At 42.1% G+C, this 123,042-nt stretch overlaps 4 protein-coding genes and 1 non-coding gene across 5 annotated transcripts; 4 read left to right on the forward strand and 1 right to left on the reverse strand.

Moving 5' to 3' along the window:
- The first annotated feature begins 3,533 nt into the window (after positions 1–3,533).
- On the forward strand, positions 3,534–3,639 carry LOC121606041. The gene has a single exon (XR_006006815.1). It is a non-coding gene; the product is annotated as a U6 spliceosomal RNA (small nuclear RNA).
- A 19,247-nt stretch (positions 3,640–22,886) lies between these two features.
- ivns1abpa (influenza virus NS1A binding protein a) lies at positions 22,887–36,692 on the forward strand. Its single transcript, XM_041935138.1, has 15 exons — positions 22,887–23,066; positions 27,951–28,247; positions 28,465–28,598; positions 29,282–29,451; positions 29,586–29,661; positions 29,791–29,964; positions 30,748–30,873; positions 32,428–32,538; positions 33,142–33,283; positions 33,541–33,765; positions 34,131–34,252; positions 34,511–34,637; positions 34,787–34,918; positions 35,184–35,357; positions 35,475–36,692. The coding sequence occupies exons 3-15, from the start codon at positions 28,488–28,490 to the stop codon at positions 35,735–35,737; spliced, it is 1,953 nt and encodes a 650-aa protein (XP_041791072.1). The 5' UTR covers positions 22,887–23,066; positions 27,951–28,247; positions 28,465–28,487; the 3' UTR covers positions 35,738–36,692.
- A 763-nt stretch (positions 36,693–37,455) lies between these two features.
- Positions 37,456–59,973, reverse strand: swt1 (SWT1 RNA endoribonuclease homolog). Its single transcript, XM_041936168.1, has 17 exons — positions 59,848–59,973; positions 59,318–59,387; positions 58,325–58,398; positions 57,191–58,202; positions 56,869–56,998; positions 56,074–56,175; positions 55,356–55,547; positions 54,127–54,220; positions 53,404–53,624; positions 52,798–52,946; positions 52,346–52,484; positions 50,264–50,403; positions 49,862–49,995; positions 48,407–48,553; positions 44,099–44,165; positions 43,885–43,952; positions 37,456–38,186 (listed from the first exon to the last, which is right to left on the reverse strand). Exons 2-17 carry the CDS (start codon positions 59,381–59,383, stop codon positions 38,081–38,083), a joined length of 2,841 nt encoding a protein of 946 aa, XP_041792102.1. The 5' UTR covers positions 59,384–59,387; positions 59,848–59,973; the 3' UTR covers positions 37,456–38,080.
- Positions 59,974–67,896: 7,923 nt separating this feature from the next.
- anos1b (anosmin 1b) lies at positions 67,897–108,631 on the forward strand. The gene is made up of 15 exons (XM_041935764.1): positions 67,897–68,185; positions 78,969–79,016; positions 90,992–91,054; positions 91,714–91,921; positions 92,788–92,972; positions 94,854–94,983; positions 97,663–97,756; positions 98,312–98,549; positions 102,061–102,199; positions 103,547–103,783; positions 104,763–104,857; positions 105,810–105,972; positions 106,386–106,618; positions 107,230–107,373; positions 107,535–108,631. The coding sequence occupies exons 1-14, from the start codon at positions 68,009–68,011 to the stop codon at positions 107,368–107,370; spliced, it is 2,151 nt and encodes a 716-aa protein (XP_041791698.1). The 5' UTR covers positions 67,897–68,008; the 3' UTR covers positions 107,371–107,373; positions 107,535–108,631.
- Positions 108,632–109,064: 433 nt separating this feature from the next.
- Positions 109,065–118,766, forward strand: senp5 (SUMO specific peptidase 5). Its single transcript, XM_041935535.1, has 10 exons — positions 109,065–109,176; positions 110,588–112,415; positions 113,070–113,175; positions 113,726–113,873; positions 114,009–114,056; positions 114,235–114,312; positions 115,430–115,567; positions 116,557–116,640; positions 116,871–116,921; positions 117,250–118,766. Exons 2-10 carry the CDS (start codon positions 110,885–110,887, stop codon positions 117,358–117,360), a joined length of 2,295 nt encoding a protein of 764 aa, XP_041791469.1. The 5' UTR covers positions 109,065–109,176; positions 110,588–110,884; the 3' UTR covers positions 117,361–118,766.
- Positions 118,767–123,042: the final 4,276 nt, after the last annotated feature.

The following is a 123,042-nucleotide window of genomic DNA, read 5'->3' on the forward strand; positions in this document are numbered from 1 at the left end:
CGTGCTTGTTTTTAATCACTTTTTAGCTGTTGGTTAGCCCTTTTTGTGTGTGCATTTGTGTGACTACTGTCTCAACCTCTTTGGCAAAGAGCTTTCTGAAGCTGAGTTTAACTGCTTGTTGGACGGAGATTGTTTTCAAACAATGCCCTTGTTTTGACTGAGCTCGTTAAGATAATCATTCTCAGGCTTGTTGTCCTGCAGATGTGTGTGCGTGGGTTATTGACCGGTGTGTGTGTAAATGACAGTTGCACCTGTTAAACTCTTCCCTTGAAAAGCGGCTTTTTCGCTGTCGGTTTCTTCCGAACAACTTGCGATTGTGTCAAAACCGTAGCTGCTATCAAAAAACCGATTACACTGTGAGATGCGGACAAGTCTGGGCCAGATGTACGTGTGTTTTATGTCCAGATATTGTTTAGAAAAATGACAAAATGGTCGACTTAAAAAGACTCTGCGACTCAGAGAACAGGAGTTTGTATTGTATGCAGTGAGATTTGGGTTCGGCGAACCTCCCGAACTAAATCCTCTGGTGAGAGAACCGTACCTCGTATCAGAGTGTACTATAGATCATCGGACTCCCGAGAACTTCCTGAGTCCGACCATCTCCTCGTTTTATTCCTGACACAACAACTTTTCGTTTTATGGCGATCTAAAGACAGGAGGCATTTCTGCTTTTCTTCCAAAACAGCTCTGAATTTTTACATTGGAGTCAATGGGAGAGCAGGAGGGAGTTGGCTGCACACAGAGTCTCACTATTTAAATTCAGTACGTCTCTCGGCTTTTTCGAGGACATCACATGAAAGAGGACAAGTTTGTCTACAAAAGATCCCAAAATTATGTGTCTCCTATTCACCGTTTGGATTTTACGGCAATTTTAGAAACACATTTCAGGTGATTTCTCACCGGCTGTCTCACTCTAACTTATGACATCACCCACTGTAGAGGGAGAAATTCTGAGCATTTTTGTGAGAAACTTGATGGTCTTCAGATGGTCATAGCTCGAAAACCGTAAGAGATATCAAAAAATGTGCCGGTGTTCATTTTGAGCTGACAAATTTATCTACGTTTTAAACTTTGAATGAAGTCTCTAGGAGAAAGTATGGCCGAGCTGCGGACAATTGAAAAAGGCTGAAATTTGAGGAAATTTCCCCATTCATTTCTTATGGGAAATTTATCGCAGTTGTTCACGTCTTACGTCGGCCTTCGATGGTCATAGCTCGAAAACCGTAAGAGATATCAAAATGTGCCGAGGGACATTTCGAGCCGACAAAATTATCTACGTTTTAAAGTTTGAACGAAGTCTCTAGGAGAAAGTATGGCGAAGCAGCGGACAATTGAAAAAGGCTGAAATTTGAGGACGTTCCCATTCATTTCTTATGGGAAATTTATCGCAGTTTTTCGCGTCTTACGACGCGAAAAACTGCGAACTGCGAACCTCGGAGCGTGCCCCGTGTCCCTAATAAGAAGAAACGCGCGGGATAGTAATAAGTGGCTCCTACAGCTCCTACAGCTATGAAATAGCAGCTCCTACAGCTATGAAATAGCTGCAGGAGCCAGTGACTCGGAGCGTGCCCCGTGTCCCTAATAAGAAGAAACGGAAGAAACTCACCCCTGGTGGTGAGTTTGTGAAACTGCATTGATTTGTTATGAAACAGAAGAAAAGGAGGAAGTTGGAGGCAGCAAGAAACAAGCATTGCCAGAACAAATGAGGAAATAAAGAAGAATTCAATGACTTTAATCAATGAACAAGAAACAGCCCTGGCTGTGTAACAAACATATCTTGACTCTGAAATGCTGTGTTGTGAACACTGGTAGTTTGAATGAGGTGAGATATTCCTGAATGAGGTGAGATATTCCTGCCTTTGTGCCTCTCTAATGTTCACTCTTATTTATCTCTTCTCATCATTAGGGACACGGGGCCCCCGAGTCACTGGCTCCTGCAGCTATTTCATAGCTGTAGGAGCCAGTGACTCGGAGCATGCCCCGTGTCCCTAATAAGAAGAAGAAGAAACGCGCGGGATAGTAATAAGTGACTCGGGACGTTGCCCCGTGTCCCTAATGATGAGAAGAGATAAATAAGAGTGAACATTAGAAACCGTTGTAAAAGTTTCGGAAACGTCACCAAGTAAAACATGCGACTGTTGTAATTTGCGCAAGTGTGTCGGTAAGCAGGGGACATTAGCTAAACGGTATATTAGCATAAAGTGTAATAGAGAACCAGAGAGCAGGAGGAGGAGCTGGAGGTGAGGAAGAAGGAGGAGAAACGTTGCAAGTTTTTTTTATCATTAGTAATTTTTATCAACGATACGGTGTTTATTATATAATTATGATCATCAGTATGTTATTCTGTTCTTTTTTCGAAATTGTTTATGTTTGTGATTATTCGCTTGTTCAATAAGAATAAGGGCTTCAGGCTGTAGGATGTTTGACGTGTTTCCATGTTCTGCAGTGGGGCTGAAGACTTCAGCAGCGCCCCTCGCTCCACAGACTGGTAATAGGCTGACCCCTGGTGGTGAGTTTGTGAAACTGCATTGATTTGTTATGAAACAGAAGAAAAGGAGGAAGTTGGAGGCAGCAAGAAACAAGCATTGCCAGAACAAATGAGGAAATAAAGAAGAATTCAATGACTTTAATCAATGAACAAGAAACAGCCCTGGCTGTGTAACAAACATATCTTGACTCTGAAATGCTGTGTTGTGAACACTGGTAGTTTGAATGAGGTGAGATATTCCTGCCTTTGTGCCTCTTCGGCCCTGACAGTGTGGGGTATAGTGACAAAACCCTGCTAGGTTGTGGAGAATTTAGCTGGTAGTCCTGTCGTAATGTCCGTCTCACGACTGGGAGGTTCTGTGATAAGAGCAGAGAGAAATCCAAGTTGTCAGAGTGTGAATCCATTTCACTCACGCACCGTGTGTGATCACATCAGCTACCCTGCAGCAACAAAACATGATAATGAACACATGACGCTTCAGTTATGCACACAGTCTTATTTCCCCTGCTTCTGATTTCTTGGTGAACACACACACACACCAGGCGAAAGAACCGGTCACATGGTGCAGCCTGTGTGTCTCTGTTTTCCTCCCCCAAGCCCTGTCTCTCTCTGTGTCTCTCTCTCTTTGTCCTAGGGGGGTAGACAGCAGTTGTTGGTGCTCTGGCAGGGGCTTGTGGGGGGTTGAAGGTCCTCTGGGAGGAACGCAGGAGGAGGAGGAGCTGTGGGTAAAACTCCCGCCTTCAGCACACCGATCCTGGCCGCCTGACGTAAAGGCTCATTGCAATAATTCCCATCAGCCCTCTGAACTCCTCAGCTGGGCAGACGGGCCGAGAGCGGGTCAGACCGGGTCAGATCATGTCCTGTTGGTCACTATAGGGGGGTCACAGCACAGAACCCATATGTGTATATAGTGTTGTGCTGCCCCTTGATTAAAGCCATTTAGGAGCAGTTTAGGCCCTTACACACAGTGTGTGAGATGCCCCATAAGTCGGGGATGTCCTGGGACAGACCCCCTTTATAAAAGGCACGTGACCAGGATGATGTCGTGTTACTCCGGTAGCACATATACTAAAATTGGAACGATACAGAGAAGATTAGCATGGCCCCTGCGCAAGGATGACACGCAAATTCGTGAAGCGTTCCTCATTTTCTTTATGTGTGAGGGTTAGACATGCAGTCATGCATTTTGATTCAGCATTAGCAGTTTTTCGACAGCAGAGGGCAGTGTGAGACCGTAAATGACTCCAGGGACTCTGCAAAGGCAAGCCGCGTCTCCGCGTCTCATCGTTTTGTCCTGTTTCTCAGGTGTGTGTGTTTGTTTTAGTACTTGCATTGTCGGCTTTAACATTTATCACATAACACTTTAGTATTTTTGCACTACTTACTTTACGATCAGCTAAGATCTACGGTCAGAAATGCGCAATGTTGATTGGTTTACTGCCAGTAACGCACTTGCTGCCGCTTGCGTTGTTTTTTGAGAAACAGTGACAATATGAAGATGGTGATCATTAGCTGGCTAATTAACGTCGAACTGTCGTGAAGACTAAGATTCAGCAAACTTTGAAGTGGTGAACTTCTGTGTGAGACAGGGATAATCAAGCAGCAGCTCCGTGTTGCCACGGACCTGATAACAGGAAAAGCACAGGTGTTATTAACAAGATCCGCTCCATTATCCACATTGGCTCACTGGCATGACTCAATGCTACTGGTAACACTGGTGCCTTTGCTGCTGTGGAAAGTCAAAATGTCTGCTGTGAAGTAGGTTTATGGCACCACCCTGAAACCAAGGCAGATAAATGTCATTTGGGCATTGCTAATTTTATCATTTTCATGTTGTCACATGTCCCAGTGTCAACATGAAAAAGGCCTCTTCAGCTGGGAAACTGTTTAATTTAACATTGTACTTCAATCTATGGTGGATGTTAATTCAATGATCAAATGTATTCGGATTACAGGGTTCTTGTGTGTATGGGAAATTACACAGAGAGGTCTGAGATACTGTTCCTGCACATCAGGACGTTCAGGAAGTATACTTTTACTTTGTGCTTAATTTAAAGTATGTTTGTCAAAGGTGTATTTCTAATTAGATGCTACATACATGTATTAAAAAATAATATTCTGTGATACTTAAAGTGGTATTTCAAAGTACTTATAAAAAGTGCACTTTATTGTAAGTGTACTTTTCAAATGTGTACTAATTTGCACATACTTCTAATAGCAATGAAGTGTACTCATGAAAAGTATACTTATTTTCAAGTCCTTTGTAAAACACTATGAGCATGCTTAATTAAGGTGTACTTTAATTTCACTTCAGTCAGTATATTCCCAATACGTTAGTGATATAATACAATTGTACTTGTAAGTGTGTTTTGAATGCTCATGAATCATCATTTTCACTGACTTCAGTTCACTTAAAGTTTGTAAAAAGTTGTGCCAATTTAGCAACCATTTCCACTTCAAGTATGCTCAAGTATTGCGCAAGAGGTACTCAAGGACTACATGAGTACACTTCAGTATACTTGAAGGCAAAGAAAATAGCACAAAGTGTATTAAGGATATTCTTCAAAAAGTAGGAAAGACAGGAAAGCAAAAATAAAGGAGAATCTGGGAGAAAGTGAGAGTGAGGACATGGAATTATTTCTTGGTCAGTAAGAGATCTTTGTTTGGAACTGATAGAACTGCCTGGTAATTGATTATATGTGAGGCATTGGTTTGTAAGTTGATTGTCCAGGCCATTAGATAACATGTGAATTTATAAACTTCTTGTCATTTTATTCATTTAATGTGTTTTCAGGAGCCAATTTCTCTGCAAACATTTTTTGCACTTCTTTGCACTTCACTCCCCTCAATCACTGTCAACTGCAAACAATTAGTCTATTTGGCTCTAGGTGGAGCTAGTACAACACAGATGAGTCGTTGATGTTGTTGCTGGCCTTAAAAAACTGAACAAGTGTGATCAGGGCAATTTAAGACAGACTGGAACATAATTACCATGACATAATGATATAATTTAATAATAATAGACAAGTGAAGGTAAAGACAGCACATGGAATTCATTGCCATATGTCAAAATACACGGCTTTGTAAAGGGATTGGCACTGACAAGTGAAGTGTCTGGCATTCAAAGGTAATTTCACAAGCTCTTTACTGGAGGATGTGGGTGGGAAGTTCCACGGAAACATTCAAATAAGAATCCAGGCCTTGCCAATGTACATACACTCAAATGACGAAGGATGGGAGCGTCTGCTGACGAGAATTTTGCATGCCAAACAAATAGAGAGGCTAAAGCTTTTCTGAAAACGCACCACGGCACATCTAGCATGCAGGCAGTGATTACACAACACGTCTCTCGACGTAAATAAATCATGTCTTTTCCATGCTGAAATGACAAGTCCTGTTCCTTGCAAGACCATACAGGGAATAAAATAATAAAGGGATTATTAACCCACTCACCCACACAATAATCTCACATCAAGTGTCATTCCTCTTTACTATGTGGGCAAGCTCGCAATGTGATTCACTCATCCAAAAGCAATCTGCAAAGGTAGATATGTTGAAATACTGCGTATCCACAATCCTTCCCTTGAAATATACTGGAGACAGAGAGTAGAATATGTTTCTCTGATACAGATACAGATACACACACACGGGGGCTACAGCATAGCTTGTTTTCAAGGTAAACGCCAGAATTATTCCGCCAAAGTGAAGTGATTATCAGGTGTGGACAAACACAGCTGAACTTTGAGTTCAGTAGAAGGTGGTACATTTGTTTCCACATCACAACCCAGTTCAACAGGTAAACATTTAAATAAACCTTCATAACCTTTTGAATATAAAAGTGTAAATGGTTAAAGGGATAGTATAATCAGTTATCATTAAGCAAGATATTCTGTTTTTATTCAGCATCCTCTCTCCCTAATTATCTGTTCAAACACTGTTCTACCTAATACGTTTATTTTAGAATAACTGCTGTAGAATTTCAACAGTTTGTACAAACAGGTTATTTGTTCACTGACTTAACACTGTCCCAAGGCAACCACCAAGGCTAACGCAGCTCCGTCCAAAGGCAATGAATCAATACTCAGTGGACTAATGGGCATGGCTCTTCCGTTGTCATTGCACCAGCTCGACAACTCGCACTGACGTCACAGGTTATCAGCCTGTTTGGCTGGTTTTCATATTATGGAATCTACACGTATAAAACTTTCCTGTATGTACTTCGCCCTCGTTTTTTATTAATCCCCTATTGCTGTTTAGAATAGACAGTGTAGACCTTGCCCTCCATTGGCTGTTAATGTAGGAACTGGTGAAAAACACGGCATCACTTTCTGTTTTACTTGTTCATACCAAAAATGCTGCAGTCCCAGTTATGCTTGTTCTACGTTCTGGCAAGGTTTTGTAGCTTGACAGGAATACACGCGCCCAAGGCAGCATTTTGAAAGAATTACCAGACTTGACAAACTCAAATAGTCCTATGAACTCAACATCAGAGTTGCATAACTTCCTTGTCCACGCACAACGAATCTGAACCAGTTTTGACAAACTGGCATTTGTCACACTCACATTCTCCTTCATCTACCTGAGCTGTTGGATAATACAGCAAGGAGAGGAAGGCGGGAAATGTAGTCACAGTTGTAGGCCCGCTGTCTTTCCCTACTCACTGCACTGTTGCTGCATTGTTACGCCACTGTGAAAATGAAATGAAAGTTTCACAGAGATGATGAGAAGATTTTTTTTCAGTGTGTATGACACAGGTTTGATCGTTCACAGGTAAATGGATGGCAGCCTCCTCACAGACAAAAACAGGGAAATAGAGGGGAGAGGAAAGAAGCTTCTTTTCTTCAAAGAACAGCATGAAATTCATTTTCCCAGAGGATTTCATTATTTTTCAGGCTTGGAAGGGAAAAGCGACAGTGATCTAACACCAGCCAGCTATGGGCACTTGCAAATTATTTGTCAACCATATACACCTTTCTTTTGACCACCAAGGACTTCTAGATACGTAAAATTACACTTATTTTCCCTTTATTATAATTCAAATGAGATATTGGTTGTAAAATAAAGATAATAACACATAAGACAAAGCTATGGCATCATCGTGGAGAAGAGGAGGAGCTCTAAAGAGAGATCAATGAGAGTGCAATGTTGAATTTTACACAATAAAACAGCGGTGGAAATGGATTTAGTTAAATAAATGCTGTGTTATTTTTCTAAGTGATAGAGTCCCTCACTGTGAACAAGTTGCGCACAAAAGCCTCTCAGAAGGAAGACAGCTGATGTAAAGACAGGAAGGAAAGAGTGAGACACCGCAATACAGTTTCACACTCATAACTTTCTCCTGCCGCTGTCTGCCTCTGTCACATCTTCATCTTTCAGTGTTAGAAAAGGTGAGTATCTTCTTAATGACCTGTTTTACATTTGTTTATGATCATTTTGTGAGATTACCCCTCTGCATATGCCATTTCTACAAGCCAGGAGAACCACATAAAGCTGTTTCTTGCCTATGTGAGTGTGTGTGTGTGTGTGTCTTAATGTGAGGAGAGCCCACAAAGATATTAATGAATAGCCGTAGATGCAGGGAGGGGCCCATAGAGAATGCCTGTGTACATGGTCCAGAATTTTGTACTATCCCCCTGCATCCTGTTGCAGTTTTCTATTACCGGTAAATTGCAAATGACTGTCTGCTGAGTGCAGGCTCACGAGACAGACATGACTATAGCACACAAACACCAGCCCCTCTGTCTCCCAAACATGATCCGCATGACACATGGGCTCCATCCCTCCAGTAAACCAACCAGAAAGCCCGCCTTGGGGCCTGGTGCTCTGTTGCCCAACAGACCTAATCCCCGGGCTTACTGCCTCTCATCTCACTAAAGTCCCTCTTTTGTAGTGAACACAACTCATCTGGCCAATGAGGCTCACTGGTTGTGCACATACACACCAACATATTCTTGGTAATCTCTCTCCATTCTCTCACTCTCTCCCACTCTGGGTCATAAACACACTCTGTACAGTGTGGGCATGGGTAACCACACAAATACCAGCATTTGTGTGCACAATTGTCCTCATTCTCTCTCTCACCCACTCAGACATCAGTCAAAATGAAGCAGCGATGAACACATTTCTTTGTTCCTTGGCTATTTTTATCAGGAGTTTGTTTGTAAATAATGAAAAAGGGAAGAACGGTGAACAGCAGACATCAAGGAAAAGTGTAAAAAAAGTATTGAGTGACATTTCATTCAGCCTAAATTATGCTGCAGGCCTTATAGAATGAGAATTTAGGACATCTGGCTCCTGAAAAGTTAAGACAGACTGCAATCGCTCTTCACTCGTAATTGGCTGATAATGGAAATCACAGATAAGGACAGACGAAGCTTCTGTCCATCCGTCGGGTTCAGATCTAGCTGGATCTGGCCAGAGTGCTCTCTGCCCATCTCATTTCATTGTTCCTTGCACCTTTCTCTGCCGCTCTCTTTGCTCTGGCCTCTGGGGCTATTTGGTCGGCACATTCCTCCCTTCAAAGCCACTGCGAATGCTGATCGCGTAATTAAGCGTTCATTCAGGCTTTGTTTTTCACAGACCAGGAACACAGACGCTGCGAGAACGTTGTGTGTACCTGTGTGTGCGGGCATGCGAGTGTGTGAGTGGGTCAGAAGGTGAAAGAAGGATACAGAGAATAAAAAGGGTGAGAGGAGCCTGAGGAGTGAGAGAGCCAGAACAAACTGTGGCTGAGCAAGGACATGACTTATGACCTACAGCACCCTCGAAAGGCTCATTTACATTGAAGAAGGAACCTGTTTGTACCAATTCACTGTGGTTTGCCCTTCCTTGGTTGCCATTGTCACCATTATGGGACTATTGTATTGTATTGTACATATTCTGATAAAGTCACATGACCAACAACATGAACAACATGACCTCCCTTGACACCTACATAACTTCATAGAGATAGATAGAGAACGGAAATAGATAGATAGATTGGCTGATCAATATACTTTATATGACTATAATAAGTGTTTTACACAGGCTGTCTTTGTGCTGTATTTGATTACCATATAGATGTTAATATAAATCATTATTTTGGGGAAAAACAGTAACACTGGGCTATGGGCTGGTCATATGACTTTCTCTATCTGGGTAATTACAGCATCCCCTCTTTAGTACTCTGCTAAGTGGACCAATCGAACGGTGGCAAATGGCTATAATTGTCTGTCTGCCAATTGGTCTGTAGAAGACAATAAACAAGGGTAGAAAGAGAGGTAACTCCACTCCATTCATCTCTCCATCCTTCCCTTTTCCCATTCCCTTCCTTGTATCCTTCTTACCATTGTTGCTGATGTCACTCCAATTTTTCATTTCTGTCACAACATCCGCTTTTAGTGTCTTCCTTTTTTTTCCATTGTAACATCCATGTGTGTAATGGGGAATTTCTGTGGAAATCACAGAACAGAACAACAGTGGGATATCATGCAAAAACTGTCCAATAGCAACAACAATGAAGGAATGTACCATAAATAATACAATTTGGTGGGATGGATGGAGAGCAAGGAAGGGATTTAAATTTAAGTGAATGAAGTAAAAGCTTTGAGAAAAGGGAGGAAGAGGGTGGGAGGACATACAGTAAATGACTGTGTTATGCAATAAATACACTCTGTCTGTCTTACTCTGTCTTGCTGTCAATCACTTTGTCTCATTATCCTTTTTACTTGCAAACCCGCACACCTACATGTAGGCAACACCCACTCATTCACACACACTCACATACCAAACAAGAACTAGACACAGACATATGTAGTAAAGTATTATGGGAAAGCAGACTTTATCTCTTCTCATACAATCCTTTTCTCAAAACAAACAACATTTCCCTGGCCTTATCCCACAGAGGGAACCTTTACCATAATTAAGTCTTTCTTAGCAAATCTTCTCTGACAAAAGGCATTTGTGTGTGCGTCAGGCATATAGTGCTGTGTGTGTGTGTGTACACATTTGTTGGACATTATGATCCACTACATACAAACTGCCTCTCCAACACCCAGAAGGAAGCATCAGTCAAGAAGCAGACGAGTTTCATTAGTAAGTCTCACTTCCCATGGCCTTGAGGAAGCTGATCCGTGGATGTTTATCTTACGTAAGATTATAGAACAAAATGCTAAGTCTGCATGTTTGAAAATAGCGTCTTTTAACACTTGAACAGAAACGTAATAAACAAGCTCCCGCATTAAAAGATCTGCTCCGTCAAGTCAAACCTAGCTTTCTAATTCGTGTTAAAATCATGATATGATCAAAAATATTTTTTTCATTTGGACTTGACCTATTTTGAGCAAGGTCAGGAAGTGTTCTATTATGTGTGCTGTCATCCTCTCGTTAGTGTGCGAGTTCCCACCACATATTTTCCTACAGCCTCTCTACACAGGTGTTGATCTGTGCAAAGCAAAGCTCAGAAAACACAGAATTGTTGTAAAGTATGAGCAATATTGTGGACATCATACAAATTCACGAAGAAATGAAAAAAAGAAAAGAAAAGAAAAGAAAAGAAAAGAAAAGAAAAGAAAAAGTTGGCTAAGCACATTACAGTAAAAAGTGAAAAACATTTTTTGTGGTGCTTACATACCTCCCCCAGTAATTAACACATGGATGGCCGAACCTATCGTGTTGAGCATGAAGGATCTTTGGAAATAAGCCTGTTAATTCAAATGGAACAATGGCAAAGCATCTAGAGGCTACTAAGATACATCACCAACAACATTAATTCTTCATAATATTAAAAAAAGATTGAAATTTTTAGCCACATCACTCTAAACAATAGCCCAATACAGTCACAAAAGCAAAACAGTGGACAGCAAAGTAAGCTAGCTTACTAGCTAACTGTCGTACTATAACAAAAAAATCCCTCTTTTCCCCCATTTCCCATAAAATGTTAATAACATATTATTTATAATCAAGGTATTGCTGACAAATGAAAAGAGGTTGTGACCAAATTACGCACACAGGTAAAAATCATTGTAGAGACAGTCTATTACAGCTGCATATGCTAGCCTATGCTAGCACTGGATGAAAACTGCTCCTGTTAAACCTGCAGTCAATCTTAGTTGTTGTCAGTTACAACTAGGACTCTGGTGCCAGTATGTTTGGACACACAAAAAATGTGACAATTGTGGTTTAGGGTAAAACTCTATTTGTGTTTAACGATTTTGTGACCAAAGTGTCCACAAAAGTCAAATTCACAAATCGACTTAGCGTCACATAAGCCGCATCAACAGCTATGCTACATACTACAGCTACTTGCAACTTGAATATATACTTTAAACCACTGCTAAAGCCTGACATATGTTATTCCCAGCTCAAACTGAGCCAAACTCTTTTCCTATCATTTATGTGTCTAATTGTCATAATTAGTGGCAGTCTTTTACAACCAAATACGTTAGCTAACTGCACACTAGCTTATGCTACAGTTTGATGACAAAACTGCATCTGTGGAAACCGTAAAGCTAGTTGTTGTCAGTTATAACTAGGACACTGATGCCAAAAATAGAATATGACATTGTGTTTTAGGGCATTTACTTGAGGTTTAAAATGAGTTCACCTGCTTGTAATTTACTTTGAGGAAACCATTAACTCTTGTGCTAGTTAAAGATTGCTGCTGTGGTCTGTTTTGTCAGTGGTGTTGGAAAAATCAATAAAGTTAATAGAAAACTAGTACGGGACCTTAATAAATCTAGACAGATCTCTTTGCACTGAATCTGAATTAGCTACAGTGTCACCTTGTTGAACCTACATCTGATATTAAGTCTACACATGGGATTTAAAAAAAAAACATCTGCATTAGAGCTTAAATTTGGATGGGCAGGCAGAACATGGGTTATGAGATTCATATATTGTGATCTAAATGAGTTTAATTTATTTGATCTAAATGTATTTTATATATAGGCACACACAACAGACACGGACACAGAAACACATCTGCTTGAACACTTAAACCAAACAAAACAGTCAGACGTGTTGTAAGATATGTGGAAGTACCTGCCTACTTAGTGTCGACCCTATTTGTAAGACAAATATATAATCCAACCCTATCTTCCTCAGTGCCACCACAGAAACTCATGTGTGCAGGTTTCAGGTTACTAATATACTTCACCATGACCACACTGTGATGTGAGCTAGTGAGTAGATTTATATGTTGGGAGAGGCGTATCGACAAGGTCACTGCATGGTTTCCTTAATCAGACAGGTTGCATGAGTGTGTGTGTGTGTGTGTCTGTGTGAGAGTGTGTAAGTGGGTCGATGTGTGTATTTGCTATAATGTGTGTGTATGCAGGTCGGTGTGACAGATTGACTGCTTCACATCCTGGTGAAGCATGTGACCTATGATATCACTTGTTTTGTTGTCGCGTTCTCTAAATGAATCAACTCTGACAACACCAACAGACTGTGCTCCAACAAAACACTCCCACAGTGACACCAACATATTATGCCTTCTCTTCCAGGTAGAGATGCCGCACTGTATGTCAGCTCAGTGACATCTGTCATCGATGCAACAATTAACTTTTCAACTGGCTGAGCATGCATGTTGTGGTATGTGACATAGGCCGCAAGGTATTTGACAGAAGGAGCACCGAAAAGTAAAGAAAGAATATCTGTCCATCATTATCCTCTTTCATGACACCCTTTTTTTTCCTCAAGGCAATAATCTGTCATTTGTTGACAATTTAATTAAACTTACTTCTCTGATGGTACATTAGTGTTGGTATGTCCTCCATCAGTCTCTCCACCCCAAATGGCCTCACCACCCCCTCCTCTTTCTCACCTCTCTCTTCTTCATACCATACACACGTCCTGCCACCCACACACACATTAAACAATTCTGTTTCGTTGCTATTGAAACATTCTAACGTAATTGCAGGCTGCTGTTGAGCTACCTGTTATGTGTCTTACCCCTGTGGACTCATTGTGCTTCCAGTGCTGATCTTTCACCTGTTTCTTCCAGGCATGAAGCACAATGAACTTTGACAGTGTATAGATTTGTGATCTATTTATAGACTCTTGTTGTATTCTGATTGGTAATCACTCTCATTGAATTTGTTGAATTTCAATGAAAACTTAAAGGACAATCAGGTGTCTCCAACATTTATTGGAAGTGTGTTTAGCTCCCGTCGCAGCTGTGCTTCCACATGCATAGTGAGGGCAGAAGGCAGGAGATTCAGGTAAGCAGCAACTGAGGAGCTTGACAGTAGAAGTTTCAACATACTTTAGCCGTGTTTGCTTTGGATCAAACCTGATCAAACCAGGCCATTTACTCTGAAGCCTGCAGTCGTCTATGCAGCATCTGTTGAGCGGTCAGAGGTTAAAAAGTTCCATTTTAGCTCCACCAATGCAAAAAGTGGTTTTCTTGATTTCTTTTCCCTCTGCACCAAAGTGTATTAAACTGACTGAGTGTAATGGAGGAACAAATAGTATTTTATTAATCCCTCTTCACCACAGAACAAAGTGATAGTGACCCTGACCTAGAACACATGCAGTACCGGCTGACCTCAAATCAGGAACCACAACATGACTGTTTGTGTCTTCATTCTATTCAACACGAAAACAGCTTGGCGAGACCTTTTGGAAGGCCACGGCAAGGATTGTAGAACGTGAGTGATTGTTTTTGGACAAAACACAAGATCCTGGTCAAAATATCAACACTCCTCTTCAGTGCTGGGACGTGACATTGAGAAAAAAAAAAACAAGATAGAAAAAAACAAGCTATTTTTAAAGGAGCCACTCGGTCTGAAGCTTTTGCATTATTAATGCATCTACAAAAAACCCTGTGCATTAATCTTCAGAAGCACCTCATGTTGCTGTCTCACCACCACACTTTATCCACTGTCCTCTTCTCTCTGATTACTTTGAATTAAAAAAATATCCTCCTTTGCTCTCTTCAGCCCTAATTGTATTTACTTGTTCTGAGCACAATCATGTTACACTTTTTAAAGGTCACAGGCATTTAGTGCTAACATTGAACCATAAAGCCAAGTTGAAGATTTATCAGTGACTAAAGAGCAACATGTCTTTATTCACAAAAGAGTAACAAGTGTGACACCTGATAGAACTTTATATTCAGCAAGCTTCTGTCTTACTACCCTCTATGTTCACCTGTCCCACAAACCAGTTTTTGCAATGTTTAAAGCCAAAAATGCTAAATAATATAATCAGTGTGAATTATATAAAATATGCAATGCTTATTACATAATATTGTGCACATTGTTTTATAAACATTCATAAATATGTTATTTTCCTGAATGCACTTGCATAATACATTGTAGTGTTGTGCCATGTTCATTTATGGATTTTCATTTGCCGTATATATAGAGAGAGACAGCCATGGATTTGTCATGATCCAGTTTCTAAAGTAAATGTTATGGTCTGCCACGGCGGGATATGGCTGCTGACATTTGCTGCTGGTGCCATAACAAAACACGTCATGGACAACAATGATAACACAGAAGCTGCTGGAATTACACAACAGCTCAGAGAATGATCTGCAAATTTTCCACAAGATAAGCACATGTTCTTGTCGTTATGTACTTGAATGAGCAGAGAGTGCAGACATACAGTATGATCAAGGCAACCCTCTCTTTCTGTTTGGCCTGCCGAATTCAAACAGGACATACATATATGTCAGTTTTTATTACCCTCTGCTCACTCACACTCTATCTGCATACTGTGTGTATGTGTGTGTGTGTGTGTTTTGTAATGCAAAAGACAGAGAAGTACAACATATCAACATCCATTAGCACTAGAGTCTCACCACAACTCACCACACATTTAATTCACACTCTCCAGCCTGTACTCTGAATGCTTCGTCCTCTCCCGTTACCGCTCAGTTCTGTATATAATTCAACATCATGTGCCTGCTCATTTAATCCTCCATTTACTTAAACAAACAGACACTGAAGTTGAGAAAGAGGTAGATTAGAAGCTGTAAAAGTTCACTAAACTTCTTGAAACCTGTCTCTGAATATCACCAGGCATTCTATCTGTGAAACACAGGACAATCAGAGCAAGCATGAAGCATGTTCAAACACCATTACAGGGGAAAAAACTGAGCTGTACAAAACATTTTTGCAGACTTATTTACCCATTCTGATCAATATTCAAACCACATTCACATTAAAGAGACAAATGCATATAGAAACCAGGTCAACTGCATGGACATTAATGCAAATGTCCAGACCTAATTATCCCGCCGCTCGATTCTGAAGCCCTTTCCATTAAACAAGAAATGTGACTGTGTGTCTGATCATTTCCCCTGTTCATCAAGTAGAAAATCCAAAATGGTCCAGTTTATTGTGGTGTCTGTCATTAATGCTGAGGTTGAATCTCAGGTATAAAGTGGATGCTGATGTGCCGTGACAGTACCTTTATAAAACTCTTACCACTGTGATGAGTTTGTAAAATACATGTGTGCCTCTTGCAATGCTTGAGTTTTTTGTTGCTTGATTTCTGTGTAGAATAATTGCCTCTCTGGGATTACTACTGCTGATGTGACACTGGCGGCGTGAGTTGCCAGCAGCTCCGGCTATAACTGGATAAATGTGACATGGGTCAAAGTGATATAAGGCTTCCTCTCTGGACGCACACTAGTTAAAAGTTAAACCGCTTAAGAGAATATTACTGATAGCCACCAGCCACTGTGTGTGCGATTGTGTTGGCCCATGTTCGTGTGCATGCAACATGTGCTAGAGTCCTGTGTGCCTGAAGTTTGACCTATGATGTAATCTAGGTCACATTTCATTGCCACTCGTTTTAGGGATGACCCCTTCTAAGGTCCCACTTAGAAGTGTGCTATTGCGACATCAGCCGCTCTGCTTTAAGCCTTACTTGCTAGCACTCACTTGAACGGTGGAAAATTCCCTCTGAACACTGAGTGTGACTAGAATAATGATTAACTGTGTATGCAGTGACGATCCAAATGATCTCTCTGTATGCTTACCCTATTATCAAGCGTAGCTGACACGCATGTTAAGTTTTAAAGGAATTAAAGTAAGATTGGCAAAGACTGAAAAACCCTTATGATCAGTACAGACTGCACAGATGATTGTAATGCAAAAGTGTGATTAAGCAGCTGACTGATGTCGATAAAGTTGTCCATTCTCCTCGGCCTCAAAAACAGGTTTCTGGTCGTTGTCATCATCAGCGCACAACACTAATGTGTATCATTGTACAATTCCTCAAAGGGGATATGCTGCTAACTAGCTCATTATGGAGAGCACAGTGCGATGAGCTGGCCGTTGGTACACAGCTAATTAGGTATTGCTGGCAGCTTTTCTCAGCACCCCACTGTCACCATGGGTGAAGAGCGTTAAGAGGAAGGCTGTGAGATATTAAGTCTCGTTAAGAAAGACACAGAGGAATTAAACAACAAAGGGTGTGCAGGGTATGAAGGGGGTGGTGCATGGAGTTCAGTTCACCATGTCAGCTTTTAACATGAATCAAAAACCAGGCAAATGTAGAGTTAAACCCTCATTAACTGGAGCCTAAATTATTATTTAAAGAATAGGAATACATGAGTTTATCTTTGTTAAAGTGCTGTGTTAACCATTAACACGGCAGACTTGATGATGATGAAAGTCGGTTGGATTAGAGCTCCACTTTCCATTCTAAGGAGCAGAGCGGAGCTGTCGTGCTTGCCTCTCTATTTTGTTTTTTATGTCCTCTCTCCCCCTCAGCTACTTGTCCTGGAGTAAACACGAAGCTCAGAGGAATCTGCCGTGCATATGTTAATACTGCAGTCCTGTGATGTGAATTTCATTCTAAATCATTTATGCCCATGGATGAATTTCTAGTCGGGGACATGTCTTTTTGTGATGATATATTGCTCCTCCAGTATTGACTTGAGGCTTTCATGTGATGGCTCTGATAGTGATGTTGAGCTTTTTTAATTCAGTGTTATATCTTGTGGAATTCACAGCAACACTTGCTCTTGGCTCTGCGTAATGTGAATGAGGTTTTATGAGTTCAGATGAGATAATCCTGTCTTAACAGCTGCGAGGAAAAGAGAAGAGAGCTCACTGAGTCACAGCATCAGATTAAAATACTGGCTGGTGATATAGAGAGCAAAAAGGATGACTGATGTTATTTATGTGTTTCAAAGAAAGGAGCATCTAACATCAACACTTCTGGCACCGGTCTAATTCACAAAAGGAGAGACGGGAATAATTACAGGCTACGACAGAAGGATGAAAAGAGAGCGACAGGCAGAATGGGATGGAGGAGCGGCCAGTGGTTAGAATGATCTGGAACCAAACACACTGTCACATGCCAGATTTGCATGTTTTTAAACTGGAGCCATCTCAGGTCACCAGCATGAGCGGTAAGAGAGATCACATGTTGCCTTACAACACATGCAGAATCTATATCTATCTCATCAGTTGCATCAATCAATCATTAAACGCTGAAATGATATTCTTTAAAGTCATTGATCATTCAAAGGGACCCTGTTATTGACTGTCCTTGTTTTTATGTTGCTTTGGAGGACCGCTCGTTGATTGATTTGTTGAAAAAACCTAAACTGCCCTGGACTGAAGAAAAACAGGTGTCGCAAGAAGCATGTGGCACCATAAACATATCTTGTCCTAACTTGCGATTAATGCGTAAGTTCTTGTGTTGTGGGGACACAAATGGTTGTCCTAATTGGCTTTGTTATCATATTTCATGTGAATTAAAGCCAAGCAGATGTGGTTAGGCTGGTTCTGTTACATCACTAAACAAAGAGGTCCAAGGGCAAGACATGATACATGTCGGGTTCAAGAGTCATGACCTCTGCCAAGACTAACATACCACAGTCACATGTGAGTGTCTGAAGGGATGTTATGTAGTCACTTGGCTGATTTGCTCAACTCCCAAAACCTGTGCAAGATAGTAGGACATGTGAAATTCAGTGCATATTTGATATATGTACGAGTTCCTCACACTTATTCAAAGCAGAAATATTCAGAGGTAGCAAAGCTAATTAGAGACTGAATCTGACAGCAGGTGGGTTCCGGTCGACTAAAGAAACGTGTGAGGTTGAAGCTGATGCAGTATTTTAACCAAAACACACGGCCTGTTGTTTCCGAGTGCATTTACAGGAATATCCAGGGACAATAACGAATCAGTTTCTAAACACTAGGTGAAGACAGCAGCTCAGTGTGCCACTAACCAAGTCTTTTATTCCAACAAAATGTAGCTTGCGCATGTTTGTGTATGTGTGTGAGTGTGTTCTAGTCTCACTGACCCACTTCCTAAGAGAGGGACAGACCACAGGAGGGTGGAGGGCGGAGGTTTTGAAAAAGAGAGTGTCTGAGGGGGATTTTGTGTTCTTACATGGGACAGAAATCTAGACTCTTGTGATGCCTCCTCCTGTGGGGCCTTGAGGAGAGCCTGGCACAGCGCTGTGGGAAAGCCCGGAGCGGGTGTTCGACTACAGTGTGCCTTTGTGGCTCGGCATACTCACAATTATCAGTTACAGCAGAAGGTGTTAGCTGTAACTTATCATCCAACTGTAAGTGATAGCTCACATTGTCGCCTGATGGGCTGCAGATTGTGAAGTGGTGCAGGGTGAAATTAACGGCTCCATTTTGCCACGTTTAGTCAATGTAATGTTTGGAAAAAAAAGGTAAATTTAAATCTGTTTGTAATGTTTTTTTAGCTGAATGCGACAAGATTGAGCTGTTTGAGCATGCACCACATCACACCACGCTATCAGAGTCTCATTCACATTCTGACATCGCTACGCTCGACTGCTTAGAATGAAAGAATTCATCAACCCTCCAATTAAAGCTATGGTTAATGGCATATAAAGACACACAGCTGTAGCCATACGTGCTATGTGCATGGTTGTGAGACTGAATTTTTGCCTTGTTTGCTTTGATGACATGCACGTGTTCATGTCTAACAGACATGAGTCCGAACTGAAAATAAAAATTTTCAGTTCTCCAATCAGGATAGAGTACTACATGTTAATAAATATTGACTGAACTGTCATGAGGCATGCAACTGTCTGATTTGTTGTCATTCTCCTTTAAGAGACAGGATTAAAAAAAAGAGGAGCAAAGATCATATCTGTGTCAGCAAAACAGGCTGGATTCCTTGGAAATAATCAAGATTCTCTAGAGTCTGGAGCCTCTAACACATAAGCAGTGTGATGTCCCCACAGACCGTAAAGTAGGACACGATTTGGATGTCTCTAAACTAAAAAGACATGACATTCTCGTCAACTTTGAGCCAGCCCCACTGAAAACCCTCTGCCTCTGTTCTGTCATCGGTCTGTCATGACAGGGCTAACTTAACAAGTTTCACAGTTTATCACAACCTTATCAGAGGACTATGTAACTGCACCCTCACTGTCCTAGATTAAGAGGTAGGATTGCACGTACAGAATGAATACTGTGTGAAGAAGAATGAGAACAGAGTGCAAAAGAAGTGTTAAGATATGAGTAAATTAATTCAATATACCGCAGAATGAATCAAATTTATCCAGAAAGAAAGAAGCTTCCTTTCACTAAATAAGGAATCAGTAAATAACTTAAAAGGCCATTACTGGCATTAAAGTATTTCCTTTAAAAGTAAAAAAGCTAGTTTTTCAACACTGCAGTGTCACTCAGAAATCCTTCACAAGACTCAAACCTCCTGCTCGCCTTAACTCCATCCACACAGCAGAACCAGCCACGTGTTACTGCCCGGCCCAGATCCCTAAAATATTCATACTGTCCTTGTCAGAACACATTTATGCAGCCTCACTGAACAAATCTCTGTAGAATGAAAGAATGAAGGGGGCACCAGAGTTTACAAGATGACTCAGCAGAATGGGGGCTGCGTCCTTTGTGTGGGAATTAGAGGAAGCCAGCACACACATGCACAGTTTCTTGCAGCTGATTCAATATTCAGTAATAACAAGTCAGGGATCAAAACATCAGCAAAGCTAAGATGTTCACCCTCCGCATGGTTTCTCGTATGACAGCTTTCAGAATGCTGTGTTGAAGGTATACAGCAGTACCTCCAGGGGTGGACACAATAAAATGGGTTAGGCTGTGCTACACCTAATATCTGTTTGTGATGTTTTGAAACCATTTATTTATTTATTGTTGATATTGTAGTCGTGGTGTTGCTTCATTACATTATACTTTGAGGTGTTCATGGTATTTTGTCCACTCATATAAAAGGGAAAGAATAGCATACACACTCAAAATACAGCAATTATAGCAATACCTCAACCACCTCAGGAAAGGACAAATCCACACTTCTCTGCAACAGTCTCAACAAAAACTGAACATTGAAACAAAGACGGTAATTATTTTAGGCCTCTTGTGCCCACTTTCTTTATCAGCCTGTAAAATTAATCCCAACAAACTTATGTGGCGATATGACTCTGGGTACTCATTTAATTGGTCAGTTTCTTCAGATTCCCACTTTTTGATCCAATTCCTAAAAACACCTCCCAAAGAAACTAATAAGTCAGGCTGGACCAGCTGGCTGCACTCCATCATCTGTAATCACCACTTTTCTGTCTGAGGCTCCAGACGCTGTGCTGAGGAGATGGACTGACTGCTTGCCAGTGATCTTCATTCACCTTTCAGACAGTCAAGATAATGCTGAAGCCAGACATCCCAAAGGAGCTTTTGCAAAGGCAAAACTTAGAATGATTAATGAAAGACACCTTAAGGTGAACGAAAGGAAGCTCTGCTGATGTGGGGTTTGCACTCTGTGAGTCATGAAATCAAGCCATTAGTATTATACCAGCTATAGGTTTTTATATTAACATTTTCATCAGCATGTGTGCAGTCATATGGAAACTGCACAGTGAAGCATCAGTAGTGTTTTTTTTAACTTCCATTTGTTTTGTTGAAAACATCCTTGGTGTTATGACCTTAAAGCTGGTTTGTTTCCTGGCTCGCCTGTATGGAGGCTCCTTCACTACCGGCCAGGCACACATAGTCACAGCTACAAAAAGCAAATAGAGGTGAAATTTGATGCACGGTGACCGTTCTTGGAAATGAGTCACTTTCTTGCCCATGAGCCAGAAATGACTTCTCTCACCTTGTCAGGAATGTCACCGCCACATGGATGGAAGCACAACGTGGCGTGGTAATAATACCAGCGCAAGAGCTGTTATGAAGAGATTACTACATGTTGATAAACCTAATCTGTGTTGACTGGACCCCTGGCTTTTGGTTGTTATCACTGTGGTTTTCAACACAATGGTCAGTGTGCTCTACAGCTGTGGCTAAATGCTCTTGTGCTGCAGTCACTGAGTTACATTTGGTGCCAGGCTTTCACAAACAACTTCACATGCAGGCAAATACAGACATGCACACGCTCCTCATGCGGATGCAAAGGCTGACTGACACGCTGGTACTGAAGCAAATCTTTATCCTCTAATCTAATTACTGGTGTACTGAGGTAGTACTAAGCTCTGCTCATTCAAGGCAGGTGAATGAGCTATCCTTCCTCAAGATGACGTCTGTGCAGCCGTGGTGAGGGTTGAGCCTGGATGTTCCTTCTTAATGGACATCAAACGACTTATGGAACGGTGCTTGTCCTGGTGTGCTGTCATGACTCAGACAGTGGTAGAGGAGAATATGACAAACGGCAAGTAAATCTGACGCAGGGGCAGCATAAATCGAATGCTTAATGCGTTCAGAAGACAAAAAATGTAGAGGATAGAATTCCACACAAACATGACACGAAAAAGGCAGAGGAGCAATGCTGGCCTCAAGACAGAACCAGGACCAGGATTTGGATTTGCCTCAGCAAACATCCACCCTGCCAAAGTGTCCTACTAGGCAGGCAGAGGTGCTGTTTTATTGCTCAACTGCTCTCTGACCTCACCCTTGAGGGCAAAGTAGGATATTCATTAGTTCAGCACATTAAGTCATGAAATCCTCTGTGCTCAAGTAAAAGTTTGTAGGATGTCATAAAATATCGCTGATGATATCTTCATTTATGTCTTCTTTCATTCTGTCTGCACCTTCCCTTATTAATTTAATTTCTTCTGTGAACTTCTGTTCTTTTATATTACCTTCTTCAACTAATCTGAACCTATGTGAATCTCTGAAGTTAGGGTTTTGGCAAAGCCACACTCTGCTTTGCGTATCTTTACTCTTGATACTTGTATTGATACATTTACTGCCAAAGTCTGAATGCAGCCCTTTTACTTGTTGAATATTTATCACTGTAGCAAACTTTACTACTTCAAAAGTAGATTTTCTAACTTTCTCCACCACTGGTTGAAGGAAAAGACTCCACTGGATCCACTCGATGCACTGTGGACACATCTCTTCCAGAGTGGAGTAGGCGTGCGGGACCGCCCACTGCTGAGTACGTCACACGCGCCGTGGTGCCCGCACAGGTTTTTCTCGAGAGCGCGCTTTCATCAGCCGGCCATTCTGTCACAGCCAGTCCAGACCAGACCGGACGTGCTTCTGCTACAGAGAGAGAACAGACCACAAGCCCTACAACCCGTGCCTGAAGCCGCGTTGCGTCTTTGCTCTAACCCGAAACAACCAACTCTGAATTCGCATTAAATATGTCTAATATCGTTTGCTGTCAAACGCCTCAGGTAAGATCTTTTCTTCTTTCTGTAAAGATTATTATGCTGTTTGACGTGGCTGTCAAATAACGTAGCTTAACTGTTAAAATGTGCGGGGAAACGTTAATTCTGACATTGTCTACAGTGGATACTAATGTCACCGTATATTTATTTTGCGCTGAGAATGAACGGCAGCTGTAGCCCTTGCTCAGAATGGGTGGAAACTGCTGGAAATACGCTAATTTACCTCGTGTAACGTTACGGGCGCGGACAATGTCACACAAACCGCCGCTTTCAGCAGATAGCTAACGTTAGCGTTAACTAATGACGCGCATGTTTTGCTCATATTGGCACCTAACGGAATGTTGAAGGTTGTTCTAGCGTTAAGCACGGACACGGGAAAACGACCGAATGTGGTCGACATGGTCCAGTTAAATTAATTAAGCCGGCGTGGCTGTTTTATGGCTGCCCATCCTAGCTTAGCAGCAGGTTGCCTAGTTAGAAGCTAACACGCGCTAGCTTCCGAGCGTGGCAGACCTCTCCATCTCTCTTGAGGTTGCGAAGTGCTGGGCTCCAACTCAATGACAACCTCGCCTTTAAGACAAAGTATTTGTATTGTATGCGCGTGTAAATCCGTGTAAAAGTCGACCCAAACAGATTTTTCGGGGGGGGGCTCTCGCTGGTGACCCAGTTTCTGGTGGCGGGATGTATGTACAGACGAGCTATATGACTTCTGGCACATCGCCAGACATCATGGCCCCGGCACATTAGCTACTCGACTACAGGAGGAGGCAGGCAGATTAATGACATTGCTTTACTGCGAACAGACAAATATGAGATACTGGAGGGCCAATTGTAAGATTTGCCCACTGGGGGATGGCAGAGTCGGCAACATAACGTGGGTACAGTCTGTCCTTTACTCTCCCTCCGTTTAGTGCCGTGTTGTGTCAGATTTTATGGGCCGTGACCAGTCTCGGCTTGATATTGACGCGTCACTGTTGCTGTCGTCGTTGAGCCTTATTGACTGCACTGTATCGATTTCTGAGTAAAAGGAAATTGTCTAGCCAATTCTTTGTGTTTCAGATTTCCTGAAGTGTTTTAGTATATACGTCGTGCGTCCCGGCTGCAGGTTGCCTTATGTAGTGTAGGCCGACTGTGCTTTTAATCCGGATCTGAGCCTGGTAACCACGTGGAAATACTGCAGATGAATGATTTTATGAAAAAGAAAAAATATATATATTTAGCGGGCCCTCTAAGGTTTATCCAATAGATGGTTAATAAGACACCCTTCCTGTCTGACTTGCCATGCTCAAGACATTTCTCCTTTTTTCTTCCTTGAGTGGTATAGAAATGAGTTGCTCTAGTTTTTGAATGTGGGGGATTTCTCATTTCAAAAAACATATTTACCGTCTTCCTCATTTTCGCTGTTCTGTAGAGGCTGTTGTTGCGTTTGAGGTACTGTTGTATCTCAGTCCTGATACTGCTTTGAACAAGGGTGTGGATTTCTTTTTTATTTTTGTATATTTCTATAGATGCGCAGCCAACACATTGCTCACCGCCTCCTTCATGTTTTTTTTCGTCACAACCCATAATAGAATTCTTTGTATTAGATGTGGTAACTTTAAGTGGTAAATTTCCACACAGAAAAACCTGTGAAATATCCAGCAGTGCCTCTCTTCACCACTGGAGGGGTGTCTAACAAGCGTTTATTGTTCAGTGTCAGATCTGCACTTTTGTGTCTGACTAATCAGATGGAAAAATGGAGAAAAAAATACATTCAAAGCTACCCTCTGTGACAAAGTTGTGAACAATCTCACTCTTTCTCTTTTGTGCCTTTGTTTTCTCTCCTTTGTTTCCTGGATTTCAAGTGTGTGCTCATATATCCACATTTACAGCTCGCCAAGTCTGACTGGCTTTTTTCTTTTTGCATAATTCCTGTGCAGTCATTAACTTGATCTTGTCACTGTTATTTTGCCATTGACACAGCAGTTTTTGGACATGAATCTTGAGTCAGCGCAAGTCGCCAAAGGGGCAACAGTTTCTGTAAAAAAAAAAAAAAGAAAATTAATACGTAGTCTTTGTGTGATTATGCTTAACACAGCATTTAGCCTGCCATTTTTCTGGTTCCCATAGTAACACTGGTAATGGCGTCGGATTGTCTTATCAGTATACTGAAGATTATTATTTAATCACAGCTGTAATTACGGTGGCAACTGTGTAAAATAATTATCTAGAGAGCAGAGGGCATTCCTCGCCTGGCCGAATTCTGGATTAATTGAGAAATGTGAGGGGAATGGCAACAGGCGAGTGTGGTGGACCCAACCGTGTGGAGGAGTTGAGCTTTTGAGCCTTCACAAGAAGTCTTCTGCCAGATGTTGCATAACGACTCAAATCTGGGTCAGTGCTGCCTCCATCCACACAGACAGGATGAATTATAGTTTTCACTGCCAGCCTTGCTGTAAACGCTGCTCAGTGCAATACAAAAAGACTATATTCTAGCATGTGCCATCGTGCTTGCGTATTTACCCAGAAAAATCTCTGGCTCACTTCCCAGCAGCCTTGATAGTGTCACATATCTTTGCCAAACCCAAGACGGCTTTTCAGCACCACACATCTGAATGTTCAGTGTGCGCTGTTTAACTTTTACTCTCAAACAAAACTCAGCTGACATTGACTGTTACCAAATGGTGCAAAGTAATTTTTCAGAGCAGAGCAATTCATTTTTCTAGTTCTTTTATTCCTTCTGCAGACTGACATAGCCACTGTACTCTCCTTTTGCATTTTGCCCTTTATTTTTCCTTTGTATTATGTTTGTGTGTCAACAGGGCAAAGGAAAAAAGTTAAATGAGAGGCTAAGTAATCTGATCCCGACATAATTCTTTTTTTTTTCCTGCTGATACATGGCTTATGATTATTAATTTCTGACTGTTGGTGGTTTTGAGTTCAGTAGGTCACTGATTTTTTGCATTTGGTTGTTATGTTCTGTCTAGGCACACATGTGTATTTGTGCTTTATGGGTGGTTTTTAAATATTGGCTAGATGCCGTTTCAGATGACTGGCATACAAGTCATTACATTGCACAATTGGTTTAATTGCAAAGTGTAACGTATAATTTTAGCTGTTGGCACCTAAATGGCATTGTGATTGACATGTTTCACCAGCTACCTGGCACCTTTCACATATATGATGCTTTTATTATAAGAATTATTTATTGAAAAGGCATGGCTTGGGAAGTCTTATTTCAACGGAAAAAAAAAATGTTGCTGAATCCAAAGTGTCTTAGACTGCAAGAATGTATTTTCGGCCTAAGGCAAATGTGAGAAAAATATTATGTCGGGGCCTTTCACACACAGCCTTGGGTTTACAAGAATATGGTCGTATACCTTTCCTCCAAACCATCTGACTGTCGGGAAGACAGTTGTTATTTCAGCCATGCACAAAGAGCACACTGTTCTCTCTAATGTCAATCTGGCTGTGTTTTACATTGCTTGTATCGCACTAGCAGATAACTCTATAGCCTGAAATCTACCCCTGGATTGATGCATGGTATAAAAAACAAAAAAATTCACATGCTCACGCTGAAATGTGCCACTGACAGCAGCTGAGGGTCACAAGTACACTATATGCGCAGCTGAGTAAATCACAGCTCTTTCTAATGAGTTAGAAAGAACACACATCAGAACATTCGAGTTGGCTACAGAACACACAAAGCTAGGCTACCCAAGAAAGCCTCATCACATGGAGTGTGGATACAATTTCAGACTATGGCACAGCTGCTGTGGTCTGTCTTGTCCTCTCTCCCCATATGGGATGGTGATAAAACTGGAATTGCAATGTAATTTAGTTACTGAGCTTCAGACTGCGGCATAGTGATGAGGTAGTTATGCATAAAATGATGTCAGTTGTATCAATTTTTGTTGTGACCAAAATCTCATTGGCGCAAGTGAGATCTGTGTGCTTTTGCTTGGCTCAGTTTGGGCTGCCTGCAGCTTGACAGCTAGTGAAATGTAACCTCTTTAATCGCAGAAAAAAATATCTTGCAATGGTGAGATATGGGATGATCTCCATTGGATGTGACATTCAAGTGTGGATGGGTGGGGCTTGTGGGACAGGGTTACATGGTTTTTGGAGTATGTTGGATGACCAACCAGAATTCATAGTGCAGCCACGCAGATGAAGTGGGGGGGAAGGAACCATCACTGTATCTCACCAACTGACTGGCTGTGGAAATGCTGTCACAAATTGCTCCCACCTGCGTTTTCCTTATAGGTCAGTGTTTGAATGGCAGGGTTCCTACAGGGAGGAGCCAGCTTAAGGGGCTTGTCACATAAGACAGTTAGAGAGGCCTTGCTTCAGAGAGAGTCCAGACAGATCTGAAGGCAAGAGATGGATTAAACGGTCTTGCTTGGACTGGTAGAACGTAGCAGCAGGTGTGGAGATTTAAGCGCTAAATGGAGGGTGTTGGAAGGAAGGAGTATCAAAGGCATGGGCTTAGCTACTGACACTGTATGCTTTTTGGTTTGCAGTATATTGGGATAAAATGCTGAATTCGATGGGGATAACATGATCAGATGAAGTGACTAGTGTATCCTGAATCAGATTGTCTATTCTTGAATTTTGTATGCTAGTGGTATGTACGGAAGCTTGTGATCTTGAATGCATGTTTGGAAAATGGCTTGTGAAAAGGACGATGCAATGAGGGAGTGGAAGAGGAGGAGGGAGGGCAGTGTTCTCAACTGCCACCACCATGTGAAAGGTTACCTTGATTTAGCACGTGGAACTGACTCATGCTAGCATTGCATGGGTGCCAAGAACTGGAGGCATCAATTTCAAAATGGGCCATTTGCCCTTTCTTCACAAAAATAAGAAAAACCTAAACTCATGTGTCTTTTCCCTTTTCTCATTTTCTTCTAGGTTATAATGTATGACCAACACAGAATAAGTACAACTCTATAGCCAACGGGATTCCGAGGACTTGATTACAGTCGCTTCAAGCCTGATAATTTGTCCGTGCGGCTGCTCCCCCTCTCCCTTCTGCTCACGCCCATATAGTCAACTGGCATTTCTTCTAACATCTTCTCATCCCTCTCCTCGGGTGAAGAAGACTTGGATTCCATTGTGATCTCAGTCTGCTTTGCCAATTGCCTACCCTCGGTTCTTGTTCTGCTCTCAGCAGTGGTCCTTCCCTGGATTTGAGTTATTCTCTATTAGGTAAGGCAATGACTAATGCACAGGGCAGATTATGAAGCACAATACACATGACAGGCACCTAATCCTAATCCTCTCTCTGGTCATCAATTAACAAAGCCAGCTATTGCAATTTTGCACATCTGAAGGCATGTTGGACAGATTGCAGAAGACAACCATACTGTGTATTATTGTTTACTGGGCCAAAATTAATTAATTAATTTGTCCTTTTCCTCTGAAGGCATACCATCAAAATTTACCAAGATGATTCCAAATGGTTATTTGATCTTTGAGGATGAGAGTTTCCTGGATTCTACTGTGGCCAAAATGAACGCTCTGAGAAAGAGTGGGCAGTTCTGCGATGTTAGACTGCAGGTATGCTTGACACACACACACACACACACTCACACATGGGCCATTGCACTTTTTCAGGGAAGCCACTGAGTCATTCCATGAAACATAATAGATGCACCATAGGGGATAAAACAACAAACACGTTTGTTAGGAATACAAAAAAGTTTGATGTGCAAGATGTCAGTAAACACTGTGGACCTGAATGTGCATATAGTTTAAAAAATCTGCAGCATAGTTCACTGAGTGATGAATGGTGTGTATTTTGTCTAACTCATACCAAACTTAAAAAATAGAAAGAGATTTAGGTGTTTACTTCATTGTTATGTTATTCACTGTTATGTTTCAGTTGCTCTCATATCTCTATCTCTATCTCTATCTAAGTGTGAGAACCTGGCTCCACTATTTGCAGATCTTACAGATACAGATCTTAGAGACTTGTGCAGCCATTCAGGAACTGTCATTTAGATACTGCTATTGAGGAGCAAGGGAATCTATTTGCTTTAGTTGTTCATGTTGCTTTTCCTGTATATTCTCTCAATCAGTATTTGGGGTTAATTACTTTTGTTTCCTTAAATATTGGAACACTGAAATCATAATTTGTAGCAGTTGCCTCCCATCAGGTGTATATTTTGTAGTAGGCTTCCTATTACAAACTCTCATTATGATTACTTTATTGTTTGTCTTCTTTCTTTTTATTTGTCCAGGTGTGCGGTCATGAGCTGATGGCTCACCGTGCTGTTCTGGCTTGCTGCAGTCCCTACCTGTTTGAGATCTTTAATAGTGACAATGAGCCTCATGGAGTCTCACATGTCACTTTTGAGGACTTGGACCCAGAGGCTGTGGAGATCTTGCTCAACTATGCCTATACTGCCCAGTTAGTAGCGCCTTTGACCTTTTGTCTCTGATCTTATCACAGTAAAATTCTCAGGTTTTGAATAATTGACAAGCTCTTTTTTTTTTTTTTTTTTTTTTATCCTTTGTCTGTGTGCATGTGTCTGTCTAACAAAGACTAAAGGCAGACAAGGAACTTGTCAAGGAAGTTTACTCTGCTGCCAAAAGATTCAAGATGGAGCGAGTCAAACAGGTGTGTTTTACCTCTTGTGCTTTGTAATCACAGTTGCTTTCCCAATGTCACCATTTTGGTCACATGGATTTTACAGTTGAGTTTGAGTTAAGTTTTTGTTGACTTTAACATGTCCCACTCACTTCACAGATTTGTGGCGACTACCTGCTGTCTAAAATGGATTCCCAGAACGCCATCTCTTTTCGTAACTTTGCCAGCTCTATGGGAGATGCCAGAGTTTTGGCCAAGGTGGACGCATTCATCCAGGACCATCTGCTGGAAGTGTCTGAACAGGAGGACTTCCTCAAACTTCCCCGTCTCAAGGTACTGTCTATGGCACAGATACCATAATGTTTCACTGCTCTTGGATGTAGCCTATTCTAGTCCTACCTTTGCTCCTGCATTATAACTAGCCAGTGTTGGAGGTCTTAAATTGAAAAAGACATACTGGATTAAGATTTGTAAGATTTTTTACCTTTCTGACTTTGACATAAGATTAACAATACTTACAGCATGAAGTTGTGCCTTTTTATAGATTTTACTATGCTTTACTACTGCTAAATCCTGCTGAGAGTGTATTAAGGGCAGGGGACTTACAGCATATGCAATAGTAAGACCTAGTGTGGGCGGGTTACAGAGTACGGCTTTATTCAGCATGAGCACTGCACTCAGTACTTCACGAGGTAAGTCTGGTTGCAGGTCAGATAAATCAAATGAGGTTATATTGGGCTAAAATACAAGCATGCATGCTGCTTGTCCTTAATTACACTTTACCCTGAATTAGGATTATGCATAACTTAGAAAATCAATCAGTAAGTTTATTGGACAGTGAAATACTTCATCCATAAAATACAAAATGTTTGTTAATTACAGCCTCTCAAATTGGAATTGTTGGGTCTCTGTACATCAGCGTATGTGTCTATATGGCATGTGTCATGAGAAGTTTTGTTGTGGTATGGCACTACATAAATGGCAAATTGAAAAATGTGAGGATTTAGTAGAAGATTTGCAGTGAGTAATAAAGGACATGGTATGAATTTCCTAAGTCACTTTGTTTCTACTGTGTGCTGATCTAACTCCTGTTTCATTTGCTTGGTGTGTTTACAGTTAGAAGTAATGCTAGAAGACAACCTGACCCTGCCCAGCAATGGCAAGCTCTACTCAAAGGTGCTCAACTGGGTGCAGCGTAGCCTTTGGGAGAATGGAGACCAACTGGAACGACTTATGGAGGAGGTCAGTACCGGGGTGTGCAGTCTCAACTCAGGCTGATCTTCAGTTCCTACCCTGCCCTTTCCCCTCTCTCTGACTCCTCCTGTTTTTGACATTAAGAAGTCATTAAGGGGGCTGAAATAGAAGTGGCATGCCGCTGTCGTGCTGCTACGTCAGGATTGTTGTTTTTTTTCCCCTCTGATTTGTTGAGGTTTTTGCAGTAAGAAACCCCTGAACCATACTACAAATTAGAGGTGAGCCAAAAAGAGCTGCTGTTTGCTCGTTTTTTGTTTCCACTGTTCTGTTTTGGGTATGTGGTTGGTTTATATACAGCCCCATCTGAGTATTACAGTGCTCTTCTCCTCTGAAACACAAAAACGCAGGTTCTCAAAGGTCTGACCCCTGATTCTACTGTCTCACTGCCACTTTACTATCTGAACAGGTGCGCGTTTGTTGCTCCAGCACTAACAGGAACTCCTCCCCGTTGATTTATCTCTCCTGTAGGTTTATTAGCAGCAGCAGGAGACCAGACTGAGGAGCCAGGACTGAGCCACCAGGGTAATGAGTCAGAGAAAAGAGAGGGAGGAGAGGAGCACTACTGCCTCTCAGCAGCCCCTCTTTGCAGCCAAGCAACACTGTGCTCCCATCTGTCCATGCCACATATACTGTACAGATGCATCCCATTTCCGCATTAACCAGAACACCTTGCTCACAAAACATATAGTGATAAATACATCCAGTTGATGCCCCTTTAGTGCACATAACTATTTATTCTCTTACAGGCATACTTACTTACTTACATACACTGGCACATTCAAGAACCACTCAACTAAGGCATTGGACAGAAAACGGCACTGCACATAGGCATAGTGATTTTTCACTCGGCTACAAATTAAGCTCCCGGATGAATTTAAAATATTCAGCAACTTCTCACTTATTTACAAAGTATGAGTCTTTTGCTTTTTGTCCTCTAAAATTTGCCCTTCAGATGGGCAACTGAGTGACTTATTCTTATTATCTTGCTTTGTCTGGTTTTTGCTTCTTTTTTTCTTCTTGGATTTAATCTATTATTAGGTAATAATTGAGATTAGCTTGATGGTTTTTACAACAGCATAGTCTGAATTCACCTGGATTTGACTGCCTGTTGTGGCTGCCGTCACAATGACCAACTCCTTCAGCTAGAGGACCCGTTTCCAAGCAGCAGAGGTGGGAAGAGGGCTATGTGCAGCCCCTCCTCCTCCTCTTCTTCATTCTTCACAGAAGATCTTTGCAGATGCAGCCTCTCATTCTTCACAGCCCCCCTCTTTTTTAGATGCAAATTAAGGAGCGACGGTGTCAGATACCTTCTTGAGCTCAGCCACTTAACCCACTCTGTGCAGTGGCAGCAGCGTGTGTGTCTTTTTAAAGGAAGTTTTCCATCCAAGCGGCTAAAGATCCAGGCCTTCATCCCTTCCCCTCTTCCTCTCCACAGCACTGCCCCTCCTCTTCCTCCCCCCTCGTCTCCCCCTTATGCTGGGGCTCTCAGTGTGTTGCCATGGAGACAGCCACATGGGTGTGTTGTTCCTGTTTGTCTTTCAGGTGCAAACGCTGTACTACTCACCTGACCATAAGCTGGTGGATGGAGGGCTGGTGATTGAGGGGCACAGTGAGGTGTTTGGTGGCGAGGAGGACCACCTTCAGTTTGTGCAGGTACTCAACAGCTTGTGCCTGGCTTCACTGTAACAAAGTCTCTACCACATTTTGCTTGGCAGCGTGTAGCTTTACCGTACAGCTTGTGCCTGGCCATGCATAAAAATACTACACAGCCTGTGCCTGGCTAGACGTAGATACGACTCATTTAATACCACAATTTAGCCACAATATCAAGACTAATGTCAGTAAATAAATTTAGAAATAGGCCAAGATGCCTGCCTGGCTATGCTGTTGAGCATATAATAAAACCATATTTAGATTTTTAAAATAAAATCAACCAGTGGAGTACAGGCAGTGATGGCTGTCTCTGCTGTCTTTCTTCTTCTTATTTTTTTTTTTTTTAGTTGTGACTGAACTATGTGCTCTTAGATAAGATTGCGTGGTCTGAGACTGTAGTTTGCAGTGCTGTGTTGTTGGCTTCAGATGATTGGCTTCGGATTTCAATACATACTCGGACAAGAATAATGCAGGCTCATTATGTCAGCGTCTACATTAGACCGGCTGGATCACTGCGTAGTTTGCGGTATGATTAGCTGGTGTTGGCCACTGGTGGGCCCGTGGTGCAAGCTTGGCTTCTGTAGCTGCACTGTGCTCTTACAGAAGAAACCCGTACGGGAGAGCACCCAGAGACAGATGAGCTGCAGCTCCTCAGGAAGCCTGTCACCCTCCAACCAAGCAGGAAATGCCCCGAAACAGACCGCCAGGAGAGAGTGGAAGTACATCGCCTCTGAGAAGACCACAAGTAAGTGTCCCTGTGAACTGCATGAGATTTGTTACAGCACAATCAATGATATTTTAGTCTTTATATCATGTGCATGACATCTCATAGATGCTGCACAGCGTAGGTGAGATTAAAGTGGAAAATCTGGTGATTTCAAAACTAAACCACTTTGCTTGAAAGGACAATCCGATTTTTTTTCTTTTTCTCCAGAATTCTGAACTTAGGCTCAGAACGTTTTTCCCTCAAGTATCTCTAACAATCTCCAAACTTGCCCCCAGACAACACCTACCTCTGTCTGGCTGTGCTGGACAGTGTGCTGTGTGTGATCTTCTTGCACGGTCGCAGCAGCCCTCAGACCTCCCCCTCTGCCACCCCCTGCCTGATGAAGAGCCTCAGCTTTGAGGCCCAGCCAGAGGAGCTGGAGGAGCAACCGCTCTCACCCATGCACTATGCTCGCTCTGGCCTGGGCACCGCAGCCCTGAACGGAAGACTCATCGCAGCAGGTTAGCACTAAACAGGCTTAGAAGATTACAGTAACCAGTGTTATATCATGTGTAAAGTGTATGTAATTGGGACTACAAGGAGAAAGGGATACATGGGAAGCTACATGCTACTCTCTTTGCTTAGACAAACTTACCTTGAGGCTCATAGTTTCTTTGTGTAGCCCAAGTGCCATCAATGCCTACACCAAACTTGGTGAGACTTGTACTGCTGTTAGTGATGCTGACCGATGGAAATGATGGAACACGAGCCTCAGTGTCTTGAATATTTATTGCTGAATATGGGGGTTATGTAAAAAAGAAAAGCATGGAAAAAGTAGGCCCACAGAGCTCCACTGTAACCTTGATGTGTCTTGCTGTTCCTGTAGGAGGCTACAACAGAGAGGAGTGTCTAAGGACTGTGGAGTGTTATGACCCCAAAGAGGACCGCTGGACCTTCATCGCTCCCATGCGGACTCCACGGGCTCGATTCCAGATGGCTGTGCTCATGGTACAGTTTACTGTTACTACTACTCACACTTGGAAAATTGTCCTAGGAGTGAACCTTTCCAGTACCTGGAACAGGTTTCAGTCTTGTGAAAATACTTCCACACTTGCATGTCCAAATATTTGGGTTTCTGAGTTCTGTTAATATAATGTCAGTAGGTCCTTTTTATTGTTATTATTTTAGGAAATCAAAATAGGCAGTGTGTAAGTGTCAGGTTGATGTATCAGATTCTAGCATCGTATGCATTTCCCCCTCTCACAGGGTCAGCTGTACGTGATTGGTGGTTCGAATGGGCATTCTGACGAGCTGAGCTGTGGGGAGAGGTACGACCCACATGCTGATGAATGGGCTCAAGTGCCGGAACTGAGGACAAACCGCTGCAATGCAGGTCAGCCCCTCTTGGAACGATTTCTTAAGAGATTGTTGAACTTTAAAATGATTTCTATCCAGGAAAATGGTTAAATAAAGTGGCCTCTCCGTTACTGTGACTTCAGGCTAGTTGGCATTTTAGCTCATTCCTGTCCTTTGTGTTTAAAGGCGTCTGCTCTCTGAACAACAAACTCTATGTTGTGGGAGGATCGGACCCCTGCGGGCAGAAGGGCCTTAAGAACTGTGATGCTTTTGACCCTGTGACCAAAACCTGGTCCAACTGTGCCTCTCTTAACATCAGTATGTATCCATACAGTCCCACATCACACTCAAAATGCTCCATTTTATACATTCAACACAATCCAACCTCAAGCATAAAGCTGAATATCTATTTCAGAGGACCAACACGTCTTCAATGTAAAGCTTTAGTTATTCTCTCTGGGAAGTTGCATTGTTGAGCAGAGTGAGCGTTATGTGAAGAATGAGACCAAAAGCAGGATAACAATTCCTCAGGAAAGCTAGAGGGGAATTTAGAAAGTCGGATTCATTCAGCAAATGTTTTCAGGGAGGCACCAGGCAGCAGTGTGCGAGCTGGAGGGCTACATGTATGTGATTGGAGGAGCAGAGTCGTGGAACTGCCTGAACACTGTGGAACGCTACAACCCTGAGAACAACACCTGGACCCTGATAGCCCCCATGAATGTGGCTCGCAGGGGGGCCGGCGTTGCTGTCCACGCAGGTGAGCCCATGACAAAATGAATGGAATGGATCTGGGGGATTCAGTTTCTGTGCAGAACACAATCATTTTGTCGTATTATGTTGACACTAATCAACTAACATGCTTCACTCTGTTCAGGCAAGCTGTTTGTCGTTGGCGGTTTCGATGGCTCCCACGCGCTCCGCTGTGTGGAGGTGTACGACCCCGCCCGCAATGAATGGAGGATGCTGGGCAGCATGACGTCTTCTCGCAGCAACGCAGGCGTGGCCATGTTGGGCGAAACCATCTACGCTGTGGGCGGCTTCGATGGCAACGAGTTCCTCAACACGATGGAGGTGTACAACCCTGAGACGGACGAGTGGAACGACTGCACCAAGGCCCTGTCTCCCCTCTCTGACTGAAGAGGGGAGGACAGGGAGGTGGGAGGGAAGGGCTGGGGGAGTTTCACAGTGCTTCACCTTTTCCAAACTAACAGGCTTAGTGACGTAATCGTGTTTCGTGATGTTCTGTGTGTGTGTGTGTGTGTGAGTGAGCGGATATATGGGGGTGGGGGGTGGGGGGTTGTTGGATGAGGGGTCTTCAGTGAAGACTGGCTTATATTTGACATGTGGGGATGGAGGGGTTGTTGCCCAAAGCAACATGACGCCTTTGCATATTGCATACAATGTTTCTCGTGCTGTATATATTTGATTTCTTCCTCATTTTTTTGTCATATGCCAACATTTAATACACATTTAGTGCTTTTTCTTTTTCTCTTAGAGTTAAAAGGTTTGTCACTTTCATTGAAGGTTTTCAGATGAGCTCGCAATTATTGGTCACTTGGAAGGTGGCAGTATGGAGTGGTGATAATTGACTTTTGAAAGTTCAAAGTTTATTTAAGAATATTTCTGTTGTGGAAATGTAATTTTGCTCACATATTTAAAGGTCAGTGGTTTAAAGCCTTACTCAGAGTGCGAGTTGATAAACACCTGTCATGGCTTTTTTGTGTCATTTTAAACAAGCTGGATTGTTTTTTGAAACTGAAATGATGGCCTTTTTTATATTTTTTATACACTGCTGATTTACCGATAAAATAAAAGTAGTAGCAGACAGGTTAAGTCAATGAATCTAACCAGTGCCAGTTTTAGTTAATTTTTTATGCACACACCACGCGCACAACCATGCTTCTGCTAACCAAACTTTTGTTATTGTGATTTAACTAATTGATGTATGTAGAGATGCAGTTTACTGAAGATCCTTTTTTTTCTCTTGTGTTTTAAAGTGTCAGGCATTGGCAGATTCTTCTGGGAGGAATGTTAGAGCAAGAAAATTATCACATTTGTAACATTTCTTAATTAATAAATCATTTAAATCAGATTTCTGTCTTCGTCCTACTTTCTAAATGCATGTCATCAAGTGAAGTCGGGAAGCAACATGGCCACTGTTTTACCCTGCTGAAGTACAGAAGATATGTCTGATTATGACTGTATGATAGCCTTTAGCATTTTAAAGTCATAGATCAGCTGCTGAACCAGGTGCTGCAAGTCTTAAATAAAATTCCCAACAGCTGATTAGCTGATCCTAAATTTAGACTTAACTGCCATCTCGTCTCGCCCTCGTCCTGCTCTTACCGATGAGTAATTACTGTGTCCTGAACGCTGCTGTCTAAGCTTTCATTGCCACCGTTTTCCTCAGGGACGACCACACTAAGCCAGGTTTTTTTCCGCTCCTCTAAGTATCTTTTAGGGGAGATTATACTAAGCTGGCTAACAGACCTCAGCAGGAAGGGACGACGACAGGCACTCGTGGAGTGTTGAAAGAGGACCAGCTGGGCTGGCTGCATCTGCATGACCCCAGACATCACTGACTGCCAGTGGGAGTATATTAAATTCCCACCCTGTGCTCATTCACAAGTTAGCCTCTGATAATCTCTGCTGACACACCTGATTGTCACAGGAAACAAATGCAGCATGTGGGCCACGTGCTACAGAAGCAGGGACTAAATACTGGGAAACCAACACCGTCCTAAAGCTTCTTTAAAAATGAAGCTGAGGTGAAGTTCAATGATCGTAAATAATGGTGAAACAACTGTTAAATGAGGTCTTGGTTGAAAAATGGTGAACAGACATTGAAATATAGTTAACTGTAGTTATTTATAAAAAACAACCCCCAATTGGGCCAGATGAGTATCTTTACAGATTGTTGCTCATTGCATGTTCATAAGGTGCAAAAATATCACATGCAAATTATACATTTGTATATGATGTAACAAACTTTCAGAAGCAAATCTAAAATTTTGAATAGTAATAATGAAAACCAATGTTACTATATAATCTCACTAAATAATACAACATTTTAGGTACATAAATGTTTCTAGACTTACTGAACAGAAATATAAAAAGCCCTGTGAAGGATCAAAAATGAGAAATGACTGCTCAGCTGTGACCTGGCAGGAGATTTGAGAATAGCTGCAAGAATATTGGGGAACATTGGAGCTGAAACCTGATGAAGTCTACACACTGCAAAACAGCCAGATACAGAAAATACAAGCTCTGTAAACTTCAGAATGATGGAGAACACACAGATTCAAGGGAAAAACAACAATGTGCCACAAGGAACATTTGCAAACAAATTCAAAAAGGTTAAACTGCTCCAGCCAACAGAGATGCAGTACGCACACACATCCATTGAATGAGTTTTTAGTTCAAGTAATCAAATTATTGAGGGCATCTGCCTGGCTGATGTGCAGACTCCAACCAGCCCAGTCAGGACAGCATGGGAAAGCTGATGTGTTGATTCGTGGTCTCGATACAACAATCCAGCATCCCCTTTAGGTCCACAAAGCTGCTCCAACCAACTCTCAGCTTCTCCCTGAGGACACAAGTAAGGAGATAAATTGGATAGTTCTGCCACAGTTGGAACAGTATCGGTTATTGCACATGAGAGCTTCCTGTATTTGGATCTTTTTCTGTGTTCTTTCTATGTATTTAAAATGTGTGGGTGGGGCTCAGGTAGACAGTGGTGAGTTTGTCTGCAAAAAAAAGCAGAATACTGTACATAAACAAGTGTTTTTTTTTTTTTACATCTTAATAAATGATTTTCCTAGAAGACTATTGTTGCTTATTTAATCATGAATGTGTCCTGATCCTGATGTGTCGCTGTCATGAATTAATGGAGCTATTTGGTTTCACCAATGCACAGATATGTACGTGTGTCGCTTCATGTCAAAAGGAGTCAAAACCCTTGGTGTACAGTCTTTCAGGTGGGCTAAGCTTTGCCACGGGAATGTTGCGTCTAGCACAAACGAGTGCACATTTTCTTTCACTTTTTTGATTAATGATTTGGGGAGATGTCCTATTTGGAGGTTTGACAAAGTCCAAAGCCTGTTGGTTGAGTTTATACACCCTGGTGTTAGCTCCGTGTGTTCTATACCCGGGAATTTATTCATAGGTGTTGCAAAACTGTACAACTTCACATGTCACTATGTGGATGAACCCGGATGACTTGATAGAAGGAGAACTTTCTATGTGCTGATCATGTTCAGCACAGAGTGTCCAGGACAGACAAAAGAGCCTCTGTGGGCGCTGCAGCTTCCAGAAGGGTCTCAACGGCAGCTATTTACGCACACTTTCCACCCGGCGAGTTACATTTTTCTGCTCACAACACCACATACGTCCATGCATTTACAAATGCACAAGCAAAACACACGACAGGTCTTCACCATGAGTGCAAACACAGACAATTGTCTGCTACAGTCTTGGCAACGGCTGCTTAGCAGCGGAGACACTGAGGGAGCTTGTTGCTTGTTTGTTTCCTCCTCTGCTTTGTTTCCATTGGAACGTTATGTAACTGCCGGGGGAGAGAAGAGGGAAAGAAAGAGCAGTGTTTTCACCCTACACCCATCCGTCCACTTCCCCTTCTTCGTCCAATAGTGCAGCTGTGTGGTTTCATAACCTGTGGAAATGCCTACTCCCAGAATGCGTTGGTCTGCCACAAATGATCTGGTTTTGCATTCCAGCATGTTCTGTGGACAGGGGGACTGTGTGAAAGGCTTCCTGACGGCGTGTTTGCACTGACGGCTACAAACTCATTCCTGTGACACACCGGCCATGTCGAGCTCTGGCATGAAGAATCTCTGAATGCAGTTTGTGACGCACATGAATGGTGCGCAGAGTCACTGACCCCGATGCACAACGTATACACAAAGAGGGAGAGCGGAGCTGCTTCTGTGCGTTACATAACAGCCTGAATGTGTTTGACAGGCACTTAATGGACATCCCCAGAAGATGGGAACAATTCGAACTCAACGTAGAACCGCATGATATGTTTAGATGATACAACTGATCATTGTCAAGTAAATCACAATGTTATGTTGAACAGAAAACCTCTCCTACCCAGCTAAGATGCTGCAATGAATCATCTCCATGGCGATCAGCTCAATATCAGAAGAAAAAGCAGAACGATGTTGATGTGCAGGAGTTTTCTAGTTTTCCTTTTCTAAAAGATTGCTAACTGGCGATCCGGAAGTATTAGCTGTATTTTGGTTGGACTCTTGCTTTGAGATTTTCCTTAAATTCTTCTATTTGAATGAGACTGGATGTAAACAAAGTGCTAACATTAACAGCGCTTCCCTTCCTTCAGTTATTCTGTGACGGCTTTTGCGCTGAAATCTCACTGCACCCTTTGATAATGTGGTTTTTCATAAACCACATTATCAAAGGGTGCAGTGAGATTTCAGCAAAGGCAGTTTTTCCGTTTGATGCTGATTGGAAAGCGAGCACTGACCTTCACAGTGTGACTCAGGCTCACAGACAGGCTTGTGAAGGAATGCCAGTTAATGATAACAAGGTGACGCTGGGGCTGATTCTAAAATGTTTGACGTACAAAGTCTTGCGGGGGCTTTTTGGCGCAAGCCAATTCATAATGATGAAATAGTATTATACTTCAGTAACATGGAACAGAGGACAGAGGAAGTATCTGCTCCTCTATTTCTAATATGGCTATAGTTGATTTTTCATTTATAGTGACCTGTCTCGTCACACAAAAAGCAGTTTCTCAGAGATGAGAGAAAATTAACTAATGTTAGGCTTTAGGTTTTGTTCCATTCAACTGCGTGCTGTTCCCTGTAGGTTGCTGCTTTTCTCACACAGCGGGACGGTGTTTCCCTCGGTCATGCTGTTTGACTTCGTTACATAAAACTAATGTGCAAATATTATGATATAAGATTATGCTTAAGGGGTGACTGGTATGGAGAAGGAGTGTTAAAGTTTGCGCGTCTGAGTCAGCGAATTATGTAAGAAATGACATGCACGTTAAACCGAGGCGCTAACATGTTAACAGCTTAGCTATGTCTTACTAAAAGCCATGTGGCGTGTCATCCACAGGTGAAAAGAACCCAGGTGTTAGCAACAACAGTCTCACACGCAAATAAGTCCACTTGTTTCCAAACATCTGATACAAGGCTGCATTTTCTTTCGGACGTTTCTTCAACTCTAATGTCTCAGAGGGCAAACTGAGCTGAGAAACACACAAACCAGAAAACGGTTGTGTTTTGTTTTGTTTCACTCCCTCCCACTCTCTTAAAACAAACAAACAAACAATCAGAAAAGGGTAAGCAAACAAACACGTCTATGGCTCTCTGGATAACAACTGTGTTGCAAATCATTTATCCAAATGCACCAAACGCTGCATCCTTCCTGCTGGACGCACTATAGCTTTCCTTCCGTGTGCACTCATGCCTGCAAATGCAAAGTTACAGAAACATGCTTAGAAATGACAACCGTATCGACAGAGAGACAGCCCAGTCATTGGCTCTGACTCACACTGAAGCCAGTGGATTTATAAAATTTTAGTAGTAAAAATGTAGTATTTTTAGTTATTTTTACAATGCCAACAGGTGTTGAACAACATCATTTCTTATCTGGCATTTCTTCCTCTGGAAGCTTATCTGCTGTTGAAGCCCTCTTGTGCTGAAAGTTGCCCGTTGCTGACCGAACATGCCCCTGGAAAAGGTCTCCCCTGGGCCTTATATAACTCATGACATCACACCGCCGCGCTTAGCACAGAAATCAAATATTTAACACCACGGATAATGCACTGACTAAGTCAAGGCTTACATCACTTCACAGTGAATGTAACAAATAAAATATTTACAATCACAACACAGTCGGCTTAACGATATCGTTCAGCGGTCTCAAAAGCTGGGATGACGTGACCGGTAAGTGCCCGCAAAGCTTTTCCGCGAAGTGCCACAGCAGATGTTGTCTTTAATACTGAATAAACCTTTGGTTTCATCTCATTGGACTTTCTGATGATCGTACTTGTTGGCATCAGAACATAGCGATCGTTAGCAATACAGCAACAGCCACAGTGCTCGTTCTGAATGATTCATTCCTGTTGATCTCTAAGAGAATAATTGACAAGGCTATAAAATCAGGCATTCTATTAGTGGAAGTCAGTATCTTTTACGGGGTTATGAAATCATGCGAGGGCATTAAGTGAGCACACATAATACCTGGAAAATAAATAATCTGTTGAATACATGGATACATACATCATACATGCAGCAGCAACTTAGCTTCAGAACGGCACCGTGATGGCGAGGTTAGTGATTCTGTTCGTCCCTGTGTGTGTGCAATGTGTGGCAGATTTTTTCTAAAATTGCACAAAAATACACTGTAAGCAAATATCTAGAACTGCAGCTAACTATTATTTATAACTCTCGATTTGATTAGATTTTTTATGATTTGTTTTGTCTATAAAATGCTAAAAAAAAAGTGATTTAACATCCAACCAAGATTCCAAAACCCAAACATTAAATCTGAAAAGATGGAGTTAGCATTTGCCTTTTGCTTTTTCCTGATAAATGATTCACTGATAATTTAAGTAGGTTAATGAAATCAGTTTTTCATTGATCAAATCATTTCAGCGCTGTGAATGTTAACCTGTCAAACTATAACAGCTGCATAGCATTTAAATTATATTATCTCTGATTATAATTTAATATAATCACAATCTCAGCCAGCATCAGATACACAACAAATCCACAAAACATCAGATGTAGCTTCAGCAAAAATAGTGTTAAACTGCAGAAGAAAGCAGGATAAGTAGGACAACTGTGTTAATATTTAGTCTCAAGACAGGAAAGCTAATCTTAGAGAAGGTGGACGTGTAAAGTCTGTGTTACATGAGTGAGTGAGAGAAAGGGTAGAGCTTTCTTTGTAGCAGTGGTGGAGGAAGTATTCCACCTTTACTTAAGTGTCAAAATACTCTGTTGCAATCAAGTCCTGCATTGAAGATGTTACTTCAATAAAGGCTTGTAAGTCGTACCAGGGAAATGGAATTACAGTATTAAAAGAGCTTGATGCAGAAAAATGTACCCTGTGACTGTTATGTATCATATCATCAGGCCAGTATCGCTCCCGCAGTCATGTAAAAGCAGGATTTTACTGCTGTAGCTGGTTGAGGTGGAGCTCATTTGGAACTCTTTTGTATAAACTACAGCTAATGATTATTTTCATTGTGGATGAATGGGCACAGGTTAAAATAAACTGTTTATGATAGATGACATCAACAACACCCAAGCGTTAAGAGGACCGTAACTCACTCCAGCTGTGATCCGAGCAAAGCTCAACGCTTCCTTACTTTATGGGTGTTTATGGGAGCTTGTGTAGGAGCAGTCCATATAATGTTTAACCTCTGTGGTTTGAACAAAGGCAACCGGTGACTAAACATTTATCACTCGTTCACACGGCCGCTTGAAAAAAAAATCTGCACAACCAGCAGGAATTCATAAATCCTGACCCTACAAGACAATGTGTGTGTCATTATGTTTCAACAGCTGACAGAAACAACTGATTCGTGATCCAGGCAACTGCATATGGGCACAGCAGTCCCATTATACGCCAGCCTGGTGGTTAATGCGGTGTGCCTCTTAGATTGCAAACGTACACAGATCTATTAACATTCCCTCAAAGAAATATGTCAATAATGGGTGTCCCGATTGTTTGGAGTTGTTGACATGGCCACCGCTATTGTGAGTGCTCTGCTGGGGATATCTATGAGGAGGGCCATTGTGCTAGAGCAACGGCCGTGACGCTGGAAGAACAGCGCACCTACCTGCCCGGGCATGCTGCGGCAAAGAGGGCAAGAATTCAGAGAACCTGAGACTGTTTGATTGCCTTATCTGGTCAGAAGAATGCCACTGCGAGATGCGTACATCAAACCCAGTGGGTACATGTCGAAATCAAGGCGGTGATGGATGTCAATGGAAGAGAAAAGTGATTAAAACTTGGATGCTAAAACCTACTTAATTCCTGTCATATGTGATAATTAAGACTGCTGAGAGTCCAGATTGTGTAAATTAAAGCAAAAAAATCATCTGATTTCCCAGAGACAGAAGAAACCATTTAAATGTATGCTCTGTATCATCAACAACAACATTATCATTATTATTAGTAGTAGTATTTGTATTATTATTACACCTGTAACTATTGCTACAACTATCGTGTATGTGTGTGTGTGTGTGTGTGCATGTGTGTTCGTGTTTGTGTGTGTGTGTGCGTCCTACCTGTAGTCTTGCTGCGACAAACAATCAAGAAGGCTGTTGGCTGTCAGTCTGGAATCCACATTCAGGATCTAAAACACAAACTGAGCTCAGCTAAGAATGAACGGGTCAAGGTGAGCTCAACGAGACAAAGACCACAGCGGCGCAAAAAGGTCAAATGACTTTAATGAACAGCATCCGTCTGATGCTTGTGCAATAACTGTGAAAAGGCACCCACCGCATTAGAGTGGAAGACGCTCAGCAGCGTTCGGACTTCCTCGAAACCAGGGGCTGAGGACGCAACACTGTGATGAACAAAAACACACATTTTAGAGATGAAGCTTGGAAAGCTGTGATATTTGAAGCATCACTGCAGCACAGGATTCATCAGAAGCCTCTCCTGGAGTAAGAATGTTCATCCTGAACCCCAAACTAAGACATTTTTAAGAGTAAATTAAAGAAAGTGCAATAAAAATGTGACATTTCTCCCCCCACCCCACATCTTCAACCATTGCTTTTAAGACAATCATATGTGATACTTTAGTTTGAACACAGTGAGAGCTCCAAAAAATAGCAACACTTGAAAGCTTTCTCCATCTTTGTTCCCTCCATCACCACACACCCAACCACAATGCATGAAGACGTAGGGAAAAAAGACTAACACACAAAAAGAGAGCAAGTAATGACAGTAACAGAGCGAGGACTGAGGAATAGAAAATGGTAATATGATCAGAGTCCTAAATTATCCATATCTAGTGTCCACAGAGTGAGAAAAATGAGGGAGAGGGAGACAGAGAGAGATAGCCTGTACAGAATGAGTCATAGCTCTGCTCAAACATGTGAAAAATGACTATGGCTGTCTCCTAGGCAACTGTGCTTGAGCAGCCCAGTACACACATGCATGTGCATTGAAAAGTGCACAAGTGCAAAGATGCGCGCACAAAGTGTACACAGCGAACACAGATTCCTGTAAACAGAGAAACATGTAGCATTGTGCTGAAAGGCTTATTCTAAACGACTGCTGCAAAGGAACCTGCTAGAGTGGCTCCATCTATTTCTTGAAGATGCCCTCTTAAGCCATAGAGTCGCTTCAACAAAAACTCTGCAGTCCACGTTCTTATCTTTCAACTGTTTACTGAAAATTTTCTTCTTCTAATACGAAATGAAAAAAGGTTAACAACATGATTGAGCACAGTAAGTGCAGTAAGAACAATCAGCATATATAAGCACGGACAAAGACTAGTGTGCTCTCAAGGCTCCATAGCTTCAACTAACTCACCTAACAAGCTCAAGCAAGCGTATTACACATTTTAACCCATCAGAAGAAAGGGCTGACTACGGTCCGATTAAGTACACTCCACTGAAACTATGGAACTGCTTAGCTTTAACAAATCCAATCCAATAAAATATAAATCATTCACAACAATAATACTATTGTATGAATGGCTCGAACACTATAAAACATAACTGCCATGTTTATATTGTGTGTATATGCAAGCAGAATGGCTGTTATTTAGAACTATTATTAATGCTCTGCAGTATTAAACAACAGCTATATAAGTTTTTATTCTGCTGCAGCCAAATATTTAAATGAACTCAGATTTAGTTGAGTAGCACATATTACTACACAAATCAACACAATGCTGCTTCATATCAAAGGGGGAATCCATCCACATATATATATATATGAACCACTTTCACCCCAAAAACATGTTCAAAATCAGACCCATGGAATTGTGCAAAGCCACACACTAGCACACAGACACACAAACACAAGAGTGTGTGTGTGTGTGTGTGTGTGTGTGTCTGTGTTTGTGTGTGTGTGCAGAGTAAATGTCAGCACCTTCCGTAAACTGAGGTCTTGATTCTGCTCAGGAAATCGGTGGCAGAACCGAGTAGAGTCTGCACACTTAAAGCTCCACATGCACAAAAAAAAGCAATCATAAAGAAATAATCATCACTGTCGCTCAGTGATGATTATTTCTTTATGATCACTTTTTCTGTTTGCTCCTCTTCAGATTGATTAACACCACACAATGACCTACTTAAGCAGCTACAGGCATACTGTCTGTAACAAGACATCGTCAACAGGAAATGATAAACATCGCCCGACGTGCTACACGCAGTGAGCACATGCTATCAAATTAAAACACACACCTTTCAAATATAGCAAAACATCTGGCAATAAAGAACCATCATATTAGTCAAATACAGTCTGGCAAGAACAATAAACAGGGGAGCTATAGAGGCCTAGAGGGCTTAAGTGGTAATGAAGTGCACTTGGGATACTCAGGAGTTTAGTGCCTTATGATCTGAGAGGCCTGTCTTGCCGATTTTATAGCCACTGAGCTGAGAATACACTGCACGACTTAAGCACCATTTTTCTGCACAGATAAGTATCTAAAAACAACCATGTCTTCATTACAAACATTATTGCCCAAATTCTTATCACCATTTTAAATGATTGTACAGGCTCTGCACTGTAAGGTGCTTCCTGTATGAAGCAACATGTAACAGATTCAGAGGGGGGTGTGACCGTTAGACAGCTAACAAATCAAAGCACAGCAGACACATAACAGGAAATAAGCCCGGTGACACAACATCACAAGTATTTTGATCAATCAAAAGCCACAACATGAGAAAACTGGGATAGTGGAAGTAGAAGCACAACCACTGCAGTGCGGCAGGAAAGTGTTAATTTCAACTAATTAAAAGTGTCAATTTGAAATTTATTTTCAGGAGCATATCACAATCAAAGGAAAAGTCTTCCATACTGGGTTTGTAGAGCTAGAGAGTAGGAGTTCAGAGTAACACCTGGATGAAACAGAGAGCTCAACGGAGACTTTGACCTTTGGATGTCAGGAGTTTTATTGTTCCCGGCCTTCAAAGAGGCCCAAATGTCACAGTGAACCTGTACTGCCTGACTGGACCTCGTGCTTGTGCGATGTTGGGATGTTTTATGTCTGTGTGTGTAAGAGAGAGAGAACAAAAGAGAGTGAAAAATAATAAAGCGGACAGAGATATTGTGAGCACTTGAGTTATCGAATTATTGAGGTCTAGCCAGCCTTCTGAAGTACTTAGATTATATTAAGTCAGCTGACAGAGTTCTGAATTGTGGGATGTTTTCTTGCATCTGCCATGACAGCTGTGCGAATCATCAATGACCAAAGGCTGAAGTATGTGAAAGCAAGCAACTAATGTCAGCCTGAGGAACATGTATCACCAAAGAAGACAGAAGATGAGCACAAAACCCAGAAAGGGCTCCACTGATAAGTCATTTTGCAACGGCATAAATTCTTTATGGTGGAAATTCCTCAATAAACTCAACCAAAGATCAACTCAGCTACTTGCCTGTTGTGATTATCATTGTGACAGATGGATGATGTGCTTAAATCTGTGTGAAAAGTAAGCAAGTACAAATATTTTCAGACGCCGCAGCAGGCCCAGGTCTACGCTGTCAAAGCCTACAGCAGGATAACTGTTGCCATTTTTCTTCTCAAAGGCACAGTCAGAAAATAAACAGTGTTCCAGTGTGGAGCTGTCTACTGCGTCATGGGAAAGGTGATAAGGCAAAGCTACAAGGTCAAGCAGATTACAGCCTGACCAACTCTACATGCCAAACAGGGCCTGAGAGCTACAGAAGCATACAACACACGCACATAACCACGACGGAGTAAATAGGCTGGTTAAGGACAGGTGCAGGGCAGTGTAAGGGGGCTTCTCAGAGAGACAGGGACTGGCTGTCGAGAGGTAAGGCACTCCTATGAAGGAATGACGAAGGTTATGTCAGAGGGTTTAGTGAAGAAAGACATGGGGGGATGATCAATAGAGATCGACACATTAGGCATGGAAGGTGTTGCAATGAGAAGCATTCAGATGTGCCACATGAATGCCGGCTAGGAAACTTCTATCGAGACTTCAATTTACTGCCTGGCCCCGAAAACACATTAAAACTGCAATACATGGCCCTCCGAGGACTAAGTCTAACACATTTAATATAGCTGCACATGAAGGTAGTAGTAGGACATTATGCCATTTCAAGATTTAAAACCGCAATGACTGATTTTTTGGACACTTGAGGGCAGCAGGAACAAAAATGTTGACAAAAAAGGCAACAAGAGGTCAGTGACATGGAGGCTGTTTGGATATCACAAAAGCTATGACAAGAAAGCGCTAAGACGGACTGCAAAAAAATGAGAACAATTAAAATTTTACAGCCGTCTTCGGCAGCCTAAAATGACATCATGACAGCAGCGAGTGAAACAGTAAAAACTGCTGGTTGGAAAACTAAAACAATAAGCTGAGGGGAAACTCAGAGGCGGGTGATAATTCATTTGAGTTCATCACCACAAGCAAACCCCCCTCACATACAAGCAGTCATGTGATTTATTGTCACTATGAAAACATGGAGTATAGCTGCTTTAACACAACTGACCACAGTGAGAAGGCTGAATATAAAGCTGACACAGAGAGCGTAGTGGCAGAGAGGCAGAGTGTCTGGTGCTGTGTTCAGACTGACAGCAGTGATATGAGTGGGCTGAGCTACCTGCTCAAGGCTTGGAGCAGCTGTGAGACCATGGAGGACAGATTGTGCAAATAGACCAAGGCGTCCTGCGGTGGCGGAGGACCCCCCACTGGCTGAGCGCTCTGCCTGGTGACAAGGTCAAAGCCCAGTGCTCTGAACACTTCCCCGCTGAAACATGACAGAAAAAAATGACCTCGGGATCAGCGGGGTGGGGAAAAAAAACAAAATAAATACCAAAATATAACCTCCAAAGTGCCGTTTCTGCAAATTCTCTCTCTACTTTATTAGCAGACCATCTTCTGAACTGTCCTGGTTGGAAGAGACCTACAGAATGGGATCTTTTTGCAGAGGACACAACTTTTGAGTGTAAGATGACATACAGTCCAGGAGAAATCAAAGTGCTTTGTGACATTAAAAAATAATCAAGGCATTTTTAGTGAAAATCTGTAAAAACTAGGGATGTCCATGATTAGTTGGCCAGTCGATTTCTACCCTTGCTAGTCGGCACCAGAAATAGTCGTTTGTTAAACTTGTTATAATTATTTTATCAATGTGCACATTTAAAGTACAGGATGATTTGCTCATAATGCACCGTAGGGGTTCTGTTATCCTGTTGTTCCTTTACAAACCAGAGTAGGTGATTGTTGGAAAAGAGAAAAGATCCAAGATGGTTTTGGTGAGTTTTATTTTGTTTCTGTCGGGCTTCAATGAAGTGTGTTTTATGATGATAAAATTACTGTTTCTGTAAATGGAGTCTGGTGGCTTTGGTGAGAGCGATGTAACAGCTGTTTCTGGCTAAACAAAAAGCAACTTTGTCTTTCACAAAAACGTCTGTCTCTGTAGGGATCTTTCCATGATGCTGTCAGACACTTAGAATAACAATCTGAGTGTCAGCGAAAAAAAACAAGCACTTTTAGCGGAGATACACTGACGGTGCGCCAACACTTGGAGGAATTACATAGCAGCCTTTTTTGTGGTGGCTGGCTGCAGCGCTCTCACTCAATACTGGACCAATTGGTGTCCCCATTAGACACAAAAACAGGGTACAACAGGGTCCATAAACATGGACAACACTTGCCCAGAATTTCTCCCATTTGTGAAGCACATTGAAATCTGCAAGGACACGTAGGCCGACATTAAAACCCTGATGCACGGTGCAAAGTGCCAAACATTTCAGCAGCATTAAAAAGCAATTTGGTTATCGAAGAACGTGATTAACTGTTTAAAATAGCTCCTATATACGCAGTATTTTTTGTACCATGTTTAACCTGACAGATTAAATTTGACTGTTTCCTGAGTGTTTTCTTACTTTTTAGACTGTTAGTTAGTCGAAGTTTAAACTTCTGTTTTATCTTCGGGGAGATTAGTCATTAGGAACATCCCTAGTAAAAACACACCAACTGCTCATCAACCTCAACCGTTCTCTGCAGTGTGATCATACTAGTGCTGAATCAATCAAATCCCTGTGACACCCACCTTATATGAACCACATCAGAGCACACCTTCTCAAACAGGGCCCACACTTCCTGGTGAGAGACCTGAGCAGACATGGGCTGTTTGTCTTCATCATCATCTTCACTCATAACGACATCACAGGCTGGAGATTCCCCCTACACACACACACACACACACACACACACACACACACACACACACACACACACACACACACACACACAATGCACAATGCACAATAAACATGACAGATTGACAGATATAACATAAAAATATCTTTGTCTATTTCTGAGCTTCCAAACCACCACAATGTACAATACAATGCAGACACTGCAGGAGTTCTTTGAACAGACCAGAAGTAGAACAGCTTTGAGCTCTGACTGCATGAAGTACACTTAAACTTCAAATTTGCTCCTAGCTGACCTGCGGTTGTTCCTTATTGAAAATGCTGTCCATTAGGGCGAGGGCACTGGGGACGCGGCTTGAACTTTTCCCAAATGCTTTCACAAGCTCTTTGGCTTCGTGGAGGGCTTCTTCGATAGCGCTACTATCCACAGTGTTACCTGCATAAACACAGGAGAGATACATGTGGGCCATCAGATGTGTGCAGACAGATGCACATAGATGCACATAAAGGTGTACATACAATACACTCAGTCAGCAAAAGGGAAGAGGTACTGCTTGAACAGCAAACACCTTTTTCAAGAGGGGATGTTTTGTGAGTCTAACCTTGTGAGAAGGACTGTTATGAATACAAAGATGGAAAACAAAACAACTAGGCGGTGAGACACTGTGGCCAAAAACATGTCAGCTCAGACTGACTGTGAGCTTGTGTGTGTGTGTCTTATATCCAACTTTGTTCTGAGACTTGCAAAACCCTGTACGCAACACACTGCATGATGCACTGTTATTTTTGCTATACTGACTAACTGAAAGGACAATGTATAAACTAACATCAAGTCCCTGGTCCATTGCCTCATGACATGCGTCACCATCCTAGCCATGACCTGACTTCATTTTAAGCAAATCCAACTCTAGCCCTAAAACACAGCTTTGGTCACTTTTTAGGAGGCTGTAAAAGGTCTGACCTCATAAGTATAGCAACACACACACACCGCCTGCTCGAGAGAGCAGAAAATCGCATGCAGTACTTTTCCACTCCTAGATTTTGTTCTTAGCCTCACATACAGTTTATCCCTCCTTCCTTTCCTCCTCCTCCTCCTCTTCTTCCTCCTCCGCCTCCTCCGCCTCCTCCGCCTCTCACAGTTTTGGCACAGAGCCAGGCTGCGTGGTACCAAGAAATCCTAAATCACGCTAGTGTACCAAGGATACACAGAGCACAGCAAGGGCAAAACTTCATTGTTTTAACTATTAACATTCTTGGATGGATTAAAAAGTATTGTGCCACTGCTGTAGCAGTCACCCCCACACAGGTGGACAGAGAGAGACATGAGACGCTGATGCACACACGCGCACGCGCACACACACACACAGCACTGTAAGCATAATGTAATTAGAACCAGAGCACGAATCGCTGCAGTGGGCGACTCAGCATCTTTCTGACACACATTCAAGTGTCCCGTTTTAGCAGATGACCTGATTCTTTATGTAGTTCTGTAGGGTTCTAGCGCAGTGCAGGCCAGACAACGTCATACCAAGTGGAGTAAGGGTTTTATCTGGGGGATGACTCAGTACCTCAACACCACTGCCCACAGAACAAAGACTATCATCGAATGCATTTAGACACTTCAGGGAGCTAAGCTGGGCCGTTTTCACAGATATTAATATTTCTGCCCTCGTATCTCACATAGTATCTCAGGTTTGTAAGCAGGAAAATCAGCTCCTAAGTAACTAACATCAAATGTTTTCAACACTATACACAGCTCAAGCTTTTTACAAAAATCCTATGAACATAGAATATGGTAAATAAAACCATGAAAGAGGTTAACACAGAACCTAGAGTTTATATACTGCAAACAATGTAAGTCATATTTGAAATCACACAATTATAAAGAAGAGCTGATTTATAAACTGACTTGATTTAGCTGTCTGATAAGTGTGGCTTATTTCTTCACCGAGTTGCATATTAATTCTTATACTAGTTTATAAGGTACTTTGGTTATATTTCTAAAGTTATTATACAACTGTACACAGTGCTGCTGTGTCTGGACTATGGCCAAGACAGAGAAAGACTGTTTACAGTGACCTACATTTCGAGACATCTACCTAACCAGACGGACCACTGTTATCTGTTTTATGTATTATCTGTTTGAATTATCACTTTTTCATAGCTATTATTCCACATTTAGACATTACTTTTCATGTATTGTCAACTACAACAAAAAAGACTGTCCTGCAACTCTTTAACTGGGGGAAGATATAATCAAACAATTAAAGAAAAATTGTTTTGTTCATAGGAAAAAAATATTTTGAAAAAATGTGCTCATCAGAAGACTGCTGAAAACCAATGAAATACATAACAGTACTTTGAGCTACATGCATTACCTGAGTCGAAGAATTTGATTAGATTTACAACAGTCTGCAGCTTCTTGCGTGGGACAATTTGCCCAAAGACAGCAATCCAGTGCTTTTTCAAACAGAGCAGGACATCATGAAGAGTCCAGGGTGGTTTTAGATAAACTATCTGTTAAAACAAATGAAAAGCAAACATGAAAAAAAACAAACAAACAACCCCTGCAATGTTCAAAATGATAATCAGTGTAGCTCAATCTGGATGTGACCTAGACTCCTGTATAGCACAAAAGAGATCTGATGCAGAAATCTGACCTAAAATGATCACCAAAATGTCTAAAACTCATGCAACGACTAAACCAAATACGCGCCTCTAATCACTTCATGAATACCAGACATTAGTTCTCCATGTTTTAAATGCATCTATAAACAGTAATTAAAATACAGTCTAAAACATAAAGTGAGATTCCAAAACACAATTTTACCTCTAGCCAGAGGTCTTCGTAAGCGGCCTTCATCTCCACCTCCAACACATCCGACAGCACCTCTTGCAGGCAGTCTTGTAGCTCAGAAATGCATCCACTAAGCCATCTCTTCTTCTCTTCATGCTCACTTTTGCTCAGCAGCTTGTCATCTGTGAGGAGTTACATACATACATACTGTATATGAGTAAAGACACAAAATAAAAATAATGCAGGAGAGCAGCTATCCTTCAAACAAGAGTATATGCATGTATGTGCAGCAGGAGAGAGCAGGAGCATATGACAGCACAACATACACACGAGGTAATATGGCAGCTGTTACACTGCAATAGCATCTTTCAGTGTGTTTAATACAGTCCATTGAGTGTGTGTAGGTTAGAATGTTATTTTCTATTATTTCTTTCTCTGTCCATGTTTGCTACAACTATTAAAATACCTAAAATGAACAATTAATGCAGATGGAGCGAAGCAAAGAAAACAGGAAGATTGGAAGGGGTGGACAGATATGGAAAGTGCATGAACTGTATGTGCAGTTAACTATTAGACGATGACGCAATGTGCCGAGTAATTTCCTGTTTTGCAAGAAGAACACATTAATCCCTGGCTCACCTTTCTCTCTGAGTCCTGGAGAAAGGCCTGCTCTCTCTTGCCTGTGTGGCTGGACTGATGTATAGTTAATGCTCAGCATTGGTGATGAGATCTGAGGGGTGTTGTGAGGCTTAATGTTTTGAAAGCCATGTCTGCATATCCCAAACTGTGCTTCCAAGTCATTCTTGCTGAAGGCACTCACTCCACTCAGGAGGGCCTTACTGCATAGGTTCTTATCATTACTAGAGAGGAAAGACGAAATAACATGCTTTTTAATCAGGTCTTAAATGGTAATGATAACACAATACAAATTAGACAATTCAGTCACATCTATCTTACAGCAGCCTGTGGTGGGAGGATAGGTGAGTAACACAGAATACAGAAGAATCTGACTAATTCAACATCTGCACAATTTCTTCTTCAATTTAGTAAAATCATCAGTAAGAGGGTCTGGAAATAGTGCCAGACAAAGAAATAGGTCACAAGGAAAAATTAAGTGAAACAATACAATGGCACAACTCCACTCCACTGCACTACGTAAGCCAAAAAAATCCCTGAACTAAACTCAGAATTCCCTGCTCAGCACATCTATTCTTGCTAAATTACTCTGTCTGGCCCTCTCTTTCTTTCATCCCAACTGGAACTATCTGGCTGGACCCGCTCAGTCACATGCATGTGCATTATTTGCAGAGGACTCACACTCTGCAGCAGCAACAGCACATCGTAGGGGGAGGGGGAACTCACGTGCACAGGATGACAGCACACTCTGGGTACAGACTCTGGTATTGCAGACAGCACTGCAGCACTCTGTCATCATTATTCTCAGCATTCAGACCATCTGGGGACAAGGAAGTGAAAATAAAAATGAGGAAGGGAGAGGAAGAGGAAGGCAAGAGTGACAAACATGACAGTCCATATAAAGACAAGAGGCATGTTTAATTCAGTGGTAAGCTTGTAACTGCACTGTACAACAGAGTGTAGATGGATATGGAGGATTCAGGTCTATTTCAAGAGATGCATTAAATCCTTATGTGCCCCTAAATACTTATATGTAGGACTGTATGGCACGTCTTTTTGAAGAGATACTCACACCACTGTTGGGAAAATAATGCCTGGTCCATAGTATAAACAGCTAAGACGTGAATTAGCCTATAAATGGGTGCAACCTGTCCTTAAGATGCACACAGTGTATGTTATGATGATGAATTCTGAGAGACCAGCTTGCTATTACTGCCACCTAGTGTTTGTGTTAGTGTCAGGCAGCTGCAACTCAGGAGGTAAACCGGGCCACTGATTACTGTACACGTGTCGAAGTCTCCTTGGGCGTCCGTTGCTATTGCTGTGTGTGTGTGTGTGTGTGTGTGTGTGTGTGTGTGTGTGTGTGTGTTAAGGTACAAATGTTCTCTATAGGCGCTGACCATTTATGCATACATGTCAAGCATTTACCATTTCATAGAATGACAGGCTGTAACCTCCCACACCTCAAACACTACACTATAAATTAGAGAAAGGCCCTACTTAAAATTAGACCAGAAAAATAAATCATGCAAACTCATCTTAATATAATTATTTAGAAGTCAATCACCAGGCTCGAAAATTAACACATTTTACGGCCAAAAATCCCACAAGGACTGAAGTATTGATATGAAAGCTTATTCTCTTCTTAAGATTATTCTACTGTGATGAAAAGAAAGTGCAGAAAGCTTTCGCCTTAAGTGCTTATTGTTTTGCCTGTAATTCCTGTGATGTTTACGTGTGCTCATTTGTAACTAAGAGTGACATTTATATTCACCTGCTCAGTCATCATGTTTTTGTCTAAGATAACACCCAACTGTTCCCAGTACAAATCTCATACGGGCTCTTAGACAGGTTAAGGAGACAGTAAACACTTTTAGGTTCCATCCTTGGTTGTAAAATACTGGTTATTCTAAATGCAATAAAAATTCACACATTTTCCTTAAATCAGCACTCACTGCTGCTCTTGGCGGCCTGCTGCATTGACTGCCCCCAGAGGTGAGGTTGCCGGCTCTTCAAAGAGTTGTAAATGTATGAGATGGCATGAGTGGCAAGGTGTGCCACAGAACCTGACAGGTTTTTCCCCTTCTTTAGGTAATCCATCTCCTGAAGCACCACCCAGGGGATCAGGACTACAGGGAAGCCTTGGGCTAAAAGAACATGAAGTGAGCAGAAAGCAGGCAGCAATGGATCCATATTTCATCAGTGCATTTCATCATGGCGAGAAGGAAATCTCAAAAATGTAGAAATTAGATTTGAAATTTTATAGGATTATGCTTTATAAAGTCTTATTGTGATGCTTGTCGACATGGTCTCCTCTCTGTATAGTTAGATTGTCATCCTGCTCCTCAAGTGTGCTATGGTTATTGTATCAGGACTTCACATGATCTTTAGATTAAAGTTTTAGTTGCTCTTCTACTTCTTCTCACAGCCCCAAAATATAACTCGAGTAATTGAAATGGTCGGGAAAATGCAAAGGCAAGAAATAAGAGCAAATATAAAACTACTGGAGATGCCAACATCTCTTGATGATGTGCAATAATAGCTCAGCCACAGCTGAGGGGTAATTTCTAACTGGACAAACATAGGGATGGCAATAGGCTTCATTATATAACATCAGACATAGACATTAATCACTCTGCAAGAAACATAAAGTAATAAAATCATTTCAAACACCTTCAAGGTCGGGTGATGCAATCTTTTTCACATAATCCAGGTGGCTGAGGAGAATGTTGGTGTCCAAAACAAGGATTAGGCCATTGTGAGCAGGTTGTTTGCCTGTAAAAAGACAAGTTCATGTATGGTGGATTTCTTGTCATTGATTATCAAAAGTTAACAACTGAATAAAAAAAATGCCCTCATACACAGCACAATTTCAGTGGAGGACTACATTATCAAATATAATTTCATGAAGACTTGTTATGTGATCTCATTTTTTACATGGCACTTCAGTTTTCTGCAGGGTTACTCTTTAATAATGATTACAACATTTTCGTGGCTGTGAGAGGACCCTATATTTCAGGGCTGCCCAAAGTGTGGCCCGCGGGCCAAAGTTTGCCTGTCATAAGGTTTGATTTAGCCTACAGGATGTTTCTAAAAAGTAAAAATTAATGATTAAAAAAAATCTAAATGGCTCTTTATGTAGTTTTATTGTTTGTGTTAAAATACTCTCATGTAGGATCACTAATTATTATTTTTCAGAATCTGAGCACAGCCAGTAGAGTGACACTACCATAGATGTTTGCTTTTGGCCTACAGCCCACTACTTAGTTTCAGCTCTGGTCCTCCGGGGGAAAACGTTTGGGCACCCCTGACCAAACCACAGATTAAACTCATCACGTTATAACATGATAATGTGATTTGCCAGCTCTTACTTTGCAAATATATTCACGCGTCATTTTTACACTCAAAAGTATGCAAATTATCTCATGTTTCCAATTTACCATCTCCCAGGAAAACGATAAAACTTACGGTGTGTGTCTGTAGCTCCCTCTTCTGGAGGGACTATGTCCATACAGGTGAGCTCCCCATAGCTCTGCATTACATTCACCTCCAGTCTCCTTTCGGAGCGGGCAAGATGAAGCTCTTCAACCACTTGCATCTACAGAAAAACATCCTTTAAAACAAACAACATGTAAAAGGTCCTCTCTGCCATTTTTAACCACTGCACCAATAAAACAGTGATGTATAGTTAATAAACCTGACAAAATGTTTTCATTACAAAATAATTTCATTAGCAATAAATGTAAAACAAACACTGACTTGATCAGAATGAGATTATGCTTTTCATTACCTGGTCATACCACGGCTCAGTGACTGCATTAAGCGTAGCTGGGAGGCGGCCTGACGAAGGCGACCTCTCGTCTTGTCCTTCACATGAAAAACTACGAGCAACATCCAAACAGCTGTGAGCTTGTTGGACAGCTCCCTGCTTGGAGCTGCTGACTGTGGGCCCAGATTTAGAAAGTTCAGTCTCATGTTGGACATTTCTAGTTGTAGTAATACCGTCATTAGCCTCACCAGTGCAATCTACTGGCCTTGGCTGAACAATTTTAGGTATCCTAAAATCAGAAGGCAGGGGTGATGCGACTGAACATATTTTTTGGTGAGCAGACGATGGCTTTGCTGTCTTATGTGACACTAATTTGACATCCTCTGGGACTGATGTGATATTCTTCGCTGCATGTGAGCCACTGACTGAGGTTCTGTGCTTGCCTGAAGAGGAAGACTGTTTTCTGTTAGATGAATACGGGGTTTTTGCTTCTGTAGATAGTGTCCTTGTAGCCTTAAACTTGTTTTCTTGATGCTGCTGGCACTTCTGCTTGGCCACCTCCCTTTTCTTCTGACATACAGAATCCTTGCTGATGCAGGAGGTCTTGCTTGGTTCCCTGGTCTTGATAGTGCTGCTGTCTTTTCCAGTCCTTTGTGGCTTCTCAGCGCTGCACCTTCTGTTCAGCACATACTGCGCTTGTGCTTTCTGCTCATCAGAAACCAGACTGGGACTCATTAGCTGCTTTTTTAATGTGTATGAGCTCCTCTGGGAAGACTTTTCATATCTACTGTCTTTAGACATCTCCTCTTTTCTCTGAGGAACTGTAACTGCAGTGTTGATGTGTGAGAATCCCCTTTCCACACTTTTACTCCCTCTGCTAGTGTAATATTTCCCTGAAATATCATGTTTTCTTTTACTAGAGCAGTTTCCCCCATGGAATGGCACAGAGACACTTTTTTTGTTTGTTTCATGGTCTGTTGCTTGTCTTTTTGCTTCATCTTTAGAAGCCCAATCGTCCCATTTATCTGCACAGCTACATGTAGAAGAACAGAAAAATATCACAATCTGAGATAATTAAAAACATCAATTAAGTGAATGAGGTTCAACTAAACAATTTTAACATTGTTGTTAAAGGTTAAGTATATTGTATCTCACCTTTCCTGACTGTTTACGTCTTGCTTCCTTTTGGCACTTCGGCAGGTTTTGGTAGCATCTTGTTCCTTGGATGCCTGAGAACATAGGGGAAAACATTTATTCACTTGTGAACAGCTCCTTAAGTGTACAGAGGAAGCACTTGCTGACAGACACAGTAAGGACCAATATGATAATATATGCAGTGAGACTAGAGCAGACGCTAGACAACTAAGTTATTCACTTTTGTTGTTTTTCTGAGCAAAAAAATGTTTTTCAGCTTCTCAAATGTCTCCTTTTTGTTTCGGGCTATTGGTCAGGCAAAAAAAGCAATATGTCACTTTTGGCTTTGGGAAATTGTGATGATGAACAATTCAAAATGATTGACTGAAAGAGAGAAATAATTGTCAGATTAACTTGTGATGATATGAATGTGATGAAAAACAAAAACATTCCAGACAAACAAAACAGGCAAATTTAGGTTATATTATATCCAGGCATTTACATTATTGAAATAATTTTCATCTGTGAACACAGGCAAATCCTTTTTTTTGTAAGCATAATTTTACAAAGTGCTGGATATATAGTTGGATAGTGGCACACTTTCTGTCAGAAAGGAAGGAAGTCAGGTGAGGGAGTATAAAGGGCAACAAAGTACACATCAGGAGGAGCTTGTGGTGGATGAATGCTTCACACTCAGGACTTTCACCAATGAGACTGGGGTTTGAGTAACATGTGAAACCAAAAGTCAGTGTTGACCTATTATTTTTAGACTTAGCTGTCAGTTTTCAGTTGCAGTTTAGTTAAGTTTAATAAGAAGGTACGTACACACACACACACACACACACACACACATACATACAGTTGTTTGTATCTGTTTTTAAGTAATAAACACAGGAGATAAAACAATTTAAAGCAGACTTAGAAAATTAATCACCAGATTTTTTTCTCACGTGTCTCTCAGAGCTTCCGTAACTGCTCCTAACAACAAGGTAAACACTCTTTGTACCTCCTTACCTTCTCATCGTCTTCACTTGAGGTCAACGTCTCATAGTGCTTTCTCTTCATTGGCTGTTTACCCATTTGCCTGTAAGATTTTGAGGAGCAGACACGGTGTTCAGTGACTAAGTCAAATCCTCACAGAACAATCAGTTTAGATCTTCAAGAAGACACCATACAGAATTAAACTTGTCTTAATGAGAGGCTAAGAAAAGAAAATGAAGATATCACTTAGCATTGAACGATTAAATGCCTTGTCAACAAGCTAGTTGCCTGTATTTCATAGATTTGACCCAGAAGAAGTGCAAACCAGGTAACATGAGACACAGGGGACTGTAATGACACAGACATGACTATATCAAACGTTTTAACAAAATCCATATCAAACTAATCCCTACAATATTACTATAGTATATTAGGTGTTGAGCTGATTAATAGACACACTACACACTACACACACCCAAAAGTTTATGCTAACGCTAACGCTAGCTGATGAAAAATACCATCAAAACCCCAAACAGCACAGGCTAGTTGTCTTTTTTTGTTACCTGAGACGTTTGCGTAGATTAATTCCGAGGAATTCAGCACGCCTTGCAGGATTAAATGTGTAATTCCCAGCCAAGCGAGTGAACTAGTCTGTTGCCGACTGGTTTCCAAAACAGTCGTTTCTTCTTCTTCTTCTTTCGCTGAACGGCGGATCGCCACCTACTGTACCGGAGGGCGTAGAGTCATGGCGTTAGAGCATCTGAATTCTGATTGGGCTGTAGAAAAACAAAACAAAAAACAACAAAAACTTCCGTCATCTCACATCTTGCATGTTGATGTCAGGGAACTTTGACAGAGTGACAGAGAATCAGAAACTGGAAAGGATGAAGGCAGCTCTGCGTGGCTCTAATGGCTGGTTCAGATAAGATAAGATAAGATAAAACTTTATTTAGCCCCAGCCGGGGAAATTTTATTACAGCAGCATGTAATAGCAGTGGGAAGAAAAATATCATATAGAGACATACAAATTCAAAAAATGAAATACAAAATAAAAAAAGTAGACTATATACATATTATATTACAAAATTAAAATTTTTACAAAATAAAATTTTTGACTATATAAAAGAAAAAACTATGTAGAAAAAGTATATAAAAAATATGTATCGCCCCAATAACTGTGGAAAAAATGTATGCTGTCTTCAGATTAATAATGATAACAAAAAATGACAATACTATTGGACAGAAGAATAAAATATACAAAACAGTAAAAAAAATATGCAATATTGCACAAAATGTAAAGGAAATATGCGATATTGCACAAAATGTAGGGATATGAGCGTATGTTGGCATAAATGACAAGAAAAAAACAACAGATTATTTGACCACATCCGCACAGTCTTATGTTATGTGAAGCTGGAGCTGAATAATCTGACATCTGATGACAGTTCTCTTGGTTTTGGAGTTTTTGCTGGCTGATAGCACTGTTTTCCTCCTGTGCTCCTCCTAATCTATATGCCATCTATATGCTATTTTCCCCAAAGCTGCACATGTTGTTTATACAGTAAATAAAATATCATTCCTAAAATATTTGCCGGAATATACCTCAAAGAAGCCAATATGTATGAAAAAGTACTTAACAGGCTACTCTATCAATAGAGCAAGCACAACTACATGCAAAGTATACTTAGGCTTTCTGCATAAGCCAAGAATACTTGAGTATATCTCTCCCTCGTTAGCTGCCGTTAGCTCAGTTAGGTTTGCAGCTAGTGGCCCCATTAAACCATTAAACCTCAGTGGTGTCGTGCTCCTTTCCACATCTGCTTAGTTGAACCAAATACTCTTCTGACCGACTGATCTGCTACTCGTCTTGCATGTTATGCCTCACTAGCTTCTCCTTGTGGAGGACTTTTCCGTCCCTTGACTACATTCTGTCTCCTAGTGGGAGCTTTAGGGTCATGGTCAGGTAAAGGGGTCGTATTCAGGCCAGCTCAGGATCCAGGTGAAGGGAGAGGTCTGTTTTGCTCTGCTGGAGTACAATGCAGCTCTTGGGTTGTTTAGGCAGACCTTCGTATAGGGACAGAAGCAACCAAGGGCATAGGTGATAAGATGTGCTGTCCTCCAGACGTGGCGGGGCAGACTATCTCCAACAACTATCTCCTGAGGAATATGTTGATGGCGACCTGATACACTTGCCACATGAGCTAGGGAACGTGGACGAACATAGTTCCTCGTTTTGGATGTGGAGAGCCAATCAATTGATCACATGTAATCTTAGTGCCTAAAAAATGACCATAATTGGGCATGAGCCAGATCCAGTGCCCCCAGCTAGGAAAAAGGACTAATCATCCCTTAGAACTGAGGTGGCATAAGGCAGAGTTCACACTGTGTTGACAGTCGGCCGAGCATCAATGAACCTTCCTGCATTAAGACATTGAAGTCTCCAGACAGCTTTCCTTGGGGGGCACAAGTAGACAAGATTTTCTTTCATACTCCTGAGAGGTCATTTATTGGGGTTGTTCTCAAAGCCCCTGAAGTCTGTTCTGAACTCTGTCTGATTGCTGTAACATGCACATAGATGCTTTTCCATACGCTATATATCCACGATCAACAGTGGATCTTATTAGTGCCTGGTATGTAATTTACACTGTTATTTATTTATCAACCCCCCAGTCAGAACCACATACATTCCTCATGAGGTCTAAAGCATTATTATATTATCTTTCTATGTCGGCCCACTTAATGTGAGGTTTCCATGTGTTCTTTTCAACAAACTATAACAATGAATATTTAAATTGTGGCACTCTTTCTAAAGGTTGTCCATATAGAAATAAGGTGATTTCTTGTAAATGTTATATGTAAACAACATATAACATAATCTAACAGCTGAAACCTTGAAATCTTATACTGTATAACCAACTTTCAACAATGTGTACACATTGCCCCATCATTTACACGTAATGCAGCACCTATATTTCTATTTACATCCCTAAATATGTTCATCATGATATTAAAAGGGATCTATATGGAACATGGTCTTGGTAAAAGTAATAAGAAGTAATCTTTTCACAATCATTTCCTCCATTCATTTACATAAATGTGATATAAAAGCTGTACGTCTATAGTTTCCTGCATTAGCTGGAACTTACCTGGTTTAACAAAATCCTTGCCCTTCCATCCTCTCATTGAACCACTTTGCAGTTAAATGCAACAAAGTCAACTCGGTCAACTCCCCTCCTCTACTTTACGCCAAGGTGAAGATGATTGTTGCACAGTGTTTGCTCTCCTTGCTGTGGGAGGTGCTCTTTGTGTGTTAGACTTAGGCTCTCCTTTTGTTTTTCTTTTGTCTCTTCTTTACTCTTTCTTTTACCTCCTTCAGCATATGAGACCTGCTTCATGAATGCGTATCTTTGTACTTTGCACCGCACAACCTTGAAAAGAGGCAGTACGTTCTCCTCCACTGTTGCAGCACTTCACTATCATTTTCAAAACATTTTAAGTATGCGTGATTGCCTCCGCGCGTGCTCTGATACAGGACCCCTGTGCTGACTCTTGAAACATCTTGGTGGTGGCAGAATAGATTCTGTCACCGAATAACTCAACATACCCAGCAAGACTTTCTTTGGTAAGATGTTCTTAAAATGAAATAAGATCAAGAGGCTCTCCACTTTCCTCTTACTGATCAACCTGTAAGATCCAGCAACTTGAACTCCTTTCTCTCTTTCTGACACAATGTCTTCAATGGATATCCATAGTGGAACGCCAGATGTTAAACCCCTCATTCTAAACTACACCTATACAATGTTCTTGCGATGCATAAACACCGTTAACCCTGGAGAGTGTGTGTTGTCCTGTAGGAGAGGATGAAAATATATATGTCTTCTAAAGAGGAAGACAAAAGCAGTCGTGGAGGAGGAGAGTCCGGAGTGAGTGTCTGCCAGTGTGGGTTATCTTGACCTCTTTATACAAACACAAACTAAGAACCTGTTCTCTACTACAGCTGCTCATTTTCCCAGGCAACACAGTCTTTTCATCAAGGTCACACCACATTTTTAAGGCTGCACAGCAGTTAAGTCAGTAGTTTTCCAGTCACAGAAAATTCTACCACACATTTTACATTAGCTTTTACAGCAACTAGACAGTAATTCAGCAGAAGTGCAGCATACTAAACTTTAACGAGGGAGAATATAGAAATGACCTTGATTCTATTCAACTCAGCTCTGCGTAATTGTGATGACATTTCTCTCTATTTTCACTATTTTTATAAACGAAATAATCAGTCGATTCCTGGAGGAAATAGTCAGCGGATTAATTCATAATGAGCTCCAGCTCAACAAACTACGACAACAAAGTCCTGCTTTCACATTAAAGCACGAGTACAGTCACAATGGGGATATTTATGCATTGAGTACTGCTACTTTTATTACTTTAAGTACTTTTACCTAATTACTTTTACTGAAGTAACATCTTCAATGCAGGATTTTCACAGAGTATTTTTAGAGTGTGGCATTTTACTTAAGAGAAGGATCTGACTACTTCTTCTGCCACTGGTACTAACTGAACACCGTTGTCATTTCTGTGTAATTACAACCAAATCACAGAGCCCTTTCCAGGAAACTTGGGATGAAACCACTCTTTTATACAGTATAATCTTTTATGAAACCAATGCTGAAACTGCAGTTGCTGTTACACGCCACATAGCGACACTGCAGCTCCATTCAGAAACACCCTGCCTTCTTTTACTCTCACTGCACTCAGCATCCACCATGATCCACCTTCGGGTCCCTGGACCATGGCTTGACAAACAGTCCTGCTGAAGACTTTGAAGGTGAAAGAAATGAGACGACTAACAGATGAGCTGTGAGCAGCAGCAGCTGCGGGGAATAATCTCTGACCACTTCAATAGTCTTGGATGGGAATGATAACAACATGGTCGAATTGTGACAGAAACAGTTTAATAGATCGGGATTCAGCAGATGACAAAGTTTGGATTAGATCAGTGACATGTTAATTATATTTGAAAATTGGAAACAGCCTCTGTGTTCTGTAGATCACAGAGATGGTCCATTCTGCAGGCTTTAGTTGGGATAAAATGTGATCATGTGGTATGTTGTGATGAGGGCCCAGAAGTCGGTTCATTTCATCATCACAGGGCTACGTGTAGCAATATAGCTTCTCTTATTAGCATAAATCATGAAACTCAACCTTCTCTGTGAACATTACAGAAACAAAGCCATAACACACATTGAAATCTGTCCGTATGTCATTCTTAGAGAAGAAGGCCAAACAGCACAACGCCATCACTCCCCACTCAAATCTGATTCACACATACTCGACAGAACCAGTGTGCTTACAGAGCTGTAGCCAGGATTTTAGAAATACTTAGGTTAAGAGTCCAAAGTAAATGTATAAAATCACTGTGAAGATGAAGTTAGTCCTTGAGATTTGTTGTAGCAGCTTTGGTTTAAAGACTGTATTCAACAGAATTGGTTATATAGAATAGAAGAGAGATCTTTTGGCATTCTGTCGTCTTCTGACTGATTTCTTCTGACTAAGAGCTGTCTGTCTGTCTGTCTGTCTGTCCCTCTTTCTGTCTTTCTTTCTGTCTATCTTACTTTATCACTCCATTTCTCTGTCTCTCCGTCCCTCTTCGCCCGTCTGTCTTTCCTTGCAATTCAAAGACATTTGGCTTTAATCAGCGGGCAGATTTGGACAGACGGTGAACGCTTCTGTTACGCGTGTGTGTGCGTGTGTGTGTGATGTTTGAGTATGTGTTGGGGAGGGTCTTTGCTCCACTAATGGTTTACTCAGAAACCTGAGTAGGGTGTTTTATGAAAATATGAAAATATTCTTTCAGTCACTTAGATAATGGGCAACTACTGTGTGTCCATCTGTGTGTGTGCGTGTGTGTGTTTGTGTGAGAGAGAGAGAGAGAAGGGGAAAGAGAGTGTGGACGTGTGGGTAAGAATTGATTTAATGCTTTCTGATTTAAGGACTGCTTTGGTCCTCTCAGGTGCACACACACACACACACAGAAACAAACAAACACACACACGCACAACTCTGAACACACTGACTGAACACACATTGTGTGGCTTCACAGCTCGTTGCTTATTCTCATTTCTGCCTCTCATTCTCACTTTGTATTATTGTCTCTCTTGTAGTCGTGCTGCTGTTTTGATCAGATCATCTGCAGTCTGGGTGCTCTCTGCATCAGTGGTTCCCAATCTGGATCCCTCCAAGAATCCCAAGATAAATCTGAGGGATCACAAGATAATTATGTGGATAAGAAATCATTTCTGTTGCACAAGATTTTGTGTCTCAGTCCAGACTTGTCAGATGTTACTTTTTTCTTGTGAAATACTGAATATTGTTAATCCCTTCAGGCGTGTGAAAGTCCTTCAAATGAAAGAAACATCATTCTTTGCTTGAACTGCTCAGAACTTGTCCACACTGTCCCATGATGTGGGCTCACAAATGTTACATATTGGCAGTTAATATCTAAAATGATCAATTAGTCCATCAAGAGAAAGTCAGTCAGCAGCTTCAAAATCATTTAATTGTTGGTGTAATTTTTCAAACAAAAATATATGCTAGTGAACTACACATCTTTAGCTTTTATGGATAAAAAAAAATCACATTCCACTGTGGGAAATTAGAACAGACATTTTCTGACATTTTACAGACAAAGCCATCAAAAACAATAATGAAAATAATCATTATATACAGCCCAGGATAGCTTAGTTTTGAGGGTTAGTCTGTAGTCCCAACTGTAATACTAACCTCCAGTATGAAACCCTTTCTGTATGAGGACAGACTCTGGTTCTCACCACAGGGCCGAGAGCAGCTGGCCAGTACTTACTAAATATTTCTACATCTCCATTTCCACCTGGATGTATGTGATTATTTCTACATCTCATTGCCAACAGAGCTGACTCCTCTGCTGGGTTACCATGTGCCCTAAACATCTTTACCTACCCTTGATCTAACAAGCCCTGCTCCGCTCCGCAGTTGCCAGTGAAAAAGTAGTGACTAACGCACTGACTGGCTCTGTGACAGACACCTACCTCAACACATTCTTCAGGTCTCTTTCCCATTAATAAATGCTCTTTTATGATTCTTCTCCAATAATTATCCCTGGAGAGAATTCCCAGACTATAAAGGGAAGTTTGTTTTTCAGAATAGTAATAGTAAAGTGTTTATAGGCCCAAAACAATAGCCTGCCATGCAACCCATTAGGCCATAAATTCCTCTCTGACTTCACTGCACCGTGTCTGCTGATGTTTGATCCAGAGCAGCATTTTGATCTTTAACAAAATGTTTCTTCTTATTCAGGACTTACCGTGTTGACAGTTGCTGTATGGATCTGTTTATTTGCCAAGAGGGAAATAAAGATTGTAATTATAATCATCATGTGGATGTGATGTTGGCGAAGAATTTAGATGATAAAGGTGAGGCAAGAGAGAACAAACATGATGATGAAGGTGAAAGTGAGACATCAGTGATGGCAATGAAGATGAAGATGATGAAGATCAACATCATGTTGGAGATGAGGATGATGAAGAAAAAGAGTAGGATACAGATGATAAACATGACAATGATGATGATGCATTAGTGCATGTGAAGCAAGAACAACAAAGACGATGATGGTGCAGTGTTGATTGAAATGTGCATGCATGTGATGGTGATGATGATGATGATGATGATGGCAGTAAGGGTGACAGTATTGATGATGACCATTATAATGATCATGGAGATGACAATGGTTGTGAGCATGGTGAATCAGTTCTGCTTAGGTGTCCCAGTTAGACATGACAGCATGAGAACATGAACAATACCAGGACCCTAAAACTGAAGCAGCAGAGTGGAATTGAGCCATTATTAACACTGTTATTTACACCTGCACTTTTCCTGCTGTGACATAAGAAGGTCTATGTGTCATCGCTTCAGGTTGTTTGGAGTAGAGTGATATCGACAAAATATCACAATTATTTTCACCTGGATAGCTTGATCTTAATATTTTGGGGATTTTGGAGAACAATCAGGAACTCGGTGTGGATGTTCTCAGTGTTGCAACTCCCAGTGATGATACAGATGACGATGAGGGTGACATTCACGGTCATGGTGAAGATGATGCTGGCGTGTGGGATGATGATGATGTGTACAGGTACTGGGAGTGATGGTTTGAGCGAGTGATGGAGGTAGAGGATGAAATCATGTTGGAGTTGATGATGATGGTGGTGGTGGTGGTCAGTGAGCACCAGTGACTGAATAGACAACAAACATTAAAACAATTACGATGAAGGTGAAGGAAGTAAAGGTGAGGATGCTATGAAATACAGTAAAGTGGTGATGATAGTGGTCATCAGGATGATGATAATGATGACAGCTGCACGTGCACAGGCAATGGGAGTGATGATGATGATAATGCTCAGACCAACTGAAGGAAGAATTCATGGCAGAGGTGATGAGGATGGTGATAAGGACAGTAAGGATGAAGACCATTATAACTCCGCGCGGCCGCACTTGTACCGGCGGTGGGAGTGTCCGCGAGGAGGGAAGAGTTGCTCCATTCAGTGCTCGCGCGCCGGCAGCAACAGCGCTCTGATATTTTCATTCTGAACTTAAAAGGGTCGCGAGAGCGGGACGAGCCAGACACGCGGAAGAAAAGTGCCGTGTAATTTGTGTGTGCATCCATTCCGTTTCCTCGCATTTCCTCGCGGCGCAATGGCAGTTTGTCGGGCCGGTTTGGTGCTCGTGTGCGCGGTGCTGGCGGTGACTCGCGCCCGCAGGAGTTCACCGGAGCAGGAGGATGTTCAGGAGAAAATCAGCAGCGCCAGATGCACGTCCAGGTGCCTCACTCTGCACATGACTCAACTCACCGCCGCGTTCAGACACCTCCAGGTACCTCCAGCCACTTTGTCCCTTATTTACTGACACTGAGGTCACATGTGACCTCCGGCCAGCGGTCCACATGACCGCCAGTGTACACACAGTCTATTAGAAGGCATGAAATCAAAAGCACAGAAAGCCACGATTGAGTATTTTAACGCTAGAAACACTGATGAACTGTATAAAATGAATATGAGGACGGCACAATTTTAGACTTCTTTACCCAAAACTACTTCTTTTAAAGGTGAATTAGTCTGTATTTTTTACAGCCAGCTGTAATCTCTGCCCGTGTTGTTGAAGACATACTTCATACTGCAAATCTATTCTTGATGGTTCAGAGAGATCTTTTTTCGTGGCACCTGACAGTCGCTTTACAACAGCTTCATTTTGCCTAATGCCGTTTAATTATTTTAAATAATATGGCGCCCTAATATATTTCACAGGAAGATACTGAAGGGTGAAATTCACAGAAGGGTGGACAGGGACGAGCTTGCACTCAGTAGTCAAATTTCTGATTAAAACAGGAGGATTGAAGGTTATAAGTAACTTTCTCATAAAACACACACATAATGAGCTCACAGTGAATTTTAAGATTTGGCTGAGTCTGCTCTCTGTGACACATGTGACCACAGACATTTACAGAAACTTGCATCAATAAACTTTATTAAATAATTGAAAGGTGAAAAAATAGTAATTCTTGTTCCTCGGTGTGATTGGTGTAAAGTACCTACACCCCTGACCACCATTCATTGTTGTGCCACTTAGTTCCGTCGCTCTTGTCAATAACTGTGTTGCCTGCTGGAGAAACACAGTGTAGTCAATACAGTTCCAGTGATCTTTTAATTTAATGTTATTCTTAGGGTCTTAAAAGAAACAATGGCCACTCAGTGCTATTTGTTTAGTGATTTTAGACCAGCTAAGAGGTGTTGCTATGTACAAGAGAGGAAAAGCATGGTGGAGCACTTTCTGCCCAAATAATTAATCAAAGGAACCGTGTGATCTCGCCTCAAATAGGCAGTTTGTTTCCAACATGGTTTTCATCAGGAAGTTTTCAGATTGAAGTTGCCCTGTGTCTGTACGCAGAGGGCCAAAGGTAGCCTGAAAAAAAGTGAAGTTACTGGTTTTTAATGGTTGACAAAATTACTCATCTCAGTGAAATCGCTGGCCCATGTTCTGTGGCCTTTGTAGTGAGGAATGTGAGATTAACGGGGACATTAGGACGTTACCAAGTTCGAAAAGCCACTTATCGTTAACGGCTTCAACATGTGCATGCTGTGTAGTGGGTGGGAAAGTCATTAACCACAGAGTTTAGCCCCAGTGCCTCTGAGGTGTGTAGAAGAAAAAGTGTGTGTACGCATGTCTGTGTCTGTGTGTGTGTGGGTTTGCATATGTTCATGTATAAAACGAAGGTTTGGTCTGGTCCTCGTCCATCTAGAATAGACTCCCAGCACCTGTGCATTGGGTAATGAGGGTGGCCCCTGGATGACTCTTTAGCACTCTTTGCGTGCGTGCATGTGTGTGTGTGTGTGTGTGTGTGTGTGTGTGTGCTGGGGTTTCTGGAATGGAGGTGTGAGAAAGAGAACATTTGGTTTAAACTTTATGAAGTGGAGTGCAGTAGTGAGATGGTGAGCATCAAACAGCAGCGGTGGAAATGAGACCAACTGACTGGGAGGTAGCAAACAGGCCAGACATTCATTTTCTACTTGGGTTTCATTCTTTAAAAGTGAACAAAATGTTGCATTCCTCTCTGATACAACTCTTTAATTTCTTGTGTGAGTTTGTTTTCTGACATAGTCTTGGCATTAGTTGACATCCATGGTGTGTTTAGACTTCCAGGATTTTCCGACTCTGTCTCCTGATATCTTTAAAAACACACACACCGATCTGTTGAGAAAATATCCCAAAACCCAGGGGGAAAAAAACATGTGGTCATTCCACTGTGGTGGTGTACAACAAACTGTCTTTTTTAAAACAAGTGAAGTTAAAAATATTTATTTGTATTCAGACAATTGTACGTCCACTATATAAATGTGACTAGTTCCAGGAATGTCTTTAAGGAGTCATTCGCATGTTCCCCAGCTCCAGGGCCTGGGTTAGGCTTCCCACCTGAACACAATAGGATGGTTAATGTGTCCTAAAAGAATATTGAACTGGGGAACATAGTATTAGCAGTTTTCCTTTGCAAGCATATTGAAGTAACTCGCTCAATTAGTCAGATCTTTTACCTGGTTGTTAAGACTCAATGCAACAATTTTCTATTTTCAGCATATTAAAATCAGTATTCTCAAACTGATTAGTTGATTAGTTGATATATATATATATATATATATATATATATATACTTTATAATTGATAAGCTATTTGAGTAATTATAAAAGGCAGTATTAGCTTTCCAGCTTTGTCAATGCAAGGATTTCATTACTCTGTACTATTTGGGTTTGGGACTATTGTTTGGACAAAACCAAACATTACAAGACATCTCCTTTGGCTCTGGACAAGAATTTTTCATTATTTTCTGACATTTCATAGGCAAAACAGTGAATCGAGAAATTGATATTCAGATTAATCAATACTGGAAGTAATCACTAGTTGCAGCCCTAATTGAAATACGTGTACGAAAAAGAGCCCGGCACAGACGCCATCATTGATTAGCAGGACAGTGACACACGGGAAAAGGACGATGTTGACGTGTGACTCAGAGGAGCATTTCGGGATATAAAGGGGCACTGAAAACTCTGTGTCTTACACCAAATTAAAAAGAGCCTCTAAACTTTGAGCAAACAAGGAAACAAGTTTCCTCTCAGCCACATCCTGGGGAACAGCATCACTCCCTGAACCTATTATAGGACAGCGTAGCAGAACACAGAGTGATTGATGGGCGGGAGAGACTGTGTGTTAGAGCATTCATTCATTTACAGAACGTAACGATTAAAACAAAAAACCCTTTTGATAACATCTCCAGTAACTGTAACATCAGTGAGGGCGAATAGAGCTTTACTCATCCTACTCTGTCACCACACTCAGACACAAACACACACATTGCTTCCTCTGGCTTCATGTGGGTGAACCCTGTGTTTTTGGCTCTCTCTCTCTCAGTGTGTGTGTGGCTAGTGTGTAGCCACTAGAATGTGAGTCACCAGTTTTCTATTTACACCTCTCGTTCTGCTGCTTCTCTGGGTTTTCCACTACTTTCCCTTGTATGGTGTAATAGTGTAATTATAGCTCTTTGTGTGTGTGTGTGCGCGTGTGCTCATGAGGATATATATGCTGGTATGTTGTCATATTCCCAAATTCCTCCTTGATGTAAACTCCTAAAAATAAGGAAAAAACTGCAGCCTCGGCTGCAGAGCTGGATCTTTTTGCGCATACGTAGTAGATCAGATTAGACTGCGTGTCTTAAACACTCACAGGTCTGTGGTGCTGATGAGTGGATGGTTAGCGGTTCGGGCCAGGGCTGAGGGCCAGCGCGACGCTGAATGAGCTGCCTGTGCATTCATGTTTATGTGTGTGTGTGTGTGTGCATGCGTATGTGCGCGCGCGCGTGTGTCCCAGCTGCTCTGCGGTAGGTAACTCTAATCAGCCCAAAGGTCGGTCAGCCAACCAGTCACGCTCTGAAAAAGACCAGAGACAACGGTCAGGTCGGGTTGCACAGAGGCAGACGGGGAGATAAAGGCAGGTATATGGACGCGGCCGAGCACGAAGACAGGCAGGGGGAGATGGCAGGTGGACGCACACAGACAGGTGTGACAAACATACACGCGGACAGACAGCCTGAAAAACTGATATACAGGCTAAAAAGAGGACTGACATGCAGGCAGGCAGGCAGGTAAGCAGAGAGACAGGCAGAGAGAGAGACAAAGGCTGGTTTGATTCACCTCAGAGATAAAACCTCTGCCTCTTTCTGCGGCTTTGTGACCGCCCTGTCATTTGATCAGTCAAACCAGGGATAGATGGTGATAAAATCTGGCGGCGTAGGAGTGACTCTCACCTGAAACCAGGACAAGAATTTCCAAAACAGTAAATCACAGCTGGAACGGCGACGCGTCGAGCAGCGAGGCTTTGTTCTCTCAGCTACAGAGTGAGACAGGTAGAAACACTCTTTTGCCACATCAAACCCGTGATGGCATCTGATACTTGAGCAATGACACCCATTCTTCTTCTGTGCACCCTGGATATCAAGCTGCTGCTATCTTAGCTTAGCACAAACACTGGAAACAGCTAGCCTACAAGCACCTCTAAAGCTCACGAATTAACACTTGTGTAATTTGCACAAAAACCGAAGATTCGAAACAACTAATCACAGTTTTACAGGCAGTTATGAGTTGAACTATTTCTTGGTCAGGACCAGTAACTTCCTGGAGTCTTAGCTGGTTGCCGGGCAACTGATTACAGTCTTTGTGCTAAGCTAAGTCAGCCAGCTGCTGGCGGTGGCTTTGTATTTAGCATACAGACATGTGAGTGGTATCAATCTTCTCGTTTGATACTCTCGGAAAGAGATCCAATCAGTTTATTTATTATTATTTCCAAAATGTTGAACTTTTCCTTTATTTTGCTGATTATTGAGAGTATTTTCTTCACCGATGCAGTTTCATTATTATTGCTGTTGGAAGTGAACCGAAACAGAAAGGCAGATGGCGACATAATAGCCTGATGAGGCAAGGTTCAGGGCCGTATCACAGCCACTATGTTGTGACGCTTGTTGTTTACAGGATGTGGGGCACCACAAACACTAACGTTGACACACGTGCACGGAAGCACACACACGGGCGCACACGCATGGACTAATTAGGGGCTTCTGTCGGGAATGTTCAGACCAACATGGGCTTTTTTGGAAGAACTTTATATTCTGTTGAGTGGAAGTTAGTCATGATACACTCACCGCACACACTCACACAAACAACGCATACACACAACACACACACACAAACACACCGTAGCTGCGTTTGCTTCTGGTCATCTGGGGATGATTAGCAGAGTTAATGCCTCGTGTTAAACAGACTTTCTACTGCGCCTCACCGCAAACACTGACCACAAGACACACACACACATAATATGTACACACACACTCTCTCTCTCCCTCTGTCTCTCTCTCACACACACTCACTTTTTATCGCTGCATCTGGCACAAGTGTGATTTATATCTCACTCGCTTTCAAACACTGAAGGGTGTGTGCAGCTGTGCGCATGCATGTTGACCGTGCAAGTGTTTCCGTGCGTGTGTTTGTGTCCCTGCTTCTTTCCTGCTGTTGCATCCAGTAAGATCAGGTTGTTATTGTTCAGCGGTGATCACCGTGGACTCAGCAGTCATCAGAGCCATGTGGAAGTCCTTTAGTGCAAGTGTTTCTCACTCCGTGGGTCAGCTCTGTTTCTGACGGCTCTCTCGTGTCCCAGTCTCAGACAGATTTCTCAGGATAGGAAGAAAAGTTCAAGACCCTGTGTTTTTATTGTTGGTATGGAATCCAGCCGTGTGAAAATCCATCTTTAAAATGAAATGGGATTTTTTTTGCACATTTTCGTTCAACGTCATGCATCGTAAGATGGGTTGAAGTGAAATTCTCTTGATATTTTTCATGCTGGGTATTTTGTGAGTGATGGTGAGAAGATTTTTTCGGTGAGTGGATGTAAAATAAGCAAAAGCCTTTGGACCTTTCTATGTCTTTTACGTTATTTTCAAATAAAGACATCACAAACGACTCCATTCATAACGAAAAGCCTCGTGCAACAATAAATGTATTTGTAAATTTAAAAAAAAGTTCTTCCACTGTGGATGAAAATACTATTAAGAGTTGGCTTCCTATTAATAAAATAACTCTGGAGACTAAATTCCAGCCAGACGAACAGCAGTCACCAAAATTTATTGCGTCCTGTTTCACAACTAGAATCCACCACTCCTTGCCAGTCTCCTCCCTGCTCCTATTAACTGATATTTATTTCCATCTTTTACCTTCTTTTGTCTGTCTCCCTCTGCTCTTTTCAACTTCCTCCCTGCCTCCCATTTCCTCTCAATCTCCCACATCCAACTTCTTTTCTCTTCTTTCAGCCACCTTCTACCAATCCTCCCTTTCTCTCCCTGACTTTTTCAACATGTGCAGCTGTTTTGCCGCAGACACACACACACACACACACACGCACTCTGAGACCCAACGAAACCCAACTTTGACCACCGTTTAATAGCCATACGGCACACAGGCCCGTCTAAGCTGCCTTGATTGGCTCTGACAGCAAATATGTCCCATGAAATTGACTTGGGATGCGTGCGTGCATGTGTGCCTCCGTGCGTGTGTGCATTAATGTGTGTTGCAGAGGAGGCTGAGGAGTAGTGACAGAAAAAGGGGGATGTTATTGTGAGGAAGACAGAGAAAGGAAGCGAGCGTGAAAAAGATTGAGAGAGGGGATGAAGATGTGAGGCCAGCAGGGGGGGAAAAGCAGCTTTCTATCTCCTTGGTGAAAATCTGGAGACATTTAGCTGGCCTCTACACTGTCCTCAGTTCTTTGTGTGGAGCATCTACAGCGTATCATCACCATCATTTTCGAGTCCTCTCCAGTCATTTTTACAGGAGTGGGCAGCAAGGTGGAGAGACTGAGAGGAAGAAATGAGGGTACAAATGAAAGACAGAAAGAACGTCAGAGTGGCTAAAGGAGGCTAATCTGGATGAGTAGCAGCAGGAAGAGGATGAGGAAACATGAAGGTTGTGTGTGCGTGTATGTGTGTGACATTAACCATTCTTCTGCTGGAGGACAAAACGTTCAACCCACCGTGATGGAGCATGTAGCCAAAGGACAGAGCAGAACAACATTTCCAGAATCAAAAATCCTAATATTTTCGACCGGATACCTTGGATACTGGAAATCAGCTACGTAATGATATTTTGGTGATAGTTTCTGAAATAATTAGGGCCGCAATGTGAATTTGATTATGATTAATGTGGATATGATTAAGATTCAAATCCGTCTGGTGTCAAATCACTCAGCTAGAGGAGTGGAATGAGTCTGGAAATGACCTCACTTAACTGTAATGAGCCCTTTAAAACCAAGGGAAGGCAGTGTTTAAGCTGTCTAATCAAATAAACAAACTCAGTGACAACCAAATGTAACACACATGTATTTTTGTGCATTTTCTTAATTCTGTTGAATCATTTGCTTCGTTTCACGGCTGTGGAAACTCTCACTCCCTCAATGTCTTTTCTCTATTTTTTTTTATCATTTTGTTCCATTGTTGCAGCCATACAGGGACTATATTTTTCAAAGGGTTAGATACATTCACGACAATATGAATAGACAAGATTGCAGTGCAGCTGTAGGACTCTTTCACCCATACACTTGTCATTACTGGTCTCTCACATTACATATAAAACCCAACCAGTCACGGTACATACGTTTGGCAACTTTAAAAAGACATTCTGATAAGTGCAAGGACTTTGTTCAAGAAGCCAAAGCAGTAAAAACAGTAAATTATATCATTCATCACCAAAACCTCCAGGAACTCATCGAACGTCACAAACGCATGCTGAAAGAGTATCTGAGGGTGGGTTTCGGCTCACCGCTGCAGCCCAGGGTGCCAGTTCTACGGCACTAATGCAACTTAAAGGAACCCTGTGGAGTTTTTGACCACTTTTAGCACAATGGAATAATGTTTTATGAGTGGATCCCTGTTTTATTCAATGGCTCACATCACTCCAGTGAAGTACAGGTGGCAGTTATACGTCACAAAAAGCAGCAATGCCTCAACAAATGCAGTGAAGAAGAAGACTGCCTTCAAGTAAACATGGATGTAAGGTTTCAAAATGTTAAAAAACACCAGATATCCCGATGATCTATGAGGAAGGAAATTAGGCCTCTAGGATACACACTTCACGTTTTGGTGAGTAATAAGAGAACTACCACCTGTTTTATGTTATATCTCTAAAAGTTTGTCTTTGGATGAAGTATGAGTGGATCCAGAATATAGAAGTGAAAGTGGGGAAAATGCAGCAGGAGACTTGGTGTCTGTTTAACATTCACACCTGTGTCATCCGACAGAATCAGTGGAAGAAAGAGTGTGGCTGCCTCGGAGCCACATCAACCGCTTACAAACGTCTTAATGCTTGAGAGAGTTAAGAGCCTCCTCCATATGTGTGAGATACACTGCTATTATAAGACCTGTATCCATGGCGACTTGGTCTTTCATAATGCACTCAGTAGCACCTGGGCGGCGTCAGTTTTGTGTAGTCAGAAAGTGCCTTGAAGAGAGAAGGAAAGAGAGAAAATGTTTGCAGAGGAGGAAGTTGTTTCTCTTTATCTGCAGTGATACTGTGACGCCCACTCCTCTGTTTCTCCTCTCATCTATCCCTCTTTCCATCCACCCTTCCCCACAGGCTTGTTACTAATCTATTCATCTGAGATTTAACCATTGCTTTAATGCTCCACTGCTCTCTTCTTCTTCTTCTCTCTGTCATCTATCTCTTCAGGAGGCTGGTTAAGCCACATAGCTGCAGCAGTGTCCCTTTTTACAGATAGCACAAATGACTGTGAAGCAAAGGTTCTCCACCCCACCAAAGCTCATTAACTCTTAAAGGCAAGCAAGGATGGGCAAGAAATATATATATTCTTAATATGGTTAATCTCCCAAGATTGTCCAGCAATCATTTAACATAATCCCTGTTGTCAACTGAGGGAATTGGTTGTGGCCTTTTTTCAGAATTTGATCTGATTTTGGTTGCGCTCCTCGTGTCTCCTCTCTGAAGACCATCCACCACCTCACTGCTGCCAACAGCTGTACAAGCGAGGCAATAGTAAGCAGCTGTAGCAGTGGACGTGGACAGGGGGGAGAGTATGAGAGGAATGAGGCGAACAAAATTTGTGGGGAACTTGGAGCTCTGACCATTTTCACACGTATGTGCTCAATGGCCGGTCTCTGCAGACGGCAGGCGTGACTCATGGTTTGTCAGTTTTGGAAATGTACAAAAATTGTGAGAGGCAGCCCTCCCCGTCTTCCAGTGTGAAAGAAGCTTTTAGCTGGTACTGTCCGACCAGCACTTTAAAAGTACGTCGGGCCTTAATCGTGCCCTCACTTTAGTAAGTGACAGTTGATTCTTTTATCTGCTCCATGCAGGATCTCTGCAGGGCTTAAAAGGGAAATAAGTCCTCATCTTCATACTTCAAAGAGCAGCTGAGCTTCTTTTACAGCTATTTCACCAAAGTAGCCAATATGCATCTGTTTTGAATGTTGAGAGTGAACAAGTCAATTCAGCATCTTCTGTAGCGTGAAAGCCCTTAACCCCTAATCTCTAACCTTTAACCTCTGCACTGTTACCCCAACTCTAACCCCTTCACCCTCATTATACCAGAAGCACAAATGCTACTTAGAAGAGAAGTCCTGAAATGTGTGTGTGTGTGTGTGTGTGTGTGTGTGTGTGTGTGTGTGTGTGTGTGTGTGGAAAGAGATGAGCTTGGTTGAGTCTAAATACAGCACACTTAGGAGAGAGGGTTAAGGAGTCGTTAAGAAGGCTTATCACACACGCACACACACACACACACACACAAGAGGCTCATGTACTCCCCAGAGGCACACACACCCGACAACAGACAGCTACACAAATCAGGCACACACACCAGTATTCTAATAGTTGTTTTGATGTTGGAGGATGGCATCATGATTGTGCCGATGATGACAAAGCATTTCAGAGGGAAGAGCTGCAGCTTTTGCCACTCTTACCGACTGACTATCTTACCAGTGCAAGTTAAATACAGTTGACAGGGTTTTCAGTCTGCATTTAAACCATTAAAATTATACAAAATCTCCCAAAAACGTAATAAAAACAAAAATGTAGCGACCCAAGAAACAACCATTAACATCCACACTGTGAAACCAACAAGGTTTATGGGAAGTAGTGCTGAAATGATTGCTTGACTAATCAACAGATAATGAACAATTTTTATAATGTGTAATAATAATGTACTTCCAGCTTCTCAAAACTGAACACGTTTTACTTTACTCTGTTTTATGTCACTGTTAGTTGAATATATTTGGGTTTTTTACTCCAACAAAATGAAAAGGTTTCCCTATTTTTCAACATTTTTGAGAATATAGATTCAATATTCAATTCATATTGATTCAATTCAAAATAGAGGCTACCAGTTGTTTGATGGCCATGATGTATTTTAAAGAATGACTTCCTGTAGCTCAGGTATCAACATCTTCTTTGTCTCACATGAAAAATTTCAAAGCACCTTGCAGGTCTTTTTGACCTTGTGCATTCAATAGCAAGCATGGATGAGTGTCGTTTTAAGGTGTTTTATTTGGATGGAAGACAACATTTAAAAAGCTAAAGAGATTTAAGGACTAGGGGTTGGTTTGGATAATCTGTATTTCTGTCCCTGTGGTCACGAGATGACGTCTCCCTCTGTCACAGCGGTTATAGCAGCCATGTTTACTGGTGGTCTTGACTCACTTAGCAGTTACTGTCCACACACACACTCTCACAAAAGCATACATTTCACCAAGTGACGTGGCCCCTGTCTGGTTCAGCAGCCACAAACACAGTGTGTGAAGTCATTTTGCACCCTGAGGATAATTATGTAAAGAGGAGAGAGGTTGAGCGTGTCTGTGTGCATGTCAGGTTTACTCTGGTCACGCAGTTTGGTCAGTGACCTTTTATTAACAATATTTTGCTCTCTGTCTCCTCGTATGTTAGACAGTAGTCCCACATGGACAGGTCAAATGTGGGCGGAATGCGTCAAACACGGGATTTGTCTGTGAAAGATGTATTTCTCTCTGTGTGTTTGTTTTAATCCTCATCTTCTCTGTCTCTTCCAGAGTGACCAGGTTCTGGTTTGGTGTGAAAACCACAGACGCTGCGCACAGGTAAATACACATGTACACACAGACCTGTGCTGCTACCTTTCCAGAGACATTATGCTGGCCTGCATTAGCTTCCCTGAAGGCTTACCCAAACATTATTCACTTTGTGCCTCACCCCAGCCCTAACCTATCCTTAAGCCCATCATAACCCTATGTTAACCCAGGGGTTTAACTTCTGGTAGCAGTACCTTTGACGTGGTGTTGCGGTCCATTGAACACTGGCCGTGATCGTGGGCGGTAAGCCTGTGAGGGTTCTTGTTCTTTTTGCTGCATCAGCAGCTCCTGCTGGTTAGTTTGCTTGGAACTGGGAGCGATAGCGTGAACCTTCCACATGTTACACCTTCCTAGTGAGGCACATTGCTGGCAGGTGCAAATAAACAACTGTACACTGATCAAAATAACAATGAAGTTAGCAGTGACAAGGGCTAGAGTGCAGGGGGGATTGGGTAGTTCAAATCCCCCCTTAAAACAGGATCTCGCTGTAAGTATAAAATAAGTTGCTGCCCTTGTGAGGACCAGATGTATGTCCTCAAATATGAACGAACAAGTCCCAAGTCGGTGATTGAACCAAACCTTCCCAAAACTACAGCGCGGTACCAGAAAACAAGAAGATGCTGCATCAAAACATCCGTCCACTTACTGCCTTTGCACCAGATTTATTATCTGAGCTCGGCCGAACATGATACATTTGTCTGCAATCGAGATCAGTGTGCAGATGTTTTGATCCCCTTTCGTTGCTGTTTTTTATCTCCGGCGTTTTCCTGTTCACCTTCAGTGCTTTCAATTTTGCGTTTTGCCAAAGGGCTCAAGTGGCACATTAAACAGAACACAGGTATGACAGGTATAATGTATAAGTATCATGTCTTTACCAGTATTATAGCAAGGCCATGGAAAGTATGTGTTTCTGATTAGTTGGCACGTTTGGAATTATATTACAGGAAACAAACTTTAAACTTTAAATCAGTGTGCACGTATAATAAAATGCAATTAATTGTAGCATCAGCAGTATTTCTGCTTTGTGCCACGTTACCAGCTACCTGTGTCTGGTGTAAAGGTCCAAATCACGGATTATTCTGGCATCAGATGAAAAAGGCAATGATGATTTCAAACCATCTTGTCTTTTTGGCTCCACTGAGTGGCTCGAGGATAACACACGACGAGGTATCCTGCTCAGAGAATATAATGAACCTCACACAACAACACTCTTCATCTCTGCCTCGAGAGGTAGAGAGACAGAGGACGTCTTTCTCTTGCTTCCCTTGTGTGTGGAATCTTTACACCAACCGCACGGCTAATAGCAAAGGTTGTGTTTTTAGTTAAAATAACGTCCTTCCCTGTATCCCCATTATCCGTCCACCCTGGAGCAAAAATTATCCCCTGTTTATTCACTTAACAGTGCCTGCCAGGAGGCTCCACTATGTGTGTGTGTGTGTGTGTGTGTGTGTGTGTGTGTGTGCACTAATTCATTGTTTGATTGAAGAGGAGTTTCCACGCAGTGTATTTTTAGCTGCCAGTCTGTCCACTCTACAGCACTTCCAGCTTGTTACAGCTTTCTGGACGTTACTGTTACTGTGGGTGTTTTAGTCCCATCTCAGACACACAGGCAGTGGGTGGAGGAGACAGAAAGTACGTCTCCACATTTTGATGCAAATTATCATATTTGAAATCAGAGAGGCCCAAAGATGGAAACCTAACTCCAGGAGAATGTCTTCAGTATTGGAAAAGAAAAAGAGGACAGGCATATTTTGATCTCTAAACAAAAACAAAGTAATGACCTTTTACTCGCCGGCCTTAACTTAGTCAATATTAATGACTTGTTGAAAGATTCTGTCTGGGTTCTTATTGATGTGTTTCCTGAACTCTCCGTTCAGGTTCAGGCCTTTTTAAAAGCTTCATCCCAGCGGAAAGCACACCTGAATCGTATTTTACTTCTCGCAACATTTCCAAGCTTTGCCACAAATTCACATGACAGTCGGATGAAGGGAAGGCGAGGGACAGGCGTGAGAGCGTTTTTTTTCTGTGTGGCGCGTATATCAGTAGTGTGTGTATGCTGAGGTCAGCTGGGGTTAATGTCAACAACAGCCAAGAGCATGCCCCCCACCCCCTTCCCCCAAAAACAACCCTCCTACCACCAAACTGTTTGAGGGGGATACCACAGTGAGCAAAACATCTGACATCAACTTTCAGCTTTGCCGAACCCCCCTCGCCACCTCCAACAAAAACACAAACACACACAGCTCCTTTGACCTCACACAAACTTATCTGAATCTGTTCTTTCCTGCCTTCTCTCCCTCCCTTTGTTTCTATTCCTGATGTTTAGAGTTCAACAAAGAAGCAGAGAGAACGAGGACGGAAAATATTTTCGGGTTTAATACCATGTCTAAACTTTACTGCCCTGGTTTCGCGTCTCCCTGTTGTCTGTGTGTGAATGCAGTGTGGCACTATGTCGTAAGCGGCGTCCAACAACACTCTCTGAATCTGGCCAGTGGGAGCTGACGCTGTGTAAACCACAATTTTCCTTTCAGGCAGCCTGATACTGCACAGACATGCACAGTGTCTCTTCTTGCTTGTTTGAATTGCAAAGTTATTAATTCTTACCGTTTTACAGTCTGTTGAAAGTGGCTCTAGCCCAGTTTATAAAAGTCAGCACGGCAGGCCAACAAAAATAAATTAGAGGAGAAAAGCACATATCCCAGTCCTGAGCAATAATTGCCAAGATTAATCAAAACAATGAATTATACAGCTGAGGAAGCCCAACGCTGTTAAATGCTCCCTAGGTGTGTATATTTGTTAACAGAATATGTGGGAGATGTTTAGGCCATGCTATTTTTTTTATTGATTATGCACCTTGGGAGCAATGAGCTATACAAAGAGCACAGTCCATTTTATTATTGTTTTATTAGGCTAACAAATACTCCCAGGTTTCTGTCCCACTCTATCCTATTTATTCTGCACTGGTTTTAGTAACATGTTTGATGTAAGAAGAAAAGATCCCAACAATATTTGAAATTATAATGAGTTATAATAAGAGATGGATGAGGATATTATTTTAAATATTTTAGTCACGTGAAATGTGTAGAATGAGTTGGCATTTTACAGCCTCACAGAGGTGTTGTCTTGCTAATGCTAGTGCTGATATGATACCAGTTTTTGCAAGCAAGATAGCATTTTTTTTTTTGATACCGTACTTTGAGAAATATAAACCAAAGCCAAAGCTCTCAGTGATATTAAGTGTAGCAGCCGGAAAGGAGCATGCCTGTATGAAGTACAGTCTGATTTTACAGTGACAGTTTTGATTAAACAGATCTGACCAGACATTCAGTTTCAGTGCTTGACAGTTTTTGTGAATTGGTCCACCCGACAGCATTGTAATGGTGTTCTACCAGACCATAGTCTGGACCATTTTCTCCACAGGGAGAAAAAGAAGGAGCGAGTCAGAGGGGAGGAAGTAGTGAGTCCACCGGTCCTTGATGAGTTGGAGGAAAGACTCTGCACAGTTTGATTTTCAGACTTTTTCTCAGGGGAGCTACATTTTTCTTATGTTTATAAACCCAGTTTTAGAGCTATTAGTGAGGCAAATCTAACAAAATGTGACTCAACCTACATTCCACTGCAGGATCTCATAAAGCCTTTTGGCAGTGTAACGTACTCAATAACTTCTGACAAAGATTTTTACAGAATAATGTGGGGACTGGTATTACTTTTCCCTCAACTCCTTTTTGGGTCCTTACGCAGACTTGGAGCAGTGCTGAACTAGGTTGTTCTCACTGAGTTTTAACATGTGTAACACATAGTCAATCTGTCTGCTCGCAGTCACACACCCACACACACAAAATGGTGCACTGTGAAACGAAGGGATTCGTTTAATTTCCCACGTCATCTATTTCACTCGCGGAGCTGAAAGCTTGCAGTGATCCAGTATATCGCAAGGAAATGGCACAAAACACAAGTATGGTAAAAAATAGTAATGTGTTTCTTATTTTTTTTAGAGGGTTCATTCCCTTGTCTTTAATCGGCTTCTGGCTCAAAGTCTCAGGAGCATTTGATTAATATATTTTGATTAATAAAACAAACAATCAACAATTTACATTTAAAAGTAAATGCAAATGTAGAGAAGACTGTAACGTACAGCAGTACTCTGCAACGGTGTATTATTAGTCTTCCAAACTGTGTATACTATATCAAATGTTTGAAAGACAGGACATTTTGACAGAAAGGAGGCAATTATTTATAAATGAAGGATGTTTAAAGAACAATTTAAAAAAGGATAAAACAGAAGTTCTCTAAAATTAGGATAAGAGAACGAGTCATGAAAGAAATGAGACAACAGATAAAAGCATTGCCTGATTGACTCTGGTGCTTTATCAGACACACACACACACACACACAAACGCACACACACACACACACGCACACACACACCAGGCAGATGTTGCCCCAACACATATGGTTTGTGTCACATCATCAGTGGATTCACTCTCATGGAAACACACATGGGAGTTCACTAAAAGTGAACTACAGCCCTCACTCAATTCCTCCATCTGTCCATCTCCTCCTTCTTTTATCTCTTTCCTCCTCTCTCAAGCACACACACACATGCAGGGGAGACGTAGTAATGTGTACCAGGTGTGTGTGTGTGTGTGTGCCAGTGGGACGCCAACCAACAAACGGAGCTGATGCAGAACAAAGGAACACAGCTATCAAGTCGCTGTTCTTATCATCCTCCCTCCCTCATTCCTCATAACTTGCTCTTAAGATGTTTAAATTGCTTGTAACAGCAGTTCGAGCAGCTCTGTGTGCTGAGGCTCAGGAGGTAGAGCCACAGCCGCTAATTACAGGGTTGGTGCTTCGATCGCTCGCTCCTTCTGTTCCTTGAGCTGAAGATGCTGAACGTGTGAATGAGAGCCGTCCTTCAAAAAGGTAGAAAAGTGCTACATGAGCACATTTAACATTTAGCTCTGTAGCTGTCACATCATGCTGTACGTAAGAACTCTATGAGGCTACTGAACACACACTACCCTTCCTGTGAGTCAACCTAACCCTAAACTGAAAGCCTTTTCTTCACTGCCTGTGATGATTCTCAGTCATGCAGGTCATGGTTCTCCAAGGAGGCTTGAATCTACAAGGCAAACGGACTTAAAACATTCCCACTGTCATTGATACCACTTGGATCGTCAACGGCAGCCGTTTGAGTCATTGCAGTCACCTGAGGCCAAGTGTGTTCGACTGTCTTTGGAGCTCTCACATGAGGCCGACTGTGAATGTTTGTTAAATCCCCCGGGAAGGGATGAAAGGACAGCATTGTAGGTGGAGGATCAGTCGCAGACCTCCTCCTCTGTTGAGGGATGGTTTCTCTGTTTTGCCGTAAATAGCCTCCTTCGCTTCTCTTTCCAAACCATCTGTCCTCACTATCCAAAATATGCACTCTGTTGTCAGGTGGAGGTAAACTGCTGAGTGTTGACCTGAGGAGCTGGTCCTTCTCTGTTGAGCCATGCGTTTGTTTCAGGGTTATTTAGTTTCCCCACAGTAATCTGTCACACAGCTTATCAGAGGCTGTTTGGTTCCAGCATAAAGGGCACAGGAATAATTCCTGCTCTACCCCTCCCCATAATCCTCTCTATGAATATCTGCACAAAAATAGTTAAATATTTTCTACAGAAAAAAAATTCACACCTTCAGCTTTCCCTCACTTATATAGGTTGTGATGTCACAAGGACAGGCAAAGCAGCCCAAATGTCCTCATGCCCAGCTCCTCCTTGTGGTGGTTCCTAAAGCAATCCCAGGCTAGGTGGGACATGTAGTCCCCCCATTGTCTTCTTGTTTCCCTTGGGGTTTCCTCCCAGTTGCGAATGAATATGTCTATAGGGAGATGTCCAGGCCTCTCACTGGACGGTGCTGAACCTCACCTTGTTTGCTTCTCACTCTGCTGTTGTAATCAAAAGGAAGTGATAGAAGAAGAATATGTTGGAAAGAGCCTCATGAAGCAGGAAGTCATCCCTCTGTGCCAGTCTGAAGCCCCCGTCTCTCTCTCCTGCTTCGATTTGGACAACCCAGTGCAACAGCTGCAAACAACAGCTTGCTAGCCACACGTATAAATTGTAATTCCTTTTTTGTGTCGTCTCCTTTTCCCACAGTCACTTCCTGTCCCTCTGCTGATCAAACTTCAGTGGTTTAATCTGATGTCTCACATTTACTTTGCATAAGTGCCAGTTGTGCCAGAATTGTTATCAAATCTGCACCTGACTGATTCTGTTTTCTGATTTATGTCTTCTCGAAAGTTAATGAACCAACTGGTCTTCTAAAACCTTTGCATGTTACTAACAATAAGCCTCATGTAAGTGAAGCAGTTTGTCCGCCACCTGCCACCAACACACCATGTCTTTATTGTCCAAGCTTTCTTCCCGTCTCTGTTCAAAGTAGAGTAGTCAGCATCCGTTCAGTAGATTTATTGGGGATGGAGAGAAAGCACAGAAAGAGATTGATCAGGGGAATCACAGAGAGAGGAAGCTGGCAGGTTTTTGGCTGAAGCCATGTGGTTGGAGAGGTGAGGATGTAAACCACTGAACTATTTTGAAGTGTTTTTGACTGTCCGCTTGATCTCCTTTCATTCTTCCTCTGCTCTCTTTCCTCCAGCCGTTCCTCTCCTCTCACCAGCTGCCGGCTTAAGCTCGCTCTGGTTGTTGTACAATTTTTTGCAAAGGTCTGGCAAAGGTCTAATGTGCTTTTCGGAGGGATTTTGGGAATTTGTTTCTCTACATTTCGCTCATGTACCTCAAAGCCTGACGTGTTTGTATCTGTGTGTGTGTGCATAATCAAAGTGGAAAACAAGCGTTTGTGTCCTCTGTAGAATCTCATTTAGCATAAAAGTGCAGTTACACATGATCTATAAAAAGTTTACTGAATGAATAGATGTTGTCATTCAATATTAGCGAATGTAGCACTGCACCATCAATAAACCAACGCTCATAAAACACCTTTAACCTCACATCAGTATGTGAAATCAGCCACTGAACTGCATGCTACAATGTGGGCCACCAGGTCAGATTACGCAGGAAATCTGCTGGATTACTTTGCAGGAGAAAACATGAAGAGGATGCTGTTCTCCACTTCAAAAAGCGCTTTCAGGTTCTCAAAATAGCCGATGGTGGAAGATGAGAAACGCTGGGTGGAAAATAACTTCCAAGTTATTTTTTGATTTTCGGAGGGTGGATACGAGAATATTTCTCAGAAGAAGAAACATCCTGTGTTGCAACAAGGTTCATTTGAAGTTTGGTCTCAGCTTTAAGAGATACTTACTAATACCACGCAGGCTCATGCCAGTACCCTGAGACTGAGGCGTGCAGTCATTGCTACAGTTTTACGACTCTCATTTTTCAACCATGATTATACATCACAGAGACTGACGGATCGCCAGTCGTAGGGTTTTGTAGAATTAAGGTTAATGAAAGCAGTATTGCTCAGTTGAAAGTATAAAAATGGATATTTTTTATATTGGTGCTGATAAACTAAAGGAATAGTGCAAACAATACCCAATCCTAAATGCTACACATGTGTACTGTAAGGTGGGAAACATAAAATAAACTCTGAACAGCTGATGACAAGCTGAACACATAAATTAGCATGTATAGTTTTTCACATTGCACCCGCTGAACTGGTGACCGCGTATGGAGAGCGAGCACATCTGGTCTGTTGCTGTCTTTCTTTGTCTCTCTTCCTCTCTACCTTTTCTCTGGACCGCTTTCCACTATTTGTCTTTCATCTCTTCTCTCCTTTTCAACTGACACTCACTTCTTTCCCCCCTCTATCCACTCCGAAACCACATCTCTCCTCCCCTCCCGCTCCCATTTCCTCTCCTCCCTCTCGCTGAGTGTGGCTGTCATCCCTCTATCGTGGCAGGTGAGGCCATAAAACAGCAGGAGAGGCTGGAGGAGGGCCGCGAGACAAGGTGTGCATGTGATTAATTGTTATACACACATCCGAGGAGCTCCTATGCAAACTGTGCGCACGCACGGTCATTAATCTAGGCGCTGTTGTTACAGTGTGTGCTGTGCCGTGTTAAACAGTAACATCTCTGACCTCTGACCTCTGCCGTGTCTACCGCTCTCTCTCTCGCACACATAACTCATCATGTCGCCTTCAAGGCCAAACGTGTCTCTCAGCCCCTCTAACACAAATACAGTGTGTGTATACATTGCAGTGATTTACAACATCCAAGTGATATTTGAGAGTGTAAGGTGCGCACCACATACATACCACAAGTATTCTCATCTTAAATCCATTCGCCTCGACTCCCCCTTTCTCCCCTCTCTCGCCGTTCTCTCCCCACTGTTCTATTGACTGTAAAATGAGAAATACTCACATTCATTGCTGCAGTAAAACGAGTAAAAAGACTCTGTTACATGTGAAAGTTTTGCGTTAATAATGTAGTAAGTAAAAGTAGAGGTTATACAGTATATGACTGTAATAAGCGTAGTGTAGTACTTACGCAGAGTGGTCCCAGTCATTGTTGGTCACCGTGGTGGAAATTTGTCACAACTAAAAGTACATGAAAATATAAAAAAGAGACATTTAAGACCTCATCAAAGCATTCCTAATGTCTGTGTAGAACTACACTGAGTGCAGGGTGTAAACAGAAGGAAAAGTTTCAGGCTCAGGTTTAATATTCCAGTTGCAGTGGGGGACTATATCTTCTGTAAATAGGAGAGCAATTATTATAATTAGTATTTACTTTAAAAGCTATTATTCATTGTGCACAATATGATGGATGGATGCGTTAAGCTATCGAGCCTCGGTGGCTTTTTACAGGGATACCCCCACCCCACGTCACTGACTGTGTTGACCGTCATAACTACACTGTTTCCATGTCCACAAATAAGATGCACAAACCACATTGCTACGTTTATGTAAGCACAGTTTCTACGATTTCCTTTAACCTTAATGCGCCTCTGGGCTGAATAATCACCCAGCGAGGGAGAGCAGAGGATGAAGGAGAGGAGAGGTGTTGAGCCGAGGCAAGGAAGGAAGTAAAGGGCGGCAGCACAGAGATGAGAGGTCATGGAGGAGAAGAAGAGGAGTGATAATGTGAAGACAGGAGACAAAAAGAACCGTGGATTATTGGAAGGGATGGGAGGGGGAGACAGGACTAGGGGAGGGTAAAGGACGAGAGGAGAGGAATGAAAAATTAAACATGTCTGTAAGTGATCAAAGCGGCAGCAAAGGAGGAGGGGGGCGAGCGGGCTGGGTTTGGATGCAAGAGGGATTGTGTGTGTGTGTGTGTGTGTGTGTGTGTGTGCGTGTGTGTGTGTCTGTGTGTGTGTATGAGGTGTTTTTCAGGAGATTTTGACAACCTGAGCAGCACGTGGTCGAATGAAGAGACCCACGAGAGCTCCTTGAAGAAACACATCACACTTCAAGATCTGGTTACAATAGCGAGTGTGTGTGTGTGTGTGTGTGTGTGTGTGTGTGTGTGTCTTGTATTATCTCCCAGTCTCCTCATACCCAGACTCCTTGAGGAATCCATAATTAACTTACAGTGAAAAAGAAGGGAAAATAAGCTAAAGTGATGCTTCTCTCAGATTTCATCTTTTGTGGCCTGAGGCTTCAAAGGAGGCTGTAGAAGGTTCCTCACTTGCTTCTTCGTGCAGAACAGTGAGTGTGATCACCTTGGCAGTTTTAATTGATTCAAATGTGACAAGTCCATAAAAACTTGCAGCAATTGCAGCACTCATTGCATCACTGGTGTCCCTCCACCTAGTAAGACAGATTTCTGCCAAAAACATTGATGTTGATCAATGAGCAGCAGATAGGCAGTCTAACATGGGTGGAGTGGTCTGGATTGTGGACTGGCTGTGGTGCCTGAGGGGGCATGCGTCCAAACACCTGCAACGATTGTTTCCTTGAGAGACCACACACACGCACACACACACACATCTGACAAACTAATGCGCATCAAGTCTCTCTCAAGTCTCCCAGATCCCGGCTTCTGTCCTGTGGTGCAACTTGTGCCAAATGATACAATGTGTATAACTGATGATTATTTTGATTGTCAGTTATTTCCCAGATTAAACGTTTGGTCCTAAAAATTGTTTTTTTGTCCAAAACTCAAAATATTCGGTTTCAAAGTCTCAGGATATCAAAAATAAAAGAATAGTTGTATAAACAATGAAAAAGCCATAGAAAACAAATTGGTTGTTCTTTTTAGGCATGTGCACTGAGTATTTGGAACATATTGAACATATGGACGGACAGCATAGAATAGAAGGAGTCTGAGCTGTTTCTCTAAATATTTTGATTTTCATACGGTCACTACTGGAATCCATTGTAACCTACGTCAACCTAAGCTGACCGCAGCCTCCGTTCCCTCTGGAGAAGCCAACTGTAACCTTTTTACAGCCACATTTCAAGCCTACAGAGCAAGTGTGTGTAATACTCCAAAGAGAGATTAGGGGTGGAGTGTCGCTTTAAGCAAACCCAAACTTTTTCTTCCATGACTTAAATGAAATGAACCGACTGAACAACATTAAACAGCTATCATGCTTCTTGCTGAGACTCCATTTTATGTCCCAGAAGTTAAGAAACCAGCTAAATGTGGCTTTGCTGGCTTGGGTTTTTGATGCTGTTTGAATCCCGGTGACAAGTTACTATGTAGCGTTTGCCCTTTATTTTGTAAATCAAATGAATGCTTTCATGGCTTTAAATGCAGTGTGATGATAACCCTAATAGCCCACTTGTCATCTGAAATATTCATAGTCATCAGTCTGCAAATGAGCCTGTTTAACGCAGCTTTTAAAGAGAGACTTTTCTCGTCCAACGGTAGCCATTTATTTGTGCAAAGATGAAGTTTTTATGGCTTTTTGTTGACTCTGTTTGCTCCCCTGGAATCAGTGCGATGGAATAAATCGCAGAAATGATTGAAGCCAGGCTCGCTGAGGCAGACAGACAGACAGAGGGAGTGAGAGAGGAGGGGGGAGGAGGCTGGGGGTGAAACCGCAGTTTTTGTATGTTGTCTGGTTTTAATTTGGTAAGAGTCATCATTCACCAGTTCACTGAGGTGGCAAACCAGATGAGTGTGTGCTTCAGGAGTGTGTGTGTGTGTGTGTGTGTGTGTGTGTGTGTGTGTGTTGCTTTTGTGTTCCCTACCTGCTTGAATAGTGCTGTCTTTTCAAATGATGAACAGTCTGGCACTTATACTTTTTTTCTTTGAACCTGAGCTCTTTAAAGGAAGACATTTGGGGAAATACGGCTGCTTTTGCGTTCTGGTGTAGAGTTAGTTGACACCACTCTTGTAAGTGTCTATTAAATGTTGGACCACAGTCAGTAACAGGTTAGCTTAGCTGAGCAGCTAAGCTAACCTGGGCAGCAGGGGGAAAGCGCTAGCCTGCACGCTGTCTGCAGGTAACAAAATCTGTCTACCAACACCTTTGAGGCTCACCAATTGCCGTTTTTTATAATTGGCTGGGACCAGTTGCCAGGCAATGAGTGAAAAAGAGTCTCCACTTGGACTTTTCCATTGACACTTTTGGCCCTTGAGTCAAGCTGTGCTGCGCTGATTTGCGCTTCCATTACCAGTTGTAATGTGCCGAGTTGTACCAAGTCGCGCCTGAGAGGGACCGTGTCTGGAGTCGGGTCAAAGCGCGCCCCTTCGCCTCCAACTGGGTCGCGGTGATGTGAGTGATTTGTTACTTTTGGGTTAGCTGTCAGGCTAGCTGTTTCCCCCTCTTTCCAGTCTTTGCGCTAAGCTAAGCTAACACGCCTGCAGGCTGTACCTTCAAATTGAACGGACAGACTCGAGAGCTTGAGAATTTATCAAAAATGTTGAAAAACCACTGTTATAAGAAGAAATAGATGTACAAATTTAGTTTTTCACTATTTTTATCATGTGTGATGAAACAAGTGCAGGCTGTGTAACGGTAAAAAACAAGTGCTCTGTCCCTAAAGCCTCAGATTTTGTATTCTCATATTTGTTTGTTTATGTGCAGTGCCTTCAGCCATGTAAAGATCTGTGGGAAACCAGGAAGGTGCTCTCTCCGAAGTCCTGTGAGGTAAGACAGAGTGTGTGTGTGTGTGTGTGTGTGTGTGTGTGCGCGCGTGTGTGTGTGTGCTTCTAAGTCACAACACCCTCAGTGGTGGTGTCACTCCGCCTGCACCAGAAACTTGCTTTTGTTGGCACCGTGAAGCAGTTTTTTTGGAATGCGTATGCCACGACTGAGCTCTCCTGTGTGTGTTTATGCAAGCTTATGCGTGTTATGAATAACATGTTTGTGAGCTTTTGAATGTATACATGTGAAAGTGTGCATCGGTTCCCTGTGTATTTTGTGTGTGTGGCCCTAAATGATTATTTGCAAAGCCAGTCACTGTGGTCTTCAGATTAGTTTTTCATCACAATAGCTGAAGCATGTCACTGGCTGGATGGCTGACTGGCGGACTGGTTAGGAACACATGGTAATTCAGAGCCATTAGCTAAAGCTTGTGTTTACATTTTGCAGCCTTGTGCACAGACACACACACACAGTTGTACGCCCCCTTTCACAGCAGATCTCAAGGGCTGCCTTCAAAGTCAGTCGAAGTTTACCAAAGGAAACACTTTCACCTCTTCTGTGTGTTTTTCTAACCCCATATTCATGTTTATACATTACGTACATTTTATTTCCGTTGTGTGTCCACTGTAGTAATAACATTTCCCCCCTGTTCTTTCTCTCAGAAGCAGACGGAGTGTGTGACGAGCAGGGAGTTTCTGACCTCTCTGAGGTCGTCCCGTCAGGGCGACTGCCCTCCGCCTCAGCGAGCCACCGGGTTCGCCGCAGCCTGCGTGGAGAGCTGCTCGTCAGACCAGCATTGTCCCTCTCCCAGGAAATGCTGCTCTAATGGCTGTGGGCACACTTGCCAAGCCCCAGCCAATCTATATAAAGGTAAAGGCGAGTCCCTGGCAGCTGGTCAGGACTTGTTTGTAACATCTTGTGGGCTCTATTATAAGAGCTGCTGCACTGATGGAAATGGTTTAAAGAAAAATGTTTTTGATTGTTTGCATGAGTATGACACTGTGCTGATTACAAGTAATAATGCTGATATTTTTGGTGTACTGTCCCCTGCTTGTTACTCATAACACTGAACTTTTAATTGCTTCTTCGGAAGAGATGCACTTCCAGTACTTTATGACATCAAGCTCTTGTTCATGCGGTCTCATTGTGACTTGGTTTGGTTAATAGTGTCTGTCAGATGAATGAAATTTATTTTAACGTAAATAACAACACTTAAGTCCTTATTGTGCATGAATTACATAATAACCTAAGCCTAACCCCTAGGATAAGGTATTAATATGTGCTTTATCACGACTAACAAAGAGTCAATATGCATGATGATGATGATTCTAATATGCATGCTGAATAAGCAACTGGTCAATGGTGAATATGTGTACCTTCATATAAAGTCGTACCAGCAATTGCTGCGTGAGCAATCGGATCGTCTTAATTTGTATTTATATATGATATTAATTCACAGTTAACAGTTATAAAAGCACTGAATATTTCCACATATTCTGTAATAGTTAGATATGATGGTGTTTGAGATATCCTGTCAGTGTGCATCTACACCCCCTTTTCCTATGGCCAAGCCATTATTATTTATATATCCCATCAACCTAGGTCCACCTCAATCAGTTAGTGTTATCTGATGTTATGTAAATGCCTTGACTGTCAAATAACATCACTTATCTGTTTTGCCCTTCTGAATAAGAATATGATAATCCTAATTTAAGATGCCTCTGTCTCTCCCCCAGGCGTTCCTCTGAAGCCTCGCAGAGAGATGAGCTTCGTGGAGGACTCAGAGGGCCATGTGAAGGTGGCGTGGGTGTCAAAGTTCAATGTCAGCGTGGAGCCAATCGTTTACATGTTCCAGTCCCGCTGGAACATCGGGATTCATCCCAGTGAAGACCACGCCTCTCCGTGGACCACTGTTGCCATGGTAACTACAGGAACCAGCAGCCTCTCACCTTTCACCTTCATATGAGGATTAGAAAGTTTGAGATATGGACATCATGAAGATGTAGGACTCAGGAGTTGATGTGGAGTGCACAGTGATTGGTATAGAAATGTATTTGTTTACTCATGTTTTAACTGCTTTCTGCAGAGTCACAGAATCATCCTGTTTATCCCACCCTCTCTACATTCCCAGAGGATATTAGCTGTGGGGATGTTGATGTCAGGAAGCTCATTGCTTGAAGAAACCCATGTCACATGAGTCACTGACGCTATAAAATGGTTCCCTGTGCCTTTAACAGTGGAACAGCGCCATAAAGTTTGTAACATATCTTTACCTCATAACTCTCAATTTGCCTCGAATGATGAAACTTCTCAGCTATGGAGATGGATGTTAGACTCTGTTTCCACCTCATCTGTCTGCTGCCTTGCTGTCTAAACCTCTCCACCCCAGCCAGTCTCCCATTCTGCCAGGGTAAACCGTACGTCTGTGTGTGTGTGCATGTGTGAGTGTGTGTGTGTGTGCACTGTACATCTATGTGTGTGTGCCTGTGTGAGGTTAGGTAAATAAGCAGAGCTTAAAAAGGAACCACAGGCAGCCACAGTCGTTCCACCGGCTGACTCTGAATGACTGAACGCTCATTATAGACTTAAATAGATGGCAGCTAGTGTGTGTGTGTGTGTGTGTGTGGATGAGTAGATTTTAAGCAGTGATTACATTTGCACTGTCAGGGAGACAAAACATGTGAATCCTTAGCAATTTTAACCATAATTTTGGCAAATCATTTAATTTCACTATTATCAGATGGAATTCCAATCTGACTGTGTTCATCTGACTTTCCGGCTCGTTAACTCGTGAAACTTATACGTCTACAAGTATGCAGTGCTTCATGTCATGTTTTTGAAAGAAGATATAGAATGGATTTGTGAGAGATGAGAGACCATTTGTGCCCACAGTGGGCTTGGATTGAAGTGGAGTGTTTCTATTTACAATGAATCATAATAACAGTGAATTCAACATTAAGCCTGGAATCATGTTAAACAAATAGCTCGACCTTTTGGCAAATATGCATATTTGCTTTCTTGTTGTGAGTTAGATGAGAAGATCAATAACACTCTCATATATGTACGCTACAAATGAGGCTACCACCAGCAGTCCGTTAGCTTAGCTTAGCACAGCCTTGCTCTGTCTAAAGATAAGAGAATCTGCCCACCAACACCTGTAAAGCTCCAATTAACATGTTACATCTTGTGTCTTTAATCTGTACTTTAATCTGTAAAGCAACACACTGTTGTTTTATGGAGGGTTATGTGTCATACTTTTTCTGGGCTGGACACAATTACCTCCAAGAAATAGTCTAGTGTGACATATAACTTGTTGATTAGTCAGTTTTAGAGGCGCTGGCAAGCTGATTTTGTTACAGTTGGACAGTGACATGCTAGCTGCTTCCCCCTGTTTTCAGTCATTATGCTAAGCTAATCAGCTAATTGCTGTAGCCAGGACACAGACAGACATGAGAGAAGAAGCAATTTTCTCATAACTGTCAGTAAGAACGTGAATAACTGTATTTCCCAAAATGTCAGACTATTCCTTTAAATATTGGGAGTTCATGTGTTCTTAGGGTCGTTTTCAAGCATGTTGCACCTGTAACCACAAGCAAGAGTGATGTCATGGTGTCCTAGAGTACACCTGTAGTAAGACGGGAAGGTAGACCACTGGTGGTCTGGGGTTAGGGTTAGAGTTAAGTAGATAATTTAATCATATGAAGGGAAGTAATGAGCCTGGAAATGTTTAAAGTCTTCAACAAAAAGTATTTTTCCGTCATGCATGCTCTCATTATTACATGTGATGTGTTTTAATTTTTAGACTCTTTCTGAAGACGTGGTTCTGTCAGACTTGAGACCTCAGCGCTGGTACCAGTTCAGAGTGGCAGCCATAAACAGCCACGGCAGCAGAGGCTTCACCACACCCAGCAAACACTACATCTCCAGTAAAGGTAATACATGCATGAACACATACTCTCACTTTCTTTAGAGGGCTGTCATGACTGTCCCACAGAGAGCGATGATTCCTCCTGCGTGTTTCCACAACTTATCTGTGAATTTTGATATTCTGTCATGAGACATGGAGCAAAACACAGGCTCTTGCTTTCAGTATGTGTCATTTTATGAGAGATATTACACCACTCTACGGAAAAGCAGGAAACTCAGGAACATTTCCCTTCCTGTCCTTCCCTGTTCTTTGTCTCTCTTTCACTCAGAGTTGATGGATAAGGTACACACAGCAGGAAAACTATCAGGCAGTCCATAAAACACTGACAGGAAACAGAAAATACACACAGCTACACGTGCACATATTCTCACATACATGTACCGTACGCATACTCATTCAGGTGGTTTAGTGCCAGAGTGAAATCCCTGGAGTGGGTCAGTGAGACAGAGTGAGAGTAAGACAGACACACTGTAGGAGGTCCTCGCTCTAATGCTTACCAGACTTAGGTCATATTGGTGTTGCGCCAGGATTGGCTAGTGATATGAGTCCCCTGCCAGGATTGGCTAGAACATGTTTGTATGTGAATAATGACTTCAGGTTGGACCGAACTTTGGAAAAAGGTTCTTTATCAATTGAGCACTTATGGGAGATTATGAAGAGGTGTCTGCGATTGCATTTTCCACCGCCTTCAACAAAACACCAAGTAGCAGAAATCCTCATGCCTCCAGTAGAGTTTAGAGAACATACAACCTGTTAAAGGAATATTTGGACATTTGGGAAATATTCTTATTTGCTTTCTTGCTGACAGTTAGATTAGATAAGATTGATACCTCTCTCCTGTCTGTCCATTATAGATAAAGCTGGAATAATGCTTCTCTTGTGTAAGTGAATATAAACAGGTGCTGTTTTTTGGACTTATAGACGTATGTGTCTATTTTGATGTTTGACAGGCCACAATATATAGAAAAATTATGAAAAGGAGACAGTGTGTACAAACCTCTACATCTATGAAACAAATTGAAGTACTAGATTTCTCAATGTAAATGGGTGGGAAAGTACATGCTGAGCAAAAACACAGGGTGCCTTGAAGGTAGATTGAGTGGGTTTTTTCTAGGCTGGAAGCAGGAACTTCCTGAATTCTCCACTGGTTGCTTGCTTTTGTTTGGATTAAGCTGTAGAGGTGCTGGTAGGCAGTTACAGACGGAGCCAGACTAGGCTAAGCTAAGTGGCTGCTGGCTACCAAGCAAACAACCAGTGAACAATCAGTGCTCTGCTATGCAAACCAGCTGCTGGCGATAGCCTTACATACAACAGACAGGGATGACAGTTGTATTGATCTTCTCATCTAACTCTCTGCAAGAAAGCAAATACGTTGAATTATTCCTTTAAGGGTATGTGTGTTTGTGTGTGTGTGTGTGCGTGCACGTGCGCTGTATGTGTGTGTACTCGGAGGGCCAGGGTTAAAGGTTAAAGACACACTTAAACATTCTAAATACCATCTGATCAGAGTCAGAGGCTTGTGTTTCCAGTCCACTGGTGTGATTAGTCAGGGGCTGGGGGTCAGGGGTCACAAATCAGGAAGCTGGCAGATGTCAGGATGGTTGACGCTCCTCCACTGTGACCTGATGCTAACCAGAGAGAGAATTTGAATTTGAAAATCCCCTTTCCTGTTCATTCAGATGTAAGGGTTGCGCAGGACCTGCCAGCGGTGATTATAAGGAAACGTCTGAATCAGAATGTCTGATCAGAAAATTCATCTCAGTGTCTTAATCTTATGAAACAATGGACTGAAATTAGCTAATTAAGGGAGATGCACAGAGTGAAAAGGCCTCAGAGAAGAACGTCTGTTTTGGTTCTGATCTGACAATTACTGCTGGCACTAAGAGACACGCTGCTTATACCAAAGGAAAACCACTCATGCACACACAAACGAGCCAGATCTTTCAGCCCTTATATGCTCCCCCAACTTTGATCTCTGCCAAGCACAGCCCGGGGCCTGTGGGAGGCCCGCCATGGGGGATGTAGTTCTAATCAGATGCATTTTGTAGTTTTAATCAAATACAGCATTGGGGTTTGAGGTTCTAATGGGATACAGAGGCAGTGTTGAAAGAACAGTGACCTCGCGATTTAATCTTGGAGGCAAACAGTGACTTAGCGGTGGTCGCCTTTGGTCTGCGTTGTGGTAGCTACTGAAAATGGAGGCTTCAGGCTTCTCCAGTATCACTCACCTTTGATGCTGTAAACCTAATTGGTTTTGTAGACTTGAATGAGACCAAGAGGAAATTAGCCTTTTCCCCCTGGAATGGCTTCTATATTTTCTCTGCTGCAGCACATTAAAATCGAGTTATTAGATAACTCAGTACAGCTAGTGAAACGCCTCTGCTTTACTCCAATCACAATCTTAACCCCAATTAGTCTTCACTAAATTTTTGTAAAGTTTTAATGCTTCTTTGCCAGTGGGACAATTCATGACCAACAACACCATCAGAGACTTTTTTTGCCCCGGCTTTTGCCTTTCAGGCTACATACAGTCTGTCCTATCCTCTTGGTGGGGGTTGTTGTCTGAGAGGAAGACATGCAGGCACTACTCAGGGCTGTAAAAGTACCTGCACTGATTATTGTGATGATCATTTCTGCCATTTCTCTCTTGACAGTGTTTTTCTCTGACCGTCTCTCTCCGCAGACCCCTCAACACCAGAACCTCCAATAAATGTTAGAGTGACCAACGAGACTCTAGACTGGACGGGTTCACAACCAGGGACCCAATTCACAGAAAGGTAGATGAAAGATGATTAAAAAGATGCATTTCTTTGCTATTTTCCTTGTTGGGTTACTTGCTATGTGTCCTTTTAGAGCTTCATGCTGCCGATGTGGCAATCTGTCATAAAATGTGGTCAGGTGGATAGTCATTACCTGTCTGACGAAATTACAGTTCATCCTTGTTCAATCATATATTGCAGTGTCTTTTCTATTTGTGTGCTGTAATGCTAAACGAGGTCACATAAAGTTCAGACCATGACTTGGATCAGCAGCAATATTCCAATAAAACCTTTAATAACAGAGGTGAGGACTTAAATTGTAGCTTCTGTTTAACATGATAAAATGTCTGAGGCTATGCTGCACATACATAGAATAAATGAGAGATAGGAAACCCAACACTGGAAGCAGACGACAAACAAATATGTATTGCATTTATTTTGCTGCCCCTCAGTGCAAAAACATTTACTGCTGATCTTGACTTTGAAGGAAGTACCTTTCTTTCTGCTTTATTACCAGAAATTGGTTAACATCCACGTTGTGATGTTGTTTGACTTGTTGCTGTCTCTGCTTAGGTCGAGGGGAAGTGGGGTCACGGTGGCGGTCTTATTAAGCTGGGAGCCCCCCAGAGAAGGAGACCTGCCAGTCCACAACTACAGAGTCACCTGGATGTCTCGAAATTCACACACGGCACACAAGCACACGCTTCATGCGCACACACATACAGCGCACAGCAACATGCACACACGTCCCACACACCCTCGTGCTCCAGAGCAGGCTAGAAGGGAGAGCAACAGCAGAGTGACTCAGGGGGTAAGGAAACATTTTAAAACTTGATTTCACTAAATGAGAGAATATTGTGATTAATATTGTGATGAGGATGTGCACAATCATACAAACACTGTTTTCAACATACACTGTATAAAATGATGGGTCACTTTATGAGACTGTCTCTGAAAAGTAAAAAGCATTTTTTTACTGAATATTACAATTTTTTTATAATCCAAATGTTATTAGTACTTAATATTAGTATTTTTATTTATTTTATTTTATTTTGCCTTTTTTGTGCAGTGTTTGCACATCAGAAATGCACACATACAACATGGACACATTCACTACACACACATTGTCTAAATGCTTACACACTCACCATCTGTAAACCAGATTTTAGAACAGCTTAATATTCTGGGAAATATGCTGATTCACTTTCGTGCTGAGAGTTAGATATGAAGATTGTCACCGCTCACATATGTGCATGATTTACATTAAGCAACAGCCAGGAGACAGTTATCTTACAGTATCTTTAAGACTAGAAGCAGCTGAAAACTTGCCCGGCTGTGTCCGAAGGTAAAGAAACCTGTGTACCACCACCTCTGAAGCTTACTGATTAAAAAGGTGTATCTCATTTGTAACTGTACAAAACTTGCAGTGAAAACATGTTATGGTTTTACGGGGGGTTATGTGCAGGACTATTTCTTGGCCAGGAGCAGTGACTTTGTGGAGTCTCCACTGATTTCCTGGCAACCTCACAGTGACAACAAGACTTCAGGCCAAGAAAAGAGATCCTCTCGTCTAATTCTTGGCAAGAAAGTTAATAAGCGAATAATATTTAGCAAAACGTTGAACTATGTCTTTAAACCCTGAAACCAAGCGTTAGTCCTAAAACAGCCCTTCGGAATGTGTACCAGGCAAAACTTCTTCACTTTGGAAACGCCTCAGTTTGTTGGTCTGAAGTGAAATCAGGACTTACACACATTCTCTCTCTCTCTCTCTCTCTCACACACTCACACTCTCACACACTCACACACTCACACACACACACACACACACACACACACACACACACACACACAAGATGCATTGCTGCACCTGAGAGATTTTACTAGGTCTGTAAACCCATGCACCATACTCATGCGCATACATTCCTTGTTGTGTCCTGGTTGTGATTACTGCAGTGATTTTACAGGCCTCTGAAGTGTTCAAACAGGACAGGTTCTGTAAACAGCTACTGTACGCAAGCGGTGGTGCACACTGGAATAACTCACTTCTTATGATCATGGCAACTTGTGTGTTGTGTGTGTGTGACGAACAGCATTGCACAAGTAAAGAGGAAACAACACACAACAATGGAACAGATGGTGCTTCCATTTAAAACTCCTTTATATTAATTCAATATTACCCCAAAATAAAGAACCCCCTGTTGAACCACCTGTGGCCAGTATTTAGGGGATTATATGGAGACAAAGTGGAACTACTGTAGACTAAATTAAAGATGAGGATTTATTTTATGACCAAAAATGAAGTGATGATGAAACATACTCTTGCTTTTCTGCATGATTGTTGAACTTGCATACTTAAAACATGAAACTAACATGTATTGTATGTATTAAGTATGCAATACTTTGTACATGCACACCACTTTAGATCTGGTTTTGATATATTCATGCTGAAATCACTCTCTGGCACGCTTTCCCAGTACTTTTGGAGACATATTGTGCATATGTTCCTCAGACAGACATACCATTACCTTCATGGGACGTAACTTTGTTAGAGTGCTATGACAACACGCAGCCTTTCCAGCGGTGAAATAAAACGATAGCTTAGCCATGTAGATTGACTGACAACAGAGAGAAGTGGCTTTCCTGCATTTGGATAACGTGTTTAACTCAAGTCAAAGCATCTGGGAATGTACCGACAACATGCCAGTCACTACAGCATGAGGGCATTAGTGAGAGAGCGTATCAGCTGTCAGAAAGGTAAAGCACAGGAGTTGTGCAAAGGTAGAGTTATTGTTCCTTATTGTAGCTGTAAGACATGTAAATGTGATAGCAAACATTATACCAAGAGAATTATGGGATGTGAAGTTCTTTTACAGAGTAATGAAGTGAAACGTTGTCGTCTTGTTGTTGCTCAATTCAAAGAGGAACTTTCTTGCTGTATTATATTTAATGCAACAGTAACAGTCAAGAGAGTGGATTTTACTATGATGATTATAGGTGTGATGATGATGTAATATGTTCGCAATGCACCTAAGTCCAGTTAGTAGCACCAAAATACCCATAATCACAGTAAACAACACAGATATTACAGCTTTGACGCAACAGGTTGTGTAGCGACTGAACATTTTTTCTCCAAATTAGGAAACCTTTGCACAGGATCCTTCAGCTTTGAACCTGCTCAAATGTTCAACTCTAATGTGGGCATTCACTGCAAGGAAAGAGACAAAATAATTAAAAACATAAACAGCAGAGTTTCAGGGTTTTAATGCAAGCGCACTCATATGGACCTAGCTATCCTAAGTAGTGATGGCGATCCCAGACTGAGCCTGGTGGAGCCATTTATCTGTAGTCTGGTCCTCTGTTCTGCTTGGTTGGGAGGCCTGGAATTTAAATGAGGCCCCCTAACTAGTGTTTCCTACTTGCAGCTGCATCTAGACACACACAGAGACAGCAGCATCCCAACAGGTAAATAGGAGACAGAATAATATTGGTGTAAAATAGTTTTCTTATCATGGAAAGCATTAATATTTTATTGCTCTCCATTAGCACACCGTAATACATTCTCGAGATGTATTTAAAGCATATATCCTGTCAATCAGGAATGTATGTGGGACTGGAGGGATTTAGCATTAAACCTGAAGTAAAACAGGGACTATGAAGAAGTATTCAAACATGGAGAAGCCTCTGCTGAATCAGTGCTTTTAAATATATATCTTACATATAATGTCCACTGACATTATGCGCCAAAATAGAAACCCAGGTTTCGCTCGCTGTCTGTGTTTCACAAATACACACACACACACACACACACGCACACACACACACACACACACACGTACAGCTGGACAGGCCATATGTTTTGTCTATCTTGAGCGTAATGGAAATGCTTCAACCCCACTTTGTCTGCAGGTCACCAAGGAACTGCTTTTAACTTGCTTTTGTCTCATTCTGTCTGAAGTGTACGCAGATACAGAACCACACACACACACACACACACACACACACACACACACACACACACACACACACACACACACACACACAGACAGACTTGTTATCATCCAAGCATCTCTTTGTTGTGACTAGTCCAAATCCACACAGACAGACAGACCTGATTGACTAAGAGCCTGTTAATGAGCTGTCAGTCAAACAGTGGGCTAATGCGGAACAGGTCTAGACTGTCAGTCACACAGCAGAGCACACACAGCACTCAGGATGAGGACAGTAAGGATGATGAAGACGGTGGCAGTAACTGTGCCGATCCTGAGTTGAGCTGACACTGACAAACCTCTCTCGCCATGTTCCCATTCTTTACTGTGTTACAGACGCAGTGTGAGCTGTGGCTGCAGGGTCTGCTGCCTGCTACTTCCTACTTCCTGTCTGTGCAGACGGTGGCCTACTGGGGTCAGAAGAGGCTGAAAAGTCCCAGAGCCCAAATTGTCTTCACCACTATAACTCATACAGGTAGACAAACATCTTTCTCATAGGGCTGGGTGGCATGGCTTAAAATTCACTGTATATCATCATACACTTGTGACAGTAACACAATTTCCTCCTCATAATTTCAGTAGAGTGTGACTAAAATGCATTAAAGGGCTATTGCGTTTTAGTAATTTGTCTCTGTAACTATTAACTATAATATTCTTAAGAGTGTTTATAAAGAGCACCACTTTGTCACAGCAGATATAATATGCATCATTTCTACATTGAAATATCTTAAAATCAATGCCTCTCTCAACAGCTTGGATGAGCATCGTGGCTTTAGGTGATTGCTTATATAAAGGTGTAGAGCCACTTAGAAACATGTTACTTTGTTGGTACACTTTTGCCTTGTAGAAATAAACAGTAAGGGCCTAGAAATAAAGCTAAGAGTTGCTCAGTAGATCGAGGTTTATTGCACAAGTCGTGTAAACTGAAGCTGTCCTGTTTGCTTTACTGTGGTTCAACGATACAGCCACTTAAGGACTCCCCTTGAAACCCAAACTCAAATAGAAACTCACTTAAGTGCACATTTTTTGAACATTTCATTAACTTGTCGTGCCATTATTGAAAACTGCATGCACAGCACCCATTTGTTAACAGAGCCATGCAGTATGAGTTAGTTAGTTCAGAGCTGCTGCATATGCTGACTGTCAGCATATTTCCATACAGCTGCACTGTTAAAACACACACACATACAGTGGAGAGTGGCGATGTTAATGGTCATCCAGGCAACAGAGGTATTTATAGGTGACCTGTCGGTCAGCCCGGCACAAGATTATAGCCAGCTGCAGCTCAGTCATCAAACCACATACCAACAATTTAATACGGAACATACTGCCATTTAGAATTCAGCAGTATTAATATTTGATGCAGCTCTTGTATTGGGCTGGTTTCGTGCAATGCTAATGAGGGTCAGTTAGCCAAGATAAAGCCAATTAGTGTTTCTGAGTGAATGAATTAACGGGAAAGCAGCTGCACTCTCGTCCCCAGTTTATTGTGTTCCTGGCACAATAATACATTTATAAATCCCATGCGCTGTAGAGCAGTCATTCAGTACATGTGCTTTTGTGATGTTGCCAGTTACAGGTACGTGTGTGTGCATAAATACACAGTGAATGTCACTGCTGGAACCAGTCTTTCACGTTTTAACTTGATTCTGAAAATTTGCAAGAAACCAGGCGCGTTATTTCTGACCTTTTATACCTTTTACTGCCCTGTTTGTTTTCAGTCCAGAGACAGAGCTTCAGATCAGTCCAACTTTGAAATGGTAACTGTATTTTTTCTCCTCTCTTCGCCTCTCTCCTCTGTCCTCTCTCCTCTCCACCACAGGTGAAGACTTCTCCAATGAGCTTCCCTCTTCCTCGTCTTCATCATCACTTCCCTCCTCTCCTTCCCTCTCACCCTCCTCCCCTGCTTCCTCTGACCTCTCCCACTCCTCCTCTCCGCCTCACCCCGAATCCCCACTTAACCCTGCCACCCCTGGCAACCTGCGCCTGGAGGTCGCCGCCCCTCATTACCACGATGACCAGCTGCAGGTCAAGGTGTTCTGGAAGTGGCCTAACCACGGTGAGTGAAACGCTGAACGACTGGACAATTCCTCCACAAGGAAAAGAAAGATGCACAATTCACATGAGAGTAAGAGTGACTCTCTGAGCACTTAAGGGTGAAGAATGGACTGGTTGTGTGTTACGTACATGTGTCCATTACTACGATTGAACCTACCAGCTTCAACGGTATCATCCTGCTTACGTACATATGTAATCATATGTCATTAATTGACAAATGTAACTAATTATATTGGATGTCAGAGTTTTTAAATCTTGACCAGCTTTGAAACTAGAAGAGACAGAAATTTTACTGATTATTGTCGGTGTCAAGAGCAGAGAATAGTGATTCTGCTGCCTACGTTAGTTGAATTGCTTGTCCAGATTGATGCAAACATTAGACACATTTCTAATCAATTTGCGTGGTTGTCACTGAGGAGCTGTTTATCCTATTACCCACAAATACCCTGGGCTGTAAGCACTTAAGCTGAGGCTCACTGTTTGCGGTTTAATCCTGGCGCCTTGATTTAGAACTGCAACCAAACACTGCAAAGACTCAGCTCTCAAAAACAAGCAAAAACAGGAATAGCATGGAGGAAATCTTACTATAATAAACAGAATTATCTGCCAACAACAGGCATATGCATATGAAGATGTGTATATTTTTACTATATGCGCATTAAGCATATTTTTGTGGTTTTTAATTGTTTAGTTAGAGTTAAGGCTGAGGCGTGGACCTGTAAATCACACTGAGAAATTAGCTTGAGCTGACACATGGACACTGAGACCCACTGACAGTAGGAAGGTGAATCGGTTCCTGATTGTGACGCTTTGTTGCCTGAGAGAAGACACTGTAAGAGGTTCAATGCAGATAACTATCATGATCTAACAAGATAAAACATGCAAGTGACATAAGGGGGAGAATGCAAAACAGAGCAACATAGAGAAAAGTGTACTTCATCTTTTGTGTGTCTGCTACTGTCCTTGTTTGTGCTTTGCAGGCAGACAGAGACACCCTGGTCCATACACTTTGCGGTGGCGCCCACATACCTGCAGCACTAATGTCACAGGCACAGAGAGAACAGCAACTGTGCAGGTATAACTACACTGGCTGAGCGTTATGTGTCTCGTGTTTGTGAAATTGTGTACGGATATCTTGTTTCCAATGTTGTTGTGTCTTTTTGTATGTGTGTGTATCAGAGATCAGATTTCATCACTGTAACTCAGCTCAGTCTGGAATGCTCTCATCCTCTGTCTGAGTGTAACTTTGTCTGTCTGCCATCATCTGTCTCTGCCTAACATCACTCGTACTGTAACTCTGTCAGAGCCCTGGCTGAAGTAGTTCTGTGCCTCTGTGTGTGTCACAGGGACAGAAATACAGGATGTCTGACTGATCCATGAGAAAGTAATTTGCAGAATCATCTCACCAATGACTTTTAACTGTTGCATGTGTCATGAAAATTAAAACAGGCAAAACAAAATCTATTTTTAATATACATTCAAACCCAGTACTTCTTTAGAATTCAGCTATTATGACCCGAAACTGCAACAGAGGGGAGCTTTTAAAAGGATCAGCTGATACTGAGTTTGTGCTGTGCCCACATGAACAACACCAACAGCAAACTGGACTCACCAATGCTAGCTCTTCACCCAGCAGTAACCTTTCGTCTAAAGTGATCACAGACCCAGTGGGTTGATAAATATCAAAGCCCTGCGTGCAATTTGCTGAGGTCACACAGCGTGATTTCTGTTAACTGAAGTTCACTGAAGTTAAGCCGTTTTTAAACAGTCATACCATTTCTCCCCATTTCAAGCTGCCAACCTGCAAAGCTGCCAAATGCTGCTTCGAACTGTGGTGTTTATTTTAACATGGAGCTAACGAGCTGCTTATATGAGACAGGTTCCCAAACAAAAAACAGAGGTAATATGTGTATTTTAAGGAACCATGTAATACGTCAGTTTTAACAACCAGCTGTGTACCGTTCACACTGTAATGTCTCCTTAAACACCCTTTTTATCCCTTACTTGACTTAATTTTCTCTCTCCAGGGCACCCATCACACCATCACAGGCCTGCTATTTGCCTGTAAGTACCGGGTTGCCGTGGCAATGAAGACTAACCCAGGGTCAGAGGCTGTTGCCTGGGTTACGACCCCGACTTGCTCCTCGATCAGGGTCAGAGGAGGCAAAGCTTTGCCCTGCAACACCGAGGGTAAGAGGAACTAAAGACACATGCATGCAGACACACTCACACACACACACACACACACACAGTCGTGTTTTCATCATTTCAGAGGACATTGACTTACATTCACTTCCTGGAGACTCATCCTAACCCTAACATTAAACTAACCCTAGCCTTAACCAAACCTCACCCTCACCTTAACAACATGAATAATACATGTTCACATGCACACACACACACACACACACACTCACACACACGCACACACACACAATGCACTGGAAAGTGGTTTCCTTGTCTTCTTTTGGGAACAGATGCACTTCAAATACTTGCCATTATAATCAAACTCTGGTTAATTGTTGAGGAACATTTAGCCTAAAAACGTTGTCTGAGGTGAGTCGTGAGTTAAGGAAATGCTCTGTGTCCTTTGTTTGTGTCAGAGCGCCTCCTGTCTGGCAGGAAGGTGGTACTGCGCCCAGAACGACTGACCGCAGACTTTCAACAAGTCAACGGCAGCCTGCTTACAACACTTCGCTGGAGGATGTCCCAGCATGCCCTGGACCCAGGGGCTGTGGAGGGGTTCCAGTTCACCTGGACGCTGCAATCTGGGGTTACCGTGGCAACAGAAGGGCTGGAAGATACAGTTATCTCCCAGACACAGACAATTGCACCGGTGAGACATGAAGAGAGTCAGACAGTGACAGCATTGGGTTGTGCTAGCAGCAGGAAGAAAATACTTTAGAAGTCAGTGTTTGTGTGTCGTTATTGTCGAGAAACCCCTGAAATGCAAAAACCAACAATGAATTGGTCCTAACTAGTGTTTCTGTGTAGCCAAAGCCTGATATATCTTATTCTTCTGAGCCATAGAGTTCAAAAACACATTATTAAGCCACACTGTTTCTCTGGGTGACTTCATTCACGGGCACTGTAGTTTACTTTGAGTCACTGTCCATCCCACCTACACCATCCTGCTGCCGGAAACACTACAGCACCAAGTCTGTATGTGAAAGAAGTCCCTAACAAATCCACAGTGTACCCCTGTTAGAGTAATATTTGCTTAGCACTACAGTGTCCAGCTGTTTTAAAAGATTATTTAGACTTTTAAAATTTACATTGCCGCAGACAGGCTTGGGAAGACAGATTTGACAACATGTTTGTCGAAAGTAAAGAAAAATACGACCAGCCTTATTTTTTTCTCCATCCTCCTTACTCAGTTAGAATATTTGTGTAGGAAGAATAGTGTCTGCGTGTGTCTGTGAGCTAACGCTGCTCCACCCTCCACAGTCCCAGCGGTCGGTGTCACTTCTTGGTCTTCAGGCTCACAGTGTTTACCAGCTGGAGCTCCAGGTGCTAACAGCAGGGGGCAGCAAAGGCGCCACGGTTTCCAAGACCATACATACTCCAGCTATCAACGCCACACTTTGACCGGTAATAGTGCTTTGTCAGTAACACACTGTGTTTTTATGTAGCTCTATTAAAAACGAATAGTCCCAATTTTATCCCTTCACACAATAAACTAGCGTTCATTTCCTGTCATGTTTTGAGAATGTGTTTCTGTGAAAATCAATTCATTTTTTTGTCTCTTTCAGGCCCAGACCCCACAGCTGTCACCGTCTGCTGCACCATGGTCATCTTTACCAACATCCACTTCTCTACAGTCTTCCACAGTGCAACATGGTTTCTTGGCAGTTCAAGTGCAGAAAACATGACCAAAGCTGTAAAATAAAGATAGTTCCTCTGTGTACAGTAGATTGCTGTCTCATCTGAATGGTATTTCCTACTCTGACTGTGTTGCTTCTCTTTCACTTTAATCACTTATTCAAACATCTGGAAGGTTGTAAGCTCGCTCTAATGGAAAAAAAATCATTAATCATTCATTCATCTGTCATCTGATCCAAAGGTTGTGGCCTAAGTCAATACTGTTTTGTAAAAGTTGTAAGAAAAAATACATGTACTTGTACATGGTGCTGGTTAAAAAGGCACTACGTACTTATATTTAGTTTTGGCAGTGAAATGCATATCCTTAAACCATATTTTTCCTATTTTTTATGCAGCATTTTCCAAATAATTCCTCTTGGCATTAGTGCCACAGTGCTGCAGCATTTTAAGACATGTATGTGAAAAGTGAGAATCCTTGCACGGTTTCATCTTTACACGTTTGGTGTTTAGACGCGACTAATGAGGTCATTTCTAATCACCTGACATCACTAGAGCCAAATGACACTTGTAAAGACACTTATTATATATTGTTTTTGAACATGCAAGTAGGAAGTTCATATAGCACTGACCTTATGTACAAATAGAAATGTATAGCAACAGACTGGCTGTGTTTATTTGAATGCATAATCTGCTGCGTTATCTTTGGGGTTTGAGTTGGTGTGCTGAAGCCTTGAAGTAAGCTCAAATATATTTTAATATTTTGTTCATGTGTTTTAAAAAAGCTAATTTTTCATTCAAATCTGTCTGAAGTTACTTGTTTGATAAGTACACTCATTTCTCTAAACAATGATATGTGACATTTTTACACCGTTGATATACATACACCTGTGGTAGATTTCTTTGTTTTACAAAAAGTCACATTGAAAAGATTTGAAACTACTGGTGTCAAGAATCCAGTAATTATTATGTTAATATGCTCTCTATGTAACTTTTTTTTTTTTTTTTTTTGCATTTTACTGTTGATAATTTTGTACTTAATTCCTTTCCTTTTTTACTGTTAGTTTATTTATTGTTTTCCTGTCTTAGTTTTTTGTAATTAAAGATTATCAAGACACAGTGTGTGTTGTGTCAGTGATCTGGTGGTTATATAGCAGATTATATAATATAATTCCAGCTTGTATTTGGTTTTGAATTAAATTTCAAATAGATTTAGAATTATAGTTGCCATTGCCTTGCTCCTCTTCGTCAACTAGCCTGCTTTCCCTTATTTGCTATGGCAACATAAAATCACTTCAATGTGATGCCAATAAAAACAAACTGAAACTGAAAAACTGAACCAGGAAGTAGATTTTCTTTCTGTGTCTCATGAAATCCAGATTTTAGAAAGGCTCCTGCAGTGCTGTGTGGATGGCTGGAGCGGCTGAAGAGGAGTTTGAAGGTTACCTCGGGAGAGTATCCGGACGTAACTGAAGCTGAGGTCGACGTCGTGACGCAATCAGTGAGCGACGATAACTTGGATTGTTTCTTCAAATCGTGGTTAGACGAAACTCGGTTTGTTATTTCACAGACAAGGTAGTGTATACTGATGCTTCCCTTTCACTTTTCGTCAGGGTTTGAGCTTGCACTCCATATCACTTTAAATGCTGATTTGCAGGTCATTTTTGTCTTAAAACGCCCCCAACTTCCTACTGAAAATGGAGGAAATGTGTGTAGTCGCTGCTTTGTGTTTCGTCTGTGTTTTGACTGCAGCTAGCTAACTTAGCTAGCTCCAGGGAACGACTAACTTATGCAAAACTTTGGGAAATCTTATATTTGCCCAAGTTAAATCTTCTGGTGGTACGTTATATTCTGTAATGATGTGTGGGTATGCTCCAGTGCCCAGTGTTAGATTAACGTAGCTAACGCAGTTTTCACTTCACTTCATAACTTGATTGATTGTGGGGATTCTAGCAGACAGTGGCAGAGATGGCAATGACTAACGGAGCTGTTAATGGCTAATTTATCGAAGTACACTTAGTATTTGCAGCTCGGGAACTGTCAAGTGTGGCTGCTATGTTGCTTACGCCAGCTAGCTGCGAGTTTCGTTTTGAAGTGACATTAACGTTACTTTAAAAAAGAAGAGTAGAGACATAATGTCGGTGGGTATTGAGGAGCGTTAGTCGCTACATTTTGCGCACAAAGTCAGTTAATTGCAAGCAAAGGCAAATTAATTACACACTGTGTCTGAACAGTGACCCACCTGTTAATTGGCATCACTGCTGTTGCTGCTTCAGTTGTACAATTGGCCAAATGTCACACAATCAGTGAATATCGTCCTCAGTAGAATGAGCTATGGGTTAAAGGGGCTCGTTATTTCAAATAATATACATATTAATTTCCTCTTTTTGAAAAGTCGGCTTTACTCAAAGGTCTGTCCACGCAGTGAACGGACTTGTGGCATTGTTGATATTGACATTGATGACACAGTGACATCTAGCTAAGACAGATCCAGTTAGGGATTGAACACGTGTCATGATTCACGTGTGGATATTTGTAATACGATACGAACTAAACATGTTAAGCTGTCCTCAAAACAAATTGTAAAATTAACTACATCTACCTTAACACATAAATGCATCGTTTCAGTGTTCTTGGACAGTGTAGTAGACAGACATCAGAATGATGATGTTGAATGACTGATCTTGGATGTGAATTAGTTGTTCTTTTTCATATTATGGTGAAAAAGATCATTTTGAACAGCTTGCTTACAGAGCTGCCTTGGTCTACAGTGTTTTTTGTTTTTTGTGTTTTTTTACATTCTTGACATGAAAGTGTGAAGGCCTGAGTGAGGCCTGAGTCCTGCCTCGCACGTTTAAACTGCAAACATTAAGTTAGATCCCTAATTGAGAGGAGCTTGCTAACACTTCTTTCATCTGGCTCTTATTTTTTCTCTCCCCGTTTTTTGCTCCCTCTCCTCGTCACATTTCCCACTTGCTTTAATTAGGAGACCATGGTGGTGTTACTGTTCCACACAGAGTCTGCCCATCACTGAGGAACCGTTGGTACCTGCCATGTCCTAGTCTGCTGCCGTATTATTAACCTCTATGGTGGGAAAGGCTTGAGAACATCCTTTTCTACTAGCGAAAGTACTTTACAGAAGAAAACCTGGACACAAGAGTCAGGACAAAAACCAAGGAAAGAACAAACGACAGCACCTAAAATCCAGAGGACAAAGGTGAGGAGAGGACAGGAGTGCTGACGGGGTGTTGGGGATGGGGTGAAAGAGCCAAAGCAGGACGTCATGGTTCACAGCGACTCTGCATCCTCAATGAAAACAACACCATCAGCACCACCTCATTTAACTAGTCCTGCTACTGCACCTCCTCTGCAAGCAGTTCCTCTAGTGCCCCCTCCTGGAGATACTACAGATCAGGACCTAACCCAGACCCCGGCCAAATTCCTCACCACAGACCTTACGTCCAACTCAGACTTGACTCAGCCCTCTACTCCGAACCCTGCTGATGTTGAGCCACCAGTTGTAACCCTAGCACTTGCTACTAACTCAAGCCAAGCATCGTCCTGGTCTTCTACGGAAGCACCAACCCCGGCTCAGGGCCCAGTCAATGGCCGTACATCAGGCAGGAAGAGGACTCCTAAGGCCTGTGACTGCTGTGGCCCCAACAGTACAGGACACAATGTCAGAACCTCGGGCCGAGGGAGGGGGAGGGGGAGAGGGAGAGGGAGGGGTGCTGCTAGTGACCTCTTGGAAACCCCAAAAAGGAAAGTGGGTGGCCAGCTGACACATATCAAGAGATTTGATTTGAACATGGAGATGGTAGAGAAAGCAGAGGATGAAGATGACGGATATGAAAAGGTGCAAAAGACTGTAGTAGTGGCTGATACTCAGTCACAGGCACCCGTTGCCCTCCCTGTCACGGTCTCCCTGCAGGATGGACCAATAAGGAACTATGCTGCTCCAGAGAAAGGGGATACACAGAAGAAGGAGGACATGTTGATAGAGGGGTCAGGGGTCGCTGCGGACCTACAAGGGAAAGTTGGTAATAGCAGGGATGTCGAGATGAGATTGTCGGGAATGGCAGTCAGGGGAGCACCAGTAGTTAGAGGTGTAGGAAGAGGAGGGAGGGGACTGGTAGGCGCTACATCTGCATCAAAGATGGAAGTAGAAGGTGGGATAAAGAGGGTAGGTTTAGGTGGTGTTGTCATCGGTACTCAAACGTACGCCCTACCTCGATTAGTGTTTGTGCAGAGGCTGGGTCCAAACAGAGACGCAGAGATGGCCCTTGGAGAGCAGCCCAACCCCAGCTCAGTTAAATCTCCATTTGGAAATGGAGACACAGTAAACCTATCTGACACCGAACCTGAAGAGGAGGCGAAGGAAGAGGACATGATCATAAGTGAAATGGAAAATGGACTACTGACTATCCCTCAGTCAGATCCTGCTTCAAGGTCCGGATCTCCCCATGACCTTGAGATGCAGGTGGACCAGACTCCTGACAAAACAGACTCAGTGTCTGTGCAAGTAACTCTGTCCAACGGAAACATCACAACACCAACAAATGAGGACCACTGCTCCACACTTATGGAGGGGGAATCTTCTCACCCAGCGATGGCTGCTCCCCCATCCCTGGACCCTATTACAGTATCCAACATGCAGCACTGCTATGCATTAAGAGACCACAGGCTATACTGTCAGCCTGGAACCTGGGAGGAGCAGGAGATGGAAGAAGCGTCGGGCAAAGGTGGAGGAGAGGTGGATGGAAACACACCGGATGAGGAAGAAAGCCTGGAGCAGCTTACTCATCTGATCCATGGTAAGAAGTGTTTGTAAGCACATGGTCCTAGTGTATTTTCCTTCATGATTACACTCACCATCATTTCAGTTTGTTAAAATGAAGCATAGTAAATCATTGACCCTTTTACACTCAAACTGATAGAAGTGCTGAGGATATCTTTCTGTCTTAGGACATCCATAAAACACCTGACCCCATCTGTCAATCATTTATAAACACAGACTTGATCTAAACTTGAGTAAGGACCTTTATGAGATTTTTTTTCTTAAACAATAACTACATTTCTTGGGTAAGACCTAAACATGTAAAGTCGAGACCATTTTTAAACTGATACACTGTTGGCACTGCTAATATTTACAGATAAAGTCAACAAACAGGACTGCAGGCTTGACACTAACAAGCAAAACTACCTCAGTGACAAGTGGTAAAGGATGTGCAAATACACAAAAAAATGTATCATTGCTTTAAGTGGTATCACAGGCTTGAATGTGACAATATAACAATTCTGTGATTGTTACCAATGGAGTCAGAATCAGTGTTGAGAATTTAGGCTTAAACACGGGAGATAACAAAGCTGCTCATCTTGTGAACAACAACTTGTTCCTGTTATTCTGTGCAGTTAAAATGTAGATAATATGATTCAGTGATACTGACTTCAACTCTTTACTCTTTCAGAGTTTCTGGAGAGCTTCTACATGAAGTACGGCGGTTTCATTCCTCTCTGCGAGACTGATGTCATGGAATACCTGAAGAAGAAAGGCAGCTCTGACCTCAGCAGCAGGTTAGTGTGCACACACGCGCAAACACACACACTAATCATCCCATTAATCCAGTGACACATGTGGAACAGTACATGCCAGAATAAGGTAAACATAGACGTAATATCCAGTGATATTCGAAACAGGACCCTGAAGCCATGACCCATAAAATGCATCGTTTACTGTGTGCTGAGGATATCTGCTGTTGTGATGGACCTGACAGTGTGTGTTTTTTTGCAGTATTGCAGCATTCATCAATAGAAAGTAGAAACATGGATTATTACTTGAAGACGTGTTTTATATCAGATCAGGCTGGTTGTCATCTTATTATTATAATGTTGCAACAGTGTTCACAAGAATCTTTTTGGCTGTGCACTTATTTCTGTGAAAGACGTGCATCCTTCCTTTTTTTTTTTTTAAACATTGTTTTAATATCTGGCCTTGCAGCATCTCTTTCCTTATCTGAGCCTGTCATATTCTTGATGTCCTAGATGTCCTTGAAGATATGATAAACACGTCAGAGGTTTGTGTAAAATTTTCCCTGCATTTCCCCTCTTGATGTTTTTGTTTTAGTGGACTGGACATCAAAAGGGAGGTGACTCGGTATAGGTCGGGGCTGGCCTCTGCTCCTATTGCGGGCTTCATGGTGACGTATAACAAACACACTCTGAGCCTGGAGGACCTCGGCACGCTGGAGGAGCAGAACTGGCTGAATGACCAGGTAAAGATGGATCCCGCATCCTCTCTTCTAACAAGAAGGCACCATAAAAGTTTAATACAGCAATCATTAAAAAAAAATATCACGTTCATTGTTTGTTGACAGTCGTTTATTGAAATGTCTCTCTTTGTCTGTCAGATTATCAACATGTATGGAGAACTCATCATGGAGGCAACACAACACAAGGTTTGTGAGGGTGTGTTTTATGACTTAAAATGCAGATTGTTCATACAGCCCAAAAGGATGTAGCATGGAAGTTATAAAATATAGGCCTCACTTTAGGACTCTGAAAATCGTCTCATGTCTTTTTGAGACTGTTGAGATAATATTTAGATTCTTAGATTTGTTTCTCTCTCTCTTTCAGGTTCATTTTTTCAACAGCTTTTTCCACAAGCAGCTGGTTGCCAAGGGTTACGATGGAGTGAAGAGATGGACTAAAAAAGTGAGGAGGAAGCTGTAACAGTTTGTGGAGTTTTGCCATTTTTCAGTTGTTCTGACAGTATCGCCAATAGCCGAACCTTCCCAATTACACTTTTATTCCCGGCTTTTAATTTGGCAATCGGCAGTTACATGTGGCATCTAGGCCTGTGGTAGCATTGTAGCAGCTAACAATAGCTAAAGCCGTGAGAGTATGATAGTATCTTAGCAGTTAGTATTGGTAGCTAGCAATTAACATTAACAGTATAGGTGAATCTAGCCTAATTGTCTTCTTCTGTTCCTCTTAGCAGGTAGCGGTTAGCACGTAACATTAGCTAAATGGTAGCATCGGAACTGTATTGTCTTCTTCTGTTCTTCTTAGCGGTTAGCATTAGCATTAGCAATAGTTAAACGGTAGCATCGGTACTGGCCAGTACCTGGAGCATCTCTGGGTCAGTTGAACGTGGCGGTGCTGTTTGGATTGTGTAGGAGCAGTGTGAACTGGCACTAGGGGGGGTGACTCTGGGACGCCGGAGTTCACTGCCTAACCTCCTGGAGGTGTAGTGGGACTAAGTAGGCGAAACACTGTTGAAGGGAGGTTTCCACCTGATGACCCCCAGAGACGTGTTAGGAATCACTGCTCTTTGGCAGGTATAGAGGCAGATTAGAGCTCCAAGGTTCTTCACTGAGAATGAATCCTCTTTTTGAGCACAAGTATCTTGTGTTTAAATTAACTGCCTCTCAGAGTTACCGCTTGACGGCAGCAGCTGCTCAGTTGCTGCAGGAAACTAGATTTCGCTGTCAGCCATTTTTTGCTGGTCTGTTTGCCACTGTGGGCAACCACAGTTTGCTAACTATGTGAATTCAAGTATGTCACGTGAAATATGTATAGTAATTCTTGAAACCACTGTTTCCAACCAGCTGTGCAAGTAAAGGAGGTCTAAAGTTACCAAGTGTGACACAGAAATGCTATTAAACCTATTTGTCCTGGATTTTGGAAGGTCTTTGTTACACATAAACCAAATATTTCCTGATAATAGAACTTGTGTGGGTAATTGAATATAACGAGTAACAGACACCTGCAACTTTTTGTATCTTGGATATCTAATTTTTGTGTATGTTAATTTGTGGGATCATTTCAGGTTGATCTGTTCTCCAAGTGGCTGTTGCTGATTCCCATCCATTTAGAAATCCACTGGTCTCTCGTCACGGTCACCATGGCAACCAAAACCATCAGTTACTACGACAGCCAAGGCATCGTCTTCAGACACACCACAGACGTGAGTGCATCTGTGCACGCTGAAGTGTTTGAATTGTAGTTCATTGCTTCTGTTTTTTGATGATTTCGAATCTCTGCGGAACAAACAGTAATCTTTTCTGCTGTTCGTCTCCATGACATGGATGGTTGTTTTTTTCAGTTTGGTGTCAGTAACAGCAGAGAGTCAGAAAGTGTAATGAACTAGAACATGCTTTGACTGTCAGTTAGTACATTAAGGGTATAGTCCCACATGCACGTAATTAGAGAAGCGTGTGGGCAAACTTTGATACTAATTTCACCTCTGCAGGTGATGGCCTGTGTTCCTGGATGTGTGACTATACACTAATGCTTGATAGACAATTTTCTTGTTGACTTCTTGTGTTTCATTAACATGGCTTGGAAGAGTTTCAATGCACGTGCCACAGAAGTGTTTTGACTTTAAGCCTAACAATATTACTACACTACCACTGTCAAATTAAAGGTGTGAGCAGCAAAGTGTACAAGTTCCACTCCATCAGAATAATTGGCTACTTGCATATATGAAGCATTTTGGACAACTGTACAAAGTTAAGCAGGTGCTTCTTTATGATAAGGCAAGTTTTTTCAACTTAAAGTGTGAATCTGTTAGATAGTCAGTTAATTGGTTACCTGCCCCGACAACATGATCCCCTAACGAGTAGAAACCATGAAGCAGTGTATTGCTGCACCTAACCTGAACTGATTTGTAGAAAGTGGTGCACAGTGGCTTTAATGTCCTGTTGTGTTACCTTTTGTAAACCAAATAGTTTGATTTTTCACTTCTTAAGCCAGTATAGACAGGTTGATGTGCAGTTATGGTGGACTGTCTGACACCAGGTCATACATTTACCTGTTTAAACTTGCTCAAATTAGAACCACCTGCTTAACTAGACTGAGGAGACCATGTTGGTCCTTCCTCATAACTCGTCATTGCTGACATGCACCTTTTTCCTTGTGGCATAAGTGCATCCTCTGTGTGTGCCTCCCTATCAGAACATTATGAAGTACCTTCTGTCTGAAGCCAGAGAGAAGAAACAGACTGCTTTCCAGAAAGGCTGGAAGATTACCATCATCAAGGTAACCCTGACCCTGAAAATGTTATTTATTAACGCAAATGAGTTAACAAACACATTTTTCGAATTCCTGATTGCTGTTGCTTGACTCAGGGGTTACTTTTGATCAGCATTTGAACCCTGAACAATACATCAGTATAATGTTTTATTACAGTACATACACACAGTCCAGAAGCTGTGACAGTGACATTGTTTGCCCGCCTCCTGCTTGACTGTGACTTGTTGACTCCTCAGGGCATTCCTCAGCAGAAAAACGACAGCGACTGCGGAGTTTTTGTCCTCGAGGTGAGACATTATTCTTTCCCACCTTTACAGCTGTCCTCTGTTCATCACCCATTTCTCTTATTTCTTTACCTCATCTCCTGTCCCTGTTTGCCCCCTCTCTTAGCTCAATCTGTCTTTTCACTGGCAGAAAAAGAAATGAAGCGGAGCTGTGTCTCCAGTGTCTTTCCTCCCCCAGGTTTCGACACAAATATGATCTTCGCTCAGGTCTCCAAGGGGGCGAAAGGCACTGGAGAGAAGCTTCTGCCTTTGTCTACATTTAGCATGGTGACCTAGCTGAGGTTATTGATCAGTTCCCCTCACTGCTTGTCTTTCTGTCTTGGTCTGTCAGTACTGCCGTTGTCTCTCTGTGAAGCAGCCTCTGCTGTTCAGTCAGGAGGACATGCCTCGCATCCGCAAGAGAATTTACAAGGAACTGTGTGACTGTCGCCTTAACGACTGAAGAGAGGTCGCCCTCACTCACTGACTGCTTGCTGGGTGACATGAGACGGTCTGTCCAAGTCTGTCAGACAGCCTGTTCCACTGACAGCCTGTTACATAAGCTAACACAACATATTCCAGGGGGCCCGAACTGCCAGTCTGACTGACAGCAGAGTGACCGCCGACTCTGGTGACCGCTGGTGACTTTTAGAGCTCAATAACAGTCGAAGCAGATTTTTACTTGCAAACTTGCAAAGAACTACTGACGTGGCCCCCCTACTGACCCACAAAAAATGCTGGACCGGTACCCATCAGGTTGCTTTTGCATTCTACATTAACCATCCCCAGTGGATTTCAACCAAATGTCTAAACAGCCGCCTTGAAGGACAAAACAGAGCTCTGACTTGGACTGGGGACACAGGTGTTGGATCAACCTGGACCAATGGGACGCACCTTCCATCCCAGATAGAGTGGCCTTACCTCCTGCATGGCCATTTTAACCTGACTGACATTTTTACCAACTGTTTATTTTATGCTGGACTTCACAGCTGTATCATGCTTGCGGTCATGTGCGTGTTTTCTAACATGTTAATAAAGCTAGGACGTGGATTTAGTGGACCAACTGTTCACTTAAAACTTGAAGGTTTGAGTTGGTTATGTGTCTTGGACTACAGATATTTGCACGATAAGAGGCCTATTCATTGAAGAGTCTGCATTATCAACTGAATGTACTGATCACGTGTTCTTCCTGGCTGCCTCGCAGGGTGGAGTCTGAGCACCGGACAGGCTAATGGCACATTTTGGCTGTGGCTTTAAACAGGGAGATCATTTTTCAAGTTGGTTTTCAAGTATCATGTTTTTGACACCTCACTCCAAATAATTTCTTTCTGAAATTCCAGTTTTTGCACCACATAATTTCCTGCTTTTATTGTTTTGCTGTGGTCACATCCGTAAAGTAGGTTCTGCACAAGCATTTTCTAGCCATTTCAGCTGAAAGCCATTATTTGATGAAATTTTATTTGAATCCATCAGTTTGATTTGACAACAGTCTTTCATGCTGGTGAGTACATTTCGTGTTAAGCTGCACAGCTAGCTGCTGATGTGAGGACCACCGTTTTGATTTCAGCCAGGCAGTTTCTCCATGTTGACTTTATATTGTCGTGGCCTCTTGCTTCACATGGATGCATTGAGACAGGTGCAGGAAGTCATGGTTACAGAGTGGCCTCTTAAGAGAGAAACAAGTGGACCTCAGCTATTTTAATTATGTTTTCTGTCCAACCTGGATTTTGTTGTTATAGTCACTTATATGTATTTACAGATTGTATTGTACTTTACTGGTCTACTACTGTACATGCTTGCTTTGGCTAAAAACACAATTGTTTCTGAACTGTTTTTATTGTTGATATTAAAAGGCCAATACTGCTGGGATTTTTGTTGCAACTTATCCCTTACTTGAGCAGTGCACTCGTATGATTAGAAAGGAATTTCTGTGATTTTTTTTTTAATCAAGTACCACGTACAGACCACATTTATCCAGCAGCAACTGTTTCAAATGTTTCTCCTGCGGAGAGGAGATCGAGATCCAGTGCCGAAAAATAAATGTTCCGATCAAAAATTACCGAAAGGAATTGACTTAATTCTCACAAAATAAAACTCAGGAAGATATCCAACCGATGCTCACTTTAAATATCCCAGTTTTCAGTGAGTGGATGATGGCAGGGACCATCAAGTTAAATCGTTGTGAGAGAGTGAATTCAAAGCTGATCTTATCTTCTTATCACTCTTGTCTCTGCCTGATCAAAATCAGTTTTGTTTATCTTTCATCATGGTCAGATTTCAGTATTAGTGGGTGATGAAAGATCTAAAGCATCTCACTTGATCAGCAGAATTTGGGAAAGATCAGTGTTCTGTAGCTGCGGCCAAATGAACTATTGCATTACTACATAATAACCAGAAGAGGGCGCCCTTTATCACCAATTATCTTCCCATGGTCATGTGGTCATCTTTTTTTTTTTTCTTCTCTCTCTCTCTTTTTTGGTGGGGGGATCCATCCAGAGCACAAGGTTAGAGACATGTCAGCAGCCTTGGAGCTGATTTGAGGTTCAGTGTGTTGCTCAAGGGCACTTCAGTGGTGACACCTACTGACATATGGGTGCTTGATTTCACACATGCCTATAGGGTGAGGGATGGTCTCCTACTTAAATACCATGATTAACATTATGCAGGCCTGTAAATTGGTTGACCTTTAAGTTCATCTGAATGCAAATGATGTGTGTTATATAAAGGCAGGTCCCAGGGCTTCATCTCAGCCTGTGGGGAGTATTTTCTTCAGGTATGCTAAATTACAGGCTGCGTGCTTCCTGTTTTCCCTTGATGTTTGATTTGGTTCAGTACAGTATTGTGCTGTTGTGAAGTTAGTCACGTAAGGGCTCAGGAGACGTTCATACAGTCAACCTTTCCCATTATCAGCATTTTAAACTGACAACATGGCAGATATCAGTTAAAACTGCAGCTGCTGTGGAAGTGTGCAGGGGTTGCTACTAGCAGCCGAATGTCCGACTGAATGCAGTTTGTGGCAAAGTTAGCATTGTCAACTGGAAAGAAGCATCTCAATAAAGCGCGTGCTAACAGCTGAGGTTGATGGGAATGTCGTTAGTTTTGCAGTATTCGCTCATGAACGACAAGTTCACATTTTGACCTGATGATGGCGCTGGATTGAAAGTCAGGGTATCACCAAGGTTGTTACAATTCATCCTGAAGAGAACATGGACATCTGGACCAGGTTTCCCAGCAGTTTCTCCAACAACTATTGAGACATTTCACGGGAAACCACAAATGTCAACCTCACGGTGGCGCTAGAGGAAAAATCAGAGTATCACTCAAGTCATCAGGATTAATTCTTTGGAGTCAGCGAATGTCTGTTCAAGAAGATATTTCAATCTGGACTTAAGTGGTAGACCGACTGACACACAGAGTGACATATTACCATTCATCGAGCCACAAACATAAAAACAAATCAGGATTCATCTTTTTTCTATGCCTCCTTTGGTTTAAGCACAATCTGCTCATCAAGGTTAGCTGTAACGGTGTGAGGGCAGATTGGACGTACGGTCGTGGGGCGTCTCCATCTGTCCCTCCCCCCCAAATCTAATTCATCTCTACGCAGGCAGGTTAAGTGCTGCTAAGCCCTGCTGGGTCTCTCTAATGTGGGGACCCTATAATAGGATGAGCTGATAAGAGGCAGGAGAAAACTGCTCCTCCTGTGTGTGAGAGTTGGGTGAACGTTGGCTGGGATTCACTCCCCTAACCCTAACCCTTTTTAGAAATCCTTCTCCTCTATCTGCTGCTAATCTGTCTGGAGCCCCCAACTTCAACTTCATCTTTATTGTCCCGAGGGAAATTCGGTTTGCAGCCAGGGCTAAAAATACTCATAAAAGCACATAAAACAAACTGTGCTGGAAACATCCCACAAGTAGGACAATGAAACCAAAATATAACTCAAATAAATAACAGATCAAGGGCAAAATAAAGTCACCACTACTGATAAATAAAGCCAAACCTCTGCCAAGAACATAACTCAGAGTTGCTCCCGCCACACTGAAGTTTTAAAAGCACCCACAGTAAGAGACAGTCCAAGTGCTCCAGTGTGAAGAGCCAACTGCTTGGAGCCGACGCTCATTACACTAAAACGCTCGGCCTGTTTGAAGAGTCACTGGCATGCCTTGCGTTTGTTTTGGGCACCATGGATCTGTAAACAGTAAATAGTTTCAGGGGGTTTGTAACTCTTTGGATGCTAACGGCATTTCAAAGAATTTAATCACTCTCCCAAGACGATTCTGGTCTGCTTCCCTCATGACGGAGTCCAGACATGCTGAGACCCTCAGGGCTGCTTTGACTGTGCAGACTGCTCCAACATTTTTAAGTTATATACAATATGCAATGAAGTTTGAAAGGAGGCTCACCATGAAGCCCTGTTTACTAAGAAGGCCACGATTTACAGTAAGCAATAAGCTTCCAGTCCGACAGAAAACCTCAGTTCTTATTTAGAGGTAGGGGGTCCTCCGTTTTTGGAACAGGGACAAAAAAGATTTGGGATACTGTTTGTATCAGGAGTGAATGCATGAAAGCACATTCTCCCGCATCCCACAGGCAGCACTTCAAAATCATGTCAGCTGTAGCAGCAGACCTGGAAAGATCACAGGAATTACAATCTCAAACAGAAAAAGAGTATAATAGAAGCATTAACTCTCAGATAAAACCTATTCAGCTAATCTGGCAGCGGCTTCCCAGTAAAACCATCCAGTGAGATTATGTTATTACCCCCATCATGAGTGCCTGTCATGCTTTCCTTCCATATCTGCCATTATTACGGCTGAATTTAGACGGGATCTTGTTCCTGCACTGAAAGGTTTGCCTCACTGTGACCTTTACGATTTCTGTGACAGCAGTTTTGTTCTGTGGTACTTGAAACCTGTGGACTACCTGCTTGGCGGGCGCCACACGGTCATTGATGTAGCCATGCAAATCATCTGGCAGCTCAGTTTTCAAAGAGGGAGCGGTCTTTATGGTCGAGGAAGCTCTGCAGGATATCTCAACGTCTCTGCATTTTCTTTCCCTCAAAAACAGCCCAAGGAAACAGAGCAGATTTATCTCGGAGGCTGCGGGGGGAGCCTCACTCACACAGAGAATAACTCACACCAGTCCCACTACCCTCACTTAGTTTATTAATTACTCGGGTGGAATGATCAATCTCTTAATGTCATTGTTGTTGAAGCTTTGCTTCAGGAAAAGAAATGGGAAAGGGCAGAAGGATATGGGACTGGTATATAAAAAGAAGGATTTATTTTCAAGAGATCGAGAGGAAGGTCAGAAAGGGAGGATAAAGCTCAGAGTAGGGGAGAGAAGAAGAGTTTGGATCTGCGGGGAACATTGAGATGGATATGGTAAGCACTGAAGGAGCCGGATTAAAGGATGAGAGAGGGAGACGGGCAGTTTGGGAGATCTGGGGAGGTCAGTGCTGCAGGAAGTAAGCAGTAATCACAGATATTAGTCAGAAAGCTGAATGTGGATAGGAGACTTTGCAAGTAGTTATGTAAAACATGGACGAGGCTGAAGAGAGAGTCAGGTATCTGTAGGTGAATATTCAAATATTCCATTTTTTCTCTGTACTGGCTGACTCCCCTTTGAGTCCCACTTACAGTCAGTGACAGTGAGGTAAACTGTGACTGCCCTGTCACTGATCAGAACTCTCGTGTTTGTGATGTTCTGACTGGAAGTCTTCAGTACAACAGAAAAATGCCCACACAGTGGACATAAAGGCCCCTCACGCTTTTATTAGCAGTGATTAGTTCAACACACGCAAATACATGAAGGAAATGAGAGCCATAATTACATAATCATTAAATCGTGTGAAAGGAAAAGTTCATAGGTTCTACAGGTCTGTCTCCTGTTTGCGTCAGGCTTCTGTGTCATCCTGTCGGGGTTTATTTCTCCATAGGAACCTGCTCACGATACATTATCCCTTACATAAACTAATATAACTAATATTCTTTTGCACAGAGCGAGGACTGTGGATATTGTACCTCGTCTCTGACAGTGACATTCATTACGAGGAAGAGATCTTTTAAAGCAGAGTATGAACTGGAATGATCACAGCAAGCAAAACCTGTTTCACTGTTCACATGGGCCCTCGAGCCAGGACACC

The sequence above is a fragment of the Chelmon rostratus genome, chromosome 4 (assembly GCF_017976325.1).
Source record: "Chelmon rostratus isolate fCheRos1 chromosome 4, fCheRos1.pri, whole genome shotgun sequence".
Lineage (NCBI taxonomy): Eukaryota > Metazoa > Chordata > Actinopteri > Chaetodontiformes > Chaetodontidae > Chelmon > Chelmon rostratus.

Excerpts from the sequence above, each read along its gene's own strand:
- anos1b (XM_041935764.1), top strand. The coding sequence starts at position 68,009 with ATGGCAGTTTGTCGGGCCGGTTTGGTGCTCGTGTGCGCGGTGCTGGCG. Across the intron at positions 91,922-92,787 it reads CCCAGCCAATCTATATAAAG|GCGTTCCTCTGAAGCCTCGC; the intron begins GTAAAGGCGAGT and ends TCTCTCCCCCAG. Across the intron at positions 106,619-107,229 it reads AGACACAGACAATTGCACCG|TCCCAGCGGTCGGTGTCACT; the intron begins GTGAGACATGAA and ends CACCCTCCACAG.
- ivns1abpa (XM_041935138.1), top strand. The coding sequence starts at position 28,488 with ATGATTCCAAATGGTTATTTGATCTTTGAGGATGAGAGTTTCCTGGAT. Across the intron at positions 32,539-33,141 it reads ACCACCTTCAGTTTGTGCAG|AAGAAACCCGTACGGGAGAG; the intron begins GTACTCAACAGC and ends GTGCTCTTACAG. Across the intron at positions 34,919-35,183 it reads CTGTGCCTCTCTTAACATCA|GGAGGCACCAGGCAGCAGTG; the intron begins GTATGTATCCAT and ends AAATGTTTTCAG.
- swt1 (XM_041936168.1), bottom strand. The coding sequence starts at position 59,383 with ATGGGTAAACAGCCAATGAAGAGAAAGCACTATGAGACGTTGACCTCA. Across the intron at positions 58,399-59,317 it reads CAAGTGAAGACGATGAGAAG|GCATCCAAGGAACAAGATGC; the intron begins GTAAGGAGGTAC and ends CTATGTTCTCAG. Across the intron at positions 49,996-50,263 it reads TCAATAAGGAACAACCGCAG|GGGGAATCTCCAGCCTGTGA; the intron begins GTCAGCTAGGAG and ends GTGTGTGTGTAG.
- senp5 (XM_041935535.1), top strand. The coding sequence starts at position 110,885 with ATGGTTCACAGCGACTCTGCATCCTCAATGAAAACAACACCATCAGCA. Across the intron at positions 112,416-113,069 it reads GCTTACTCATCTGATCCATG|AGTTTCTGGAGAGCTTCTAC; the intron begins GTAAGAAGTGTT and ends TTACTCTTTCAG. Across the intron at positions 113,176-113,725 it reads AGCTCTGACCTCAGCAGCAG|TGGACTGGACATCAAAAGGG; the intron begins GTTAGTGTGCAC and ends TTTTTGTTTTAG.